The following is a 111,595-nucleotide window of genomic DNA, read 5'->3' on the forward strand; positions in this document are numbered from 1 at the left end:
ACTAGATTCTCTTCAGGAAGAAAAGTAAATTAATAGTTCATAAGGAGAGAAGAAGAGATATTTCCACTTTTTTTTCCTGGAAAACTTGTTAAAAGACAATTATTAATAAAATGAAAGGTATCCAAATGATGAAAATGTGCCAAAGCCCAGGACTGAGAAGACTCAAGTCCCCCCTAGGAACTGTCAATGTAAAAATAAACTCCATTTCTAAAGCAAAGGCATTCTGTAATTAAAATGGAGCTGTTTCAAGTACCTGCTGTTACTTTCATAATTTGTGTCCCTAAACTTATCTAAAAAAATCCAAAGGGCCTGACAATACCTGGCATCTTGCCAAATCCTTATGATTTAGTGCAGTAACTGTCAGCCTCTGTCTAAATAAATACAGCAGCTACAGAACGACCAGCACGCAGTCTCAATGCCAGGACTCTGACACTGCAGTGCAGAGACATGGAACATGCACACTCTACAGACACATTTGCCATCAAGAACATGCATTGAATTTCCAACTCTTCTTCAGAGGGAAGCCAATTACATAAGTTGTTTAGGCTGACATTTTCGTCAGTCTTATGAGACACATCATAAAACCCTGCAGGCCAGCATTCATCAACCAGTGAGAAGGGTCGAGATAGAAAAGAAGAGTTACTATGGTTTCATGATATTTAAACTAAAAAAGGAACTTAAGAAAACCGATTAGGAATTCTATCCAGAGATGCAAAAATAATTACTCTAAATTTTAAGAAGTATTTTCCATAAGCCTTTTACCTTAAAATTCTAAACACAAAGTTTGTTGGCATTAAGTTTGGTATACCAATTTATTAGTAGGCAAAATAGAAATATACTATACATATTCTTCTAAGTTAATTATCTTAAACTAGCAAAACTGAATAACGTAAGGGCATTCTAAAAAACAAACCATTCAAAAGATAAAACCTTATATTTTAGAAAAAATATTCTTCCCCTTAAAAAAAAATCCTTCCAAATAAGAGTTAAAGTAAGGGCTTCACTCTGGCAAGTGTGAGATCACAGGTCAGGAAAAAGACAGGGTGTCCATGCTGCGCCCCAAAAGTTCCTCACATGAGTAAGTGCAGGGGCCACAGACAGAGAATTATTCTTAATTATATAATTAAGTCTTAATTATACTGAACAAGCACGGGCTGTACTAGTCTCTTTTCTGGCCCACCTCCCCAGACAGCCAGGCATGGTGGCAGGAATGCTGTGGTCCCGGCTACCAGGGAGGCTGGGGTGAGATGATGTTGGAGCTCAGGTGCTGGAAGCCGGCATGGGCAATACAGGGAAACTTTGTCTCCAAGACAAGCAAGCAAACAAACCAACCCCAAATATGTTTTAAGGAATTTTTCTTTTGTCAAGGAGGAGATGGGAGAATTTTGGAAGGAAAAAAAATGCACAAACTACACAAATATCTTTTGTAAAGTGCTTTGAAACAGTATTGAGAATTGCATTTTAGATTCTTCAAAGCAATAAAAGTAAAAAATACAGTACTTAGTTTTCTGTCAGAAGGACAAAAGATTTCATGCCTATGGGGAGGACACGGGCTCAGATTTTAGGCTCAAAATACAGTAAATTGGCAATAATAGTGGATTGAAAGTAAGAGCGAAAATGAAGACCTAAACCTATCACTTCTCACATGCAGATGGAGTTCTGAAGGGCTGACAGTGCCAGCTGCAAACATCTGCATTGTCTGTCCTCAGAACCAGTGTGGTAAGAACAGAGAAAACTCAAACGCAAGTTTCATGAGTTACAAAGTACAAAGCTCCCTGAACCCAACGTTACTGGGAAACTCAGCTTTGACAGCCTTAAAGTTATCAGCTAAAGGTACTGACTAAAGAAGTGGAGGAAAATACGTTTTTAAAGATTTCCCCCATATTTCAGAAATTTAACTAATTTTAAATGATCTAAGTCCCAAACTCCTTTGTCACCATCATCTTAATTTTAAAGAGAAAGTTACATCTGTGAAAATATAGAAAAAAAATCACCCAGTATTTTCTGGACTCCTTTTGGTCAAAGAAGCACAATTCTTCAACAATCAAGATCTATTTTAAATAATTAAAAAAATTTAAATCTTAAGCTGTTCACTGTCTTTTTGTTTTTTTTTCTTTCCCGAGATAGGGTTTCTCTGTGTAGCTTTGGCTGTCCTGGAACTTGCTCTGTAGCCCAGAACTCAGAACTCAGCCTGCCTCTGCCTCCCGAGTGCTGGGATTAAAGGTGTGCGCTACCACCACCTGGCTATCACTGTTATTTTTAAAAACTGAAGTGCAGCTGTGTTTCTGGTCTCTAGTGAGGCTCTTTTAGTCGGTTTTACTTCCTTGACTGTGATTTTTAAGGACATGCTTTAAAACTGAAAATTAGGAAGCTCTCCTGCTGACATTAAGGCTGTATTACTTTGCCCCCTTTAAAATAACAGAGGTGTCTCTTCTTCCTGTGGTCCGTGGTGAAGATGACAGACATAACTTTCCTTTCAAACTGCTTATTGCACTAAATAGAGCGAAACTAGTCTGTCCTTAAACATGATTACATTTCTATAAAAGATATAGCCATTGCAGTTTATAATTGTTAAAGCACTATTCTAATATAAAAGCAAAAGGAGCTATACTGCAACATACATATATGTTTATATATATACATATATACACATATAAAATATATATGAATATCACATTAAGGTGTGAGGGCAGTAAGTAAACTAGCAAAAAACAAAACCCCTAATTCCTTTTCTCTTTCCATTCTACAGAGTTTCAGATTTTTAAAATATTTACCCTTTATAAAAGCTTTAAGGGATTTCCAGGTATGACTCATACAAACAGAGGCTTAAGAACATTTGTCACTGATCAGAAAGTCTTCTGACAAGGTTTTGTGTTTATAGCAGCTTTACCACACTCACTACAGAGAGGAATCCTCCGGCTGCCACTGTTCCTATACACAGTGCACACATGGCACAGGTAAGTCCAGGGCAAGATGGAGCAGACACTCGCAAACATGGCCCCAGGAGCCGAGGACTCAGAACTGTGTATGAGATGGGAGCTAGGAGTAGGGGACCTAAGGTAAAAACAGAAATCTAGTTTGCCACGCTTTACTTCCAATGAATCATACATGAGAACATGTGAGTGTCATCTGTAGCCATATGGACAAAAGTGTAGATGCTGAAGGCAAGTAGGGAGTGACAGAAATGTCAGTGGAATGAACTGGAACACAGACACACAGATACATATATATCATTAATCTAGATCTAGATATATATGCACATGAAGTACACCCGTGTGTATGTAAAATACAGACTCCTTTACAAGAATAGATGAATGCACATTACTCTTTTCTGCACATATAACTGAACAATCATTACTTGTGTAGGTCTGCATTTTAAACCATCATTCACGCTTTCTTTACTCTTTTGCAAAGACAGTTGTGCTGCCAAGCGACTTGAGGTAAAGGCATTAAAAGGGTTAGACAGTAAGAAGTGAAAATAAACAACCGCGATGCTTCCTACAGGGACTGCGGAAAAGCAGCTGGCTGCTTCCTAGTGCATAACGGTACTACGTTCCTCGACAAAGTGAACAGATTCCTGGGAATCAACAAAGGCCCAGACCCTACAGACTGTTGGCTTCTGTGTGGCTGGAGTGTCCCCAGGGATCCGATTCCCCTGAAACATACACTGTATGTTGATTGGTCTTTCAGCTCTTCCTCTCAGAGAATACACTTGGACTTGTTAGGCGAAGTACATTGTGCGTAAGGTATCTTGGTGAATCTGTACAGCCTTGGCAAGAGCCTGTGGATCCCGCCCATTGCTCTGTCCTGAAACGTGGCTTCCCTCAGCACTGTAAGAGAAGGGTTAATGAACACAAGCATAAACCTTCCGTCCTCATGTAGTGATTCTGAAGAACAGTACATGTCGTAGAAAATTCCAAAAATACCAGCAATGAGAAACTGGTATAATGAACTTGGTGTCCATCATTTAGCTTCAATATGGCCAATTTTAGTTGGTTCTTTCATTTTTCTCAGGATTAATTAGAAATAATCCCAGACATTATATCATTTTTGTCTAATATGTATACACACACACATTACTAACAATATCTTCCTTGGGTAATTTGGGGAAGCAACTAAGTTACTAGTTTATTCTATGTTTTTTAAGGGTTTACATAATTTTTAATGTGTATGGATATTTTGCTTGCACATCCCCCTCCACCCCTCCATGCACCATGTGCCATGAATTCCCCTGGAACTGTAATAACAGACAGCTGTGAGTCACCATGTGGGTGCTGGGAATCGAACCCAGGTCCCAGGTCTAGGGGAGCGGTCAGTGCTCCCAACTGCTGAGCTGTTCATCTCTCCAGCCCCAGCTCACTCTATTATTAGTAAACCCGCACAGTGTTTTTGTAGAAAGCCTTATTTTGGGCCATCAGTTGTCATCACTTTCCACACAGCACGCTGGCTGGCTGACAGCCTGTGGAACTTTAGTTCTGAACGGCAAGACTCTAGGCAGACAGGGTCTAAACATACGTGGAGGTGCTTACAGAAATGGCCTAAGAGAGTCAGACTGCATTCGATTTGGCTCGAGAACCCCCACTCTTTATGCTTCCATATTACCTGTCATGTTCCTTGTCCACAAGATGATATCTGGCTCTGAATGCCACCAGGTGAGCATAGTACGCTGGTGCGGGGATGGAAACGGATCTTGTACAGCGTACGTAGGTGTGACAGAGCTGGTAAGTCAGCAGCTGGAGTTCATCTGCAGTGAAGCAGTTGTCATCCCACAGGACATGGTAGTGTGAAGGGCGGCTGGTTCCCTATGGAGAGGAAATGGTGCAGGCTGTTGATTTCTAAACTCCTTTTTAAACCGTTTTCACTGGTGGACTGGCAAGATGGCTCACTGGCTAAGTGTTTGCTGCACAAGCCTGGTGACCTGAGTTTGATTCTTAGATGCCATGTAAAGGTGGATGGAGAGAACAGGATCCACAAAGCTGTTTTCTGACCTCCACATTTGTGCAATGGCATGTACACCCTGCTGCCATATTAATACTCACATACACAAACAGTAATAACGTGTAGTGATATTTTGTTTTGCTCTAACTAATAAAGCTTGCCTGGAGATCAGAGTGCGGAGCTAGCTAGCCACTAGAGGCCAGGCAGTGGTGGCACACACCTTTAATCCCAGCACTTGGGAGGAGGAAACAGGAAGTGATAAGGCAGGATGGAGGCAGGAGCTCCTTTCAGTCTGAGGATTCCTAGAGGTAAGAAGTCTTCTAGTGGCTGGCTGCTCTGCTTCTCTATCTTTCAACTTTCATCCTGATATCTGACTCCGGGTTTTTATTAATAAGCCCAATTAGGATTCGCACTACAGTAACGCACATTTTTCATTGGTGTATCTTGGTTGCACGTGTACTTCGTTACAGAAGACCATCGTCACAGCCGTATATAACTTACTTTAGGCATGCTAACCCACCCTTTGTACCCCTTCCCTTTCTCCTGCTTTACCCCCTACTTTCCCCCTCTGTCCCTAGACAGTTTCACGTCTACTTTCGTCTCGTATACATTCATGGTTTTACGTGTCTATATAAAATCTAAATGCATTTATTATTATCACTTTAGTTTATGTATGTGGGTGTTTAGCCTGCTTGCGTGCCTGTCCAGCACATGCATGATGGGAGCTTGTGGAGGTCTGAAGAAAGTACTGGATTCTCCTAGAGCTGGAGTTATAGCTGGGTGTTAGTCACCAGGTGGGGGCTGGGAATCAAACCCAGGTCCTCTGGAAGTACAGCCAGTGCTCATAACCTATGAGCCATCCTTCCAACCTCTCCATATAAAATCTAGGACCTACAGATGAGAAAAGGTATGCAATAGCTTTCTCTTTGAAACTTAATTTGCTTAACACGAGTATTTCCAGTTGCATCTACTTTCATGTAAATAATATAACTTTTTCTTTATGGCTGAGAAAAATTCCATTGTGTATATATACTCCAGATTTTATTTCCATTCCATTATTGATGGACACCTAGGTAAGTTCCATAACTCAGCTATTGTGACTAGAGTAAATGCAGTAAACACCGGTGTCTAAGTGTCTCTGGTACACTGACTTGGAGTCCTGTGGGTAAATACCCAGGAGTAGTAGCGCTGGGTGGTAGTTCTATTTTCAATTTTTTTGAGGATTCTCTATACACTGACTTCTATGAGAGCTGCACTAGTGTATAGTGCTGCAGACCAGCATGTATGGCTTCTTTGGGTCTCCCTTTGCCACTATCTGTTGCTGTGCTCTCTCTCCCTCTTCCTTCCTGCCTGCCCCAGACAAGGTCTTAGGAATCCTAGATTGTTCTTGACCTCACTAGGTAGCCAAGGGTCACCCTGAATTTCTTACCCTTCTGCCCTCACTTTCAGAGTGTCGGTGTTACTGACATGCACAAGCTCATGGCTTATGGGGTGTTGGGGATTAAACCTAGTGTTTCCTACATGCCAGGCAAATATTCTAACATCTGAATGGTATTGCCAGCCCGTTCATTATTTTCTTAATGACAGCCATTCTGACTGGGGTGAGATGGAATCTTTTTTTTTTAACTTTTTTTTTTTTTTTTAAGATTTATTTATTTATTATGTATACAGTGTTCTGTTTGCATGTATCCCTGCAGGCCAGAAGAGGGAGCCAGATCTCATTACAGATGGTTGTGAACCATCATATGGGTGCTGGGAATTGAACTCAGGACCTCTGGAAGAACAGCCAGTGTTCTTAACCTCTGAGCCATCTCTCCAGCCCCGAGATGGAATCTTAATGTAGGTTTAATTTGCATTCTTCTGGTGGCTAGTGAGATTAAACATTTTTGTCATGATTATTAGCATTTTTATTCCATCTTTTGGATTTTGTCATTTGCCCTCTGCCTCCCTCCCCTCTTTTTCCAATGCTAGGGATTAAACCCAAGGTCTTGAACATGTCAGGCACAGCACTAAGCTACATCCCTGCCTATATTTTACTTATTTTTGGTTTTTGAGACAAGGTCATGCTATGTAGCTTGGGTTTGCATTGAATTCAGATGGTCCTCCTGCTATGGAATAATCCTCTTGTATACTATAAAGATTTGTCACTCAAATTTGTTTAGTAAAAGGTTGATTGGCCAGTAGCCAGGCAGGAAGTATAGGTGGCGCAACCAAACTAAGAATACTAGGAAGAGGAAGGGTGGAGTCAGGAGTTGCCAGCCAGATGCAGAGGAAGCAATATGAGAATGTTATACTGAGAAAAGGTACCAAGCCACGTGGCTAAACATAAGAATTAGGGGTTAATTTAAGTGTAAGAGCTAGTTAGTAATAAGCCTGAGCTACTGGCCAAGTATTTATAATTGACATAAGCCTCTGTGTGGTAATTTGGGAAGTGGCTTCTGGGTATTTGAAGTTGCTGGCGGGACAGAAACTTCTGCCTACATGTAGTGTCCAAATGTTTGGAAAGAATTTCCATATAAAACCTGAGAAAGCTTAAAAAAGGATTCTAAACACACAAAAATGAAGGCAAACTTGGCTTCCTGGTAACCGCCTTTTCTCAGGTGGACTCTGTCTGCTGGTGGTGAGCAGAGGCATGGCTCCTTTAAGAGACAGCTTCCTGACTCAGCACTAGTGGCAAAAATGGGTGGCTCTTTTAAGAGACTCTACTACCAAACACTTATATGGTGTTTATGAGCAGCCAGCAACACGCTACTTCGGTGGCAGCATGGATCTAGAAAGTCCCCAGAGTTGGGGTGATAAACATGGCTCCTACCAGTACCTCTGCCATGAAGCGAGGCACTCAGAACCAAGGAATAGGGCAGAGCCAGTTGACTAAGCCACTCCTGCTTACCAGCTTAAAGGCCTATGTGGTCAGAAAAAGAGATATGCAGTACATACAGATTCAGATAAAAACCTCTAAATGGTTCACAGTGTGTTTAAAAATATATACGGGCTTGGGAGCAAAAAGAGAAGGTATAAACAGTCATAAAAAAAGAGATACATAGTTTTAAAATAATAAAGTCCTTAAAAAGAGAGTAAAGTAATATAAAAAAAAGGCCATGTAAAGATGGAGAATACATAGAGAGTCTGGATCCTGTGTGTCATTGTGTTGTATTTGAATTGTGTGACTGCTGAGGAAGGAACAACAGCTGCCTAGGACATTTGATTATAAATGTTGGTGGATTAATCCAACCTATATATTTTAAAATTATCTTGACTTCAAAATTTAGGTCAAAAGATATGTTACTTTGGGGAGGAGTTGTGTTTTTATTTCCACAGGAAATGAGAGACTATGGGTTAAGAAAAATCAGGTTTGATCGAGGAAGACCCTCTGAAATTCTAACTACAGACATGGAAGATAAACTTAAAAGTACCTACAAGATATATAATGTAAAGTTTAACTACTCAGACATAAAATAGAAAATTATCTTTGACTGGCTTATGTATAATGCACAGTTTACATCTGAATTAATTCAGAAATGTAAGTTACCTTTAAAAGTTTATATATTTTCAGAACAAGGGGACCAGACACCAAAAAAAAAAATGGCCCAGATGATGCAGCATTCAAAACAGCTTCAAGGCTGCTAGTTGAGATGATCCAGCCTCACAGAATACTCTAGTCAGAACTTGACCATAATCCTAAATTTTCTCAGGGTCCCCCAAAGATTACCAGCACCTCCAATCAGTAGGAAGCCATTTTGAGAACTACGTCCACATTGCCAAAAATAAATTATGTTTGTCATTGTTTAGGGGGGTTGGTTACAAGTTGTTATGGATACAACTATTAATCTTACATATTTTACATTGGTATGGATTTTGGTTTATTGATACAAATTTAAAGTTAACTTTGTTATACCATATGTATATTTCTACTCTTGTTTAGGGTATTATGTTTATGCAGCTTATTTAAAAATGTAATATATAATTAAGAAATACAGATTAATAGTCATAGATAATAGCAAACTTATAGTCATGTGCTGTGAGATGTTCTCTATGCTGTGAATGTGTTGCTCTGATTGGTTAATAAATAAAGTGTTGATTGGGTAGGACAAAGTATTGGTGAGACAAAGAGAGAGAATTCTGGGAACAGGAAGGCTGGGGAGGAGACGCTGCCAGCCATCACCAGGACAAGCAACATGTCAAGTACTGGTAAGCCACGAGCCACGTGGCAAGTTATAGATTAATAGAAATGGGTTAATTAAGATATAAGAACAGATAGCAAGAAGCCTGCCACGGCCATACAGTTTATAAGTATACAAGTTTCTGAGTGATTATTTTATAAGTGGGCTGTGGGATTGCGGGGGCTTGGTGGGACCCAGAGAGAAACATTCCAGTTATAGTCATGTTAGTCAGGTTTTCAAAGTCATACAGAGATATATTTCAGATAGGTAGGTAATCTTCAAACACTTCAAAGACCTATAGAATATGGCATTTAAAATGTTTTAAGAAATTAGGCATTTTTTGATAGTGAGACATGTCTGCTCCTGGCAGTACCAATTATTTCAAAGAGGATGATGGGCATTCAAGAAACTCCATATGGAGTTTTTTTTTTTATGGCAAAAGCCATTCATGTGGACAAATAAGGCAACCTTGACTCAACTACTGACAGTATTCTGTACAAATTGGACAAACAGGACACAATAGAAAGCGACTGCAGAACTTTGCCAAGATAAGGTGTGACAGTCCTTCAAAAATCCCGCTTTATGAGTAAGTCTGTCAGATATGCTAGGCCTGTAGGCTAAAGATGGATGCCCCAATGTTGCAGAGGAACTTTGGGTGATTGTCCAGGCAGCTTGAGGTTCCTGTCATTAGGTAACATTTTACCCTTCTGGGGTCTTTAATGGAGCTGAACACTAAATAGTTATAATGATAGTTTTCTTTAGATATAATAGAAAGTAAACTAGATACAAAACTTCAGACTCATCAAGACAGATAATTAAGTATTTTCTCTAATTTTGCCAAATGCAAATGGATTAGATGTTACTGTAATTCTTACTTAATAACTAACTATTTTTGTTGCATATAATCTTACTATGTTAAAGTTAAAACCTTCCTTTTTAACTAGACAAAAAGGTGGAAATGCTGTGGAATAATCCTCTTGTATACTGTAAAGGTTTGTCACTTGAAGTTGGTTTAATAAAACGCTGATTGGCCAGTAGCCAGGCAGGAAGTGTAGGTGGGGCAACCAAACTAAGAATGCTGGGAAGAGGAAGGGCAGAGTCAGGAGTCGCCAGCTGGATGCAGAAGAAGCAAAATGAGAATGTTGTACTGAGAAAAGTTATCAAGCCACATGGCTAAACATAGATAAGAGTTATAGGTTAATTTAAGTGTAAGAGCTAGTTCGTATTAAGCCTGAGCTACTGGATGAGCATTTATAATTGATATAAGCCTCTGTGTGGTAATTTGGGAAGTGGCTACTGGGTATTAGGAAGTTGCTGGCAGGACAGAAACTTCCACTTACATCCTCCTGCCTCAGCCTCCATGTACTAGGATTGTGAGTATGCAGCATCATGTTTGGATTTTAGCTTTTTTTTTTTTTTTTAAGATATTTATTTATTTGATAAATTGTTCACAAATCAAGTCTTACCAAACACAAAAACTTGAAAAAATTTCTTCTGTCTTTTCAGATCGTAGAGCAACAAAACTAGAAATCCATAGCAAGAAAAACCACAGACTCTATACAAATGCACAGGGACTGAAAGTCCATACTTGAGTGATCAGTAGGTCATTAAAGAAATCAGGACAGGAATCTTAGTTTACTTATTTTATGTTGTATTCATGAGTGTTTTGCCTATGTGTATGTATGTGTATTATGTACACTCATGTTTACTGCTGTAGTGAGTATAGCTAGGAAACAATACTAGCCTGGATGTCCATAGGCAGAGAATAGATAAGGAAGACGTGGTACATATATTCGTTTTTTGTTTGTTTGTTTGTCTTTTTTTTTTTTGGTTTTTCGAGACAGGGTTTCTCTGTGTAGCTTTGCGCCTTTCCTGGAACTTGCTTTAGAGACCAGGCTGGCCTTGAACTCACAAAGATCCACCTGCCTCTGCCTCCTGAGTGCTGGGATTAAAGGCGTGCACCATCCCCACCACCACTACCCGGCTTGTTTGTTTGTTTGTTTCTGACAGGATTTCATGAAGCTCCAGCTGGCATCACACCCACTATGTAGCCAAGATTGGCTTTGAACTCCTAATCCTCCTGCCTAACCTCCTAAGTACTGAGATTACAATCCTGTGCCACCATATCCAGTATGCAGTGGAACTGTATGGAGTCATAACGTGAGATCATGATGTTGGAAGTCATTATGTTAAGCAAAATAAGCCAGATTAAAAAAGATAACACCAGATATTTTTTTTATATGTGAAATTGAGATTTAAAATTATGTGTATATATATGTATATATACATATAAATGTGTTTATTTACACATGTGTATGTGTAGATCATAAAACTAGAAAGCAGATAATGAGAAGGGAGGAAGAGATCTCAATTGATGGAGAGAAAGAGAAGGTAACAGAAAACACGTGACCTGAAATTGGGGATGGGGTGTTAGGGGAAGAGAATGAATGATAACCAAGCAGAATGACACATATGTATGAAAATGCCATAATAAAACCTATTATTTTGTATAATAACATTATTGATATAAATTGATATAAGTAAGTAAAATTTTTATTAAGTTTTGCATTAAATCAAGGGTCAAATGCAGGGAGACTTATTCTATTAAGCTAATCCTGCTATTTTCATAAAAATATTTCTTTTTCAAAGTAAGGAAAAGGAAGGGTTTCCCTTACTAAAAGTTACATGTGGACATAACTAGGAACACAGAGAAAATATTATTTCTCTTTTTGCTGAGGCTCTGAAAGAACCACATAAGAACTGAAGTTCTACATGGAAACACTGGATGTAGGAGTAGACTTACCTGGATGCCTGCATGGCTGCAGAGATAGAAGTCAAACTCGTACGGGTGAGTGATGTCGGTGTCGACTGTGGTTCCAGCGGGGATGTTTCCACTTCTCCCCACCTACATGTTTGTGGATCAGATTTTAAACCAACAAGACAAGTTTACATTAAAAATGTTCAAGCACATAAACTGACCCCCACATTTTACTACTTTCAGCCTGAGCTATTACTTAAGCAAGCATTCAGTACCGACCTCACATAGTCTTAGTTCCTAGTCTTTTTTCTTTTTTTGGTTTTTCGAGACAGGGTTTCTCTGTGTAGCTTTGCGCCTTTCCTGGAACTCACTTGGTAGCCCAGGCTGGCCTCGAACTCACAGAGATCCGCCTGGCTCTGCCTCCGGAGTGCTGGGATTAAAGGCGTGCGCCACCACCACCCGGCTAGTTCCTAGTCTTTTTTAAAAATTATTTTCTTTATTTCTTTCCTTCCTTCCTTTCTTCCTTCCTTCTTCCCTTCACTTCCCTTCCCTCCTTCTCTTCCTTTTGTTTTTATTTATTTATTTATTTATTTATTATGCATACAGCATATGTGACTGCAGGCCAGAAGAGGGCACCAGATCTCACTACAGATGGTTGTGAGCCACCATGTGGCTGCTGGGAATTGAACTCAGGACCTCTGGAAGAGCAGTCGCTGCTCTTAACCGCTGAGCCATCTCTCCAGCCCCCTTGTTTTGTTTTCTTGACAGGGTTTCTCTGTGTTATTTTGGAGCCTGTCCTGAAACTCTCTCTGTAGACCAGGCTGGCCTTGAACTCACAGAGATCTGCGTACCTCTGCTAGGACTAAAGGCGTGCACCACCACCACCTGGCTCTTTCTTTTTTAGTTGATTTATTTACTTTGTGTGGATGAGTGTTTTGCCTATATGTATGTCTGTATGTGTGTTTGGTGCCCAAAGAGGTCAGAAGAGGGCACTGGATCCTCCTGAAATTGGAATTGTGGATGGTTGTGAGTCTGTGTGCAGGTTCTGGGAATCAAGTCCAGGTCCTCTGCAAGAGCAGCCCATGCGCTTACCCGCTGAGCCATCTCTCCAGGCCCAAATATTTTTTTCCTTTTCTTTTCCCTTTCCCCCCTCAACCCCTCTCTTTCTTGAGACAGGGTTTCTCTGTGTAGCCTTGGCTGTCCTGGATCTCACTCTGTAGCTCAGGCTAGCCTTGAACTCACAGAGATCTGTCTGCTTCTGCCTCCCAAGTGCTGGGATTAAAGGCGTGCGCCACCATCACCCAGCTCCAAATATTTCCTAACGTGAGTGCTGGTAAATAAGAAAGAGTTATATAGTTTCTATTGCTTGGCGGGTGACAGGGTGAAAGCACATAAGCTCAGCTGACATTTATGGCATATATGTACCAATACTGTTCTTGAAATAACACTGTGTGAAATTGCCATTTTTCTTGGAGAATACTATATATTAATGAGAGGAAATCTTGGTAACACCACCAAAAGTCAGCATTTATTATCCATGTCAGGTTTCCCCCTCCCTTTTCTTAAAGAATTGTTTTATTTATGTGTATCTGTGTGAAAGGATGACATTAATCCACACACATATGAACACCTGATTTTTGACAAAGAAGCCAAAACTATACAATGGAAAAAAAAAGTATATTCAACAAATGGTGCTGGCATAACTGAATGTCAACATGTGAAAGATTACAAATAGATCCAAATCTGTCACCATGCACAAAACTCAAATCCAAGTGGATCAAAGACCTCAACATAAATCCAGTTCCACTGAACTTGAAAGAAGAGAAAGTAGGAAGTAGTCTGGAACACATTGGCACCAGAGATCACTTCCTAAATATAACCCCAGTAGCATAGACACTGACAGCAACAATTAATAAATGGACCTCTTGAAACTGAAAAGCTTTTGTAGGGCATAGAACATGGTCAACAAGAAAAACGACAGCCTATAGAATGGGAAAAGATCTTCACCAACCCCACATCTGACAGAGGACTGATCTCCAAAGTATATAAAGAACTCAAGAAACTAGACATCAAAATACTGAACAATCCAATTAAAAAATGGGCTATAGAGCTAAACAGAGAATTCTCAAAAGAAGAATCTCAAATGGCTGAAAGACATTTAAGAAAATGCTCAACATCCATAGTCATCAGAGAAATGCAAATCAAAATGACTATGAGATAGATACCACCTTACACCTGTCAGAATGGCTATGATCAAAAACACTAATGACAGTCTATGTTGGAGAGGATGTGGAGCAAGGGGAACATTCCTCCACTGTTGGTGGGAGTGCAAACTTGTATAACCACTGTGGAAATCAGTATGGCGGTTTCTCAGAAAATTGGGAATCGATCTACCTCAAAACCCAGCCATACCACTCTTGGGCATATACCCAAGGAATGTTCAATCATACCACAAAGATACATGCTCAACTATGTTCATAACAGCATTATTCGTAATAGCCAGAATCTAGAAACAACCTAGATGCCTGTCAATTGAAGAATGGATTTAAAAAAATGTGGTACGTATACACAATGGAGTACTACTTAGCAGAGAAAAACAGTAACATCATGAAATTTGCAGGCAAATGGATGGAACTAGAAAATATCACCCTGAGTGAGGTAACCCAGATTCAGAAGGACAAACATGGTATGTACTCACTCATAAGTGGATACTAGATGTAAAGCAAAGGACAATCAGACTGCAACCCACAGATCCAGGGAGGCTACCTAGCAGGGGGCACCCTAGGATGACTGTGGCTTATAATAAGTTTTGGTTTTACCCAATCACTGGGCAAACTCTAGTGAAACATTTCACTATTAGGATAAGAATTTGTACTGTATCAAGCTGATGAAAGAAAAAAAATTGTTTTATTTATGTGTATCTGTATGAAAGGTTGTCACGTTTGTGCAGCTGCTCACAGAGGCCAGAAGAGAGTGCTGGATCCCCTGGAGCTAAAGTTTCAGGCAACTTTGATCCATGTGGGTGCTGGGAATTGAACCTGGGTTCTCTTGAAGAGCAGCTGGTACTCTTAACTGCTGAGCCATCTTTCCAGCCCTGTGCCAGGCTCTTTAAATACTATTTATTTATTTATTTAGTTTAGTTTTTTGGAGACAGGGTTTCTCTGTGTAGTATTGGAACCTTTCCTGGAACTCACTTGGTAGTCCAGGCTGGCCTCGAACTCAAAGAGATCCACCACCTGGCTCTGCCTCCCACGAGCTGGGATCAAAGGCATGTGCCACCACCACCTGGTGGTACAATATTTTTATATTTTGATGACAATCCTGTAAGTAAGGAATTTGCTATGCAATCCAGGCTGGCGTCAAACTCACAGAGATCTACTTGTCTCTGACTTCCAAGTGCTGGGATTAAAGCTGGGTGGTGGTGGCACACCCCTTTAATCCCAGGAGGCAGAGGCAGGCATATCTCAGTGAGTTTGAGGCCAGCCTGCACTGTTGTACAGAGAAACCCTGTCTCAAAAAACACAAAACACCAATGTACATAAAATAAAAATAAATAAGTAAATAAATAAAAAGAAAGAGCTGGAGAGATTGCTCAGTGGTTAAGAGCACTGATTGCTCTTCCAGAGGAACCAGGTTCAAGTCCCAGCCTCCACATGGCAGTTCATAACTGTCTGTAATTCCAGTTCCAGGGGATCTGACATCCATGGCAAAATACCAATGCATATAAAATAAAAATAAATATAAACAAAACAAAACAAAAAACCCTTGAGCCTAATAAATTAGCAACACATACCATATAGAAGCTATAACCTATTTAAAGAGGAAGCAGAATACTAGGTCTATACCACAGTTCTAGTCTCTAGGTGTATACTGTAGGGCAAGGTATTTCACCTCTCTGTTTTCTCAACTGTAATAGTCTCCCATCTATTTTCTTTTCATTTTTGGGAACTGAACCCATGGCCTGAAATGTGCATTATATCTAAGCACTCCATTAAGCTACATCTCAGCCATTATTAGAATTATTTAGAGCATGAGTAAAGGTAAGCAAATGGATGAATGGTATTACTAAACACTGGACATTCATCATCATTGCATCTAAGTTAGGTTTTATAGTTATAAAAATATACTGACAACAATAATAGACATTATATAATATGTACTATTATATATAACAATAATTGCATAGTGTTTGGGAAGATTAAATCAGTTAAACAGCAACGTTCTTAGGTTGGGTATACAGCCCAATGTATATAGCCATGAAGTCCTGAGTATGATTTCCAGTACCACAAAAAGAAAGGGAGGAGAGGAAGAAAGAAGGAAGAAGGGATAGAGACAGGAAAGGAGAGAAGGAAGGAGGGAGAGGGCCAACAGTGAGAAAGGAAAGGAGAGATGGATAGGGAAGCCTGATGGTGGGGCGGGAGCTTGGCTTATAACTATATTATAACAGATATAGTCACCCTTTCTGCTCTGTCAGCACAGAACAGTCGTGTGTGATGTCTCTTCTGAACTACAATGTAGGTTATTCCAGGTTGATAGTCTTTCTCCAAACTGATACAGGCTTCTCGAATTGCCAGTAGCTCATAGTACAACACCTAGAGAAGATACAACAGAAAGATTGAATACAGACAGCTGTTTCTTTTACATATTCCAAAGTAAGATAATGGTGTAATTTCATGACTTATTCTTAAAGATCAATTTTAATTCATTCATTTATCTTTAGTTTTTTTTTTTTTTCTAGACAAAAGAGGTTTCTCTGTGTAGCCCTAGCTGTCCTGGAACTCACTTTGTAGACCAGGCTGGCTCTAAACTCAGAGATTCTCCTGCCTCTGACTCCTGAGTGCTGGGATTAAAGACATGTGTAATCACCACCTGGCTAGATCAATTTTATTTTAAGTCATGTGTATGTGTGTGGTGTGAGTTTGTGCACATGACTACAGGTGCCCTGGATGCCAGAAGAAGGCATCAGATGCCCTGGAGTTACAGGTTGTAGTAAGCCATCTGATGTGGGTGCTAGGAACTGAACTCAGGTCCTCTGAAAGAGCAGCAAGCACTCTTAACCACTAGGCCACCTCTCCAGCCCTGCCTCTGGACTTCTTAACATTACTTACTTCACAGCTCAATATGCTTCTCCACTTCATTTTTAACTAGGAGCACAGCAGTGAAGGCTCACACATCCATAGGAACATTTTAAAAAGGAAGATCTACCCAAGCATCAGCTTTGATTTTGGGAACTTTTAATTTCAGGTTTTCACCTTCAGAACTCAATAGCACATCATAAACATAGTATTTGGTTTATTTATGGTGTAAATATATTCCAGGCAACCAACCTGTCTAAATTGTCCTTCTGAAACACCATCCCGATAAAAGATAATTCGAGTAGGCTTGAATCGGGTTGACTTATAAAACTGGATGAGCAGCTCCCGGACCATGGAGGCCAAGTCCTGGATGATTTCCTGCCGAGGTCTCTGAACTCGTACTGTGGCACAGTATCTGCTTGGATGGGCATCCATACTACCTACAACCTAGGGTGGAAAAAGTGAGAAAAAAATTAAAATAATCAAAACTAAACTGTCTTCATTTACATATGTATTTTATTGTAGTCTTACTTTTTATCATGATTTACTTCAAAAGTAACAAAAACTAGACAATCCTCAGTAGAGAACAGAAAAAAAGACTAGAATAGTGTCAAAAACAATTAGGCAGCATTTTTTTCTTTTTCCATTTTCATGTGTGTGGTGTATATGTGTGCATATCCATATTTTTCATGTTTGGGCACATGTATATGCTTCCCCTTACATGTGAGTTGCACAGTTATAGAAAAAACAAGCAGGCAGATTACAACAGTTACAGGAGATTTAAGGAAGTTAATAGATTTAATAGGTATATTATATGGAACTTGTACCCCTAACACCAGAATGACTGATTTTGGCAAAAAACTCTCAAACCTAAAGGGCAATAATGAAAGTTGGTTACAAGAAAATCATTAAAGAACTATAAATATTAAATACTACTCCCTCACCCCCCAAAACAAAATATAAGTCAGGGGCTGGAGAGATGGCTCAGCAGTTAGGAGCATTGGCTGTTCATGCAGAAGACACATGGTGGCTCACAACTGTCTGTAATTCCCATTTCAGGGATCCAATGCCCTCTGGCCTCCGAGGGGACTGCCCACATGTGGTGCACAGACACACACGCAGGCAAAACACTCATACATAATAAAATAAAAATGGGATCTTAAAAGAGAAAAACCAAATCCCACAAGCAATAATGGGCCAATAAAGTGAGCAGACAGTTCTGAAGAGAAGAAACACAGGGCCAGAGAGATGGCTCAGCAGGCAAAGACACCTGCAGCCAAGCCCAGCAGCCTGGATCTCATCTCTGGGATCTACATGGTAGAAGGAGAATCAACTCCTCCAGTTGTCCTCTATCTCCACATGCGTGCCGTAGCACAAATAAATGTAATAATAAAGAGGAGATACAAAGCTAATAAGCAAACTTGGAAAGGGTTCAATGTCCTCAACCTTAAGGGAAATGAGAATAAAAAGTGCTGTGATCTCATCTCACCCAGTCAGAATGGCTGCCACCCACAACAGGTGTTAAAGGAGGACCTTACCCATCGTTGGTGGGAATGTACACGTGAGCAGCCACAGGTGACAGGCTTTTCAAAACACTGAAAATAGGACTACCATACTGCTTAGTTTTTCCGCTCTTGGGTACACGCCTGAAGAACTTAAAGTCAACACAGACCACAAAGATCCTTGTGCCTCCATGTTTATGGCTGCATTATTCACACCAGCTTAGATGTTCATTAGCAGATGAATGGATAAATAAAATGGGGTGCAGGGGCCAGTAATCTGGGTTAGGGTGGGTTCCAGGGATGGAACTCAGATTGTCAGGCTTGGTGGAAGGAGAGAGCCAACTCCTGAAAGTTATCTCTGACCTCTGACCTTCACACCCAAATAAATAAATAAATAAATAAATAAATAAATAAATAAATGTAATAAAAAAGAAAATGTAGTACATGTATACTCAATGGAATTTTATGCAGCTATGTTCAGTATGTTCAGAAAAATGGATACAATGGAAATCATTTTGTTAAGTAAAATAAGCCAGTCTTAGAAAGACAGATACCACATGTTCTCTCGCATACATGGTGCCTAAGTTTGGAATTTTATTTTATCTGTATTTCATCTATATAAGGAGACTAAGTGGGAGAATACAGGGCCCAGCTAGAGAAGGGAGGGCTACTGCAGAGGGCAACGGAGGAGGACATGACTGAGAACACGAACACTGGCACCCAGAAGATTAATAAAAAAGAATATCACATATCATATATGCAGAACCAAAGCACTGCTATCAGTGTGGACTTTAGATAAGGCAGACTCATCTGATGGGACTCACAGCAGCAATGGAGGGCTTCTTTCCATCACCAGCAGGTGGGTGAGTGACATCTGCGCCCAGGAAGATCACTGGTTGCTGGAACACAGAAGGTCTTAAACACATTTTTTTAAAGGGTTAGACTTCATTTGTTTCATCTGTTCCACATGATTGCAATATAACTGCAAGCCACTGACAGTCCAGAGGGCGCCCTCTACAGACAACAGACACTTCACAGACCTCGACTGCTCACTAACTCTTTTTTTTTTTTTTTTTCAAGACAGGGTTTCTCTGTGTAGCCCTGGCTGTCCTGGAACTCACTCTGTAGACCAGGCTGGCCTTGAACTCACAGAGATCCGCCTGTCTCTGCCTCCCAAGTCCTGGGATTAAAGGAGTGCGCCACCACATACAGCCCAAGAAACTCTTAATTCATGAATCTCTACTCTGTTAGATTTCTCTGATGTCTTGTGAGAACTGTCATGTTTTAAAAAGGGGTACTGAGGTTGCAAAAGACAACTGATGCTAATATTCTCTGTAAATGGACAAAAATGATATGTTTCTTCATAATATATCATTAAATTTCATTCATTAAAAAAAATCTACTTACATTTTAAGTCTATGGGATTTAAGGACAAAAAGAATCAGCAAACCTTTGACGTTCAGTTTTAGTATATTTTACACTTTTAGGCAGGGATTATAGGCATCTACTATTCCCTGGCCCAAAGAATAAAATTTGAGTATATATTTAATAATCACAAAACCCCAGCATTTCCTTTTATTTTAAACTTCACCCTTTAAAATGAAAAAACTGGGGCTGAGAGACGGCTCAGCAGTTGTTTGTCCCGAGAACTGGGGTTTAATGCTTAGCATCTCACATGGTGGCTCACAACCCTCTGTAACTTGAGTCCTGGGGGGGGATCCAACACTTCTCCTCTCCAGCCTCCACGGGCACTGCCCGTGCATGTGCACAGAGATACATATAAAATAAAGATTATAAATTAAAAAAAATATTGACTATTTCTTAGTTCTTGAACATGTTGGTTAAATTCTCTACCTCATTTATGAAACTCATCTCCTGTTTAACAAGACAGACTCACTATAGCTGTCCTGGAACTCACTCTGCAGACCAGGCTGGCCTCCAACTCACAGAGATCCACCTGCCTCTGCCTCCCGAGTGCTGGGGTGAAAGGCGTGTGTTTAACCATTCAGTTATGTCTCCAGCTCCAACAATCTCTTTACCTTTCTAAACCGTCTATATAGTTTACTGGAAGAATCACTAAGGTTGCCTCTAGTATCTGATAGTAGTTAGTTAGGCCTATGTAGAAAAAAAAAAAAAAAGAGTGAAATAGAATAGCTTACCTTTGATGAGGTACAAGAATATTATTGATTCCTCCAAGTTTAACATTGATCTTTAGGCACAAGTTTGAGAGAGTTTGAGGAGATGTTTTTATTACATTCTTGACTTGCACACACTGTGTGGCCATACCCAAAAGTGTATCTCCTACACGTTTCACCTCCGCTATGGAACAAACACAAATGGCCCAGTTACAAAAGAAGACACCTGAAAATAAATTCACTCATTGACAATAAGGCTACGAAGGATACCCTGGAATATATCATGGTATATTATAGGGTACCTAAAATTATACCAATACTAAAACAGTGCTAGTAAAATGCATGGATATTTTAAGCATTAACTTAGAATTTTTCTATTGGTTTATTTTTGCATATGAAATGTATATCTAAAGGTTTATACTTTTAGTCAGGCATGGTGGTGTATACCTTTAATTCCAGCACTCAGAGGCAGAGGCAGGGGGATCTCTAGGTTCGAGATCAGTCTGGTCTACAGAGCAAGTTCCAGGACAGCCAGGGATACACAGAGAAACCCTATCTTGAAAAAAAGAAAAAAAATAGTAAAAATTTATACTGTTTTTATTTCATTTTCTCTCTGTGTGTATGGACTTGAGTATATAATGTGTGTGATGTGTGCACATGTAGAGGTCAGAGGAAACTCTATGGCTTGGTTCTCTTCTTCCATGTTTACACGGGCTCCAGGGATCACGCTCAGGCTGTCAGGCTTGCACAGCAAATGCCTTAACTGCTGAGCTACTTTGACAACCCAGAAAAGTATATTTTTAGAACTGAAGGAAAAGAGAAGATGCCTTTCTCAAATTTAGAGGATTATTAAGTTGAAGACAATTAAGATGCAGAAGAAGGAGTGGATCTAGGAGAGGTTGGAATTCACTGTATGCATGTGGTAAATTACAAAAGAATAAACTAAAGTAGTATATTAAAAAAGATGAAGAAGAACTAGCTAAGAACAAGTACTATTCAACACCTGTAAGTTTAGCTCCAGGAAATGTACACCTCTGGACCTCACGAACACCAGTACTTACATGCATGTACCCCACACAAACACACATACATACAGATTTAAAATAAAATAGATTTTTTTAAATCAAGAAAAACTATGTGTATAGTGTTTTGCCTGCATGTCTGTGTACCACATGTGTGTCTGATGCTCGAGGAGGCCAGAAGAGTTAATACAGTGGCTGGCTTTTCCCTCTGATACTCAGGTAAATTTTATTGGGAGACACAGTATATTGGGGGACACAATACATCACTACACAGGTCTCTGTGAGTTTGAGGCCAGCATGGTCTACAGGGTGAGTTCCAGGACAACCAGGGCTACACAGAGAAACCCTGTCTAAAAAAAAAGGTAAAGGAAAAGGGAAAGAAAGATGACCACATACAACGACATACCAATGACTCCACCTTGTGACAGTATAGAAAAGGCAAAACCAGAGTGATAGTAAAACCAAGCAGTGGTTTCAGGACCTGAGGAGGGAGGAGGATGAACAGAGGAACTGAACAACAGGGAAACTCTTCCGTATGGTGCTATAACAATGGACAGACACACACTTGCCAGACACACATGCTGTTCAACACGAATAGTGGGCTTTAATGTAAACTGTGGGCAATGCAGTAATAATTCATAATTAATACTTTTAACAATATGAATGCTGTTGAATCGGTAAATGTACTACATTAAGGAAAAAGGTTAATTGTCTGTGGTGACATTTTGTTGTACTCTAATAAAATTTGCCTGAAGATCAGGGGACAGAACAAGCCACTAGATTAAACATAGAGGCCAGGCAGTGGGGGCACACACCTTCAATCCTAGCACCTGGGAATCACACAACTTTAATCTCAGCACTGGGAAGATTGAGATAGGAAGTGATATGGCTGGGCAGAGCAGAAAAAGGAATATAAGGCGGGAGGGGACAGGAACTGGGGCTCTGTCAGGCTGAGGAGTTGTGAGGTAAGAGGTGGTGGCTGTGGCTTGCCCTTCCTTGCGGGCCACAAGAATATATTATAGAGATTCAGCTGTGTATTAAAGCTATACTTTGACTGGCCAATGGTCCTGTCAAGAAGCAAGCTATTTATTTATGAATATTTGGTGCTATCCAGCCTTTAATATTCCAGCTGTCTTCTACTATGAAATTCCTGCATGCTCAAATATTTTCAGACCTGCTGAACTTCTAGGTAACTTCCCTGCTGGAGCCAGTACTTGGATAGGTCAAGCAGGCAAAGACAAAATGGTGGGAGATGTATAGCTTTGTTTCTTGTGCAAATGAAGCTCAGAGCATCCCTCTGACCTGAGGCCTAGTGGCTCTCCAGAGCAACTGACTGAGAACAAAAGAGGTTTTTATATATCAAGGTGAGAGGTAGAATAACATTCTTGAGAAGACAGAGAACCACGTGCCCAGGGAAAGTAAGGGCAGGCATTTTCTGTAGAAAACGGACAGAATGGCATGGCGATAGAGAAGCGGGGCAGACAGGTTCTGTAGAGGGTAAGCAGATCTCAGGTAGAGTTTTCTGAGTGCCAGGAGTAGAGATGGAGAAAGAGGATACAGAGGATGAAGATGAGGCTGGAAGCATAGGAGTTAGTGTTAGCAGGACTATGAGCTAGGGAACTGGATGGGACTGAAGCTATGGAAACAGGATTTCATCCCAGAGAAATAAAGTAGATGCATGAAAAGCTTGGTGTGTCTAGAGTTGTTCCTGCCCTAAATGCCTGACGAGCTGTAGCTGTACTGATAGAATTTGTCTTAGAGGAATAAAGTTAACAGACATAAGAACATAGTGTACGTAGATTTTTTTTTTCCCCTCAGATATCCCACCCTGGACGTAGCTAAATCCCCAGTACTCCTGGGTACTCCATAGCTCTGCTTCTCTGATCTTTCAGCTTTCACCCTGATATCTGGTTCTGGGTTTTCATTAGGACCGATTAGGATTTGTGCGACAATTGTCTGTATAGGAAAAACTATGCAAAGGGCAGATGGCATGGGAACTCCCTAGGCTGTCTGTTCAATTCTTCTGTAAATCTAAAGCTATTCTAAGAAAGTGTATTTATTTATTTAATTTATGCGTGTGTATGTGTTTACATGTTCATGTGTGTGCAGGTGTGTGCGCACATGTGTGAGAAGGTCAACCGTGAGTGTAATTCCTCAGTAGCTGTCAACCTTGTTTCTTTTCTCTATTGGAAGTGGTGCAGAGACCAGGCTGGAGGGAGATGAATGTAATGTAGGTATAAACAAACAAACAAAACCCAGTAAACAGTTTGGAGGCTTTGAAAATACTTTGCTTCCCACCAACAGTATGTAAGTGCATATTTATTCAAATTTTTCTCAAGAATAGGTATTATCATTATTGATGAGAACTGATTTACTCTAGTTAAAACGTTAGTGATTAGCAATACAGAGTAGTTTCTTCTGTTCTATGCTGGGCACTGAACCCAGGGTCATGTGCATGTTAGGCAAGTGCTTCACCACTGAGCTATATCCACAGATAAACTAATTCTTTTGAACAGGTATTCTGAGTTTGAAACACTGAATTACAGACTAAGAACACAAGTGCAGGGTTGGTGATACAGCTTAGTTAGCAAACTGCTTGCCAAACATGCACGAGGCCATGGTTTCGGTCCTCAGCATCACATAAACTGAGCATGACGGTGTGCACCTCCTCTAATCTCAGCACTTGGGAGGTAAAAGCAGCAGGATCAGAAATCCAGGTTATCTTCAGCTACATAGGAAGTTCAAGACCAGCCTGGGCTAGAAACCCTGTCTTTAAAAAAAGTTCATAAGTTAATTAATTAAAACAAAAGACTAGAAAAAAATTGCCTTTGTTGAACCAATATGTTCAAATTTTTTCTAATGATAAGATAGTATTTACTGTTTCCATTTGCTGTGTTCTATTGATTTCAATTTTAATATATTAACGATACACAAAAATCTCAATTTTTATGTGGCCAAATGTAACAATTTTCTCTGTTATTTCTTCTATCTCTTTTTGCACTTGCTTACTGAGCCTCAGGGCCCTTCTGTCATTTTTTCCCTTTCTTTTTTTAAAATTTATTTTTATTCTGTATCTGTGAGTGTTTTGGCTGCATGGATGTCTTTGCATCTCATGTATACCTGATTTCTATGGAGACCAGACGAGGGCATTAGATCCCCTGGAACTGGAGTTACAGACAGTTGTTAGCTGCCATGTGGGTGCTGGGAATAGAAACTGGGTCTTCTGGAAGGGCTTTTAACCACCAAGTCATTGTTCCAGCCCCCACTTCCTCCCTCCTTTCCTCTTTCGTTTTTTTTGAGGGGGGATATGTGTGTTTGTGCATGTGTGTGTGTGTGTGTGTGTGTGTGTGTGCACATGTGTGCATGTGTGCATTTGAAGGTGGAGGCCAGAAGTTGGTGTAAGGTGTCTTCTTCAGTCACTCTTCCCTTTGTTTTAGGAGACAGGGGCTCTCACTGAATGTGGAGCTAACCATTGGCTAGCCTGGCTGGCCAGCTGGCCCAGAAACTCCTGTTTCTGCCTCTCCAGTGCAGGAATTGCAGGCGCATGCTGCTGCGCCTGGCTTTCCTTATGTGGGTTCTCGGGGATCAAGTCAGGTCCTCACGCTTGTACAGCTAGCACTTCACCCTGATGGAACTACGTCCTACCTCACGTCTGTCATTTTCTTTTTTTCTTTCTTTTTTTTTTGGTTTTTCGAGACAGGGTTTCTCTGTGTAGCTTTGCGCCTTTCCTGGAGCTCACTTGGTAGCCCAGGCTAGCCTCGAACTCACAGAGATCCACCTGGCTCTGCCTCCCAAGTGCTGGGATTAAAGGCGTGCGCCACCACCGCCCGGCTCAAGGCTGTTTTATTACACAATTCTTCTCTTAACCACTGCTTGTGATGTCTATCTTAGGTACTAAAACTCATCTCTCAGAGTCTCCTTTTCTACAATAAGCTTACAGGTTTTGCCTTAAAATAATGATATGCAATTTTAAATACAATAGTATAAATATATTTTAGTATTTGAAAATTTTAGGCTATCCAACTCTAAAAGCAATGTTAAGCAGGAGAAGGAAAAAAAATGCAATATTTCTGTTGTTTCAGTGCCAGAAATCAAACCCAGGTCTGTGTGCATCTTAAGCCAGTGCTCTAGCAATGAGCTAAAAATCTCACTCCTGAAAAATTTTAAAATGTCCTTACCATACACAGGTGTCTTCCCCGGCAGGATGACGATGATGAGCTGCAGTCCCGAGTAGGTGTTCTTGAGATGTCGGAACATGGGCTCCACGCTGTCTGCTCCCTGCGCATATTTGCAGAAGCATGGCTGACCCTGGATGGGCATCCCCGCATCCTTGGAAATCTTTCGAAGCTGGTCCGTGAAACCTCTAAAGAAGGTGAAATCACAAAATAGAAGACCTTTGTCTAGACATCAAAATGTACAAAATACTTTATCTTTTCTATGTGTAGTATTAAGGATTGAAACCATGATCTGTGTGTGTTTACACTGAGCTATATCTCTAGCTCCAAACCTACCTCATAGTAATGAAAAGTTTAAGAAAGAAATGGAAGCTGGGCATGGTGGTGCACACCTTTAATTTCAGAACTTGGGAGGCAGAGGCAGTGAGTTCGAGGCCAGCCTGCTCTGCAAAGTGAATCCAGGAGAGCCAGGATTACACAAAGAAACCCTGTCTTGAAAAACCAGAAAAAAAAAAAAAAAAAAAAAAAAAAGGGAAGAAGGGAGGGAGAAGGAGAAAAAGGAAAGAATGAAAAGGGCAGATGAAGTATAGATTGTTGTGTGCTTGCTCCATACATAAGGTTACCAGATCGTTAATATTAAGGCAACAGAGGACCAGTCACCTAGAGTAATCTCCTTTAATCCTTTGGGGCTATGCACAGAGTCCCTAGTGGGGCTAGGGAGACAGCTGGGCTGGTAAAAGGTTTGTTGTGCATGTCTGTGCTGTACTGGGGAGGTGGAGGTGGGAGGCTCCCTGTGGCTTGCTGGCCAGCCAGCCTAACTGAATTAATGAATTCTAGATTCAGAAGGTAAGGTGGAAGGTGATTAGGAAGACTCATGAAATCAACTTCTGTCCTCAACAAGTATGCACATACCTGCACATGAACACATACACACATGTATACACATATATACGCACATACAACACCCATTGGATGTTTGAAACTGAGGATGCTATCTATAAGTTAATGCCTTTTTATCTTAACCAATGGCTATGATTTTTGAAGTCTCAGGTATAATTTTCCTTCCTTCCTTCCTTCCTTCCTCCTTTCTTTCTTGTTGTGTTTTTTGAGACAAGGTTTCTCTGTGTACCCTGGTTGTCCTGGAACTCACTACATAGACCAGGCTGGCCTTGAATTCAGAGATCCACCTGCCTCTGCCTCCTGAGTGCTGGGATTAAAGGTGTATGCCACAACACCAGGCTTTATAATTTCAAGAATAAAATATTCATTCTTTTTTTTTTTTTTTTTTTTTTTGAGACAGGGTTTCTCTGTGTAGCTTTGCGCCTTTCCTGGGACTCACTTAGTAGTCCAGGCTGGCCTCGAACTCACAGAGATCCGCCTGGCTCTGCCTCCCAAGTGCTGGGATTAAAGGCGTGCGCCACCACCGCCCGGCAAAATATTCATTCTTAATGTATAGCTTTGAAACTTCAGCATGAAATCTTTTCTTTCCTTATCAACCTTTTCACTTAAAAAATTCAGTGAGTTCTAGGGCAATGAGAGGCCCTGGTCAAAAAGGAAGTAGATAATGCCTGATGAATGACATCTTAGGCTAACCTCTGCAATGCACACCCACATGTACTTGCACATGTGGGGTGCACATGTACACACAGACAAATTATTTTTGAGACTGGGTCTTGCTAACTTGTGATTCTCCTGCCTCAGCCTCCCATGTAACTGGAATGATAGATCATCCCAGCTGGATGAAAGAAATAGTTTTAAAGGTTCACTGGTTACATATACTCCATATAGAGGTAACATTTGTTAGAACATTAGATGAATAATTGAAAACTGGAATTCAGGGCTAGGGGTGTAGTTCAGCTATACAGCCTATTGGATATACAAGGTCCTGGGTTCACCCTTAGTGCCACCAAAAAATAAAAATTAAAAAAATTGTTTTAAAATTCCAAACCCACAAGGTCCCCACACCAAACCAACGCAGCAGCTTACTTCAGTATTTCTTCTCGGCACTGCCTCTGTGTGGCAAAACAAGCTATGGCCCACATTTTGATTTCAACTCCCGTGTGGAATTGTTTTCCTCGCATGTCCCACACGCCGTGGCTTGGTGTTGCCACTGTCCGGTTCTGTAAGAGAAATAGCACGATGGAAAAACAAAGATTTTACCAGACAATGCATTTCAGTGAGCTCAAGTAAGCATTTCAGACTGCTGAACTGATACATCCTTAACACTCTATGTGGAGTTGACTGTTCTAAATCAATATTATTTATACTGTTGAAATCTAAGAGGCCAGCAAGATGGTTCAGCAGGTAAAGGCAGGTGCTTGTCCCCAAGCCTGATGACTGCGTTTGACACCCCCACCACACACAAGAACTCAGATGGTAGAAGGAGAGGACCCAACTTCCTCAAGTTACCCTCTGACTTCCACATGTCAGAGGCACACAGAGTGCACCCCTCATAAAAAGTAAGTTCATGTAAAAAAATTATGCTAAATTCAAGCAAAGAAATCCACTTTGAAACAAATAAAATATCTAACATATCGTTGGAACAATCAAATAGTAAGTTCAAGACTTAGAGTATCATTCTCTCCAGACTTAGCAAATTCTACATGAGATTAAAACACGGCTTTACCCGTCCTCCATACTGGAGCATAGGTGCCGGAAGTACGCGTCCCGTTACGTGGGCCATTTCATCCCGCACTTTAAACTGGAACTCCTGGACGAACGGATCTGTTTCATAATTTGCACTTCTTACCTAGCAACAGAAAAGATCTGTCATTATTCGCAGACTTTCCCTGAGCCTCTCGCTGTACTTGCTAGAACCTCCTCTTTTCCTCCCACTACGCCAACCATACAGTTTGCAGTGAGAACCAAAGGTGCCCTGACTATAAAGCACAGAGTATTATCCTGCAGATTGTGGGTCAGTGACTGTGGGAAGTCTGTGAACACCTTGGTCATTTATTCAAAACTTAAATGGATATTAGGTTGAATAATACACTTTAACTATTTGTGACCCATGAAAATGATAATTTTAAATAATTAAGCAATTTCAGGAGAAACACCTCTGGGAGGCAGAGGCAGGCAGATCTCTGTAAGTTTGAGGCCAGCCTGGTCTATAGAGCTAGTTTCAGGACAGCCAGGGCTACACAGAGAAACCCTGTCTTGAAAATCAAACCAAACCAAAACAAACAAAAACAAAAATTAAAAAAACCCTCTGATTGGATGGCATAGCTTAGTCAAAACAAAAACAAAAAACCTCTGATTATAAAGAATCTAGGAACATAATGTAAGAATTTGTTTTATGTAAAGTTTGACAGTAAATGTCAAAAACAACTTTTTTCTAACTACCTGCTTTATAATTTATATGAATATATTTCATTTTACTTCAGTATTTTCAGATATATTATGTTATATATAAATTTATTTAATGAGAAATAGTAAAAAATGATTTAAAAAAAAGCCAGCATCAGTTATAGCTTATATATATATATATATATATATATTATATTTATATATATATATATATATGTTTTTTTCAAGACAGAGTTTCTCTCTCTCTCTCTCTCTCTCTCTCTCTCTCTCTCTCTCTCTCTCTCTCTCTTTCTTCCAGACAGGGTTTCTCTGTGTAGTTTTGGTGCCTGTCCTGAATCTCACTCTGTAGACCAGGCTGGCCTCAAACTCACAGAGATCCTCCTGGCTCTGCCTCTCGAGTGCTGGGATTAAAGGTGTGTGCCACCACCACCCGGCTATTTTTTTTTTGAGAGATTATAAATTTTATATAACATATCCATACATATAGTCAAAGAAAGAATACACAGTTGGTCAGTGTTATATCTTACTCTAAGGTATGCTACTGGCTATTTTTACTTGTCCTCAAGGCAACAATTTACAAAAAGAAGGCAGTGTCAAGTCTGAGAAAAAAGTCTATTTACAAAACTATATAATTTAAATGCTTAAACACAATCTTCTGACAATAAGCAGGAAAGAGCCACTCTTTAAATTAAGCAGTGATGAATCTTTTTTCTTCAAACCTGTCAATCACTTTTGGTGTCTGCTAATGTCTCTCTGTAATAAGGTTATAAAGAATAACAAATAGCATTAATGAAGATTTGCTATGTAACATGAACTGCTAAACGGTCTTATTAATAAAAAGTCTGGAACCAGATATTGGGGTGAAAACTGAGAGATCAGAAGAATAGAACAAGCCAGCCACAAGTTCTTACCTCTAGGAAATCCTCAGCTCAAGAGAGAGCTACTTCCTGTGTACTCACGCCTATATACCTTTCTGTGCCCTGCCATCTTACTTCCTCTCTCAGCCCAGCTACATCACTTCCTCTTCTGCCCAGCTCTATCGCTTCCTGTCTGTCTGTGTAGACTTCCAGACCTCTATGGTTAACTAGTGCTGGAATTAAAGGTGTGTGCCACCAAGCCTGGTTCTGTTCCCAGTGTGGCCTTGAACTCACAGAGATCGAGATGAATCTCTGCCTCCTGAATGCTAGGATTAAAGGCATGTGCTACCACTGCCTGACCTCTATATTTAATACAGTGGCTGGCTTTTTCCTCTGCTCTCTAGGCAAGCTTTATTTGTTAGAGGACAAATAAAATATCACCACATTGCTATATGACATGCTTGATGATAAGTGCCTAATCATTTTTTTCATATATGCTTTATGATATACATATAGTTTTCTTTCTTTCTTTCTTTCTTTCTTTCTTTCTTTCTTTCTTTCTTTCTTTCTTTCTTTCTTTCTTTCTTTCTTTCTTTCATTTTTTTCTTAAAGACAGGGTTTCTCTGTGTAGCCTTGGCTGCCCTGGAATTGACTATGTAGACCAGGCTGTCCTCAAACTCAGAGATCTGCCTGCCTCTGCCTCTCGAGTGCTGAGATTAAAGCTGTGTGCACCACCACTACTCAGCTACAAGATTTTTATTATTATTATTATTACATTTACACTTTTATGTATGAGTGCTCTGCATGCCAGAAGAGGGCATCAGATCCTATTATAGATGACTGCAAGCTTCCATGTGGTTTCTGGGAATTGAACTCAGGACCTCTGGAAGAGCAGCCAGGCTCTTAACCACTGAGCCATCTCTCTAGTCCACATAGATCTTTTATAATCTGCATTTTACAGAGACATGAATTGTGCTAGTAAAGTTAAATGACTAGTTGCTACAAACAGTGAAAGGAAAACAAGGCTTTAACCCAAAGCCTGTTCTCTTAATCACTTCATGATTCTGTGTTCCTGAACAGTTAAGCTGTAATAAAGGAGAATTGTTAGTTACAGAGGTTGTACAGACAGAAGTATCACTGTCTCTTACAGGGTTTAGAAGACTTTTAGAAAGTGTAATATAGAGCTGGGCATTGGTGGCGCATGCCTTTAATTCCAGCACTCGGGAGGCAGAGGCAGGCGGATCTCTGTGAGTTCGAGACCAGCCTGGGCTACAGAGCAAGATTCAGGACATGTGCCAAAGCTACACAGAGAAACCCTGTCCCGAGGCTTGGGAAAGAGGGCTGGGGAGTGGGAGGAGGGAGTGGGGAGGGTCTGTGGATAGCATGTGGAGTGAGTAGAAAATTTCTTAAAGAAAAAAGAAAAATGAAAAAAAAAGTTTAAAAAAAAAAAGAAACCGTATTATAATATAGACAAAAATTTAGGGTGAGACTCAACCTTTATTTTCCTAATGAGATGAGATGTAATAACTACCATTCAGTTTTTATAGAATTATAAGGCTTCAACAATTCTCGCTCATATAAACCCTCCTCTTTCTCACTAATTAGACTCCCAGCGCTCCACCAGGGGCCTAGCCGTGGATGTCTGCATCCAGATTCCTCCCAGTCCTCGGGGGAGACCTTGATCTGGAGGAGGTGGGAATGGGGGGTGGGCTGGGGGGAAGGGGAGGGGGCAGGAAGGGAGAGAACAAGGGAATCTGTGGCTATTATGTAGAACTGAATAGTATTGTAAAATAAATTTAAAAAAATTAAAAAAAATAATAAAAAAAAGAATTATAAGGCAAAGGGGTTATTTTTATTAGCTTACAAAATGAAGATTTTTTTGTGTCTGTGTGAATGTCTGTATACATATATGAGCATTCTGTGCATGCTTGGTGTTAGCAGAGGCCAGAAGAGTGTTGGATCCCTGGAACTGGAGCTATAGCCAATTATGAGCCACCACATGAGTGCTGCGAACCAAACCTGGGTCCCTTGCAACATCAACAAAAGCTTAACTGCTGGGCCATCTCTCCAGCCCTGAGAGGCTTTCTGATCTGCTGTTTGTTTGTTTCTGTGTTTTGAGAAGGAACGAATTTATTTGGGACATTTGCTATATGTGCATCATCCATTTCTCTCCCTCTTATGTAATTATTACGGCTAAGACCACATGCAGTTGGGCAGATGGGAGTGTTGAATGGAACTGGAGCGCCTCCCATGCCCCTAGTACCACTACCACTGACCTAACTACTAGTCAGTTCTGTGGTAATCACAGCCTTACTACACTCGTTTTGGAAAAATATAGCTTTAAAAATATGGGCTTCTAGAACAAGAAGTGTGGAACAGCCCAGAACCTCGATCCCCCAACAGAAGCCTGTGCAGGTGCTTCAGCAGGTGTTTGGTCAGGTGACAGTGGGCACACCTGTGAGGCCCATGACCTGGAGCTCTATCTGCACTTGTCCAGGCTAGCCTTGGGGCACTGAACTGGGTCATGTTTCTTCCTGGCACAGCTGGGCATTCTGCCCAAGGCTCACATGATAAGCAGCTTCAGTCACTCATCTTCCTGAAACCTCCTTTGTGCCCAACAGTCTCTTCTACCCCACAGTGAGCATGTGCAAGGCCATCAGATGCCCTGGGCCAGCCAACAACTAGGACAGAGGTGTGTGGTGGTATTGTGTTCCCCAAAATATTGTGCACCCTAATAAACTTATCTGGGGTCAGAGACAGAACAGCCACTAGATACAAAGGCTAGAAAATGGTGGCACTCACACCTTTAATCCTAGCATTCCAGAGGCAGAAATCCATCTGTTCAAGGATACAGACAGGCATGGTGACTCACGCCTTTAATCCTAGAAAGCGAGTCTTTAATCCCAGGAAGTGGTGGTAGAAAGCAGAAAGATTATAAGGCGTGAGGACCAGAAACTAGGAGCATTTGGCTTGGTTAAGCATTTGGCTGGTTAAGCTTTTAGGTTTTGAGCAGCACAGTTCAGCTGAGATTCATTCTGGATAAGAATTCGGAGGCTTCCAGCCTGAGGAAATAGGACCAGCTGAGGAATTGGCAAGGTGAAATAACTGTGGCTTGTTCTGCATCTGATCTACCAGCATTCACCCCAATAACTGGCCTCAGGTTTGATTTTATTAATAAGAACTGTTAAGATTCCTGCAACAGAGGTGGTCCCAACGCTGGGCTTCAGTGAGTTGATAGGCACCACAGAATGTCAGGCTGCGAGTACCTCAAATGTTCCTAGTTCAGAACACTGAGCACAGACATGGCCTCTCTCCTCTCTGCCATCTACTGAAATACATAGGGCAGGTATCTGTAAGGTCTCTAGGGACAGTGTATGCTGGATAGGTTTCTGCCAATCTGACACAAGCAGGTGTTATCTGAAAGGAGGGCTGGTAGTCCTGGGTTCTATAAGAAAGCGTGCAAGCCAGAAGTAGGCTAGTAAGCAGCATCTCTCCATGGCCTCTGCATCAGCTCCTGCCTCCAGGTTCCTGCCCTGCTTGAGTTCCTGTTCTGACTTCCTATGATGATGAACAGTGAGGTGGAAGTGTAAGCCAAGTAACCCCCTTTTTCCCCCCCAAATTGCTTTTGGTCAAGGTGTTTCATCACAGCAATAAGATACAGTGTTCATTTTTTATGTTTAAGTAGCTAAGGCTGATCTCAAACTCAAACTTGTTATCTGGCTGAAACTGGTCTTGAGCTAATCTTCCAGTGTCTGCTTCCCGAGTACGGGGACTGCAGGTATGTGCTACCACAGTGGTTTTATATGATGCTGGGGATTGAAACCAGGGCCTTTTGAAGGCTAGACAATGTTTAGTCCCTCAACTGTGCATTTGACAAATGATTATCAAACTATTTTAAATTTTTGGTTAATAAAACAACAGAAACTGTTTCAAAAACAAAATATGTAAAGTAATATTAAAACCTGAACAAATGTTGGGTGTGGTGGCACATGTCTTTAATCCCAGCACTTGGGAGGCAGAGGCTGGAGGATCTCTATGAGTTCAAGGCCAGCCTGGTCTACAGAGCGAGATCCAGGACAGCCAGGGCTGTTGCATAAAAAAACCCTGTATGGAAAAAAAATTCTGAAAGTGCCAGTAAACTATTGGGGAATATATTCATATTTATCGATCCCCTCTTTGTTTGCTCCAACAGTTTAAATGATATTCAGCGGAGAGTGACATACGATCTAGGTATTCCTTAAAAACAAAACAAAACAAAACAAAAAAATCTCACTCTATTTTGAGTATTCTATCAGTTTATTTAAAAATATTTTTATTTATGTGTGTGTATTTGTGTGTGTGTATGCGTGTGCGTGCGCGCGCGCGCACCCGTCCATGGAGTCCAGAAGATAGTGTCAGATTCCCTATGCTAGAATCACAGGTGCGTGTGAGCCTCCTGATGCATGTCCTCTCCCAAAGCAGAAAGTACTCTTAACCACTGGGCCATCTCTTCAGCCTCAATCTATTTATTTACTTAAGTTTAGTTTTTAGAAATGAACAGATAACATATATATTCTTAACTTTAAAATTTTTATCATAAAAGTAATGCATGATCTTCACAGAAAAACAGGAAAGAAGATGGTTTGGTGGGTAAAGCTCCTCCCTCCAAGCTTGATGACCTGAGTTCAAGCCCTGATCCCTGGGACCCACATGGAGGAAGAAGAGAACGGATTCCTCAGACCTTTTCAGCTGTGCTGTGGCCCACATGCACACCCCCCCACACACACACACATGCTGTGGGGTGTTCTGTGTGCTGTGAATGTGTGTTGCTCTGATTGGTTGATAAATAAAATGCTGATTGGCCAGTAGCCAGGCAGGAAGTATAGGCGGGGTGAGCAGATGAGAATTCTGGGAAGAGGAAGGTTGAGTCAGGAGTCGACAGCCAGACACAAGAGGAAGCAAGATGACAAGGCAGAACTGAGAAAAGGTACCAAGTCACACGGCTAAACATAGATAAGAATTATGGGTTAATTTAAGTGTAAGAGCTAGTCAGTAATAAGCCTGAGCTAATGGCCAAGCAGTTATAATTAATATAAGCCTCTGTGTTTACTTGGGGGACATGAGTGGAGAGATTTGTCCCTACCACCAGCCAGCCAGGACATGGGAAAACTTCCCGCTATATACATGTACACATGCACACAAAGATAATAAATCACAATTAGAAGAAGAAAACTAAGAAAGAAAATAAGTCAAGTGGTGGTGGCACACACCTTTAATTCCAGAACCCAGTAGGTAGAGGCAGGTCAATCTCTGAGTTCAAGGCCAGCCTGGTCCACAGAATGATTTCCAGGACAGCCAAAGCTACACAAAGAAACCCTGTCTTGGGGGGGGGGGGAAAGCAAATAAAATGTATTACCCTAAAACATCATTTTTAACATGTTGATACAAGTCTGCCTTATCATTTCTGAGGTCCCGTACACTAATATAATTGTTTTCACGTAATGTGTAATGTAAGCGTTTCCTATGCTGCTGCATCCTCTTAATGACAGTCATTTTATCTGTTGTGTTAATACATAACAGAGGTGCCTGGAGTTGGGAAGTGGTAAATCCCAGAATGAATCAGCAGTTAGTCAACTGGGACTGTGCTGTCTGTTGGCTTCAGGACTCATAGCTAACTCTGGAAGTCCTCCATAGGGGCTAGAGCATGACCGCCTCAAGGGTAATATGAACTGGAGACACTAGATCTTTGCTCTTCTGAGTATCCCCAATTACAATGTAAGACAAGTGAGCCTAAATGTGGTCCTGATAATGGACTCTGTCTCTTTCCCCAGAGCTTCTGGGTGCTTGAGAAATGAAGAGGTGACTGTACTCCCAGCCTTGGTTTTGGAAGTTTCCTCAGGATCACTGGGATTGGACAAGCTGCTGTTTGCTGGCTGCAGTCCACACGAAGGCCTGAAGTGTCATCGAGCTCCCAGGGGGTATGCTATACTCAGCTCCTCAGGGATTATCTCTCCTATTTCCCTGTGCTCAGGATCTCATGGAAGAACTCAGACAGCAATGGTCAGGTTGGTGAGTAGGACATCTCTGTATTTCTTTTTCCTTCTTTCCTTATTTTGAGAGAAATGGCCTCCCACTCCCATAGGGAGTGGCACTATTAGGAAGTGTAGCCTTGCTGGAGTAGGTGTGGTCTTGTTGGAGGCAGGCTTTGAGATCTTATATATGCTCAAGCTATGTCAGTGAGACAGACCACTTCCTGTTGCCTGCCTATCAAGATGTAGGGATTTCAGCTCCAGCACTATGTCTGTCTGCATGCCACCATGCCACACCATGATGATAATGGACTACACCTCTGAAAATGTAAGCCACCCCAATTAAATGTTCTTCCTTTAAAAGAGTTGCTGTGATCATGGTGTTTCCTTATAGAAACTAAGACATGGAGACAGGGGCTCTCTATGTAGTCCTGGCTGTCCTGGAGCTTGCTATGTAGACCAGGCTGGCTTTGAACTCATAGAGATCTTCTTGCCATTGCCTTCAAAGTGCTGGGATTAAAGAATGCTCTATTACTCCCAGCCTTCTCTGTATTTCTTTTGCAATGGTAATCACTGTGGTTTGCTTTTGAGTTGGAGAAGTTGCCAATGTAATGGAAAAGCTTGCATTTTCCATTCTGGTAGAATGTGACATTGTTCAGGAGATTGTTCTTCTAGCCATGGCATATCAGCAAGATGGTTCCCCTTCCTGGAACACCAGTTGAGGTGTCTAGAGCAGCAGACAGGTTTTTGTTATTGTTGTTGTTTGTTTGTTTTTTGCCAAAAGCCTTGTAAAATCCACTGTGTATTTTTATTGGACAAAACATGATGTTTTGAAATACATATACACTGTGAAGTAGTAATGTGAATTTTATCAAGTGATACTAGCATCCTGTCCCTCTCTTCTACAAGACTTGGGGAGTCCTGAATTATTGAAACCAGTTTGTTGTTGAGACAGGATCTTACTCTGTAGTCTAGGCTGGGTTGGCCTCCAACTCATGGCAATCCTCCTCCTGCCTTAGCCTTCAGAGTGCTGGGATTACAAGGCCCAGTTGTTTGTATGTTTGTAGATAAGGTTGTCTATGTAGCCCAGAAAGGCCCAGAATTTAGAATGAGCCCCCTGCCTCAGTCTCCTGAGAGCTGGGATTGCAGGCATGAGGTATACAGTTGTCAGTCTGACACTAGCAGCTAAGAAATTCTAGACTGACTGTTAATATTATAATTTAAGTATTTCTTGTTATACTTGGGTGTTTCCCCTTTGCCCTTCTTTTAGGTGGGGGTTCAGTTAACTATATGAAAACATTAGTTCTGATGAGTCTGTTCCCTAGATTTAAATGGTCTAGAGTTAAATTAGAAGAACCGAACCCTTCTCATATAACTTACTAATGTTTACCCCTCTCCCACACCACAGATTACACCATGATAACTCTCTTTCTCTTCTTCTTGAGAGAGGGTCTCACTGTGTAGTTCTGGCTGTCCTGGAACTCACTCTGTAGACCAGGCTGGGCTCGAACTCACGGAGATCCGCCTGCCTCTGCCTCCCAAGTGCTGGGACTAAAGGCGTGCACCACCACACCTGGCTCTATGATCTCTTTTAGTTCCGACAGTTCATGAAATGGTAATATGGCATCAGCTGGTAAGGACATTGTTTTTGAGTAGCTCACCCTAATAGACTTTAAATTCCTATTTCTAGAGTTATGTACTAACCAATCTGCTAATTTCCTCTTGTCTGTCTGGTGCAGATCTTGCTGTTGCCTTAATCATAGTAGAAGTCTGATTGTCAGTTAGTTTCTTGATACACCGTTGCCCAGCCACAATATTACAGACCTGGAAACAAAACAATTTATACAATGGATATATTTTTGTTAGAATTCACTCAATGTCAATCACATGTTAAATAAAAATTTTAAAATCTACTTTTTTACCTACTTCTTTTTACTATCATGTTAAGTAAAAAAGTAGAGAACAAAGTACACATGATCACATGATTATAATTAGGTAAAAGGTAAACAGGATAAAAAGACTGAAAGAAGCATAGCAAAAATGCTAACAATGGTAGAACTATAGGTGGACTCTTCATACTGTGTTGGCTGGTTTTATGTCAACTTTACACAAACTAGAATCATCTCAGGGGAGGGAACCTCAATTAAGAAAATGCCTTAGTGATTGATGAGGGAGGGCCCAGCCCATTGTGAGTGGTGCCATCCCTGGGCTGGAGGTCCTGGGTTCTATAAGAAAGCAGACTGTACAAGCCATGGGGAGCAAGCCAGGAAGCAGCGCCCCCCATGGCCTCTGCATCAGCTCCTGCCTCCGGGTTCCTGCCCTGCTGCTTGAGTTCCTGTCCTGACTTCCTTTGATGAGGAACGGTGATGTGGAAGTATAAGCCAAATAAACCCTTTCCTCCCCAAGTTGCTGCTGGCCATGATGTTTTATCATAGCAACAGGCACTCTAACTAAGACACATACTATTTTATTTAACAAAAATTAGGGTTTAAAAATCGTTCAAATTCAAAAATAAATGTGAGACTCAGATAAATCACAGGCCATAAAAGATCCTAGAAGAATGATGAACAGGGCCAGGGAGAGATGACTCTGTGGGTAAGGTGCTTGCTGCATTGGGACCTGAGTTCAGATCCCTAGCACCAATGTAAAAAGCAAGGCCTAGTGGTGTATGCCTGTAACCTCAGTGCTGGGAGGAGAGGGAGGGGAACAGGAGAGTCAGATTCTGGAGGGTCGCTGGTCAGCTAGTCCAGCTCAAACAGTAAGTTCAGATTCAGTGAGAGACCTCATCTTAAAAAATGGATGGATAGCAATATAGGAAGACTCCTGATGTCCTCCTCTGACCTACATAAATGCACACACACACACACACACACACACACACACACGCACGCACGCACGCACGCACGCACGCACACAGAGAAAGATGAACAGAAGCTAGTCATAAGCAGTGTAAAGACATTACTTCTAGAGGCAGGTACGTATGCTTCTGCTCCTGCCCCACTTGCAGACAGGGAAGGTGAGGGTACTTCAGCTGAAGAGCGTACTTTTCTCTGAAATACTGAGCTACAGTTCTCTCCACAGTTTGGCCATTTTCTAACTGCAAAGGAAAGCTGGAAAAAAGAGGGGCTGACATGAGCAACTCTCATCCTATCATGAGCTAGCAAACTACCAGCCCCTTCCTTAGAGTCAGCTGCCTCACATCACTGCTGGGGGAGACACAGCTTCCTTACGTTTGATGGCTGGCAGGCCTTCTTGTTACATTACAAACACGATATTTCCGTCTCATTGTTCCACAATGAGTCACTTCAACCTTCAGACCTGTTCCCAACAAGAAAAATGAAGGTTACAGAAATCCCATGAAAAATACTTACCCAGTCTGTTCACTACTACAAAAACCTCAGTTCTGAGCAGGCAGAAAATCTGAGACACAAGCAATGTGGTATCAGGTAGTTTTAGATATAACATTGCTAAGAATTGTTATAATAGTGACAGACCTTTTAGTACCAAATATTCTTCTTACTCTATCAAGCTCTATATGTTAAAAAAGAAAATCCTATGATTTGCTAAGCCCAAAGATCAAGGGACAAAGTTTCTAGCTCCACTAGAAAAAAAGCATTACAATAAACTCAGGAATAAGAGCACAAGTATTTAAATAGCCCCTCATCACACAGTGACTGAAGATCAGAGTTTCATAAAGTTCAAGAAGGAAGTCCTTCACAGACCTATGAAGCAGGCAGAAAAAAAAAAAAACCTGGTCCTTTTATCAGAACTAGACTGACATTTTTATTAAGTATTTCTCTTAATTTATTGATTTTTCTTAATTTTTTTCTTAACAATAGTGGCTATTAGAATGGAAGCTAAATAATTCTTAACTCTTAAAAATCTTTATTTTTTTTTTTTGTGTGTGTGCATGTACATGTGTGTGTGTGTGTGTGTGTGTGTGTGTGTGTGTGTGTGTATGCTCATGCACAAATGGACGTGGAGGTCGCAGGACTGCCTACAGGAATGGGGTTTCTTCCACCATGTGCGTTCTGGGGATGAAACCCAGGCTGCCAAGCTTGGTGGCAAGGGAATTTGCCAGTTGAGCCATCTTGTCAATCCTCCAAATAATTCTTTTGTATTGTTTGGAAACAGGGCCTCTCTATGTATCCCTGGCTGTCCGGGAACTTGCTATGTAGACCAGGCTGGCCTAGAACTCACAAAGACCCATCTGTCTTTGCCTCATGAGCGCTGGAATTAAAGGTGTGCGCCACCACACTGGGGATCCTCCAAATAATTCTTAAAAAAAAAAAAAAAAAGATTTATTTACTTATATGTGCATTAGTGTGATGGTGTCAGATCCCCTGGGACTGGAGTTACAGACAGTTGTGAGCTGCCATGTGGGTGCTGGGAATTGAACCCTGGTCCTCTGGAAGAGCAGCCAGTGCTCTTAACCTCTGAGCCATCTCTCCAGTCTGTAATTTTAAATATTTCTAGGTCTATAGTTCATTTATGGACTTCAGTGATTCAAGGATTCCAGGATAATGCTAGAAAGTAAAGAAATGGGCTTTAAATCCTTGGCTGAAGAAGAAAACCTTTTTTTGAGGTGCTCGGGGCCTTGTGCTTATCAGGCAAGTGCCCTGCCACTGAGCTGTGTCCTCAGGCAAGTGCCCTGCCCCTGAGCTGTGTCCTCAGGCAAGTGCCCTGCCACTGAGCTGTGTCCTCAGGCAAGTGTTCTACCACTGAGCTATAGTCTCCGCTCTTTTAAGACAGGGTCTTGCTGAGTTGCCCACATTGGCCTTGGATTTACCTTCCTTCCTCAGCCTTCTGAGTTTGTGGGGTTACAGGGGTATACCCCCATGCCTGGTATATCAGCTGACAATCTTCAGGAAGTTTCTTGTTTTTATTTTTATTTTTTTTGCGGGGGTAGTGGGGGCAGAACAGCAATCACTCTGTAGACAAGGCTGCCCTTGAACTCACAGAGATCCGTCTGCCTCTGCCTTCTTAGTGCTGGGATCAAAGGTGTGCGCCACCATTTCCAGCAGGAGAAACAGAATGTCCTGAGATGTTTTATGTTTGTACTAATATGGGAATCATTAGGAATGGGTTACTGATTACAGGAAATGAAGCTAATGTGCCTGATAAAGTGAAACTTTAATTTTAATTAAGTTAGTTACACAAACTCCTGGCTGCCATATTGGCCAATGTAGTAACCCAGGAGTTAACAAATAGTCATATCATAGGTACTCTTAACAGAAAAACTGCTCCATTTTTTTTTTTTTTTAGTGTTTCAAGACAGGGTTTCTCTGTGTAGCTTTGCGCCTTTCCTGGAACTCACTCTGTAGCCCAGGCTGGCCTCGAACTCACAAAGATCCACCTGCCTCTGCCTCCCGAGTGCTGGGATTAAAGGCGTGTGCCACCACCGCCTGGCTAAAACTGGTCCATTTTTAAAGTCTGGTCTAGCTCTGAAGAGTGAGTCTAGAAGGGTACAAATGGAGAAGTTTCAGTTTCTCAACAGAAATTATGGTTATTACACTTAAGTAATTTTACTTTTCTATCTGTAATTCCTACAGTGAAGTGCTTCTCATCTGAATGTGGTTTTGCTTACCTCTGACCCTGGGACATTGGGTAATACCTGGAGAAACTGTGAGTGTGTGTGAGTGTGTGTGTGTGTGTGTGTGTGTGTGTGTGTTTTTTTTTTTTTTTTTTTTTTTTTTTTTTTTTTTTTTTTTTTGTTTGTGTGTGTGTGTGTGTGTGTGTGTGTTGCAGTGAACAATTCCAGGGCCTTGGCACACATTAGGCAAGGGCTTCACCACTAAGCTACACTCCCAGCCCCAGGAAGACTCTGTAACTCTTACACTAACTAGGTGATATCACTGGCAGTTGGTGAGTAGAGGCTAGACACTTCCAAACAGTCTAGAAAGTGCAGAATTGTACCTCCCAACTCAGCAAAGAATTATCCAGTATAAAATGTCAAGAGAAACCCTACCACAGTGTAATTTGTTTCTTACCTAATTATTAACTATAGCATCAAACATAAAGCACACTCACAGTAAATGGTATTTTCTTTTGCTATATCAGCACAAATTAGGATAGTAAGTGGTTTTTCTTTACAAGTATTCTTAATAAAAATTAAATCACTGAGAAGTAATGTTTCATTATAACTATACTTCTAAAATTAAAGTTTCAAATATTTATTAGGTTATGGAGGAGGCCAGAAAATACAAAGGGAGGCCTTATGGAGACAGCAATAATATGAAGCAAGCAACGTAAAAATATGATGTTTAGGGGAAAAAACAATTAAGATAAGTTTCCGTTATCTGAACCAGTTAACTATTTATGTTCAAGTTTTCCTCATGATTTAAAAAAATATAGTTTTATATAAAAATGTATTTTATATAAATAAGGTTCTACATGCTTATAAAACAAGTTTTTACTAAAAGTAAATTAGTGCTCTTTATATGTATAAAATTATTCATTTCCTCAATATGTACGTTCCAAGAATTACTGACAAAAAAAAAATCACTCCATTACTAACTAGTTGGAAGTAAGTTTTAACATGAATACAATCAATATACTAAAATTTATATTAATTATGACATAATTTATGGCACTCTTTAGCAGCTATCACCAAATCCCCTATGTAAGTTAAAACTTAAACCCAAACATCACTGAACACAAAACTCTATTTTTTTTTGAGTTCCTGTGATAGGAATACATGATGTACTTTAAAGACTCCTCTTTTTCAAAAAGGTCTTCTCGACTTTGAATGGAGGAAAAAAAATACTGGTTTATTAATTAGATACAACCCAGATTTTCTACCCCAAATTTAGGTACCTAATAATTAGACCAAATCCAGGGGCTAGCAAAAAGTTAAATTTATAAAGAATGGAATAGATAATTCCCTGCCCAGGTCCCTCCCCAAACCCTCCATCCAACCAAAAGTTTGGCTTCAGTAAATATTTAACCTATAAACTTGGCTTTACCTTCACTATAACATCAACTTTATAATGCTTTCTAGTCAATTTTTCAGTCATTTCTTTGGGCCCCTGAGCAGTTGAAGTTAAGATCGAGTCCATGCTCTTCGGGCAGCAGTTGAATCCTTGTTCTGTACATCTTGTATTTTCTGTGATAGAGTGGTGATATGAGTTGATTGCATAGTTACCGCAAAAGAATGGAAGTGATTGCATGATATCAGAGGTGGTAACTAAGCAGCAACTCCACTAGGAACCATGGCACTTAGATGATCACATATAGAATGGTAGGTAATGCACTAACCTCCTGACAATGCTAACTGTAGTTAAAACAGATTATGGAAGGACAATGATATGGTTGAAAACAGTCAGTTTCTTAATTTGGCACTTAGATAACTTTAGATGGATGCTTATTAACAAAACAGGAAGGGCTTTCCTTTTAATGCTTTATTACAATGACTGTCTCTTTTTTGTTGTTACTGAATGGCAAATAATGAATGATAACTGGAACAAGCAGGATGTATTCACCTACTCTAATTGGTTTGGGGGACTGAAAGATGTTCAGTGAACAAACTTGAATGCTTCCTTCAAACCACAAGCTGAAAATTATCTGCAACAAATAGGTAAAATCTTAAAATAAAACAACATAATTATTTCTGTCTATTTAAGATGTAACATTTAATATAAACAAAGTTTGTTACTCCTTACTAGATATTATCTGATTTTGCTTCTTAACTACATACTACACTAAATACAGTGGAGTTACATCTTACATGAGGATTAGATACTAAAGTCATAAATAAGAAAAGAATTGTACACAATTAAATTGCTTTTTAAAAATCCCCCAAATTGCTAATAAAGCACAGTGTATTTGAGTTTGAACACAAAGCTGTAAATGCATTTAAAAATATACAGAAGGAACAAATATGCACAGAATATAATATCAGAACACTATTAAAGTAGTTTTAACTTGAGGGACCATAGACATAACTTTTTCAGTTAAATGCATATGATGTAACACCACTGTAAAAATTTTAGCTAAGTAAGATAGGTACCTCTATAATGTACATTACATGGCTAGGTACAAGTCTAGAATAACACATGAAACTAGTGAACTCTATATTCGACAATTCCAAAGAAATAAGATTTTAAAAAACTATAATTTTAGAAAAATAATGAGATCATTAATGAGAATATGTTCAAAGAGTGAGTCAAATTCTAACGTAACAATATTTTAAAGATAAGATTCTTACTTTTAAAAGATAGTATTAGAGAAACATTTTCCCATGAGACACATTCATCTCTCCAGCTAGTATGGGACAGTATTCACAAAAACAGAAATACAGCTGGTCTACTTAGCATATTCTTCATTCAACCACTACCTAAGAGGCTACAGTAATGGATCTGATGTGACATTTTATAATTATTCTATATTCTATTGAGCATATCACACAAATTGATCCTAATAATAAAGCCACTTGAATAGAAAGTTGTCTTATCATGCATTTTATAGTCAAGCTGTTTTAAATGCTAATTAGTAACAAACTATAGGAATGATGTCTGAAAGTATAGTATTCTAAATGCTAATGAACTCACCTTTTATCTCCTTAGTGAATTTTACCCGATGAGAATCAGTCAGAGGTCTGGGTTGCTCATCAATGTTATGAATGTCAAGAACTTCACACATGAATTGAATTACAGGCTGTGCTTTGTAGAAGGCAGTGGCAGAAACTAAGAAAAAACACAAATAGTATAAATTAATATTAAAAATCCAGAAACTTCATTGTAAGTTTCCATAATTAACTGTGTACAGTTAAAACGATCCCTCATGTCAGTACATATAATATACATTATACCCCCACAACACACACGTGTGTGTTTTCCAAAATGAAGCAATTTGATTTCTGAGGTATAAGAACAGAAACGTCAAATATTATAGTTTTTATAAACTATCTCTTTCACCATGAATAACTATTTTCACAGTGAAGTGTTCTATGAGCCAAGAACTTGTAAAGCCAAAGAATGCCTGGGTCCTTTAGCAGAGAAGAGAGTGTATTATTTCTCAAACAAGGCTTCCTATGTTCCCATGTTACAGTTTCTTCTAGAGAAAGCATTCATTATCCTGTAAGGACTTAAGACAGTATTACAGTATTTCTTTTAAGATTTATTTATTTATTATGTATACAATGTTCTGCCTACATGCCAGAAGAGGGCACCAGATCTCATTATGGAAAGTTGTGAGCCACCATGTGAATGCTGGGAATTGAACTCAGGACCTCTGGAAGAACAGCCAGTGCTCTTAACCACTGAGCCATCTCCAGCCCCCAGTATTAAACCCAAGCAACAGGTCATACCAGGGGTATCTGCCAAGTGGTCCTGAGGAACAGCTGGGGGTTTAACCACCTGTGTATTAAGCAGCACAGTTATTTTAATGGTTTCTTATCTCTGGATTTTGGAACTACAAGATGGTTAGTAGACCACACATTTCTTCTTCTTCTTCTTCTTCTTCTTCTTCTTCTTCTTCTTCTTCTTCTTCTTCTTCTTCTTCTTCTTCTTCTTCTTCTTCTTCTTCTTCTCCTTCTCCTTCTCCTTCTCCTTCTCCTTCTCCTTCTCCTTCTCCTTCTCCTTCTCCTTCTCCTTCTCCTTCTCCTTCTCCTTCTCCTTCTCCTTCTCCTTCTCCTTCTCCTCCTCCTCCTCCTCCTCCTCCTCCTCCTTCTCCTTCTCCTCCTCCTCCTCCTCTCTCCTTCTCCTCCTTCTCCTTCTTCTCCTCCTCCTCCTCTTCCTTCTTCCCTTCTTCTTCCTCTTTCTTCTTCTTCTTCCTTCTTCTTCCTCTTCCTTGTTCTTCCTCTTTCTTCTTCTTCCTCCTCCTCCTTCTTCTCCTCCTCCTCTTCCTTCTTCTTCCCCCTTCTTCCTTCCTTCTTCTTCCTTGTTCTTCATCTTTCTTCTTCTTCTCCTCCTCCTCCTTCCTTCTTCTTCTTCTTCCTCCTTCTTCCTCCTCCTTCTTCTGACAGGGTTTCACTGTGTAGCACTTGCTGGTCTGGAACTCATTATGTAGCCCAGGTTGGCCTCAAACTTACAAAGACTCACCTCCCTTTGCCTCCTAAGTGCTGGGATTAAAGGTGTATACCATTACATTTAATATTATTTTTTTAAGATTAAAAAATTATGCATGTATATGTGTCTATGGCAGGGTATTTGCATGTAAGTGTACAGTGACCTCAGAGGACAGAACAAAGTTTGACCTCCCAGTAGCTGGAGTCACAGGTGGCTATGAGCTGCCCAATGTGGGTTCTGAAGATGGAACTCAGGCAGGAAGACTATGCTCTTAACCATTAAACTATCTCTCCAGCCCCACATTACATTCTTTTACTGAAAAATTGTGGAAATATTTTTGTGCATAAGCAAATGCCAGCAAAGATGAAGGTGGTGACTCATGAGGCAGAAGGCAGGCAGATCTCTATGAGTTCTACATGGTCAGCCAGGGCTACACAGTGAGACCCATCTCAAAAAAACAAAAAAAAAAAAAAAAATAAAAAACAAAACCAAAACAACAACAACAACAAAACCAAAACCAAAATCATGCCAGTAAGATATATATTTTTTCATAATGTTTTAAAAGGAAATAAATAGATAAAAGAAATGTATCATGAATAACATGTTCTTTTACCTTTCCTTTAATTCTAAAGGTAGATTTTCTTCACTGGATACTACCAGTCACGTGTACTGTTTCACAAGTCACAGCTGAAACTACCATACAAACATACTACAATTATTTCCTCTACTTTCCTGTTACACTTCTAACCATTTCATTGTTTACCATCTTCTAAACTACATACAGTAACATGGACATTTGAGATGAAAATTAAACTGTGAAAAAGCTTTAAAAAGGATGGGTTGAAAGAGCAGGTCTCCCACGGAGGAGAAGAGGAAGGGGAAACTGAGGCTGGGATGTAAAATTAAAAAAAGAAAGGATTGGTTGAAATCAGCAAACACGGTTTTAAGTAAGAGTACCTTTTAATGGTAAAAGATCATTGGAACCCCTTTGTGGACCTTTAAAACTTTTTTGTTGATGTTTGTTTTTAAGACAGGGTCTCATATAGCCCAGGCTAGGCTCACTTGCTATATGACCTTGAACTTCTCTGATCATCTTACTTCCACTTTCCAAGAGCTTAGATCACAGACCTGCACCCCCATGTGTTGTGGGAATTCGCTCAGCCAATAACCTTGGGGTATCTGGCCCAAGAGAGGCATGGTTTTCTCTGGGTATGTGACTGCTTAAAACTGAGGAAGGGGCATGCACTCGGTCTCTCTTGAGGTGGTCGGAGCCTGGAAGGCTGGTTCCATGGACCTCCAGGCAGAACAGAGGACAATGATGGCTGTTTTCTTTATTCTGTATCTGTGAATGTATTTCTCCCCATTTCATATCTTAATAAATTCACTGATACCCTTTAACAGACTCTCATGGACTCACTTAACAAGTGACCGTGTCTTGTTTATTTGGTATTATGGACTAATCTTAAGGCTCTCTGCATTCCAGGCAAGCATTCTATTCATTGAGCTATATGGAGACCAACTGCCCCACCCCCCAGCTGATATTATAGGCATGTATCACAGTGCCAGCTGACTCCTAATATTTCATAAGCCTACATTAATATTTCATTCCTTCTTTCTCTTTCACAAATAAGCTAATTAATCTTGAAAAAGTTAATATTTAGCATTTAAAAACTCAATTAAACAAATATACTATAAACAAAATGATATCTATTAACCAAAGATTCTATGTTAACATAAACCTTCCTCAAAGAGGAAAGCATGTAATAATTTTTATAGATAATGGCCCACAAAAAGCACTTGATAGAACCTAGCACTGTGACAATTAATATTCTTATTGTTTGATCAGTTATCTAACAAAACTCCATGGTAAATTCAACTTTGTTTAATACAAGCACAGTAAAGCAAATTAAGAGAAATAAAAAGTAAAAAAGAAAGAAAAGAGAAAACAAATGATTATACATCAGTGTAACTATCTAGAAAACTACTCTGTAGATAAATTTCTAGGAATGTTGTCAGACTCAAGATAAGCTTACAAAAATAAGTCACATTTTCATATACTAGCAATCAACTCAAAATTTAATTAAAAATATTCCTTGCAATCAACAAATTAATTTTTAAAAAGTTACTTATTGCATGTGTGCATGTGTGATGTGCATGGAGTGGGTATGCATGCCCTAGTGCACATGTGGCAGTCCGAGCACAACTTGCAAGAGGCGATTCTCTTCTTCTACCACGTGGGTTCTGGGGACCAACTCGAGTCAGTACATTTGGCAACAAGGGCCTTTACCCAATGAATCCTCTTACTGGCCCACACCAAACATTTGAAAGTACTTGGGATGAAGTCTAAACAAAGGATGTATAAGAATTATAGAATAGAGACATTTAATATAGAAAGATTTTTAGAGACACTCTAAATAGCAGTGTAAAATACATTATCCATGTACATTTTTCTCAGATTTATCTGCATATTCAAAACAACTTCTACCAAAACAATCAAATATATGTCAAATAGTATGCAACTGCTATCCATGGAAATTAAGAAACTGCTGTGGGATAATGCTTTGTATACTGGTTTAATGAAACGCTGATTGGCCAGTAGCCAGGCAGGAAGTATAGGTGGAGTGAGCAGACAAGGAGAATTCTGGGAAGAGGAAGGTCTGATCAGGAGTAGCTAGCCAGATACAAAGGAAGCAAGATGACAAGACAGAACTGAGAAAAGGTACCAAACCATGTGGCTAAGATAAGAATTATGGGTTAATTTAAGTGTAAGAGCTAGTCGGTAGTAAGCCTGAGCTAATGGCCATACAGTTAGTAATTAACATAAGCCTCTGTGTATTTATTTGGGTCTGAGCAGCCACAGAACTGGGCAGGACACAGGAAAACTTACAACTATGAGAAACTAATACTACAATTAACATCAAAGAATAAAACAATAAAAGGCAATGAAAGAATAAAATGAGAATAGTCATGACCATTCTTAAAAATAAAGTATGGAGCTGGAGAGATAGCTTAATGGTTAAGAGCACTTGTTACTCTGGCAGGCACCCAGTTCAATTCTCAGCACCCATATGATGGCTCACAATCATCTGAAACTCCAGTTCTAGGGCATCAGATAGATGCCCTCTTGATTTCCATGGGTACCAGGCACACACATGGTGCACATACATATATGCAGGCAAAACAGTCATACACATAAAATAAAATAAGTAAATCTGTTTGTTTAGTTTTGGTTTTTCGAGACATGGTTTCTCTGTGTAGCCATGGCTGTCCTTGAACTTGCTCTGTAGACCAGGCTGGCCTGGAACTCAGAGATCTGCCTGCCTCTATCTCCTGAGTGCTGGGATCAAAGGTGTGTACCACTGCTACCTGACTAGATCCAATTTTTCAAAGTGTTTATATTTGTTTAAATACAACTTATTATCTTACTTCTTCCCCATTTAACTTGAAAAAACCACCTCAGACATTTACAAAATTTCCATATATACACAGCTGCTTTGTTTCTAGGTTCTTTCTCAGAGTCATTCATTAGAATTCTTAGTGTAACATGATTTGTGAGAGTAGACAAGGGCCAGCAAGATAGCTCAGTAGGCGAAGATGCCTGCCGCCATGCCCGAGGATCTGAATTCCACCCCAGGACCCCCAAGGTGGAGAGCCAAATTGTCCTCGGACCATTGCACAGGTGCCCCCCAAGAAACAAAAATATAATTAAAAAGATAATGGGATCCACCTAAACATCAATCAACAGAATGAGATAAATTATATTATAAATACATGCTGGGCAGTGGGGCACATGCCTTTAATCCCAGTACATGGGAGGCAGAGGCAGGTAGATCTCTGTGAGTTCAAGGCAGGCCTGTTCTTCACAGTGAAGTGCCAGGAATACACAGTGAGACCTTCCCTGTCCTGAAAAAAACAAAACAAACAAACAAAAAACAATATAAATGCGTTTATAGTACAAATTAAAATAAATGAGAAAGCACCAAAATTCAGTTAAACTGAGAAATAAGAAAGTTTGGGAAGACTATCTAGATAGACAATTAGAGGGAAAAAATGATCAAATTAGGTAATAAGATTATGAGTGAGTTCAATTTGTGAACATACTACATTATTGAGGTTATGAAAGTTAATTTCATTAAACTTTTATAAACTATCCTAAAATCCATGTATCTTTTACTATATTTACTCATTGATAGCAGATAAAACAGTTTTTTTCCTAGTGCTGTGAACTGGTTAGACCTATATATGCTAGGTAAATGCTCTCCCACAGAGCTACATTCCCAATCCAATTTTTTGCAATTGTTTGTTCTGTTACTTTTCTCACTTATTCGTGTTTAATTAATTAATTAGCCAGTCAACTGATTGTACTAGGGATTAACTCTGGGCCTCAGGTGTATTAAACAAGTGCTTTATCAGGAAACAATTCTTGTGTTTGTTTTGTTTTTCGAGACAGGGTTTCTCTGTGTAGCTTTGGAACCTGTCCTGGAACTTACTCTGTAGACCAGGCTGGCCTCGAACTCACAGAGATCCGCCTGCCTCTGCCTCCCGCGTGCTGGGATTAAAGGTGTGCACCACCACCGCCGCCTAGCCCAGGAAATAACTTTTTAAAAGCTCAGTTAAAAAGAAATCATTCTGACATTGAGAAAACAACACAAACAGAATGACAAAAGGTTGGTAATCAGATAGACTTACTGGAGTTTGATTCTAACCCAACAGAGTGTTATTTATAGATTTATTTATTGTGGTACTTCAAATTGAACCTTTGACTTGATGCATGCTAGGCAGGTGCTATACCACTGACCCTCATTTCCAGTTCTTTGAGCTTCTAATTAGTCATCTCTTAAAAAAAAAAAATTCTGGAGCTGGAGAGATGGCTCAGTAGTTAAGAGACATTACAATTATTCCAGAGGACTTGAGTTTGGCACTCAGAACTCACATCCAGGCGTAGATCAGGTCCAAGAGATCTGACAACCTTTTCTGGTATCTGTGCATACTCACAACACACCATGGTGTATATATATGTGTGTATATACACAGACATAAACACATAGTCAGAGATAAAGATAAAATACTTCTCAGAGCACTGGAAATTACCAATGCAAGGTACCTGCTTGTGCCTGAAATAGGTAGCAACTCAGAGCATCTTTCTTCACTTCTGAATAATTTTCTGCTCATGGCATTTGCACATTGATCTCCTGCTTGTAGGCAGTTATACTACCAATGTACAATAATTCTTTGTACAATAATTCTTTGAAGAGACTGTATGAAGCCTCACAAAAATGAGATTAGGATTTTCACTGTGTCCAAACTGAAACTGTATTAGGACACAGGTGGGCTAGGGGTATATAGCTCAGTGGTTAGAGGACTTGCCTAGTATGTACAAGTCCCTGGATTTGATCCCTAGCACTACAAAATAAAATAAATCAGACACAACAGAAAATTCCAGATTCAAATAAAAAAAGAATTAAGTATTTGCAACATTTACTATCAACATAGTCTGGATCAAAATTAATAGTCAAAAATACGGCAATATATGACGGACTGGCAAAAAAGTTATCACAAGTATAATTTAGCTAGGCAGGTACTGCTGGGAGGTATCCTGAAATATTACATGCTACCACTGTCACGTAAAAATGAACCATCAGGGGTTGGAGACTGGCTCACCAGTTAGGAGCGCTGACTGCTTTTCTAGAGGACCAGTGTTGGATTTCCAGCACTCACTCTGGCTCACAACCATCTCTAACTCCAGTTCCAGGGAATCCAACATCTTCTGGCCCCCAGAAACACACACAAAAAATCACCTAAAAAATAAAAGAAAAAAAACCCATCTTGCTAGTACTCCAGAAAGCTCTTTTCCAGAGCCTTCCCCAAACCTAGCAGTGCTCTACAGGAACCACAGTTCGTCCTTCTGGGTCAGTGCCTTCTTTCTTTATGGATTTACAATATGAATATATATCACTAAATCTAGTGTAGATTTCCCAGTTCTTTAATTTTATGTAACTGGAAATAAACTATGTGATATATTCCCAAGATTTTAGTTAAAGCTTGTTTCTAACTCAACCATATCAATTAAATATAATTAATCTTTTCTTTTTCATCAATGTGTGTGGTTTTTTTTTTTGAGAAGTACACAACTACTCTAATTGTGGTAAACAATAATTCTTTTTCTTTTCTTTCTTTTTTTTTTTGTTTGTTTTTTTGGTAAGAGTTTTTTGTTTTGTTTTGTTTTTTTCTGTGTAGCCCTGTCTATCCTGTAACTTGCTCTATAGTTCAGGCTGGCCTTGAACTCACAGAGATCCACCTGCCTCAGCCTCCTGAGTGCTGGGATTAAAGATGTGTGCCACTACTGCCTTGGTCTTTTCTCTTTCTTTCGTTTTTGTTTTATTTCTAAAGACATGGTCTTGCTATGTAACCCAGACTGGCCTGGAGCTCACCCTATAATCAAGGCTGTACTTGTAATTCTCTTGCCTTTTCCTTTCCTTGGTAGGATTATAGGAATGGGCTACCATGTCTGGCTTAGTTTTTTGTTTTTGTTTTAAATCCCTTTTTACTCTTTTGAAATAGGGTGTCATGGCACAGCATGGTCTCAAAGTTACAGTTCTCCCACCTTAGCCTTCCTTAGCTTTGAGATCACAGATGTGGGCCATTGTGCCTGCTGGACATATTGTCTTTTTCACACATACACACACACACACACACACACACACACACACACACACGTATGTACGTACATACGTATGTATGTATATGCACACCTCTAGAACAGACTATCTGTGATTGAAATTGCTGGGTCATGAGGGATGTACATTTCTTTCTTAGATAACTTCTTTTGAGATACTTATATTACTTACTGTGGTGGTATTGTGTTCTCCAAAATATTGTGTATCCTAATAAACTTATCTGGGGTCAGAGAACAGAAAAGCCACTAGATACTTAGGATAGGCAGTGGTAGCACACGCCTTTAATCGTAGCATTCCAGAGGCAGAAATCCATGTGTTCAAGGATACAGCCAAGCATGGTGACACACACCTTTAATCCCAAGAAGTGAGTCTTTAATCTCAGGGAGTGATGGCAGATAGCAGAAAGGTATATAAGGCGTGAAGACCAGGAACTAGAAGCATTTGGCTGGTTAAGCTTTTGGCTGGTTAAGCTTTTAGGTTTTGAGCAGCACAGTTCAGCTGAGAGCCATTTGGATATGAGGACACAAAGGCTTCCAGTCTGAGGAAACAAGATCAGCTGAGAAGTTGGCCAGGTGAGGTTAGCTGTGGCTTGTTCTGTCTCTTTGATCTTCCAGCGTTCACCCCAATACCTAGACTTTTAAGATTCATGCTACAACTTACAATAATTCTTTCAATGATTTCAATTTCTGACCTCTCACGGGCAGTATGTGAGTTACTGTGGTGGGGTCAGTGAGATGGGGTCAGTTTTGCAGGTAAAATCACTCGCTGCCAAGCCTGACCATACACGTTCCATCCCAGGGACCTACATGGTGGAAGGAGAACTGACTTCCACAAGTTGTCTTCTGACTTCCACACAGGCATCGTGGCACACGTCCCCACCACACAATAAATAAATGCAATTCAAAATTTCAAAAACAAAGACACATTGGGTACAACTCACAACTGTTAATACTGTTAGACTTAAGCTTAGTCACTCTGATGGGTACCTAGGCAGTGATTTTAGAAAAAGATCTAAAAAAAACTAAGGGGCTAGAGAGACAGTGCAAAACATAAGGAAGAAGGCTGTCTGAGCAGCAGGCAGACGCCGAGGGCCCCTGTCTGGGCCCACAATGGGGAACAGCTGTCCTGTGTCCTTGCAGAAATTTGGAGGCTCATTCTCTGAAAAAGGTAAATCAAAACAAAAGATCCCTGGAAGAAGGATGCCAGGCATAGCTTACAGCACAGGACTGTACCACAAACAAGGGATTAGATGACAGGAAGCAAGAAATGCTGATACAGAAATTCCTCTGCCTCGAATCTAACGTGGCTGTCAGGATGTAGGGGACCAGAGCTAGTCTTCAGACAGGTTTATTTGGCTAACCTGACAGGCTCAGAAGAGGCCTAAGAATTACAACATCCCAACCTCAACCACTGAATTCACCCTGTGATGAAGGTCTAGGTTAACAAGCCTCATCTGTGCATGCAGGGCTTCCAGTCAGTTTTAGACTCCCACTGAGCCACAAGTAGATAAAAAGGGCATGTTTAGATAACAAAATAAAAAAAAAATGAAAACAGGAATTGAAGGGAAACAGAAGTGTATATATAGGAAGAAATCCAAAGTAAATCATTATGCTCAGAGAGCTAAAAGAGGCTTTTGCACTTGTAAGAGTAGAATGTTATTAAAAAATTAGTATCCAGGAAACAGAAAAGAACTGTTCAAAAAGAGAAATTAAAAAGTGAGCAAAGGAAGCCGGGCGGTGGTGGCACACGCCTTTAATCCCAGCACTCGGGAGGCAGAGCCAGGCGGATCTCTGTGAGTTCGAGGCCAGCCTGGGCTACCAAGTGAGCTCCAGGAAAGGCGCAAAGCTACACAGAGAAACCCTGTCTCGAAAATCAAAAAAAAAAAAAAAAAAAAAAAAAAAAAAAAGTGAGCAAAGGGCTAGAAGATTAAGAAAAATTTCAGAAGATAAGTAACTCAAAATTGACATTAAAAAGACAAATGGGTGGACTCTATAGTATATAAACTGTAAAACTAGAACGGGGCTTAGCATGCACTATAGCCTAGGTTCAAGTCAGAGCAGACAGAAAGACTACAATTACAAATGGAGAAGCACTTCCAAATTCCTGAAGGAGAAATTCTGTCCCAGAAGCTTGCTTTTCTAAGATGGGGTCTTGCCATGCTGCCCAGTCTCACTTCCCTGGGCTCAAGAGATCCTACTGCTTCATCCCCTGCATTACCATTCGGTTAACTTTGTTGAGAAGCCTAAAAAAGACACCTTTCAGTATGTAAGTAAGGTGTTTAAAGATTGCCTCTCATATACCTACCTATTTCTCTTGAGTTCCTTTAAACAACAACAACAGAGGAACCGAGCTGCAGTCTTAATAAGCTCCAGTGTTCGAAGTCCTGGAGACCATGAGTATAGCTGGGAACAGCAGGGGAAACTAAAGAAACACTGAGAAATGGACCCCTGCCCCGGCTGGGAGGCTCCCAAGGTGTCAGCCACTGGACTCAACCTGAAGGAGCAAGCTGAGATGTGGTTCCTACTGTGTAAGAACGGGAGGGGACCAACGCTCTCACACACCCTTGAGCACCCTGCTCTATCAGGCTCAGGCTCCTGAACAACCAGCACAAGGCATGCTACTGTCACCATCCGAGACAAACACAGAGAGCCAGGCGTCCCTCCACCGACCCCGTCAGATAATGATGTTGGCATCTATAAGATGTGTCCTGCCTCCCTATTTTGTAGGTGCATGGTTGAAGTTTTTGCTTTTTCTAGAGAGTGTTCATGTACATCAGACTGGCCTTCAACTCAGTGTAGTGGAGGATGACCTCCAACTTTTAATCCCTCTGCTTCAAACATGCCAGTTTTGGCATTTTCGTTTATTTTATAATTTTTTGTTGTTGTTGTTGTTTTTCTGTGTGAGGTTTTTTTCATTACCATTTGTTTTATTTTATAGTATTTTTAGTTATTTGTGTTTTGAAGTAATATCCCCACTACCACTCCACCTATGAGACAATTTCATTCACGATTTTACCCTGATATTAGATTGTTGGTGATGTTAATGCTTTTGAATTGCTTGACAAAGGAATGCCCAAGACAACAAATAAGTGTGATCTCAAAAGGACCACAGTAAGCCAAATAGGAAGGGCACACTCTTTAATGCCAGCACTCGGGAGGCGGAGGCAGGCAGACCTCTGTGAGCAGGCAGCCTGGTCTACAGAGCTAGATCCAAGACAGCTACACAGAGAAACCCTGTCTCAAAAAAACCAAAGGGGGAGAAAAGAAAAAAAAAGGCACACTCAATCTGAGTCAAACAGGAATGAGTCAAGAAACCGATCTCAAGACTGCACTGATATTCCCATCCCCACCACACCATTCTAATGTGAGGACAGACTGCCTGGGTAAGCCTGATTTTGATCACAGTAAACTGTGAGTCATGACTGAGTGTGAAGACTGAAAATTTTGGCAACAATAAAAGGCTTCTGGCTCAGTGACTGAAAATTAGGAATCAAACATGCATGAATCTGCGTTGTCTCCTGAAGTGCTTGCCCGTGCACAGCCTTGGTTCTGAACTACACATGTCATAACACCATGTAATTCTAACAAATGCTGCCTAACTACCTTGCTCAAATCAGGGACTGCTATATGCTATGAAGAATTGTAGTAATTTTACTGTACACTCCAAATTTTCTGCTTTTGTTTAGAACACTTTAATATAGCTATAAAAATTAATATTTTTGTCATTCCTTAGCATAAATCAAATTAGTATACCTTTAAGTTCCATTACATTAGAATGTTTGATTTTTTTAAAAACTGATGATTGAGTGGCATGTGGTACCTACGCCTTTAATCCCAGCACTTGGGAGATGGAGGCAGGCGATCTCTGTGAGTTCAAGGTTAATAGAGAGACCTCGTCTCAACAAACAAACAAAGAAACAATTCTGTCTAAATTGCTGGCTTGAGTCTAATTTTAAAAAATCGTTAAAAGAATTTTGGCTTTGGATTGAGACAGAATTTCCAATAATTTCTGAAATACTCCTAAAAATACTTCAGGTATTTTGTACTATATATTTATACCAAACCACATTTTCAGCTTTGGTGATTATAAAATCAAAATATTGATCAGCTCTGAAAAACACTGACTATTTTTTCTATGTCCTGCAGCATCAAATACTCAGGTAAGACTAGTCCACCCCACCCCAGACAGGGTCTCACCCAGCCCAGGCTGGTCTGGAACTTACTATTAGATGAAGATGACTTTGATCTTCCTGATCCTCTTTCCAAGTGCTAATATTATAGGCACGTATCACTATGCCCAGATAAGATTAAAATTTTTATGTAAAATTCAACACATATATTAGTGTGCAATTTCTTTTCATGTTTAACAAACGAGGAAGTAATATTATACCAAAGAATTCTTTTAAAATAAATTTAAGATTCATCATCAATAAATGTTTAATGTGTATTAATATATTACATATATTCTGAAATGATGAGGCAACAAGCATGTGCTACTCTGCCTGGCTTGAAAAAGAATGTTTTATAGAAAGTTACTTTTTGTTGAAAAATCTTAATAAAGTTTTTGTTATGATGGAACCCGGGAATTTACACCTTAAGCAAGTACCCTACTACTGAGGTAAAATAATCTGTTTAAAACTTGCCTTTCAAGAATCTGGCTTCTTAGCCGGGCGGTGGTGGCGCACACCTTTAATCCCAGCACTCGGGAGGCAGAGCCAGGTGGATCTCTGTGAGTTTGAGGCCAGCCTGGGCTACCAAGTGAGCTCCAGGAAAGGCACAAAGCTACACAGAGAAACCCTGTCTCGAAAAACCAAAAAAAAAAAAAAAATCTGGCTTCTTAAGAGATACAGTATAAAGCTGTATCACACTTATAAACTGTGGATCAGAATTTTTGACTTAACTATTTAAGTAACGATCACATGAGCTTAGGCAAATGGCTTTTGTCTCTCTATACTACTCAGTGTGGAGTATCTGCTAACTCATAACTGTGTGTGTGGGCGCTGCATTTTGAGATGGAGTCAGTCACTCTGTGTCACCCAGGCTCATTTTGAGCTAGTATACTCAAGTGATCCTCCCACCTCAGCTTCCCACACAGACATAAGTGTGCACCATTGCACTCAGTTCTGTGGAGGGAACTCATGTGAGAAAATAATAACAGAAAATGCTTAGAGGAAGGGCTTTGGGATATCACTCAGTGGTAGTGCACTTACATGCATCAGGCCCCAGATCAGTCCCCAGTACCCGACTCCAAAACCTGACACACCCAACTCTACCTAAGGGACGGCATGCTGCTTACACACAGGAATTGCAACAACAAAATCCAAGTAACCAATGGGGTGGCCTCCAAATGGGCTAATTACTCTTCATGTTCATTGAATTCTAAGGTTCCATTGATGGCAATATGTCAAATACCAATAAAAAGAAATCAAACTGTGACAAATCATCAATTCTAAGACAGCTCCCAACCCCAGAGAAGTTGAAATATGGGGAAAATTTTTGAGTCTTAGATTAGTAAAATATAGTAAGCTTAATTGAGAGTTAGGATACTAAATGCCATTAAATAATTTCTCTCGATCTTTGGTCACAGGTTTAAAAATGAATTGTTTAGAGTACTAAAATTAGAGGACTTTTTCCATACTCATTTCTAATGCCAAGCCTTTTCTTTCTACCGCCTGTCATTTCCTTAGGAAGTGTTTCTCAATATTAAGACCTCAGTGGATTCCTCTGCATTCAACGTTCTCCTTTGTAGTACTTTCTAAACTCTCATTTATTTATTTGGTGTGCCTATGTGTCACCAAGCTTGGCTGTACACACCTTTATTCACTGAACCAGAGCTGTAGTATTGCCTTAATATATATATTTAGTGTGTGTGTGTGTGTGTGTGTGTGTGTGTGTGTGTGTGTGTGTGAGAGAGAGAGAGAGAGAGAGAGAGAGAGAGAGAGAGAGAGAGAGAGAGAGAGAGGAGGACAACTTGCAGGAGTCAGTTTTCTTTCTCCATCTTGTGGGTTCCAGAGATCAAACTCAGGTGGTCAAGCCTGGGAGCAAGTGACTATCCTCTGAGTCATCTGACCTCCTTTTCCTGGGTTATTTACATTGCTCAATACAAGCCTACACTAGTTATTTCAAGTTCAGTAAATGTTGTTTTGTTTAGTGCAGCAAACAAGTACAAGGGTTGTAAAATCAAAACCACACAGCAACAAAGAAAGGACATTTAACAAGTAAGGTGACCAGAACAACACTTCTCAGTTCTTGTTGTATTTTTCACAGTAACATTAATTTTACATTATTAATACACTTTACTGGTAATTAATAAATAAATCCTTGGTACAGGTATTGTGGAAAATGTATAAAGTTCCTTAGATATTAAAAATACTGCTGGGTATGCAGTTCAATGGTAGAACAGCTCCTTAATATGTATAAGGCCATGGTTCTATATGTGCCATTAAAATTATTTAATTTAACTACTTGTGATCCAGCAATCTTATTTCTGGACTTATATTGAAAGCAAATAAAAATCACTATGTCAAAGAGACATCTGCATTCCCATGCTCATTGCAGCATTATTCAGAATGGCTAGGATGCACCAACAACCTACATCTACAGACACATCAATGGCTTTTTTAAAATGTGGTGTGTGAGTGTGTATGAAAGAGTTTATTATTCCTTTAAAAGGAAGGAAGTTCTGTCATTTTTGACAACATGGATGAATCTAGAGGCCATGTATGTTCAGTGAAAAAACCAGGCACAGGAAGACAATTACTGTATGGTCTTACCTATAACTGTATTTTAGAATCCAAACTCAGAAACAGTAGAATGGTAGGTACCACTTTACTGGGAGGGTTGGAGGTGGGAGAGATGAGGACATACTGGTCAAAGGGCACAGATGTCCAGGTACTAGTTAAGTTCTGAAGGACTAGTGTACAGCATGGTGAACTTAACCAGCACTCGCGTGCGTGTGCGCACACACACGTATATAACCAGCACACACACACTACTATTAATGTATATATATGCATATTCACTGAGTGTAGGTCTCAGGTGTTAACTCTCAGAAGCAAACACAAATATGACTGATATGTGAGGTGCTGGGAATGCTGCATATGGTAATGATTCCACATGAAATATGTATTATCAAATATATTGTATACCTTAAACATACACAGTCTTTGTCAATCACATCTTTTTTTTTTTTAAGATTTATTTATTATGTATAGTGTTTTATCTGTGTGTATCCCTGCAGGCCAGAAGAGGGCACCAGATCTCATTACAGATAGCTGTGAACCACCATGTGGGTGCTGGGAATTGAACTCAGGACCTCAGGAAGAGCAGCCAGTACTCTTAACCTCTGAGCCATCTCTCCAGCCCATCAATCATATCTTAATAAAGCTTAGAAGGGGAGGAATATTTAAAATGTCAGGCACTATGTTCAATTTATTAAGATGCCATAATCCTTTTTTGGTTGTTGTTGTTAAGACAGTTTCTCTGTGTAGCTTTGGCTATTCTGGAACTCACTCTGTAGACGAGCTTGAGCTAAATTAGACCCATCTCTAAATTTAAAAGAACTAACAAAAACCCAAACCAAATAAACAAAAAGTCCCCCAACCAACCAACCCAACAAAAACTGTTCTTTAAAATAGTTATGCTAAAGCACATTTCTATACCATGTGAGTTCCTCACCAACATTTGCTCTTCTACATTGTATTTTTGTTGAGACTGGGTCTTACTTAATGCATGAGCTAGCCTTGAACTTGAGATCTCTCTGGTGGCCCAAGTGGTTGGATTATAGGCATATGTTGCTTTTTTTTTTTTTTTTTTTTTTTTTTTTGGTTTTTCGAGACAGGGTTTCTCTGTGTAGCTTTGCGCCTTTTCCTGGAACTCACTTGGTAGCCCAGGCTGGCCTTGAACTCACAGAGATCCACCTGCCTCTGCCTCCCGAGTGCTGGGATTAAAGGCGTGCACCACCACCGCCCGGCAAGCATATGTTGCTTTTATAAGACTTAAAAATTGTGTAAATGTGATGGGTGTGAAATGGTACCTTTGTTGATTTTATTTATAATTTCTTGATTATTAGTGAATTTGAGAATCTCTCTTTGTGCCTATTACTCATGGCTATCCTTTGAGAACTACACATTTTTCTATTTATTTGTCCTTATAGTCTATATGCTCTGTTCTATGAACTGCAAACATTCTCCTATTATTTTAGCTTTGTGAATTTATACAAACTCCAACTTTTGACATAGTCTATTTTCTGTTTTGTTTTTGTTCTATTTGTTTGTTTGTTTTCTTTTGCTTAGGTGTGTGTGCGTGTGTGTGTGTGTGTGTGTGTGTGTGTGTGTGTGTGTGTGAGAGAGAGAGAGAGAGAGAGAGAGAGAGAGAGAGAGAGAGAGAGAGAGAGAGAGCACGAGCACACATATGGCAGGCAGAAGTCAATGTCAGGTGTCTTCCTCGATCACTCTTCACTTTAGTTTCTATATAGGGTTTCTCCAGGAATTTTGTGTCTACTGATGCAGTAGAATGTCTAGCCAGCAAGACACAGGGCTCCTCCCCTCTCCAGCACCCCAACAATGGGATTACAAATGCTGGGCAGTGGAACAAATGCCATCCTGGAACTCACTCTATTGACCAGGTTGGCCTCAAACTCGGAGATCCACCTGCTTCTGTCTCCCAAGTGCTGGGATTAAAGGCCTGTGCTACCACTGCCTGGCTGAATCCAAATATTTCTTCAAAATGTTTATAACTTTAAATACAACTTGTTATTTTCCTTTTCCCCATTAACTTTAAATGCATCTCAGACATTTACAAAATTTCCATAAATACATAGCTGCTTTGTTTCTAGGCTCTCTCTCAGTCATTAATCTGCCTGTCCCTACACTTCCAGCATTGTGTGTAACTGTTACTGTTTCTTAATAAGTATGGCAATTCCTTTTTCTTTAAAATCGTATTGGTTTCTCATGATCATTTATCCTTCCATACAAATACAGAGTTATCAAACTTGGTGTGATGGTGCAAACCTTTAATCCCAGACTTGGAAGGCAGAGGTCACTCTGGTCTGTGTAGAGTCCAGGACAGCCTGGGCTACATAGTGAAGCCCTGTTTCAAAAACAAAAGACAAAACCAAATAGACTTATGAAGCATCCTAACATATCCCATTTGGATTTTAATTAGTACTGTACTTACAGGTTGATTTTGGGATAACTGACATTTTAGGATTTCTGAATATATATAACATTTTTTTCTTTTCTTTTTTGTTTTGAAGCTTTGTTTCATGTCTTTCAGTTAAATTTTGTATTTTACAGACTTCAGAAAATTTAATCCTGGGGTATCTGCTTTTCAACCTAAACTACTAGTCTTTTTCCTATATTACTATATACCTTAGTCCTGTAAATACTTCTGTTTCTCAAGCTCTTTTGGACATTCCTTCTCCATGCTCTTGGATGTGTTCATTCTTTGCTTAATGTGAATTAGGCTAGGCATGGAGAGTACACTGGTGAATTACAACACTCTCTATGTCCAGAACATAGAGACACAAAACAATAGACAGTTAGATCTCAGGGTGGTACGTGCTATTATAGGGGAGTACACTGTGCTGTGGGAATATATAAGACAAGTACCTAACTCAGACTTGGGGGATGGCTGGACTGGGGGAGAAGGGTGTCAAACACTGCTTCGTAAGAAAGTAACATGTAGATTGAAACCTGTAAGAAGAACAAAAGTTAGAAAACACAACAGTGACTAAAAATCATAGTACTGATATTCTTTCTTGCTCTTGATTGTACTGCAAAAGGTCTTGTTTTATTGAAATTATCTAATGTTTGAATATACTTCTAGTCGCTTCAACTTTGAACTGGTTTTTACTTATTTTTTTTCTTTTTGTTCCCATACTGCTTGTAACAATCAGCCTTGGCTCACTTGTTTTTTCTTACTTCCTTAAATTCTAGAATTCCTCATGATTTTATCCTTCCCTTTCTGTTTTTATCACATTATTATTCTTAAAGACTTAGATCCCAAATTGGCCTGGAATTCATTATATAGCCCAGCTGGCCTTGAGTTCTCCCTTCCTACCTGGGTCTTCCAAGTGCTGGAATTACAGGCAAACAACACCACACTAGGCTTTGTTTGCTTTAAAAGACAAGGTCTCATTATTTCACCCAGGCTGACCTCAAACTCTCTATGTAGCTCAGGGTGACCTTAAACTCCAGATCCTGTTCAGATTATGGGTGTGTCACCACACTTGATTTAACATTCTAACTTGTAGCATCCACCACTACAGACTTTTAGACCAAAAAAAAAAAAAAAAAAACTAGTTTAGAACATACCTGGTAGTGCAACAAAACATATTTCAATGATTAAAAAAAAATCACAGAAAAAATTAGGGGCATTAAAAATTAAATAAACAAACAAACAGAGCCTTACTTACTCTGTGGCCCAAGCTGCCCTCAGACTCCCTACATAGCACAGGTACAAGAATATATAAGTTTTGCCTCAGCCTCTTGAGTATTAGCTTACAGGTTTAAGTCCACCACACTCAGCTTATGTTTTTCCTTAGTGTGTCAACTTGGCTAGGCTATTCGTTTTTATTTACTTAATCAAACACTAATATAGGTGTTGCTGACAGTTTATTTTATAGATGTAATAAAAGTTCAAAATTAGGTGACAGAACATAAGGGACATTATCTAGGATAATGTGATGAGTCTGATTCAATTGGTTCAAAGCCTAAAAATCAAGGCTGAGGCTTCCCCAAGAGAGAAGGAGAGAAGAAATTCCATCTACAGACAACAGTTTAGATTATGTCCAAGATCTCACTTCTTGTCCCTTCTCTAAGATTTCAGGTTAGCTTTACTACAATTGTATAAACCAGCTCTCTATGTAGTGCCTGCCAATTCTACTTCTTTGGTTGAACTCTTGATTTATCTGATATACCAGGCTTATAGTTTATTTGCAAGTATAATTTCTTTAAAAACCTAGTAGTTTCTGGTCTATTTATTTCTAGTCAGTTCCAGGTGCCCAAAGTTCTGCTTTTATGGACATGGTTCTTAAGCCTTTTTTTTTTTTCAGCTGAATCCTTGGAATATGTCCCTTCCTCTCCATCCCACATTAGAACACCACCATCTCTTACCTGAACTAGTGATTGAAAAGCCCCCTACTGGCTTCTCAGATTAGCTTTTTCTCCTCTATCTATTTTCCAAACTGCTGCCAGAGGTCTCTTTCTGGAAAACAAATACGATCATGTCACTACCTTTCTTAAGAACCCAGTAAGTCTCCCTACCAACAGGTTTAAATTTCCTTTTTATTTCATTAGCTCCTGTTTTTATTTCTTATTTCCTTGTAGTCTCTTTGTGTTTAACTTTCTAACATTTTAAGATAAACTATCCAGTTATTGATGCTCTTCTGTTCTAACAGGTCAGTAAAGTTTTAAATTCTCTCTAAGCATTGCTTAAATCAGTCATACCAGTTTTGACATATATTATTAATTATCACTGTGTTCAAAATTCAAATTTCCTTTGTAATTTCTATGACTAATAAGTTATTTAGAAACCCTTTCTTAATAACTCAAGTAGAAACATAACAGTAACTTTGTCCCAATTTCCTCCTTTTTTCCTAGATACTGCACAGATCAACAAAGAGAATGTTAATAAAAGTAAAAGTACATTTTGATAAAACCAGGTGATTAAAAAAGCCCATAAAATGCCACATTGTAGGTAAATAGAGCCCCAAGTATTCTGGACTAGCAAAATCTACACAAGAAGGCATATCTAAACATTGCAGAATGACAGGAAGTATAAGGAAATCTATGGGGAAACAGTATATTTCATTCCCAGAGAGAAAGTCCTATCTGAAAGGTCATGTTTGGAACTGAGATGGAATGGGGGACTCTTCGATGGAAAAAGAGAAAGGAGGTATAAAAATGTGTTATCAGTGTGTCAGAAGAGTAGTTTAAAATTAATAGTCTGAACCTAGCGGTGGTGGCGCACGCCTTTAATCTCACCACTTGGGAGGCAGAGTCAGGTGGATCTCTGAGTTCCAGGCCAGCCTGGTCTACAGAGCAAGTTCCAGGCCAGTCAGGACGACACAGGGAAACCCAGTCTCAGAAAAATACTAAATAAATAAACAATCAATGAATGAATAAAATTATTTAAAAAATTGATAGTCTCAGGGCTGGAGAGATGGTTCAGTGGTTAAGGGCACTCAATGCTCTTCCAGAGGACTTGGGTTCAATTCCCAGCACCCACATGGCAGCTCACAACTATCTGTAACTCCAGTTCCAGGGCAAAACACCAATGCATATTTAAAAAAAATGAAAAATGGATAGTCTCAGAAGCATTTATAATTTTTTTGTAATTTCTTATTTTGAAATAACTTCAATTGTGTAGGGAAGTCATAAATGAATATCAACCTGGGAAAACTCACAGCTGGTAGTATGCAACACTGAAATTACTGGAAAGCATGGGAGATGAAGATGTATTTTAAAGAAGGAATCCATCGCCCTATGGAATGGAGTCTTGAAGCAAAGAAACCTAGACATTTATCTTGAGCCTAAAGTACAGCTAACGTTCTTCCTACCATCTTCTACCAGTGGTCTTAGTGAATACATTTCATTCAAATATGAGCTACAAAAAAGAAAGTAATCGCCGGGCGGTGGTGGCGCACGCCTTTAATCCCAGCACTCGGGAGGCAGAGGCAGGCGGATCTCTGTGAGTTCGAGGCCAGCCTGGGCTACCAAGTGAGTCCAGGAAAGGCACAAAGCTACACAGAGAAACCCTGTCTCGAAAAACCAAAAAAAAAAAAAAAAAAACCCACCAAAAAGAAAGTAATCATCCATACAAAGATGGTATATAAAAACCGTAAAGCTAGATGCAGTGGCACATCTTATAATCCCAGCACTTCAAAGGTTGAGGCAGGAGGATAGAGAGTTTGAGAGCAACTTGGGCTAGACTACACAGTGAGACTCTGCTCCCAAACAAAAAAATACCAAGAAGCAGCGCATCATATCTGACAAATAAACTAAGTAGACAATATGACAAAAGATGAAAATTAAAACCTTACTTTAAAATATAATTTTAAAAATTCTTAAGGGTGAAACAATATTAAATTTTCTTTTCCTTCCTTGTTATTATTTTTTTTTTTCAAGACAGGGTTTCTCTGTGTAGCTTTTGCACCTTTCCTGGATTTCGCTCTGTAGACCAGGCTGGCTTCGAACTCACAGAGATCCACCTGCCTCAGCCTCCCAAGTGCTGGGATTAAAGGCGTGTGCCACCACTAGCCAACTACTCTGGACATCAGAAATACTGACTACTTATTAGGCTATACAAGCTACTTAACAAATTCTAAACAGAGAACTACAAGGTGGGTGCGGTGGCATGCACCCTATCCCAGCTGTGGTGGTACAGAGGAGGTGGATCACTTGAGCCCAGGAGTTCAATACAGGCCTGGTAACATAGCAATACTCTGTCTTAGTCCCCAAAGCCAGGGGTGGTTCTTTAAACCAGTAATCCGAGCTGTTCTGAAGGCTAAGATTAGGAGTTCAAGTCACCCTGGACAAATTATCAAGACTCTGTCTCAAAGTTTTTTTTTTTCCCTAGAAAAAAAGAATGAAAAAAAAAATGTAGACAATATTGCTGAGTTCAATCTCCAGGACTTACATTTTGGAAAAAGAGGACAGACTGGGCATACTGGTGTCCACCTTTAATCCCAGGGCTAGGGAGGCAGAGGCAAGTGGATCTCTGTGAATTCAATGGCAGCCTGGTCTACGTAGGGAGTTCTAGGACAGCCAGAGAGACATAGTGAGACCCTCCTATCTCGGGGAAAATAAAGAGGGCAGACTCTCACCCCCACACATATGCTCTCACACATGCACACAGTCATGTACACACACACAATATAAAAATAAATGTTTAAAGTTTGTTTTTAGCCAGGCGGTGGTGGTGCACACCTTTAATTCCAGCACTCGGGAGGCAGAGCCAGGTGGATCTCTGTGAGTTCGAGGCCAGCCTGGTCTACAAAGTGAGATCCAGGACAGGAACCAAAACTCCACAGAGAAATCCTGTCTCAAAAAAACAAAACAAAAAAAACCAATAATAATAATAATAATTTTTTTAAATAAGTGAAATTGAGTCCTAAAAACTGCAGAACAACAAAGACTTCTCACTTCTTTTGATTAACAACATGTTGAAATTAGAAACTTATAACAAAACGAGAAAGCAGTTAGATCTTAGCTTAAAATTTAAGAAGACTCCTGAAAGAATAAATAAAAGCATTAATAAAAATTTAAAAAGCCTCGCAAACAATATGGATTACAGGGGTAATACAAATGAAGGTTGAAGGCTGGGCGGTGGTGGCGCACGCCTTTAGTCCCAGAACTTGCGAGGCAGAGGCAGGTGGATCTCTGTGAGTTGGAGGTTAGCCTGGCATACAGAGCGAGTTCCAGGACGGCCAGGAGGTATACAGACAAACCTTGTCTTGAAAAAGCAATAAATAGTAGATTCACTTCTGGTCAGATCAGAGGACGACTTCAGCCGTCTACTCCATTCTGTATTCGTGACCGTATTTCCTCAATTTATGTCTTTTTTTTTGTAGTTTTGGTGCCTGTCCTGGATCTCACTTAAAGGTATGCACCACCATCAAGTTATATCTTAATAAATTGTTACCCATTTAAAAAAAAAAAGGAAAAGCAATAAATAAACAAACAAATAAAAAGATGGTTGCAGTTTCTAGGAAATTATGTAGTGAAAACACTACAATTCAGAGCTGTGCAGAAAAGCTCAAACAGTGATCAGAAGAAAATTCATTGTTCCTTAATATTTTTATGGATGAGAAAAAAATGAAAGCTACTAATTACTTTAAAAAGGTAGGAAAACAACTTTAATTTGGCTAACTGAAGAAGAAAAATTTATAAGATGAAAGAGAAATAATAGAAAACAAAGCTAGAAGAAGTAAAATAATTAAAGAAAAATTAGGTGTTCTGCTGGGGGGGGCAGGAGGTGAGGCTAGAGAGATGGCTCAGTGACTAAGGGTACTGGCTTCTGTTGCAGAGGTCCTGAGTTTGATTCCAGCACACACGGAGCCTCATAACCATCTGTAACTCTAGTCCCTGGGGATCTGATGTGCTCTTTTGACCCCTAGGGGGGGCATCAGACATGAAGGAGAGCCTAGACATACATGCAGGCAAAAAAACCCACCTATATATTTAAAATAATAAAATAAATAAATCTAAATAATTTTTTAAAAGTCAGTTGACTAAACTTCTAGCCACTAATCAAGGAAAAAAGGACAAAGCACAAATATAAAAAATAGGGGGAACAACAGAAATAGAAAAAGTTGGGGGTGCTGGAGAGATGGCTCAGTGGTTAAGAGCACTAGCTGCTCTTCCAGAGGACCAGGGTTCAATTCCTGGCACCCACATGGCAGCTCATACCTGTCTATAACTCCAGTTCCAGGGGATCCAACACCCTCACACAAACATACATGCAGACAAAACACCAATGCTTGTAAAATGAAAATAAATTTAAAAAAAAGAAAAAGTTTGAAATGTTAAAAACTTTTATAAAATTCTATACACTAAATAAAATATGGATAAAATAAAAAATTTGTAGCAAATAAATGTGACTTACAAAAGTAATCAGAGACAGCTTGGATACTGATATTTTTAATTAGTTAATTAAAAATAATTTATTTACTTTCATTTTTATGTTTATTGGTATTTTGCCTGCATAAATGTCTGTGTTACGGTGTCAGAGCTCATGGAACTCAAGTTACAAACAATTGTAAGCTGCCATGTGGGTGTTGGGAATTGAACCTGGGTCCTCTGGAAGAAAAGACAGTGCTCTTAACTGCTGAGCCATCTCTCCAGCCCTTAACACATATTCTTGATTAAAGTACTTATGAAAATAGGACAACAATGCTCCTTAACAACACTAGAACAACTGTTCCTAACATAATAATAATCATAAAAACATGCATATGTGCATCATACTTAATAGAGAAGCACTGGACACATTTTTCCTAAAATGAGGAATAAAAAGAGGGTAACCATTGATGTTTGCTACTATCCTATCTAAATTAGTCAACATAATCTGGCAAAAAAAAATAGAGGCAAATCTGTTACTATGTGCAGACCATATAACTAACATAGAAACACCAAGAAAATCACTTAAAAAATACTACAAGTATGGAATTCAATACGGCAGAAAGATTAAAAAGTTACATATAGAAGTTAAAAGCCTTCATGTTTATAAATAAGAACTAGTTTATTAAATATTTAAAAAATACCATTAAATGTTAAACTCATTTAATAGCAACAAAACACAGAAAATACCCAGGAATACCAAGATTAAGTAGGCTGTATGTGAGGAAAGCCTTACAACTTTTCTGAAGAAACAATGTAGAAGTATATAGTACGTTTTTGGATTTAAGGTTAGACTCAACACCTTACAGAAGCCAATTTTATTTTTTAAAATAATTCATTCTTTTTAACTTTTATTTATTATATATATATATATATTTAAGATTTATTTTATTTATTATATGTAGTGTTCTGTCTTGCATGTTTGCCTGCATGCCAAAAGAGGATATCAGATCTCACTAGAGATAGCTGTGAGCCACCATGTTGTTGCTGGGATTGAACTCAGAACCTCTGGAAGAGCAGTCAATGTTCTTAACCTCTGAGTCATCATCTCTCCAGCCCCCAAAATACATTTTATATATGCATAAAATTCTCAAACATAAAATAAAGAGAAAGAAAAAAAATACATAAACCAACGGTTTGTTAAGGTGTATGGCTAGCAAAATCAAGGCCCTGTGCTCCATGCTCAGTACCTAAAAATAACAATAAATGTAAAAGTAAAACAGAATGAATCACAAGTGGTCCTCATATTAGCGAAGGACTGTTTGCTTTGTTTCAGCCAGGCACAGTAAGCAGTTAATGACTATAATCCTACAGCTAGGAGGCTGAAACTGCAGTACAAGGGCAGATTGGACCGACCACACAGTGAGTTCCAGGCTAAGCTGAGCCACACATAAGAACCTGTTCCCAAAAATACAAAAAAAAAAAAAAAAAAAAAACAGTAAAATTGATTGGCAAAAATCTAAGAGTTCGATGGCACACATACAAGGAAACAAGTATTTTATTAGTAGATGAAAAACACAACCTTTATAAAGGGGAATCTAGAAATATTGATCAAAATTATAAATAACATTTACCCTTGACTTATCAGTCTCATCTCCAGAATTTATCTTACACATACTTTACATATATGTAAAATAATATTTGGAGATAGCAAGTAATTAAAAATATGCCTAATACACATATAAAGGGAACTGGTTAAATACTGTCTCTCATTATTTTTAAAACAGCAAAAACTGTAAGGAAAAAAATGAAGAAACTGTGTCGATCTGTAAAGATCCAGGGATCCATGGAAGGATGGCTAATTCCGGACACTAAGCAAGAAATGTGATGAACCTGGAATATATTGCTGTATATGTACACATTTCACTTTCTACCCAAAGTGAATTAAACTTTGGAGATAACTTATTTTCAGAAAATAAGAGAGATAGAGTAACAAGTCATAAGAAAACAAAAGACAAACACAGATATGGAGATATTCTACAATACAGTTTCAATAAGAAGTCTCACTAAGAAGTCCATGAAATTTTACAAAGAAAAGAAGAGGGTGGGGGAAGGAATGTGATGTGTAAATCTTGCTTAAATTCTGATTCAAATCAGTTAAGCAGAAAAAGACATATTAGGATCCATCAATGAAATATGATCTTGGGCTGGGAATTAGAGAATACAAATTTTCTTTTCTTTTGAATTTTCTTTCTTTCTTTTTTTTTTTTTACATAAAAAAAATAACATTGCTGATGAATTAGAAAACATTCCAGTTTTCAGTGGTGTATGTAGTAGGGACAAAATAACATGCTGTCATAGAATGTGACTTAATATATTTTTGCAGAGGAAGAAATATAGACAGATTAACAAAAGTAAGAGAAAAAACCTTGACAAAATGAATAATGGCTACATACATACGGCAGTTCAACATGTTATTCTTTTTAGTTATATATTAGCTTGAAAATATTTGTAGGAAAGCACCTAAAAATGAGATTATACTCAGTAACACATTAAGAACAACAGGAATACCTGGCTATGGTCACTATGACCAACACATTTCTCTTAACATACGAATTTTATAGTTAAATGCTGACTTAAGAGTGAAGAGAATACAAATAAATTATTGGTAAGATAAAATTCCCAAATGATCACACACTAGGGCTTTTACACATTTTCATGTGCCTGCTTCAAGTTTAGTAGTATTCTCAGGCAAGTTCTGCATAAAGAATTTACAAACCAAATATAACAAAAATATTAAGGTTTTATTAGGCTGTCTAAATACATATCCAAATACTACTTTAAGACACTAGTACATATAACTGTATAAATAAAACCAAGTATACATGCCATAAAGAAATAGACTACCCAATTCAGAATATGGTTTTAGTTCCCTTACCATCAATATTTAGCATCATTTTCCACATGGCAGGCCGAACAGATTGATGGAATCCAAACCATACTTCCCTGCCCCCTCCCAGAGGGTGGTCATATCCTTCTGGAGCTGAGAAAAAGGAACGCCCCACAGGCGTATATCTACAAAAATTAAAATGGCATGTTCAATCCTTTCCTTCTAATGCTAATACTTAAATCTGCAGGACAGGGGGCACGAAAGCAAAGATAATTAGCTTATTATAATGATACTTATAATTACATATATGCATGAAAACAAAAAGCTATTCTAAATGAAGAAATTCATTAACATTTTTCGAAATTGCCTATTTTCAGAATCTGTTAGTTTACAAAGCAATATATTATTTTATTTTATTTTTATTTTTTTAAGACAGGGTCTCACTGTGTAGTTCTGGGCAGCCTAGAGCTCACTATGTAAACCAGGCTGACCTTGAACTCAGAGAGATCTGCCTGCCTCTGCCTCCCAAGTGCTGGAATTAAAAGTGTATATTTTACCTCACTTGTTCCTTAAAATACTTTCTTAAAAATAACAGCATTGTAACTTTAAAATGCTAAAGAGTAATTTATTTCTACAAATATGTTTCAAGCTAGCTATACTAATTATTTCAAAGATATCTGACATATGTAAGTATAGAAATACGAAATGGTAGTGTGATTTTAAAAAATAGTACCGCTCTCTCCCTTTTTCCCATGCAGGAGTCTGGATACAGAACCTCAAGTATGCTGGTCAAATACTCTAGCCTGAACTCTATCTCTCAGCTCAAGAGTAGCAATTTCAATATAATCTGATACTATTGTATAAAAAATGAAATCATTTTTTTAAAAGGTGATTTAAGTTCATACTATATCTGAAAATATATCAGTTGTTCAAGACTTACAGGTCCTAAGAAAAAGGGTTAGAAATTTCTCTGTAAAATAATTCACTAGGATTACCTAAACTAATGATGTATATTTTACATGCTATTATTACACAAATGAAATAATGAAAAGCATATAACATATTAAAGGTTAACTGAGGAAGGCCTATACTACTATGAGTGCAGAGGAAGAAGCCCTTCATATTTAAAAATCTGAAGAGGAAAAAAAGCTAGAACCACCTACTTCATGGAGGGCAGATGTCGTAGCACCACATCAACAGCATGGACCGGGTTAGTGCTGATTGGCTTGTCTAATTCCAGTGGCTCAGGCAAAGTCCGTCCAGTCAGTACTTCATGTAATAGATGCCAACTCACCCGAGATACAAATTTGACTGACACCTTGAAAGGTCGATCTTTTCCACCTTCCCCAGGTAATGTAACATCCAAATCTACCTGTTGATGGGACAAAACCCAAGTGTAAAAAATCTTGAAAAAGATAAATGTAATTATTTAAAATTTAACTTATAAAAAGACAACAGGCTGGGCAGTGGTGGCGCACACCTTTAATCCCAGCACTCACGAGGCAGAGCCAGGCAGATCTCTGTGAGTTTGAGGCCAGCCTGGTCTACAGAGCGAAATCCAGAACAGGTACCAAAACTACAGAGAGAAACCCTGTCTCAAAAAACCAAAAAAAAGAAAAAAAAAAAAAAAAAAATCTCAATGTCAAATTAATAGAATAAAATTCAAATACATAGTTTATTCATAGCAATATTATTTATCATTCTAAAACACTGGAAACTACTTAAATATGCTAACATTTAGGCAGCTGTTATATGATCATTTTCCAGCCATATTATTACATGAACAACACAAATATAAAAGACTATAAAAGATAACAACTTTTGTATGAGAGGAAAAGAAGAGAAACTACTCATATATTTGCTTCCTTTTGGAAAAAAAAACACACACACACACACAAGAAGGAAGCATGAACCAGAAACAAAAAACTGGTCAATTTCAAGGCATAGGAGGGACGAGATTGAAAGAAAAAAAGGGAGAAGCAATGCTGAGTATATATTGGGGGTGGAGTCATAGTCTTGACGTTAGGAAGCATTCTAGAATTCTAAATAGTCAAAAGTGTCATTCAGCTACTTGAGAAACTGAGGCTGGAGAATCACTTGACTCATAAGTTCAAGAATAACAAAGATGATACTTCTGAGTTCATAAGTTCAAGATCAACAAGGATAAGCCAAATGGGTGATTCATGTTTGTGATCCCAGCACTCAGAAAGCAGAGGCAGGAATCAATGCAAGTTCAAGGCCAATCTAGTCTACATAGCAAATTCTAGGCCAACCAAAAATAAAAAATAATCAAAAAAAAAAAAACAAAAGTAACCTCAAACCAAAAAATCTCCAATGAGATGTAGTTGTTTGAATGTAATTGGACCCCATAAGCTCATAAGTAATGGCACTATTAGGAGGTGTGGCTTTGTTGGAGTAGGTGCAGCCTTGGTAGAGGAAGTGTGTCACTGTGGAGGCGGGCTTTGAGGTTCTCATATATGCTCAAGCCATGCCCAGTGTCTCAGTACATTTTCAGTTGCCTATGGATCAAAGATGCTGAATTTTCAGCTCCTTCTCCAGCACCATGTCTGCCTGCATGCTGCCATGTCCCCACCATGATGATAATGGACTGAACTTCTGAAACTGTAAGCTACCTGATAAAATGTTTTTCTTTATAAGAGTTGCTGTGGTCATGGTGCCTCTTCACAGCAATAGAAACCCTAACTAAGACAGGTACTTTATGTTATGAAAGCAGTGGAATGCTTTAAGCACTGCTTAATGGGCTATACTATTTGGAGCATGGAAGACAATGGTGCTGAGAATTATTTGAACTGGGGGGGAGGGTAGTTTAAAAGGATTCAGAAGAGAAGTTATGTATGTTACCTAGAGATCATTTTTGTGATATTTTGGCAAAGAAAGTGGCTGCTTTTTGCCCTTGACCAAAGGATCTACCTGAGGCTAAAGTGAAGAGTTTTGGATTAATTCCTTTGGCAGAGGAAATTTCAAAACAGCCAAGTATAGACTCTGTTGTGTGGTTACAAATGTTCATGCTTATAAAGATTTATAAAGAAAAGGAGCAAGCTGTTCTGAGCAAGGAAAAATACAAAATGTACAATTTGAGGAAAAAAGGAGCACCAAGAAGTGGAATGGAGCTAAATTCTGTGTTCAAGGAGATAAACAGATTAATAAATGAAATAAAGGGAGTGGTGACCTAAGGACAAGATCCCACCCAGCTAAGTTTCCAACTGTGAAAAGGAATTAAAGAAAAGTTTAGAGCCAGGTGTGGTGGTACACACTTTTAATTCCAGCACCCAAATGGTAGAGGCTGGTGGATCTCTGAGTTCAAGGCCAGCCTGGTCTACAGATGGAGTTTCAGGATAGCCAAGCTTAGGCAATGAAGGAAACCCATTGAAAACGGAAAGCTGGTGAAGATATAATTGAACAAGGGGGCCATATTCCAGCCTAATAAGCAGCAGAACTTAGCAGCTTCAGTCACATCATTCTGGCTTTAAGGATAGAAGAAAGGGGTTATGGAATCCTCTATGACTAAGGAAAGTAGCCAAGGCCAGGCATGTTTCAGGGGTGTCCCTGAATGGAGGCCTAGAGAGGCCATTGTGTGAAGCTCTGAAGGTGAAGTCTGGATTGCTTTGGAGACCCTAAGATGTTGGAGATGCCAGAGTCATGGGATACTTGCCATGGAAAGCTGCTAACAGAGAGTAGAACCAGCCCAATAGAAGAAGTGTGTTATAGTCAACAAAGCTGAAAGGAATTGAAATTCTGAAGAGTGTTTTGATATCAGACATGGAGATGCAGAGTTTGGAGTTTGCCCAGCTGGTTTTCGATCTTGCTTTGGTCCAGTATTTCCTCATGGAAAAGCTCCCTTCCCTACATTTTGGAATGGTAATGCATATCCTGTGCCATTATATATTGGAAGTATGTGATCTGATTTTTTATTTTGATTTTATAGAGGATTAGAGTTAAGAGATTGCATGAATCTCAGAAGAGACCTTTGAACTTTTAAACATTATTGAGACTGTGATAGACTATGGGATCTTTTGAAGTTGGGCTAAATGCATTCTGCATTATGATATTGTTACAAGATTATGGGGGCCAGGGAGTGAAATGTAGTAGTTTGAATGTAATTGGCCCCCATAAGCTCATAAATAATGGCACTATTAGGAAGTGTGACTTTGTTGGAGCAGGTGTGGCCTTGTTGGAGGAAGTGTGTCACTGTGGAGGCAGACTTTGAAGCCATGCCCAGTGTCTCAGTTTACTTCTGCCTGCATGCTGCCATGTCCTACCATGCTGCTTTTGCAGAGGACCAATTTCCAGCACCCACAGTAGGCAGCTCACAACTTCTTTTAACACCAGTTCCATAAAATCAGTGCCCTCTTCTGGGCTCCACAAGCACCCAGGCACACACACAAATGAAAATCAAATTACAAAAATAAAGGGTTAACATTTTAATATTATTTTATTTACACAAAATGCATATGTACATATATCTTGCCCCTGTCCATTAATAAAAGGTTTAGGAAGCACATATACCCCTTTATCAGTGAGCATATATGGTACTCAGATTTGGTTTTAAAATTGTATTCCAAAACAGGAAACTAGGGCTCTCCTGAAAAACAGTTGCTTACAGGGATGCAGCAGCAAAAATCTAAGTTTTGAATATCCTGGATCAGAAGGTAATGAAATGTTAACAAAGAAAGTGTTTGCCAGATGTGGTGGCTCATGCATGAAATTCTAGCATTGGAGAGGCTAAGGCAGGGGAATTACTACAAGTCTGAGGTCCGCCTGGTTATACAGTGAGTTCCAGGACACCAGGTTAGAATGAGACCTAATCTCAAATTAAGAAAATTTAAAAAGAAATGAAGTGTGTCCTATCAAAAGAACACAAGAATCAGCTTAAAAGTGTACATACTGACTATATATGGCACAAATCATGTCAGATAAATAAACGAGATAAAAGAAAATATTCTTTTATTATGTAGGCAATAATCCTCTCAAGCAAGAATCACCAATTGCTGAAAAAATGTAAAAATAGGATCCTTAAAAGTTATTTCTTGCATCACAACTGAAAACTGTGCATCAAAGGGCACAACTGATAGGAGAAAGAGTCTATGGAATGCCAGAAAATAACTTTATAGAGCACATATGGAAAAGGGGTTAGCATCTAAAACATTTAAAAAAAAAATCCAAAAACTCTTGTAACTCATTAACTGCAAAAACAAAAAACTCAATTTAAAAACTAGATAAAATGCTTGATGAACATAAAAATGGCCAAGGAATACATGAAAATAAGTTCAATATCACTAATTTGGAGGAAATCCAAACCACATCAAAACTGGGCCTGGTTTTAAGACCTATAGTCCCAGTTCCTCAGGAGCAGAGGCAGGGGGATTTTGAGTTAAGATGCCAGCCTTATACTACACAAAGAGTCAAAGGTCAGCTGGATTATACAATGGATCTAAATTAGGTCTATCAACAGAAAAATAGATAAAGTGTGTTGTGTATAGGTAATAGATTTATCACTCAGCCTTGAAAAAGAAAGAAATTCTAAATAACATATGTTACACTATTGATATAATTTGAGAACACACTGCTAAGTGAAATAGGCAAGCCACAAAAGGATAAATGCTTCATGATTCCACTTACTTGAAGTACCTAGCGGTGTCAAATTCAAATATACAGAAAGGAGAGTAGTGGTTACCAAGGGTTGATGGGAAAAGTTAATAAAGAGTGTTTAATGCAGAGGAGGAGTGGATGGGTGGGGGAGGTCAGAGAATATAAATAAATAAATTTAATTAAAAAAAAGAAGAGTGTTTAGTGGGTACAGAGTTTCAACTTAACAGGATAAAGACAGTTCTGGATAGTGGTAATGGCTATATAACATTGTAAAAGTGCCTGACAGTACTGAACTGTACTTTTAAAATGATTAAGATGCTATTTGTACTTACAACTAAAAAAACAAAAACAAAAACAAAAAACAAAACTTCCCCTTAAGATACTACCTACAAGGAGACAAAGAATATCTTGGTAGGAAAACAGGCAGAAATAAATTTAACCAAGTGGTTGAAGCTACCATCACCATTGATGGAACAAATACATATTATGGACCTCTGAGTACAACGGCACTGATAAACAAGAACACTTCTGCAGCATTCTGCCCAGATTATACATAAACAAACTGTAACCAGGGAAGAAGATGACAGACACAACTCAGGAGCATCTAAAAACAACTTGCCTATGGTCTTCGATCATGTTTACATCATAAAAGAAAAGAGAAAGAAAAAGGCTAGATAATTGTTCCATCACAAAGACTAAAGATGTGTGATGCCTATTAGCATGGTCCTGGACTGGATTCTTTATCAGAGGAAGCGAAGACCCTAAGGAACAGAATTAAAACAATGGGCAAAACTAGAATATGGATTGCTGATTAGACAAAAGTGTTATATCAATATTAAATTTAATTAAATTGGTAAATATATCATAGTTTTCCTTCTTTATTCTTAGGAAATAACATATATTAAAATATTATTAATGAGGCATAATGTATGCAACCCAACTATGAATGGGTTAGGAAAAAGTAAGTATATATGTATATTTCATGAAAGCACAAAAGAGAGTAAGAAAAAATTCTAAAATCAGTGCAGCAAATGTTAAGGATATTGGTGAATCTGAGTAAAGTGTATATGAGTTTTCTGCATTGTTCTTGAGGCTTTTCTGTAAACCTGAAATTATTTCAATATGGATTACAATTTAAAATGGTAGGAAGATCGTTTAGAAGGAGATATAGGGGCTCAGTGGCTAAGAGCACATATTCTTGCAGGGGACCCAGGTTTGGTTCCCAGCACCCACATGGCTGCACACAATTAGCTATAACTCCAATTTCAGGGGACCTGACACCCTTTTCTGGCCTCCCCAGGCACTGCACAAATATGATGCACAGACATACATATAGGCAAAGTGTTCATCACATAAAATAAAAATAAGTGAATTTTAAAAAGAATAAAATAAAAGGAGATATAGCACAAATATAGCTTTATAATAAAGAAACACATCTTACCCCAGTAGTTGCCACAGGAAGTGGATTGGCTGTGTAAAGGCTTCTTTTCCCATCATACACTGGTCTACGGTCTCCAAATATAGTTACTTTAAAATGCTGAACCATTGAGTCAACTACTTCTCTAAGGAAGGAAAAAAATACATTCACATAATCCTCTGCAAGATGAAATGCAAAACTATTAACTGAAATATTCCTGGCACTGTTTAATGACCTCAAAATATGGCTTTCAGAGCCATAACTTAAGATAGCAGAAAGACTGACTGCAGGCAAAGGATGACACACAGTTCCCAAAGACAAGAAGAATGAACCCAGTAAATCAATCATTGTGGAATCCTGTTGACCAGAAAAATATTATTAGAATTTGATTCAAGATCCCTTTCATCTTCTCTAAGCATTCCCTGATTGTTTACCTTTATCTCTCAAACAGTAAGATGTTCTTTGTACTGTGCTAAAATACATCTTGTGTGTATCCCTATTTAGAGCAATCAGTCTATTGTATCATAATTCTATTCTTCATTCCCAGAGTGAGTTTCCTGAGGGCAACAAACACATCTATATTCCTTATACTACTACCAGTGAGGTGCTGTGAGACGCCCAGCTGGGGATGTAGTGCCTCACATGCATGAGGCCTGATGTCTGATGTTCATTCCCCCAGGACCACAAAAAGAAAGCTCTATTTTCATTCAGCAAACATGGAAAAGCATTTAAAAAATTATAAGCTATAGAGAATAATACGAAATACCTGCAAATCAATACATTCTTTTTCCTTTTTTTTCCCCCAAGAGTTTCTCTGTGTAGCCTTGGCTATCCTAGAACTCCCTCTGTAGACCAAGCTGACCTCGAACTCACAGAGATCCACCTGCCTATGCCTCCTGAGTGCTGGGATTAAGGGCGTGCAACACCACTGCCAGACTTTATTCACAACTTCTTAAAGACAGTGAAAAGGTATTTAAAAGGATACATGCCAATTTATGTCTAGAGAGGAACTGTTTACACAATCTCAACACATCACAATAAGAGTACACTTGAACCAACTTGACACTTGGCTCAATCTGGGAGGAGGGGACTGGACCTGCCTGGACTGAGTCTATCAGGTCAATCTCAGTCCTCGGGGGTGGTCTTTATCTGGAGGTGGTGGGAAAAGGGGGTGGGCTGGGGGGAAGGGGAGGGGGGCAGGAAAGGGGAGAACAAGGAAATCTGTGGCTGTTATGTAGAACTGAATAGTATTGTAAAATAAAATAAATTTAAAAAAAGAGTACACTTGAACAGTATTGGTATGATTTAAATTAAAATCAAAAGATTAATATCTAGCCCAGGCAAGTAGGGAGAAAAGGGGGAGAAGGAAACCAGCATTTTCCAGAACAGAAAAAGAAACCAAGCTGACTTGATTCCCAGAAAAACTTCTGACATAGCACAAAAATCTCTATTTTCCACCCTGCTTTCAAATTTTGTGTTTTACTGAAACTCTTTTAAATCAACATCATGTCTTTTATAAGTAATGTGACACTAAAGATTTGATTCAGCTATCCGCTTTGGAGTCCCGAAAATTTCAAAGACTGCTGAAGTTTCCTTTTGTGAGCTGGGCAGTGGTGCCGCATGCTTTTGATCCCAGCACTCAGGAGGCAGGGGCAGATGGATCTCTGTGAGTTCGAGGCCAGCCTGATCTTCAGAGTTCCAGGACAGTCAGGGCTACATAGTAAAAGTTTCTTTTTTGTAGCCATTATTATAAAGTCAATTTTTTTATATGCCACTGCCAAATAAATTATAAAGATCTCATTTGTTAGATATTTTTACTTAAAAAAAAAAAAAACTCAACAACTACTTTTAAGCTTACCAACTCCTACAAGCCCAAAACCACTCTAAACATCAAAATGGCAGAGGAGACTGAAATGGTAGAGACAAAATATTTCAGAGATAAGAGCATCCTACTTTGATATATAGCACACGGTAGTTTCTTAATAAATTCTAGCAGTGGACAGTTGATCTACTTCAGTGACCTTCCAAAACTGAGTGAAAAACATCTAAAGCTGAATTCAACAAATTTACTCCAGAGTTAAATCTCATTTTATTTTGTTATCACTTTTATTTTAAATAATGGTGCCTCTGCCTCCCTCAGTACCCAGATTTGAAACCTGGCTGATCTCCTCCCCTCATGACTTGCTGATCCACCCCTGCAGCATTAGGAACTCCAGCCTTTCCATTCTGAATGACCACCACCTTAGATTAAGACCTTAGTCCTAGTACTTGGATTACTTAAGTTTTTTGTTTTTAATGTCTTTAGTTTTTTCTTCTCCAATCCAACTTACATATCATTGTTAAATAAACCCCTACGCTACATTACTCCTAAAGTACAAAAGCCTATGTTAGGGTTGGGCATGGTGGTTCATGCCCTTAATCCCAGCACCTGGATGACAGGGGCAGGTGGATCTCTGTGAGTTCCAGGCCAGCCTGATCTATGATCTATGGGGGGGGGGGGAGTGATGAGCTAATCATCCTTGTCAGTTCTTGACACATAAAAGCCCTCTAACAAACTGATTTCCTTCCTGCCATCTCCATATCCTATGCCCATTCTCCTAAGTTAGTCCTTCTGACGTGCTTGAAAAAGCATGTACTCTTATGTGTTCTTACCTTTACCTTCTATACTTAATTGTTAAAAACCTATTCATACTGCTATGGCAAGGTCAGTTTCTTTTTTAGTAGTTATTTTTCAAAATTATTTTCAAAGGCTTCGTCTGTGTGATGTTTTGAAAGAAAGGGGCCTCCAAAGGGAGTGGCACTATTAGGAGGTGTGGCCTTGTAGGAGGAAGTGTGTCACTGTTGGGGTGGGCTTTAAGGTCTCTTTTGCTCAAGTTTCCCTCAGTGTGACAGTTTAGTTTCCTATTGCCTGCAAAATGTAGCATTCTCAGCCTGCACACTGCCATGTTCCCCATCATGACATTAATGGACTGAACCTCTGAAATTGTAAGTGAGCCCCCTCAATTAAATGCTTTCTCTATGAGAGTTGCTGTGGTCATGGTGTCTTCTCACAGCAATAAAAACCCTGACTAAGACAGTCTGGGAAAAGCAGTTGTAAATAATTTAAAAGCAGTTGTAAACGAATGTACTTAGTTCGTTTCTGACTGATACAACATACTCGATATTATTTAGCCATTCTCCCATCAATTAGACTTTACTTATCTAATGCCAGCTATAAAAGAAACACAGCTGCAATGCATCATTTCCATACATGTATCCTCATGAACCAGCGAGAATTAACCTCTCATTATGCACCCAGAAAAAGGACTGTAGGCAAAGTGAATTTTATCAAAGAAACAATGAACTACTAAATTGCTCTCCCAAATGGTTCACAAACTTTGATGTTCCGTTTCATTATGTCTCAGTCACATTTTGCTTTCTAATATATTTTTCTTTCCTTTTCTCTTCTTTTTTCTCTTCTTTCTTTCTTTTCTAGACAGGGTTTCTCTGTAACAGCCCTAACTATCCTGGAACTCCCTTTTGTAGACCAGGCTGGTCTCAAACTCACAGAGATCTGCCTGCCTCTGTCTCCCAAGTACTGGGATCAAAGGTGTGGACCACAATCACCCGAAGTTTTCTAATATTTACTAGCCCGATGGGCATAACTTAAAACCTTTTGAATTTAGATCTCACTTATTATGAGGGAATTTGAACATCTGTCTGTGTGTGTTCACTCTTCTGCAAATTCCTTTTTTTTTTTTTTTTTTTTTTTTTTTTGCACACATTGGAGTTCCACAGTCTTCTTGTTGTTTTGAAGATACCTCATTTATATTCTAGACAGTAATTCACAATCAGGCTTAGTTGCTATAAAAATCTTTGCCCACTGTTTTAACATTGTCTATGTACCTGTTTAACTGAAACCCATCATTTTATATTACCAAATTAATCAACTGTTTTCACTTATGGCTTCATACTTTTAAGATGCTTTTTTAAGAAACACTACCTCAATATAGGTTGCATATCCTTCATCTGAAATGCTTAGAATTAGAAGCATTTAAGATTTTTAAAATCATTGTATATACATATATGATATGTATACATCAATGTTATTCCTCAGCCACTAAGAAAAACAAAATCCTGTCAGCTTGAGGGAATTTGATGGAACTAGTCATATGCTAAATAAATAAGCCAGACACAGATGTACAAATGTTACATGTTTTACCTTCATATTTGGAAGCTAGAATTAAATGTGTGTGTGTGTGTGTGTGTGTGTGTGTGTGTGTGTGTGTGTGTGTGTGTGTCTTGATAGCCATTATTAGGCCAGGTAATTGAACAAATAAAGGAAAGAAAGAAGTCAGGATAAGAAGCATAGTTGAGGAATGCTATAACTATATGGAAGATATACACAGAGCTGAAGAGATGGCTCAGTGATTAAGAAGCATTTGCTGTTCTTACAGAGAACTCGGTTCAGTTTCCAGCACACACATGGAAGCTCACAACCTTCCATAGGCACACTCAAACATTCACGTAACACACTAATACATATAAAACCAAAAAAGATATACATATGTGCAAGTACATCAATGAAAATCATTAATTGTAGCCGGGTAGTGATGGAATAGGCCTTTAATCCCAGCACTCCGGAGGAAAGGCAGGCAGATCTCTAAGAGTTCCAGGACAGCCAAGGCTATAGAGAAAAACCCTGTCTTAAAAAAACTTAAAAAAGAAGGAGGAGGAGGAGGAGGAGGGGGGAGGAGGAGGAGGAGGAGGAGGAGAAAAAAATAGAAAATCATTAATAGTGCTGGCTAGTTTTATGTCAACTTGACATAAACTAAAGCCATCTGAGAGGAGGGAACCACAATTAAGAAAATACCTCCATAAGATTGGGCTGTAGGCAAGTCTGTAGGGCATTTTGTTAATTAGTGATTGATGGGGAGGCCCAACCAGGCCATTGTGGGTGGTACCATCCCTGGGCTGGTGGTCCTGGGTTCTATAAGAAAGCAGGCTGAACAAGCCATGGGGAGCAAGCCAGCAAGCAGCACCCTTCTGTGGCCTCTACATCAGCTCCTGCCTCCAGGTTACTGCCCTGTTTGAGTTCCTGTCCCGATTTTTTTGATTATGAACAGTGATACAAAACTGTAAGCCAAATAAACCCTTTCCTCCCCAAGTTGCTTTCTGGTCATGGTATTTCACTGAAGTAACAGAAACCCTAACTAAGACATTAAGGAAATATTAAAATATTAACAATTATGCAAAAGCAAAAAATACAAAAGAAATCATGCTCATCAGCTAGAATGTATTTCAATTATTTAAAGGAAGATTTGGTATGAATGTATGCAAGTGTATGAGGGTGTGTCTACATGCACATGGTGTATGCATGAGTGTGGATGAATGACCTAAGGGTTGAATTCAGATCTTCACACTTGCAACACTTTATTGACTAAGTGTTCTCAAAGACTCTCACAAATATGTTTCCAGTATAACACTGAGATTTTTCCAAATAACAAATGGATATACTGCAATGCATTACCATCAACTATAATAAACTGGTTTTTTTTCTTGATAAATAATAATAGGCTATCACTCTATAGCCCAAGCTGGTCTCAAATTCATACCAACTTCAGGCTCCCTCCTAACTGCTGGGATAATAGGTATGAGCCAACACACCTAGCTTCTAAACATTTCTAATGCCAAGAACGAATTCTAGCAGTTATTAGGAACTATTAACTGATTTTCAGTATAGTATAGTTATTAGTTATAAAATACCTGTCTATTAGGACAATAGAAGTGGAGAAGGTGGGAATACAGTCTCTTGATTTTTTTTGTTCAAATGTAGAATTTCTAGCAGAACATTTGTGTATATTGTTAAAACAATTTCTTAGCTTTATAAGAAGTGAAACTACATAAATAAAATACATAGCATTTTAATTTTAAATTTTAAATTACATCATTTCTTTCGTGTGTGTATATGTGGGTAGGTGCACATATCATGGCATGCATGTGGAGGCCAGAGGACAGCTTGAAGGAATCAGTTCTCTCCTGCTGCCTCGTGGATCTCAGGGATCAAACCCAGGCTGTCAGGTCATCAGGTTTGCCAACAGATGCTTTTCCCCACTAAGACATCTGGACAGCATTTCTTTTTTTTAAAGATGGGGTCCTACTGTGTAGCTCTGGCTATACTGGAACTCACTATGTAGACCAGGGTGTCTGGAACTCACAGAGCCAACTTCCTCTGCCTCTGAGCAAGGATTAAAGGTGTGCGCTACTATGTCAGGCCAATAAGCCCAACATTTTAACTTAAAAAGACTGTTTAAGAAAATAATTTTGGAAAATTTAAGTAAAAGGAGCTAAGTTTTATCAAAATTTAATGGCCTCCTTTCACTAATAAACTTAGTCTGGGAAAGGGAGAATTCTTACAGAAAATTCTTACAGGAAATTTTTCTTTTCAGAACTTCAAACTACAGTTTAAAATTAAGAATTTATCTGGCAATAACTCTGAAAATGGAACTCACCTGAGTATGCTGAGTCTTATAAAGGGCTACAGCCTACCTTCCGACTCTACCTCAACTATCACTCCTACATCTTAGTACCAAGTCTTCTGATGCCATCATGCTGTGGTGCGGACTGTAAATTATAATTTAATAAACAAGTATTTAATTTCAATATTTAAATACCTTGAAGAAATTTGCAACGGTCTACTCAATTTCCCTGTACACTTAGCTGGATAAACCTGAGGTCATGTTTCTAAAATACACAGATTTTAGTTATTGTGGCCACTCACGTCCTTTAAAAAAAATATGCCATTTTAAATTTACTTATTAAACCCTCTTTCTTACCAAATACCTATTCTCTTTCTTTTTTTATATTTAAAAATTTTTTATTTCTGTGCATAAATGTTTGCCTGCCTTTGTGTCTGTGTACTATGTGTATGCCTGGTGCCCAAGGAGGCCAGAAGGGAATGTTAGATTCCCTGGGACTGGAGTTACAGATGGTTGTGACCCACCAGAAGCAGCCAGTACTCTTAACTGCTGAGCCATTACTCCAGCCACAAAGTAGTGCTTGTAATCAAAACAACAACAAGAGACAGACCAACAACACATACCCCCCCAAAGCAGAAAATAAGTCTAGAGAGTAAGTCTGCAGAGAAGCTGACTCACAGAATGACTCATGAGTATTTCCTGGGTATTTCTCCAAAAACACTCCTCCGACTACAGTGGAAACTTGTTTGGCTAGGATACCTAGTCTAGTATTATGATTAATGCCTTAGTGCTAAATATCTATTTATGTAGCACAAGAAACGCCCCATACTCATAAAGTATTAGAAAATTCCAGTCAACTAAAACAGGATCACTTTGACATTATAGAAGGTGGCAACACAATCTTTACATTAATAAGCAACAATGTGATATAGCTTTATCCATTTTCAAAAAGTTAGTCAGAACTAACTGCTTCATTTTGACCCTCAACTATTTTGGTAATATTCAAAGGGAATTGAAAAACGAGGTATGGCAGCCACACCTGTAATCCCCACACTTAGAAGACTAAGGCAGGAGGATCACTACTGTCTCAAAAGGGGTAGGCAGTTGCAAAAGGTCTATTTAGTTCCTATTACCCCTACCCTCATCCCTTAAAGCAGGATCTCCTTATATAGTCCAGGCTGGCCTGGAACTTGTTAGACCAGGTTAATTTCAAACTCATTATTTAACTAAGGCTGGCCTCTTAATTCATGGTTCTCTTCCTGCTTCAGTCTCCTAAGTGCTGGGATCACAGGCATACACCAATCAACTGGCAACAGAGACTAACCAACACAGGTCCATCCTTTGTCAACATGACTCTCAAACTTATTATTATTATTATTATTATTATTATTATTATTTTGGTTATTTTCGAGACAGGGTTTCTCTGTGTAGCTTTGTGCCTTTCCTGGAACTCGCTTTGGAGACCAGGCTGGCCTCGAATTCACAGAGATCTACCTGCCCCTGCCTCTTGAGTGCTGGGATTAAAGACATGCACCACCACCACCCAGCTACTTATTATTATTACTATTATTATTATTATTATTATTATTTTGGTTTTTGAGGCAGGGTTTCTCTGTGTAACCTTAGCTATCCTGGAACTCACTCTGCCACCACCATCCAGTGGAACATATTATTTTTATCCATACTATTCCATCTTCAGCCCTCAAAGCTCATGGCATCTTATGATGCAAAATGCAATTAGTTATCTAAAGGAGGCATTCCCCCCCAGAAATCTGAAGAGTTCTAACACTTTCAAAAGACCCCAGTCTAAAGTGTCTTCTGAGACTCAAAGCAATCTCCACTTGATCTTAGCCAAAAGGCCGAGAAGCGATCAAAGCAATCTCTTAGCTGTGAGCTGTTGTAAAATAAGAACCCAAGTCCTGTATTCCCAACAAATAATATTACACTGGAAAAGAGAGGAAGAGAAGGATAGTAGGTAAAGACCAGGCCAAAGACTGCCACACTGTGGTTCCATGTCCAGCATCTGTACTTCACAGTAACTTACACTGAGCTCCAATGGCCACGGGTAGTCCCACCCCTCCCATCCCACAGCCTGTAGCTCATGCAGCCTCCCTTGGGCTGGCTCTATCCTGTGACTACAGCTTTTCTTGGTGTACATCTCAAGGTCCTGGCATCTCTGACATCAAGGGTCTCCACTACAATTTAGACTTTATTTCACAGCTTCATTCAATGGCCTCTCAGGGCCTCTTCGTAGGGACTCCGACACTGCCACTGTCACTCCATTGTATAACCTAAGTGGCTTTCTGGAAACTTAGTACAAACTTTCAGAACCATGCAACCCTTTAATTTTTCCACCAAGTTGTGCTACCAGATCAAGATGTAGTTAGTCTAGTATTCTTCTACCACAGATGTAGTGGCTTCTGTGCACCCTGGCAGCTGAACCCAAGAAAACACTCCATGGGCAGTTGTTCTTTTCTTTCCTTTTTATTTATTTTTTTACTTTTTATTTATTCTGTGTGTCTTTCACATCATGCATTTTGATCCCATTAATTTCCCTGTCCCTTTGCATCTGCCCTCTGGCCCTGCAACCCGCCCACTTCTCCCTCAAATAAAACAAAATTTAAAAGGAAAAAATTAAAAATATCGTCATGGAAGCTGCAGTGTGACACAGTGAGTCACGCAGTAAACCCCTTTGTCCATTTATCTGTACTTGCAAGTGTCCATTGCAGAGAGCCATTGGTCTGGTTTGAGGCCTCTGGTTTCTACTACACTGTCAATGCTGAGCCCTCACTGGGACTCTTGGATATCCTGTTGTTGCCTTGCATTGTGCAGATCCTGCAGCTTTGGGTCTGTGAGTCAGGCCACTTCATGTGCTCCAGCAGATTGTAGATGGGGTGGATGCTGGGGCAGGCCAAGTCATAACCCTGGCTCTGGGCCTGGGCAGCTGCAGGGTTGGTCTGCCAGCCAGTTTTCCCCTGTCCTTGCCACCAAGTGAGCTCTCCAGCACTGCTCCAGCTAATTCACCCCTTGTAGCAATGAGCGAGGGGAAGGGTCACTTCTGCCTTCACAGCCTCAGAGCCGGCTCTCCCACACCTACACCATCAGGGCCAGCCCCACTGTGGTGCCCAGGCAAGGTACAGGGGCCACTCTCCTGTGTCTGAAGCTGGTGAGGGGCAGGGACGGCCCACTCCCATGACCCCAGGGCCAGCTCCTCTACCTGTCCCATGCATCAATGGTCGGGGACACAGACACATGCATATACAACACACACACACACACACACACACACACACACACACACACACACACACCTCTCCTCCACCCATGCCACATGTCAGATGAGTAATGGGAAACCCACTCCCCAACACTGGGGCTGGGTCACCCACACCTGACAACAGATCTAACTCTGCTATGTTGCCTAGGCAAGGAGCAGGGCCCACGTTCCTGAGTGCTGCAGCTGGTAATGGGTGAGGGGTAAGGGAGGCATCTCTCCCCCACCCATACCACTAAATGACAGATGAGCTAACAGGGCGAGCTCTATTGTATTGCTCAGGTGAGGTGCAGGGCCTGCTTTCCCGAGTGTTGCAGCTGGAGGGGGGAGCACAGTAACGGCTTTCCTGCTCTTGTGACCTCAGGGTCAGTTCCCCCACCTGCCCCAGGTGTTGGTGGGGCAGGAGTGGGACTGGAGGGGGAGCGAGCGGTTGTTTTCAAGCAGGGAATCTCTTCAGCAGCATTCTCAGTGCATCCTCAGTTCAGGCTCCCTCCCAAAAACGAACTTGTATTTTCATAAGCTGGACTCTTGGATGGGCGAGTTTCTGAACTCCTGGTACCTTCCTCTTGTCCCAGTGCAGGACAAGAGATTTATTTATTTAGAGATAAGGTCTCATTATATGGCTCTGGCTGCCTTAGAGACTTGCTGTGATCCTCTTGGCTGTGGCTCTGAAGCAGGGTTAAAGACATGCAGTGCAATGCCTGTCTGAGATTCTCTCTCTCTCTCTCTCTCTCTCTCTCTCTCTCTCTCTCTCTCTCTCTCTCTCTCTGCCCTTTCTCTTTCTCCCACTCTCTCTAGTTTTTTGAGACAGGGTTTCAACAGCTCTGGCTGTCCTGGAACTCACTTTGTAGACCAGGCTGGTCTTGAACTCTGAGATCTGCCTGCCTCTACCTCCCAAGTGCTCTGAGATTTCTCTTTAATGACCTTACTTTCTTTAACAATGTCAGCTGATCTCAACACATCCTCCTTGCATGTATCTTTAAACACCAAGCATCACCTTTTAACTATCTTTCTGCTCTCTCACTGCAGATCTGACTAAGAGCAGTGAGTGGTAATTATGTCACAGTCTGGATGTTACCTGTCTTGAAATTCCCTCCAGCAAACACTATAGTCCATTACTTTTCAATTCATTCTCACTCAGATTTTTAGAAAACAGGCAGAATGTGTCCAGATGACTTTTTTTTTTTTGTCATAATATGACACAAATGAGCTAGTTGGCCCATTTCTGAATTTGGTGGCTTATAGAAACCTACTAACTAGGCTTCTGCTATCTGCATTCTGGTCCTCCAAAGTCCCTTCAGAATGGCCCATGAGTTCTGCTGACAGCATGCTAGAGCTTCTCTAGCTGGAACCTTCCAATATACAATATACATTATACAATAGCATGAAGTACACATTCCCAGTCCAAAGAGAAGATCGGGAGGACTAGACTACAGCAGTCTGAAACCCAGGAGGCCAACCAACAAACCCCGCACTCCATGGCCAGCATCTGAGGCTCGGGGGCACCATTCTTCCTATAAACCAATCCCAAAGGGCTATAAACCACATTCTCGGATTTCTTTGTTTTTAATCACAACATTCACATGTTATTGTTTTAACATATTTAACTCTGTGCTCATTCACTTTCAATTATAGCAGAAACAGTAACTAGAATGGTAAGCCCAAGAAAAAGTGATCTGACATTCATATTTCTTACATATCTTGTTACCACTATTCAATTACAATTTTCTTTTACTTTTCATTTACTTATCTTTTAATTTAAAAATGGGGGGATATATTACTACCACCATCATTTTAAAGGGAGCATTATGGAAATGGTAAGATGAGGTGGGGAAGAAAAAGAACACACACATAAATTACCTAACAGCTGCTGTGGAACATTCTCTGTACACTGTAAATATGTATCACTCCCATTGGTTAGTAAAGAGCTGACTGGCTGATGGCTAGGCAGGCTAAGGCTGGGCGGGAGAACCAGACTAAGAGAATGCTGGGAAGAAGGAGGAGGACGTGTCCAAAGAGTCACCATGAGACACAGAGTGAACAGGATGGGAAGTATTACATGAGGTAAACGAGCCCCAGGGCAGTACATAGATGAATAGAAATGGGTTAATTTAAGTTATAAAAAGCTAACTAAAAACAGGTTTAAGCTATCAGCTGAGCACTTATAATTAAAATTAGGTCTCTATGTGGTTATTTGGGGAGCGGCTGGCAGGACCAAAAAGCCCACCTAGAAACAGTAATACAAAAGACATGCTCAGAATACTTGGCCAGATTTCAAACAACATGAGAACATGACTTGAACCTTTTCTATTACCACATGAATAACATGTAAACTCATACATAATGGGATAATCTGAAGGAAGTTTGAAGATTTCTCTTATCCACCGCTGAAGTACAATTTCAAAACAAATTACTATGTATTTCTGGTCAAAGTTTTACATCTTATCATTGTTATTCAAATATGTAAAAAAGACATATAATTTATATACAAACAGCAAATGGCAGTTAGACTTCATAATTCTTACCTGTTCACTCTCCTAGGACACTTGTCTGGTTTAATATCTACCTCATAGAGGTAGACATCAATCTTTGGGATTTCAACTTGAAAACAGTTAGCCAGCAGCTTAATGGGTTTGCCCATAGTGCCATATCCAGGTCTTCTGGGCACTATGAGTAGGGGCTGGGCCCCAGTGGGTCCTGTAGGGAGGAGAAAAAAAGTGTCACACAGTGAAAAGCCATATTTATATAATCTTGTCAGTTAGAGTACGTTAGAACTCTAGCTACAGCTGATAAATGTCAAAACTTAGTTCTGAAAGATGACATTATTCTTAGCATTTCTATTTCTTTCATTTCATTCTCTTCCTTGAAAACAAATAACTATGCTCTGGAAGGGACAGGCAGAAGAACAGTCATGCAAACTCAAGCAAGCAAGCACATATCAGACCCAGGGAGCATGAGACCAACAGTAAAATAAATGTAAAAGAAAATGAAGAACAAAACTTAATATACAAAGTAAAATGACAGTGGAAGAATGCTGGGTAGATGTGAGGAGCTGAGTTTGGGTCTGGGGGGAAAAGCCCATGTAAGAGCTGGTGTGCTTATAGTCACTGCATGAAGGGAGAGACAGGAGGCTCCCGGGGACATGTGTGCCAGACAGTCCAGTTGAAACCTTGCAAAGCTTCAGGTTCAATGAAAAACTGTCTCAAAAAGTAAGGTGGAGAGGCTGGAGAGATGACTCAGTGGCTAAGAGCACTAGGTGGTCTTGTAGCAGACCCAGGTTCGGTTCCCAGCACCCACATGGTGGTTCACAATCATCTATAATTCTAGTTCCAGGGGATCTGACACCTTCTTCTGACCCCCTTGGGCACTAGCCATGCACATGGTGCACATACACACACACACACACACACACACACACACACACAATTGTTAAAAAATAAATAACCAGAGCTGGGTGGTACTGGCACACATCTCTAATCCCAGCACTTGGGAGGCAGAGGCAGGTGGATCTCTGTGAGTTCAAGGCCAGCCTGGTCTACAGAGCAAATTCCAGGACAGGTTCCAAACCTATACAGAGAAACCTTGTCATGAAAAACCAAAAAAAAAAAAAAAAAAGAAAAAGAAAAAGAAAAAGAAAAAGAAAGAAAAGGAAAAGAAAAAGAAAGAGCCAGGCAGTAGTGATAAACGCCTTTAATCTCAGCACTTAAGGGGGAGGCAGGATCTTTGTGAGTTCGAGGCCAGCCTGGTCTACAGAGTGGATTCTAGGACAACCAGGGCTCACAGGGAAAACCTGCCTCTAAATAAATAAACAAACAAACAAATAATAAGGTAGAGAGGAGCCTGAGGAAAAACTTTCCGACATCAACTACTGGCCTCCCCACACATAGGTGTGTTAACCTGCACAAACACATATACACATAAGCATAACACAAACACACTAAAATGTAGGCTAGTTGGGGTGGTGTATGGCTGAAATCCCAACATTTAGGAAATAGAAACAGAAGGATCAGGAGTTCAAGGATCATCTTTGAATACACAGTGAGTTAAGAAGCTAGCTTGGTTTACATAAGAATTTATCTCAAAAAACAAAACAAAATGACAGAAACAAAGGAAGGAAATCAATCTATAATAATCAGATAACAAAATGATAAAAAATGAATCATTTGAAGAATCAACTGACAGTTTCTTTTTAAGTTTACTATATGCATTGATTTAGTATCTATTGATTTATAAGGTGTGTGAGACAGTGTGAGGGCAAGCATGTGGAGGTCAGGGACAACTTTGTAGGAGTCAGCTGTCTACTTCCACCACGTGGGTCCCAGGGATTGACCTGAGGAGTCCTGGCTTGTCAGCAAGCACTTCACTCAGTCATTTCACTGACTTACTGCAAGTTCTAAGCATAACGACTTTATTCTAAATGAAGAAGAAGACTTAAGTAACCAATGCCAGATTTTTTTTAAGGAATCACTAAAAGACATTACAAATATGACAATAAATTTGACAATGATGAAAGAGGCAAACTGCTAGGGAAACACAACTTGCTGACACACGATACTATCTCAAATGCCAACGGTTCTCCGCTGGTAGGAATACAAAATGGCACAGTACAGTCATTCTGGAAAACAACACAGTGGTTCCTAAAATACTAGGAGAAAAGAGCTGGAGAGGTGGCTGGTTGGTTAAAAGCACTGGCTGCTCTTCCAGGGGACCCGGGTTTGATTCCCAGCAGCCACAAGGCAGCTCACTATTCTCTGTAACTCATGTTCCAGGGGATCTGACACCCTCTTCTGGCCTCAACAGGCACTGGGCCCACACATGGTGCGCTGACACAGAGGCAAGACATCCATCCACATAAAAACAAACGAACAAGTAAATAGGAGACAAAAACTAGCGAAAGTGTGAGCTGGAGAGATGGCTAAGCTGTTAAGAAAGCCAAACTGCTCTTGAAGAGGATTCCAGTTCAGGTCCCAGTATGCGTGGTATGTTGCTCACAACTCCTCTAATTCCAGCTCCAGGGATCTGACGCCTTCTGCTGGCCTCTGTGGACACCTGTACTTACACTGTACATGCTGCCACACAGACATACACATAATTGAAAATAACTCTTAAAAATAACAGAAGTAGCATATGATACAGTAAGTTTTCAATTTCTGTTTTGTTGAGAATCTTCTTCTATTTTGAGTAGTTTGTATAGGGAAGGACGTACACATACTAGTCATAGAGCATGGGTGAAGGTCAGAGGATAGCTTAAGAGTCAGTTCTCTCTTTCCACCATGTGGGTCCCAGGGATTAAACCCAGATCCCCAGGTTTGCTGCCAAGTGCACATAATCTCACAGGCCAAGTCAGGCACTTGCTACAATATATAGCCCAAGTTGGCCTTGACAAGATCTCTTCCATCAACCTTCCAAATGTTGGGATTATAAGACCCAGTAATTCTACTTTGGGGTAGGGAGGTGCATGAGTAAGCATGTGTGTGTGTGTGTGTGTGTGTGTGTGTGTGTGTGTGTGTGTGTTATTTAAAGGAGCCCGGTGGTGGTGGTGGTGGTGGCAGCGGCGGCAGCGCACGCTTTAATCTTAGCACTTGGGAGGCAGAGGCAGGCAAATCTTTGTGTTTGTGAATTTGAGGCCAGCCTGGTCTACAGAGCGAGATCCAGGAAAGGCGCAAAGCTATACAGAGAAATCATGTCTCGGGAAAAAAAAAAAAAAAAAAAATTTAAAGAAAAAAAACTTCAACAAGAGAACAAGAGATAATTTAACACCCATGTTTACAGGAGCATTATTTGCAACAGCAAAAAGATGAAAGCAACTTAAGTGTCTATGGATGAATAGGTGTGGTAGATACACCTAGTGGCAAAGTATTCAACCTTAGAAGAAATTATTGAAACATGCTACAACACAGATCAACTTTAAGGACATAATGTTAAATGAAATGGCCAGTTACAAAAAGACAGGCACCATGTTACCACCTTATATGAGGTATGTAGTGTAAATAACTTCTATAAAGAAAAGGAAAGAGGGCCAGAAAGATGGATCAGTGGGTAAAGGTTCTCACCACTGAGGCTGACATCTGAGTTTGATCTTCAAGACCCACTGGTGGAAGGCCATAATTAACTCTATAAGTTGCCTCTTATGAGTGGCATGTTCACATTCTGCCCTGACAAAAAGTAAAGAAATAAATGGTCTTTTGTTTTGTTTTGAAGACAGAAAGAAATACAGTTGTTAGGGGCTATGGCAGGAGCCGATGGGGAGTTAGATTCAGTTTTGTTCTAGCAACTACTTGCACAACACTGTGAATGTATTTTAACACTAGTAAACTGTACATTGAAGTGTTCAGATGATAAATGTAATGTTGCCAGGCAGTGGTGGCTCACACCTTTGATCCCAACACTTGGGAGACAGAGGCAGATGGATCTCAGTGAGTTCAAGGACAGCCTGGTCTACAAAGCTAAGTCCAGAACAGCCAAAGCTGTTACACAGTGAAACCCTGTCTCGAAAAACCAACAACCAAAAAAGAAAAGGAAAAAAGGGTCTAGCTGAGGGTGGTGATACACATCTTGAATATTGATATTAAGGTGTATAGTAATAATTTAAAATGTTTTCTTTTTGTATTTTAGTTGAATATATTTTGTGTTGTAATAGCATACAATTTTACTTTTTTGCATTTATTTACTTTTTTCTGTGCATACCATGGCACATTTGTGGCGGTCAGAGACAACATGTGGGAGTCAGTTCTCTCCCTCCACCATGCAGAGTGCTGGAGTTGAACTCTGGTCACTGGCTTGGTGGCAGCCCCTAACCCACTGAGCCGTCTCACTGGCTTCCCTGTGTGTGTGTTTATGATTTCACTGGTAATTTTTTTTTAATCTTTTTTTTTTTTTAAAAGATTTATTTACTTATTATGTATACAGTGTTCTGTTTGCATGTACCCCTGCAGGACAGAAGAGGGCACCAGATCTCATTACAGATGGTTGTGAGCCACCATGTGGTTGCTGGGAATTGAACTCAGGACCTCTGGAGGAGCAGTCAGTGCTCTTAACCTCTGAGCCATCTCTCCAGCCCCATCACTGGTAATTTTTAAGTGCATATTGACGAAAGATACGAAAAAGGCAGGCCAATTATTCCCATTTGATAGATCATGAAAGATTCAGAAATGTAAATATTGGGTAAAGGTCAAAGGTTAGATAAACAGCAGAGCTAGAAATATGATGTCCTCAGAAGAGTATTTTTGCTGTTGTTGTTGTTTTTATTATGTGAGGGGGGAAGAGAGGACAGTGGAAATTATGCAAATACAAAATACAGTTCTCTTACATGAAATTCTCAAAAACATTTTTAAGTTAAAAAATGACAGCAAATTTAAAACAAATGAATCAGGCAGTCCTTTACTGCAGTTTCATACACACTGAATAAAAATGTTTATCTTGTGACATATGCAAATAAACAAATAAATAAATAAATGTAATTTGTAAAATACAAAAGCAGAAAAATTAGAAGGGATATGATTATACATGGTTGAAGTTTGTATAACTTTGGGTGGTAGGTACATGGGAGTTTATACTACAATTCTGCCTATTTATATTTATCCTAAATTCACTATGATAAAATGTATTTAAGAACAGGAAGAGAGAAAGGTCATTTACTTTTTATTCTTAATCTTTTCATTATCCTATTTGCACAAATAAGGAAATCAAGGTTGAAGGAGATTAAACATACAGTCCAAAGTCAAAATTAGCTCTTTTAGTAGACTTCATTTTTTAAAGCAGTTTTAGGTTCATAACAAAACTGATAGAAGTTTGGAGATTTTCCATATGACATTTGTCAACATATTCTAAGTCTATGTTGGAATGTTAATACCCTGCACCTTTGTTACAATTGAACCCATAGTAGTAAGTCATTAAGAAGTCACAGTTAGGGCTGGTGTGGTAGCACACGCCTTTAACTCCAGCACTTAAAGGCAGAGGCAAGAAGATCTCCGAGTTTGAGGCCAGTCTTGTCTACAAAGCGAGTTCTGGGACAACCAGGGCTACACAGAAAAAAGAAAGAAAGAAAGAAAGAAGGAAGGGAGGGAGGGAGGGAGGGAGGGAGGGAGGGAGGGAGGGAGGGAGGGAGGGAGGGAGAAGAACCAGAATCTTATCTCTAAAATTCATTCTTTTCATAATTTGTCATATTTCCCCTAACATCTCCTTTATTTTTATCTTGCCTCGTGCTTTTCATTCAATCTGAGGAAAACCAAAATTTTGTTTCCTGAGTAAGTAATTAACAGAATTCTAGAGTGATTAATGGACAAAACAGTTCTGTCAGTACAACAAATTGTACTTCCAATGAAGTATTTATTCACTTTTCTTTTTCTTCTTTTTTTTTTTTTTTTTTTTTTTTTTTTTTTTTTGTTTTTTCAAGACTCTTATATGTGTTAGGATTATAGGATTCACCACCATGTCAGACTAATAGTTTTATGTGGAGGTTAGCATAATACTATTGTAAAATATTATTTTCATATTAATTTATACTTTTGCTTTTAAAAACAGTCAGTATGTACTGACTTCTTCTATAGTCAAAAAAACATGTCTTTGTTTCAGAAAAGTAAATGTATTAAGTTCATCGTCAAATTTAACATAATGAAATGCCTGTGACTTTATACTTTTGAGCTCATATGACTAACCAGTACACATTAGTAAGGAACTTACATTAGTAAGGAACTTCTAGTAAGATCCTATTTGCTAACTCCAAATTCCATTTATTTATTCATAAACTCATCCAGTTAGCAGTTATAATCATATTGCCTACACCTAAATAATCTATACAATATTAAACCTGTTAAGGGCTAACAGCCTCAGATGTTAATATAGGGAAGAATCCTCTAAGGAATTGTCTCTCTTGAAAATAAAACCAAACATTAAGTAGCCCATTTTGCGATCTATTCATTAACTATTTTTAAAATTCAAATAAATACTATGCATAACTTATGCTGTTAGAAGATTTAGAAATCAGCTAGAATAGAGTATCAAAAATAGTATTAAATAAAAATAAAATTGAAAATAGTATACATTTATTGTGAGATTTTTTCTTACAAATTTTCTCCTAAAAATAAAAAAAATCTAAAAATGTCTTTTATTCATGTTTATATTCTATAAATATCTTCTGATTTCCCAAAAATTTGACAATTATGAAATGAATAGTGTTTGATATAAAATACTTTCATATTATTTTATTAAACTGATATTCCAGACAAAAGTGTAAACCAAACCACAAAATCAATATAAATATAAACTAATTATATGTAAAAATAAACTAATATACATCAATATCAACTTATTAAGCAATCTTTGACCAAAAAAATAAAAGGAAGCAGCACCTATTTATCTTTTCATTCATTTTAACTGTTTGTTAATCAAACTACAAAACTCCACATTTATAATATAAGAGAAAGCATTAATTGTGTGACTCTCAATAGGCTTTTTTTTAGGCATTAGCTAGCCAAAGAAAGTCATTAATATTAACATAGATAATGCAGAAAACCACAGAAACTCCAAATACAGAAAGGCTGTTCATGTATCCTAACAGCATAATCATTATGGTTAGAAAACACACAATATTCTTTCTCACATCTGTTTTGTGAATGAGCCAAGAATGAGGGTCTATGAGTATCCCAGACAACTGAATAGAAAGTAGGAAGGTCTGCTAAGTGCTGTTTATTCCAACACTCTGACTAAACAGGTCTAGAAAAGGAGTCAATTGCAAATAAATTATCTTTTTAGTTTTACTTTCCTGAAAACAGAACTATCACTTTGGTCTTTTTCCTCTTATATATTACCTACTTAAAATAAATTACCTTTTAAGATTTAAGTGTTGTAAAATAATGTTTTGTTAGATTAGCAAAGACACTGACTTCAGTCTGTCTTTCAGGTAGAGTAAGTATTTTAGGAATTTAGAAACCAAATGAAACTAGATATCTATATTATAAAGTAAAATAATTTTCAAGCAGAATCCAAGAGCTAAAGACAATTTGGAAAGACTTTCCTCTGAGCTAGGGTTTTTCCATATACAAGAGAGAACTCTTCCAGGAACTATTCCCTTTACAGGGCCCCAGGCCTCTTTGCATACTGTCAGGCCAGGCCTACAGAACCAAACAAACAGTGTTCCCACTGAAAAACATAGCTAATATATATTAATACCAACTTATTAGGCAAAATTTGCCCAAAGAGTAAAAAGAAAAAGCATCTATCTATCTTTTTATTCATTTTAGCTGTTTGGTTTTTTATTACAGCAGCTTTGTTATAGTTGACTAGTTTCTAACTTTTAAAAGTAAAAATCGGCGGGCGGTGGTGGCACACGCCTTTAATCCCAGCACTTGGGAGGCAGAGTCAGGCGGATCTCTGTGAGTTCGAGGCCAGCCTGGGCTACCAAGTGAGTTCCAGAAAAGGCGCAAAACTACACAGAGAAACCCTGTCTCGAAAAAACCAAAAAAAAAAAAAAATAAAATAAAATAAATAAAAGTAAAAATCGGTTGTATCATAATGACAGGCTCATGGTTGCTTTTAAATATTTTCATTTGCTTATAAAACTACATTTTAAGGTTAAATTTTTTATGTTTCGTTTTCACCTGTTCTTTAAAGTTTTTGAGACAGGGCCTCGTTAAATAGTCCTGGCTGACCTGAAACTCATTGTGCAGACTAAGCTGTCACAAACTCATACAGCCTTCCTCCACCCTCCCGCAGCTGCGGGGTTAAAGCGGCTTGTCACCACACTGGGCCCTAAATTCTTCCTTTAAGAGGAAAAAGGGGGCTGGGCAGTGGTGGCGCACACCTTTAATCCCAGCACTCGGGAGGCAGAGCCAGGCGGATCTCTGTGAGTTTGAGGCCAACCTGGCCTACAGAGCGAGATCCAGGACAGGCACCAAAACTACACAGAGAAACCCTGTCTCGAAAAACTAAAAAAAAAGGAAAAGGAGTGACCACCACAATCAAAGTACAGTATATGCATATATAAAAATGTTACAGTATAACCAACTATTTTCCATATTATAAGCGTGTAACTTCTTTAAAAGAAGAAAAACAATGCTTCTTATCTCTTTTAATATTCTCTCAGGGTCACCCTATCATTGATAGAAAAATTAAATTCTAAAACAATAATCAAAATAACCTCGTATGTTTTTTGTAATTCAAGCCACCAGTCTTAAATAGCAAATACTAAGATGTTAGAATAGCCATTTCAGGACAGCACGAACAAAATTTTAAGTGATGATACAGTAGGAAAAAAAACTTTTAGTATTTCCAGATTCACAACTGCCACACAGCGGGGCAATATGACATTTTTTTCCCTCAAAACAAATCGTAAGTATAACCTTTTATATAACAATAAACACTTCCCAAAGTGATAGCTTGTTTTAAATACAAAACTAAGAATCTGATGGCACTGTGTATATTAGTTATTTTGAATCCATAACTCTCAACCTTCTCTTCCAATCCTCCCTTTTATTTTGAGACAGGGTCTCACTATGTTGCCCAGGCTGGCTTCACAGTCACAGTTCTCCTTTCTCAGCCTTCCACAGTGCTGAGATGACAGGAGCACCCCATCATGACAGCCTGAGTCTCATTCTTGATTCAGTTCTAGCTTCCTTTACATCCAGCTTTTGTTCTTTTGAAATTTAGTCTCAGATGAGTTTTGTTTTTCCTGCACTTTATTTATTTATTTATTTATTTATTTATTTATTTATTTATTTATTGTGTGTGTGTGTGTGTGTGTGTGTGTGTGTGTGTGTGTGTGTGTGTGTGCGCGCGCGGCGCGCGCGTGTGTACCGCCATGCCTGTCTCTGTGTATGTCTATATTGATAGAACAACTTTTAGGAATCAGTTCTCTCCTTCTACCATGGGAGACCTGGATCAACCTTGGTGGCAAGTTCTTTTACCTTTACCCAATGAGCCAGCCATCTGGCTGGCTTCCAACTGACTCAAGAAAAATTTTTATTAATAAAGAAATACAGGGTTCTAGGACAACTATGTTCAGAGAGGAATTAAAAGTTTAACTTAAGGAGGCTGGAGAGATGGCTCAGCAGTTAGGAGAACTTCCTGCTTTTGCAGAGGACACAGGTTCAGCTCCCAGCATCCACAAATGGCTGCTCACTACACCTGTAACCTGGGTGGGAACCGGGTCCCTCCTGGCTTCTGTGAGCACCAGGCACACACATGCTGTACATAATACACACATGCAGCCAAACACTCATAAGGTAAAAGTAAAGAACTCTTTAAAGAGAAAGTTTAACTAAGATTTCTCCCCTTTTTGCAAGATTATATAAAACTACCAGCCATGACAAATCAACTCACACAGTAGTAACTTATGATAAAAATAGATGCCTTCCCTCCATAGGCGTTTTCCCCACCAGTGCTGGGGATGGAATTCAGAGTATGCTAGGAAAGCAATCCACAATGGAAACTTCCAGGCTTCCCAAAGGTTACTAGAGAATTTAAGTATAATTTCTTTCTGAACAACAGCTGGACTTTACCTAAAAATATAAACTAGAGTACTAGATTTCAAAGAATAAGTAGCATTTAAATAATCATTTCCTGATTTTCTTGTTTTTTTTTTTTTTTTTGAAACAAAGCACAATTGTTTTAGACTAGAAATTTAGCTCAATTGTAATTAGACCAGAAAAATAGTCTCATCAGAAGTACCCTTAAGGAATTACAGACATGAATGTGAAACTATTACTAAAAAATGAATTATGCCATTTTTTTTTGGTTAAATCATCGTTTAGATGGTATGGTAGTTTGAATGAAAATGGCCCCATATGCTCATAGGAACTGGCACTATTGGGAGGTGTGGCCTTGTTGGAAGAAGTGAGTCACTAGGGGCGGGCTTTGAGGTTTCAGATGTTCAAGCCAGGACTAGTGTTTCAGTTCTTTTCCTGTTGCCTGCTGATCAAGATGTAGACCTCTTAGCTCCTTCTCCAGCACCATGTCTGGCTGTATGCCACCATGCTTCCTGCCATGATGATAATGAACTAAACATTTGAAACTGTAAGCCATCCCCAATTAAGTGTTTTCCTTTATAAAGGTGCCATGGTCATGGTGTCTCGTCACAGCAATAGAAACCCTAAATAAGGCAGATAGTACCAAAATAGTGGGCTATATAAGAAAAACTGAAAAAATTCCCTACAAAGGTAGGCACAGTGGCATTTTAAAATGTATTTATTTATTATGTATACAGTGTTCTGTCTGCATGTATGTCTATAGGCCAGAAGAGGAAGCCAGCTCTTATTACAGATGATTGTGAACTACCATGTGGTTGCTGGAAACCGAACTAAAGACCTCTGAAAGAGCAGCCAGTGCTCTTAACTGCTAGGCATCTCTCCCGCCCCCAGGGGCACACATCTTTAATCTACACAATGAAACCTAGTTTCAAAAATAAAATAAAATAAACCCTTGTAATATTTCATGTGAATAGGAAAGGAAGGATAAATATTTTTAGTGAGGAATGCTCCATCATGAAACCATGACATGATATTTGTATTTAATGTGCTCTATTGCACTAAATAAATTTAAGATTTCTATGTATCCACATAACAAACAATCCATTAGTGATTCCTGCGAATCTCCATACAAAACAAAAACAGAATCTGAGAGCCAAAAATTTTAGTACTAACCTAATAGACTATTACAGAATGTCTATATCTAAAATTTTTAATATAAGATTTATTTTATTGTTTTATGTATATGAGTGTTTTGCCTGCGTGTATGTATGTGCACCATATGCATGCCTGATGCCCTCAGATGTTAGGTGAGGGCATCAGATCCCTTAGAACTGGAGTTACAATTTTAAGCTACCACATAGTGCTAGAAATCAAACCTGGGCCCTCTGCAAGAGCAACAAGTGCTCTTAATTGCAGAGCCAACTCTCCAGCCCATAGATCTAAAAATTTTTAAACCAAAATATGTACTTGTCAAATTCGGAATTTAAAACCTAGCTGTCCATTTTCCTAAGGATGCTTTCAAGGTCACATTCCCAGCACTCAGGAGGCAGAGCCAGGCGGATCTCTGTGAGTTCAAGGCCAGCCTGGTCTACAGAGTGAGATCCAGGACAGGCACCAAAACTACACAGAGAAACCCTGTCTCGAAGAAAGAAAAAAAAAACTCAATGTCACATTTACTGCAATAATCACATAAAAGATGCAACAACAAGCCGGGCGGTGGTGGTGCACGCCTTTAATCCCAGCACTCGGGAGGCAGAGGCAGGCGGATCTCTGTGAGTTCGAGGCCAGCCTGGGCTACCAAGTGAGCTCCAGGAAAGGCGCAAAACTACGCAGAGAAACCCTGTCTCGAAAAACAAAACAAAACAAAACAAAACAAAAAAAAAAAAAAAAAAAAAAACAAAAAGATGCAACAACAACAACAAAAATCTCCTTTTTTTTTTTTTTTTTGGAAACAGGGTCTCACTATGTAGTCCTGGCTGGCCTGGAAAGCACTGTGTAGCCCAGGCTAGCCTTAAAGGAGTGCACTACACAACACCTACCCCAAAGAACCATTTTTGATGGTAACAATCTTGATCCTGATACTAGACAACAGTCAATCACACATAAACTTTATTGAAGAATGATTTTTATGGCCAAGCATGGTTGATAAAACTGTTTTGTTTTAATTTTAGTTAGTTAGTTTGTTTGTTTGTTTGTTTTTTAGACTGAGTCTCACTATGTAGCCCTAGCTGGCCTGGAACTCTCTATGTAGACTAGGCTGGCCTCCAACTCACAGAGATTTAACTATCTCTGCCTCCAGAGTGCTAGGACCAAAGATGTGAGCCACCATACCAAGCTAGTTGATAAATCTTAACTATACCTACCCTGATGAGAAGACACATCAATTGCTCTATATTTTATCAAAAGAACATCCAAAAAGAAAAGGTAAAACTTATTTTCTAAGTCATTATATCAGCTGATTAAGTGGTCTGATATCACAAGTACTTTCTAGGATGTTGTCAATATTTTCATGTGAAAACCCAAAAGGGGAAATACTTAATTTGGGGGGAAATATCTTCAAAAGTTTTAGGTAGATGATTAACAAAATGTTTGGTACTTAGTTTTTCAGACTTGACAATAGGGTAGCTATGTAAAAATCAGATTACTGGAAATAATCAGATATCTTATAAAGTAAGAACAGTACAAATAAAATGTAAAATTTAAGAACAAGGAAATGACAGTCTGGAAATGCACAAATTGATAATAGGAGTCTAAAAACTTCACAGTCTAGATAAATTTTGTGCCGGATGATGGTGGTGCACGGAAGGCAGAACCAGGCGGATCTCTGTGAGTTCGAGGCCAGCCTGGCCTACAGAGTGAGTTCTAGGACAGGCACTAAAACTACACGGGGACACCCTGTCTCGAAAAAAAATTTTTTTAAAAATTGCTTTTTAAAAAATATGGAGGAGAAAAAATGGAATATAGAAGGAAAAAATGGTAGAAATTGAGTAGAAAGAAATTCCGTGTAATAAAGGAAATGCCTTTTTATATCCATTTGACAATCATGTCACTAGTTTCTTTTACATTCGTTTTTCTTATATTTGGGGACCTTTCAAATTGGCAAGGGGAGATATGAAATTCAGGACCTGTTATACCATAGTAATAAGACAATCCCCAAAATATTATGGAAACTCTGTTGCTGATCGTGGGGATAAGGAGAACTTTGAAACTGGGGGAACCAGGGTGATTACTTGGTAGGCAAACCGTTATGTAACCCCTATTTCATGTTGCTCTATCAGTTACTTCAGAACCACTGGCTCCTTTCCCCTTTTTAAAGACAAGTCCTGTCCAGGCTGGCTTCCTTTCTCAAGGCTGCCATTTTTCTCTCAAGAGACAAAACTGTTTTCCTAAATTCCGGCTTCCCGGGTCTATGACAACTGCTGTAGCAGGGGAACAGAAAATCGGGGGGGGGGGGTGTCAGCATTCTGAAGATCTACCTTCTCACAGAAGCAGTGATCCAGACCCAGAGGGCATCTCCCAGCTCCCCAGAAACTACATAGCACACTGCCGCAAACACCGAGAATCTGGGGATGGAAGGTAAGCCGTCTGACGTTGCCCGGACACCAGTTTCAAACTTCATCCCTTCGGTTACCTCAGCATCCTCAAAGTACTTTCAGAGAGGCAGAAGAGGATGGCGACTGACTGCCTGCCCAGCCTACATGGGGCACACGACCCGGTTAAAGGATACACGCAGCCTTCCCATTTTCCACCTGGGATTACAGGAGCAAGGGCAAACTCCTCTGTCTCCTCCGGGGAGAAGCACTCTAGGGGGATGACATCGCCTAGATCGGCCCAAACTTAAACCCTCCTGGTAGTTTTTGCCAACTCAGTGACCCCCCCCCCACAGGAGAGCAGCTGGGGGGCTGTGGAGAAGCCACGGGCGTTGGGCCAGAAAAACCAGCTACTCCCTTAACGACGCACACCGACAGCACCTCAAGTGGAAGGAGCAAGGATGCTCAGGGGGGCAACGGTGGGGTAACGACCCCACCTGTCCGGTCCGGCAGCCCCGACTCACCTGCGGAGCCGATTTCCATTCATGGAGCTGGGGGGAGTGCTTCCCGAGAGAACGGCGCCGCCACCGAGGCGAGGAAGGGACGCCCTCCGACGACAGCTCGGGGCAGGCGACCCACGGTCGGGAGAGAGCCCCGCGGCTAGGCGAGAACAGAGAGAGGCGTGCGGCGAGGACGCTGGAGCCCGGTCCGGAACTTGCGTCGCCCACAGCTGCTGACGCGTGCACCGCTCCCCGACCCGCCGGCCGCCGCCAGCCGCCAGCGCCGCCGCCGCCGCCGCCGCTCGCAATCCCTGCTCGCCCCCGGAAGCCCGCCCGCGTCAGTTCCGCTCCCCCGGCTCGTGCCCGGCTCGCAGGGTCCGCAACTCGCCTCCAGCCGGATCCGTGCGGGGACAACCTCCACGCAGGCTCGGCCAGCGCGTGGAGGACTCTGGGGAGGTGTGGGCGGGTGAGCCGGGGGCCCGGCCAGGGCGGAGCCCGGAGCCTGCGGCCGCCCTGCACCCGCTGTGCCTGCCGGTGACAATCCCCAGCGAGAGGCCAGCCTCCTCCCCGTGACAGCCTCCCCGGCGGGCGGGGATCAACCGGGACAGCTGCCCCCGAGGCGACGTCGCTGCCCGCCCTGAGGAGCTTACCTGAGGGACAGCCTACCTGAGAGTGGCCGGTGACCGTCCAAGGACATCATCCCTCCTAGCTTGGAGCCCGTGCCCTAGGCGGAGTACTATAGAAGGAATTATTTCTATGTTTAAACACTCTCCTAATCCCCTTGACGAACCTAAAACTCCTTTCTGGCGTTAAAACAACCTGGTTATGGAGCCCGGGTCTTTTTCCTCGGGACTCCTCAAGACTGTTTTACAACTAAACTGCTCCGCTTCCAGTTTCCCCAAACTGGTCAGGTGCTTTTCTGCTGAATTGGGTTCTCTTGGCCAGGAATTCTCCCCTTCCCATCCCATGACAAACCTTCACTTGAGTCAGCTCTGGTGGCCTTTCCTGGACACCGATCTATGGTGGGTGACCCGGCTAATCTTCCCTAGGTAACCTTTCTCCCCATCTATATAGGTTGTGGACTACTTCATGACCTGCCTCCAACCCATCAGAATGTAATCTAAACCGGAGACTAGATCCAGAACATTATCACGCAAGCAGTACATCCTTAAAAAAAAAAAAAATACTTGCCATGGTGAAACCAGATACTATTTTATGCAGGCTTAGCAATGATTCATTATTTTCCTTGTGTCCCAATGAATCAGTAATGTTTTGACTTTAAATACATTATATATATATAATATCTTTGAAAAGAAATTTAATTTTCACTATCCTTTCCCTCCCCGTTATATGGGCTTTTGGACTAGTCACTTTATCTCTTTGGGCTTCAGTTTCCTCATCAGAATTGAAAGACCAACATGTACAATGCATGGTAAGCACAGAAAAACCCTCCTAAATGTTAATAACGAAAATATTCACTAGGGTTACAATTTAGAAGTGCCTGATGGATGTGCTTACTATATAATAAATGGAGGAGACTCCAAGCCCCATCTGATACACCAATTCTGCCTCACTTTCTTCTTCCTGTTGACTGAAAACACCCTTCCAAATTTTAAAATATCAAATCACCAGATGAATCAGCACATCTTAAAAGTCAGTCCATACCTCAATAGCATGATCTAAGCCTGAGGAGCACATCCCAAACTTGTGAAAGGACCTATCGTATCCTCACCTCTTGATTCTGGAACTAGTTCCCTAAATGAATGTAAGCTTATCTAGCTTCTTCCAGAAAATACGATGTGGTCACAAACTGAGTGGTTTTTGTTTGTTTGTTTTATTTTGAATGTGTATGGGTGTCTGGTGTTCATGGAGGCCAGAAGAGGGTGTCAGATCTTTGGGACTGGACAGCTGTGAGCAGCCATGTGGATGCTGGTAATCGAACCTGGGCCTTCTGGAACAGCAGCCAGTGCTCTTAACCACTGATCCATCTCTCTAGCACCAAGGTACTGTCTTTTTGAACACTGTAACAAGATTTGGGCCCTTAGATTCAATAAAATCCAATAAATGTCTATGATGTATGATGTGTTCCTGCCTATTTTTGCTATTCATATCCACATATTTTTTTTAGAGTAAGCCCATGTGAAAGATTCATAAATTAAAATTTAAAGCAGGGAGGCAAAAAGGTCTTGGAGGTTCTTGCCAAGGCAAAGGTATATTAGGCTTTGCCCTGACCAAATACCATTTTGAGGTAACATACTTCCAAAGGACACAAAATTTTGTGTCTCTTGTTAACTGCCACAGCCTCAGTGTCTAGAACAATTCTTATTGTTGTCCTATAAGAGCACATTAAGTTTAAAGGAAAAGACTATTTGGATAGATGAGTGGATGATGGATGGATGGATGGATGGATGGATGGATGGATGGATGGATGGATGGACCGACAGATGGATGGGCTTCAAGGACAGGGTTCAAGAAGCAGGCTTTATTCCTGATGGCACTGATTGTTCTCAGAAGAACTATAAAATATGAAGTCTCAGATACAGAGAAGTCAGTGCCCACTGAGCACCTCAGCAGCCACCAGACAATGAAAGTTTTCTTTAACTACTATGCAAAAAGCATGAACTAGAAAAGTAAAAAAGCCAATAAATTTAACTTTAAATTAATAAATTGGATGTGAAAATGGAAATTTTTTTCCTATTCAAGATGAAAAGGCAAGCCATGGATTAGGAAAAATTGATATATATATACTTATACACATATATATGTATGTATGATATATAGACACACATATATGTATATATGATATACAACAAAGAACTAGAATTTTATAAGCTTTTATAGCTCACTGAGATAATCCAAATTTAAAATGAGTAACATATAAGAACAACTTAACAAAGCTATCAGGACAGCAAATATGTACATGGATACATGCAAGACACCAGAGCAAAGCCCAGTGAAATACCAAACACTCGGTGCACTTAAAGGACAGAGTGCCCCAATACCTACTTTAATAAGTAGTAAGACCTTGTGGCTTACGAGTGAGACTCAGGGACTAAGAGTGCGCACTTTCTTCCCAATTGCCACTATTATTCGGCTATCCTTAGCGCGTCTATACTTCCCATGTTAGATAAGACGCATCACTGGAAGAGGAGCCTCTTCCAGTAGTTTCTGCAATCCGGACTTGGCACTTGCAGCAAACACAACATAACGCTTGGGCTTTCGGAGGACACAGAGCCACGACTGAAGGCTGTCTGCTCCTCGCCATAAACCAAGGTATCCACCCTACAGTCCTTACCTGCTGCTGCTTGTTAGACATAACTAACCTTCCTAATCCTTATGATTCAAAGGGTAACTCCCACGTAAGTCACATAAGGGATCATTTTTGCTTTGCCAGAGGCATGAGAAAATGAGCCACTGAGTCATGAAGCCTGAATTGCCAGGGCATCCAGGGGAAGAGTTCCTTGTTTTAGAATGAAACACTTAAGAGGGGTGGGGAAATAAGTCCTTCTAACTTCCGTTAGAAATTGCTTTGTCGTTATTTCCTTCCTGGAATTACAGTAGCCATCCTGAGACCATTCTATGAGCCAACACTACAAAGGATAGCAGAACAATATATATATATATATATATATATATATATATATATATATATATATATAAAGCGCAGCCATGTTCTTTGGTGTTATGTAGCCATTTAACCAACCTAAATCAGAACTTTCTGCCACGTGAAGGTATTCTTCCTTATCTACGGAATTCAGTTTTGTAAGACGCAGCTGACGGCGGCTGATGAAAACGATTACTATGAAGATGCAGTATAGAATACCGTATAAAACGTGTGTCAACATGAACTATGAACCAAAGGCTTTGGGGCCCCCAGCTGGATCAGGCCCTCTGAATAGGTGAGACAGTTGATTGGCTTGATCAGTTTGGGAGGCAACTAAGCAGTGGGACCAAGTCCTGTGCTCATTGCATGAGTTGGCTGTTTGAAACCTGGAGCTTATGCAGGGACACTTGGCTCAGTCTGGGAGGAAGGGACTTGACCTGCCTGGACTGAGTCTACCAGGTTGATTGCAGTCCTCGGGGGAGGATTTGCCCTGGAGGAGGTGGGAATGGGGCGTGGGAGGGGGGAGAGAATAGGGGAACCCGTGGATGATATGTAGAACTGAATGGTATTGTAAAATAAAATAAAATAAAGAAAAAAAAAAACGTGTGTCAAGTGCCGCAAAGTAGCCAAGCCCCTCCATTTGCAAGTCAGTCATATTAATAGTCCAAAGAAAGACCTTTCCCCAGACCTCACCAGTTCTATTTTCCTCTCTTAAGAAGAAAGCTGCCTGCTTTGGGAAGATAAAGAGTTCCTGAGGGCTCTGAAGACAACCCCTAAAGATATGCCAGGTTGCCGGGTGGTGGTGGTGGTGGTGGTGGTGGTGGCGGCGCGGCGGCGGCGGCGGCGGCGGCAGCAGCAGCAGCAGCAGCAGCAGCAGCGCACGCCTTTAATCCCAGCACTCGGGAGGCAGAGCCAGACGGATCTCTGTGAGTTCGAGGCAGCCTGGGCTACCAAGTGAGTCCCAGGAAAGGTGCAAAGCTACACAGAGAAACCCTGTCTCAAAAAAAAAAAAAAGATACGCCAGGTCACAGTGAGGCTGCTGCAGTTCAGAACAAGGTGACAGTGTGTTCCTAATAGGTAAAGCCACAAAGGCTTAAAAAGCTTTGATGTTATTTCCTAGGGAAAGCAGTTGCTGGTTGTAAGTGAAGAAGTTCCAAATGCACCCCATTCTTCAGCAACCCCACTTTTTCAGCTTCTCCCTCCTGACGTGGCTGCTTTGAAGGATTGCTTCTTCCATATCCTTTGTATATCTTTCCAAACTTATGAGCCTTCCGAAAGCTACAGCCAAGAGGGCCTGAAAAATGAGGAACCATTTAATATTCTCATTCAACATTATTGAAGTAAGCCAGGAGGTGGTGGCACATGCCTTTAATTCCGCACCCAGGAGGCAGAGGCAGGCAGATCTCTGAGTTTGCAGCCAGCCTGATCAGGGAGAGTTCCAGACAGCCAGGGCTACACTGAGAAACCATGCCTCAAACAAAAAACCCCAAACATTATTGAAGTAATACAGACAGCAGCCTGGGGAAGTATGGTTGAGGTTTACAACCTCTAAGTACACTTTTTCACTGTAACCTCCAAACCCATAAGATTCTAGGGTCTAAGGCAAGAGATACCCACAATGTCCATCCTGACTTTGCCTTAAGGTCTATGCTATATCATATTTTTGCTAATAAGGCAGAGGGAAAGCTGCCCAACCAGTGCTTTAAAAAGGTTACCTAAAGATACATGAAAAGCCTTTAATCAAAACTTGGGGCTCCAGGACCAGTTCACAAAAGTTTGATAAGCAACCAACTGCCAAACTGTGAAGTCTTTCAAAATAGAAAAACAAAAAACAAAACCCCAAAACACCCTTTTGTGTCTTCTTCATGGTCATAAATTTATCTTATTTCAACCAGGAATATGTTGTTCAAGTTCAACCAACCTTTAACCTTTGCTGTAGAAAGGGTCACCGTGTCTAGGTGGCTGTATCCCACAGGAACCTGACAGGTGGTCACCACAGGCTTAGTGTTGTAATTTGCAAAGTCGTAACATTTGGCCTCCGGAGGACTGGTAGACCTATTATAGGTACACTGTCTGCCGGTGAGGATTCCTCACTGGGCTCTGCCAGAACCCTTCTCTGAACCATCCCCCCAGTGTTCAGAAATCACAATGCTCTAGTGGTACCAGGGAAGATGCCAGACCATACAAGCTTGACAACTAGGCCACCTATGGTGGTATTTTATTTGTACTGAAATGTGATTTTCATTGTATGTTAATAAATAAAGTTGCCCGGGGGTCAGAGCTATTAGAGCCATAGCAAGAGTGCGGTGGTGGTGGCGCACCTCTTTAATCCCAGCACTTGGTAGAAGAGCTAGGTAGATCTCTGTGTGTTCAGGGATACAACCAGCATTGGAGACATATGCCTTTAAGACCTGGAGGTATTTACAGGCAGTGACGAGGCAGTCATGTGTTTGGGTTTACAACCAATGAGAAGGCAGAACAGAAAGACTATTTAAAGACAGACACACAGGAAGTAGCTTTCTTTCGGGAAGCTAGGAGCACTGCAGGAGGTAAGATTTTAGCTCTGAGCTCTGACCTCTCGGCTTTCTCTTTTACATTGCTTCTGTGTTTTTTTTTTTTTTTTTTTTTTTTGGTTTTTCAAGACAGGTTTTCTCTGTGTAGCTTTGTGCCTTTCCTGGAACTCACTTTGTAGACCAGGCTGGCCTCGAACTCACAGAGATCTGCCTGCCTCTGCCTCCCGAATGCTGGGATTAAAGGCGTGTGCCACCACCGCCCAGCTGTGTTTCTTATTTTAATAAGACGGTTGGTTACATCTACAGCCACCAGTGTACAAAACCAGGGAATGTGTGCAGTTGGGGTGAAAGTGTTTGGGAAGCTAACACCCGGATATGAAGATGTCTTTCTACTCTGCTGATCTGAAGATTCACGAACATCACATTTTGGCCTACCTAAAGGTTCAGGGTTGCTGATTCCTTTTTTTTTTTTTTTTTTTTTTTTTTGGAGGCAGGGTCTTACTATGTAGCTCTGACCTAGAGATCACCATGTAGACCAGGCTGGCCTGTGAGCCAGAGGTCACCTGTCTCCCGAATGCTGAGGTTGAAAGTGTGGTCCACCACACCTATCTCAATATCACTTCTTGATTTCCCCCTCCATACTCATGATCTCTGGCTCATTCCACTCATTCTCAAATATAACTTTTCTGGTATCTGCTATTTTCCAGAGATGACAGAATAGGATGTAGTTTGTTCCTAGAGTTCGCAGTCCTGGAGAAGACAAGTCTAGCAAGCTAGGATCTGTCTGGTGCACCAGCACACAATCTATGAAACTGGTTAGGACAAAATTAGGATTGATTGATTTTTCTCCTAAGAACAAGAGGAATCTGAAAGTGATGGTGGTGTTATCTGATGGACAACTTGGAAGTCCTGACCTCAGACTTTATTTTTCCCCTAATCGTCATTTTTTGAGTACTAGAGAATGACCAGTCAATTTGTGAGATCCAAGACAAGAGGGGGAGTAGGATGATAACAGGAGCCAGGGTGGCTGGGACTCCCTTTCTGTCCTTTTCCCCTTTATTAAACCAGCCTGAAAATTTATCTGCTGGTAACTTGGCTGTCACTTCATTCCTGCCTCCTCCCCCTCCACAAGGCCATTGCTATTTTTCTAGGCTGT

General features: G+C 39.8%; 1 protein-coding gene and 1 non-coding gene across 6 annotated transcripts; both read right to left on the minus strand.

Annotated features, from left to right (window-relative positions):
* Positions 1-2,196: 2,196 nt before the first annotated feature.
* On the minus strand, positions 2,197-104,778 carry LOC114704274 (protein argonaute-3). Of its 5 annotated transcripts, none has more exons than XM_028885424.2 (19): positions 104,347-104,778; positions 90,354-90,525; positions 78,124-78,244; positions 72,236-72,444; positions 71,121-71,257; positions 44,486-44,620; positions 39,167-39,254; positions 38,899-39,046; positions 37,641-37,760; positions 28,392-28,514; positions 27,752-27,885; positions 25,769-25,953; positions 20,593-20,752; positions 19,258-19,348; positions 17,184-17,378; positions 16,314-16,448; positions 11,902-12,003; positions 4,603-4,802; positions 2,197-3,830 (listed from the first exon to the last, which is right to left on the minus strand). In XM_028885424.2, the coding sequence occupies exons 1-19, from the start codon at positions 104,363-104,365 to the stop codon at positions 3,722-3,724; spliced, it is 2,583 nt and encodes an 860-aa protein (XP_028741257.1). In that variant the 5' UTR covers positions 104,366-104,778; the 3' UTR covers positions 2,197-3,721. The 5 variants fall into 5 exon arrangements, with proteins under 5 accessions (XP_028741257.1, XP_028741258.1, XP_028741259.1 ...); XM_028885425.2 differs by lacking the exon at positions 104,347-104,778 and adding an exon at positions 93,882-93,975; XM_028885426.2 differs by lacking the exons at positions 72,236-72,444; positions 78,124-78,244; positions 90,354-90,525; positions 104,347-104,778 and adding an exon at positions 63,737-63,827.
* LOC114704323 lies at positions 33,176-33,300 on the minus strand. The gene has a single exon (XR_003736253.1). It is a non-coding gene; the product is annotated as a small nucleolar RNA SNORA17 (small nucleolar RNA).
* Positions 104,779-111,595: the final 6,817 nt, after the last annotated feature.

The sequence above is a fragment of the Peromyscus leucopus genome, chromosome 2 (genome assembly GCF_004664715.2).
Source record: "Peromyscus leucopus breed LL Stock chromosome 2, UCI_PerLeu_2.1, whole genome shotgun sequence".
Classification (NCBI taxonomy): domain Eukaryota; kingdom Metazoa; phylum Chordata; class Mammalia; order Rodentia; family Cricetidae; genus Peromyscus; species Peromyscus leucopus.

Coding starts and splice junctions, on each gene's coding strand:
- LOC114704274 (XM_028885424.2), bottom strand. Junction 39,255..44,485: donor ATTCACTAAGGAGATAAAAG/GTGAGTTCATTA, acceptor TGTTGGGAACAG/GTCTGAAGGTTGAAGTGACT. Junction 27,886..28,391: donor TGCTCCAGTATGGAGGACGG/GTAAAGCCGTGT, acceptor TTTCTCTTACAG/AACCGGACAGTGGCAACACC.